The sequence below is a fragment of the Spinacia oleracea genome, chromosome 6 (assembly GCF_020520425.1).
Source record: "Spinacia oleracea cultivar Varoflay chromosome 6, BTI_SOV_V1, whole genome shotgun sequence".
Lineage (NCBI taxonomy): Eukaryota > Viridiplantae > Streptophyta > Magnoliopsida > Caryophyllales > Amaranthaceae > Spinacia > Spinacia oleracea.
The window spans coordinates 117,175,502-117,319,680 of record NC_079492.1 but is presented as its reverse complement, the minus strand read 5'-3'; the positions used below and the strand labels follow the sequence as shown (position 1 = coordinate 117,319,680).

Genomic DNA, 144,179 nt, shown 5'->3' with positions numbered 1-144,179 from the left:
GTTGGTAAGATTTCAAAGGAACTTCATGATGCTATTTTAACAATAAATCGTGTTGTGGGTCTAACTGGCCATGGAAAAAATGTCTGATAATGTGATACAAAATTCAAATCTAGGTAGCTCTAGCATTGTTGGGAAAATCCATGATATTAACACATCAGTAGCCTCTGCTGATGTACCTAAGCCTACTATGAATGTTAATAGGAGATTATAGATGGGTTTGAAATAATTCCTATCTTTGCACACATGTCTAGAGGCTCCCGTATCAATCCACCAAACCTGCACAACATCGATTTCAGAAATCATTGCCACAAAATTCATTTCTATATTTGTAGCATCATGTGCAACAACCATACCTTGGTTCTTGTCAACATTGTTATGTTGACCCTTGCTAGCCTTCTTCTTTTTGAAGGTTGGACAATCCCTCTTTAAGTGAGGACCGTTACATTCCCAACAAGAAACAAATTTTGTCTTTTTATCATTCTTGTTTGCAACATTTTTGTTGTTGGATTTATATGGCCTTTTGTTGAACTTTTTAGTCCCACTAGACTGCCCTTCTTCCACCATATTGATAGAAGAACCAGGAGTAATCTTGTCATTGACATTAGACTCCTTAACACCATCTTGAACCCGGATACCCTCCTCAACAAGAAGATGAGTACCTAATCGTTCCATGGTCATTTCCTCCTTTTTATGTTTCAAGGAGTTCTTTGTATCTTTCCAAGAAGATGGAAATTTATCAATAATAGATGTCACCGCTATGGCCTCATCCATTACCATACCATGCAATCTAATTTGACTCAAAATATGTTGAACTTCATGAAATTGTTCCATAATAGGCCTATCATTAGACATTTTAATATTATTAAAATTGCTAACAAGAAATTTCTTACTTGAAGCATCCACGGCCATATTCCTGATTTTGAAGGAGGTGTTCATCCAGACGATTTTATTGAATGGCTTCACACCGTTGAACGTGTCTTTGATTTCAAGGATATTCCAGATGATCGCAAGGTCAAGATAGTTGCAATCAAGTTCAAGAAGCATGCATCCATTTGGTGGGAGAATCTTAAGAGACAACGAGAACGAGAAGGTCGTAGTAAAATTCGCACATGGGATAAAATGAAGCGTGAACTCAAGCGCAAATTTTTACCAAGTCATTATCGTCAAGATATATTTCTTAAGTTCCATCACCTGGAACAAGGAAGCAAATCTGTGGCAGAGTATATTGCCGAATTTGAAGATTTATCAATGAAGTGTGACAATGCCGAGCAAGCCTTTCAAGCAAGTAAGTAATCCTACTTCGAAGAGATGTTTTAAGTGTCAAGGATTCGGACACATTGCTTCAGAATGTCCGAATTCTAGAATAATCTCTTTTGTCGAAGAAGAATTATTTGAAGACGATCAAGTTGAGGAAAGCCAAGAAGATGAAGCTGATCAAGAGGTCCTACATGCAGACGAAGGTGAATCACTCGTTATTCGACGTATCCTCAACGCAGCTCCTGTTGAAGAAGATGAATGGTTGCGCCACAACATCTTCCACACTCGGTGCACATCTCATGGGAAGATATGCAATGTCATCATCGATAGTGGCAGTTGTGAAAATGTTGTTGCCGCGACAATGGTCGAGAAATTGAAGTTGCCTACAAAGGATCACCCTTATCCTTACAAGCTCACATGGTTGAAGAAGGGGAATGATGTCAAGGTCACTAAACGATGCCTAATTGATTTCTCCATTGGTAAGAAATACCAAGATAAGGTATGGTGTGATGTCATTCCTATGGATGCTTGTCATTTACTTTTGGGTCGTCCATGGCAATATGATCGTCATGCAATTCATGATGGTTTTAAAAACACTTATTCCTTTGAAAAAGATGGTATTAAAACTGTTTTAGCTCCATTTAAAAGGGATATGTTAGCAAAGCCAAGCCAAGAGAAGAGTCTCACCGTGTCTGAATCAATGTTTACTATGGCGTTAGAAGAATCGAGAGTTGCTTGTGTCCTTGTCATGCTAGAAGAGAATAAAGAAGATCAAGGGATTCCTGACGAGATCACGCCTCTACTTCGTGAATTCAGTGACATTGTGCCTGGAGAAATCCCACCTGGTCTACCTCCAATGCGTGACATTCAACATTGTATTGATTTTGTCCCTGGTGCAGTGATTCCAAACAAAGCTGCATATCGAATGAGTCCAAAAGAGCATGAAGAACTTCAGAGACAAGTCACCGAGCTTATGCAGAAAGGTTTGGTTCGTGAAAGTGTGAGTCCTTGCGCAGTTCCAGCACTCCTTGTGCCAAAGAAAGACGGATCATGGCGTATGTGCATCGATAGTCGTGCTGTCAATCGGATCACAATCAAATACAAATTTCCTATTCCTCGCCTTGATGACCTACTAGATCAATTGCATAATGATTTTTTATTTTCCAAAATTGATCTACGAAGTGGGTACCATCAGATTCGAATGCGACCTGAAGATGAGTGGAAGACTGCATTCAAGACCAGAGATGGATTATACGAGTGGATGGTCATGCCATTTGGTCTTTCAAATGCACCGAGCACTTTTATGCGATTGATGAATCAGGTATTCCGCCCTTTCATTGGAAAATTCGTGGTTGTTTATTTTGATGACATCCTTGTGTATAGTCGAAGTTCTGAAGAACACTTGGAGCATTTGCGACAAATTTTTCAAGTTCTTCGTGAACAGAAATTGTATGCCAATCTGAAGAAATGTCACTTCTTGACTGACAAAGTGGTATTTCTTGGGTACGTTGTATCAAGCAATGGGATTGAGATGGATCCCAGCAAAATTGAGGCAATTATTAGCTGGCCAATTCCTCAATCAATACATGATGTTCGCAGTTTTCATGGCCTAGCATCTTTCTATCGCCGCTTCATCAAGAATTTCAGCACTATTGCCGCCCCACTCACTGAAGTATTAAAAAAAGAAAAGTTTGAGTGGACCCGAGCTGCCCAACAAAGCTTTGAAGAACTCAAAGAAATTATCACGAGAGCACCAACTCTAGCCTTGCCAGATTTTGACAAGCTTTTTGAAGTAGATTGTGACGCTTCAGGAGTTGGTATAGGTGCAGTTCTCAGTCAAGAGGGTCGACCAATTGCCTTCTTTAGTGAGAAACTCAATGAATCAAGGCGTAAGTACTCAACGTACGAGAAGGAATTTTATGCAATTGTACGAGCCTTAGATCACTGGAGTCACTATTTGCTAGCTAAGGAATTCGTGCTGTATTCTGATCATGAGTCACTCAAGTATCTTCACAGCCAACAAAAGCTCCAGCGTCGTCATGCAAAATGGAGTGAGTTTTTATCTCTTTTTCACTTTGTCCTTAAGCACAAGTCTGGAACTCAAAATAAAGTTGCTGATGCTTTAAGTAGACGACATGCTTTGCTCTCAACTCTTCAAGTCAAAGTAATTGGTTTTGAAGTTCTCAAGGATTTGTATGAAGATGATGAAGACCTTAATTGGAGAATTCTGGAAGAAATGTGTTGAAGGCCCTCACCGCCAGTTTCATCGTCAAGATGGTTACTTATTCAAGGGAAATCAGTTGTGCATACCAAGGTGTTCCTTGCGTGATATGATACTACACGAGTGTCATGCTGGTGGTCTTGCTGGACATTTTGGTAGAGACAAGACATTGAGCATTATTGCAGAGAATTTCTATTGGCCACACATGGTTAGAGATGTTGATCGATATGTCAAAAGATGTCGAGCATGTCATATTGCAAAAGCTCGTGGTCAAAACACAGGTCTTTACACTCCATTACCTGTTCCTGATGCTCCTTGGGAAGATGTGAGTATGGACTTTGTTGTTGGGTTACCTCATACCCAGCGCAACAAAGATGTCTTAGTCTTTGTTGTTGTTGATCGATTCTCAAAGATGGCACACTTTCTTCCATGCAACAAGACTAATGATGCCACACAAGTTGCTGATCTTTACTTTCGAGAAATTGTGCGCCTGCATGGAATTCCAAAGACAATCACTTCTGATCGAGATGTCAAATTCATGAGTCACTTTTGGCGTACTCTATGGCGCAAATTAGGTACACGGTTGCAATTTAGCTCTGCGGCACATCCTCAAACTGATGGCCAAACCGAAGTTGTCAACAGAACTCTTGGAAACATGTTGAGAAGTCTTGTGGATAAAAACCTTCGCCAATGGGATTTGATGATAACTCAAGCAGAATTTGCCTATAATTGTTCTCCAAGTCAAACTACCGGTGAAAGCCCGTTCAAGATCGTTTATGGTAAAAATCCGACCACACCAGTTGATCTTGCTCCACTACCTTCTCCTAACAACTTCAGTGGTGATGCTGATGAACGAGCTAGAGAAATCAAGAAGCTTCATGAGAAAGTCCGAGCTCAGATCACACGGAAAAATCTGAAGGAAATAATGCCCTTGGTCCAAGTATGCATTCAATGTTAAGTCTAATAAATGCGGTTCAGTATTAATTAACAAGTTAATAATTCAGTGAGATCAAGTGAGCTGAACGCCTAGCTAGAGGCCGCTTCAGTTCAAGTGGAATTAATGATATTAATCCACAGCTTACTCTTGACTGAACCCGTAGGGTCACACAAATAGTACATAAACGGATCAAGTATTTAATGGCATTAGATACTCCATCTATGGATATTCGGAATCGACGGATCTTGGTTTCAGTGGGAGCTGAGATCGTCACAGGCAAGAAATGAATACTCCGGAAACGATGATATTGCCGGAAACGGAAATATGGATCGTATCGGAAATATAAATATTATCCAAGTCGTAGATGTTGCCGGAAACAGAAACATGGTACGTATCGGAAAATATTATCGGAAATGGAAATATTGCCAGAATCGGAAATATTGCCGGAAACGGAAATATTGTCAGAATCGGAAATATTATCGGAATCGGAAAATAATTCCGGAAATGGAAATATTAAATATTTGTTCGAAACGGAAATTTATTCCGGAATCGGAAATATTAAATATTGTTCGTATCGGAAATGAATTCCGGAATCGGGAATTTAATCGGAAGCGTATCGTACGAATTAGCATCGGACGAGGCCCGCTAGACGAAGGCCCAGCACGAAGCCAGGCCGTCGCCCAGCGAGCCAACGCACACCAGCGCACGCCAAGCCTCGATCAGGCCCAGCGCAAGGCCAGGCCCAGCCAAGGCCTTGGGCGCGCGCGCGCGGAGCGCAGCAACGGGCCGAGCGCTGTGCGCCTAGCGTGGGCCGCAAGGCTTGCGCGGGTATACGGTGCTCGTGCATTGCATGTGCGGGAATCCTGAAGCAATCAGAATTCGAAGTGTGATTAAATCCTAAAACTATTAGATAATGATTATTTAATTAGAGTCCTAGTAGGGTTATAATTAAATAAATTAGTATCCTAATAGGATTCCAAAACCCTTTCCATAACTCTATAAATACGTGCCTAGGGTCACATATTTTATAGATTATTCAAGTATTCAAAGTGAGTTTTTGAGAGAAAACTCAGACACATTTCTTACCTAAGAGTGCCGAAAATCTTTAGTACCTTAAGGGCGATTCTAGTTGGTCAATCTTAAGGCGGATCCGGACGTGCTGTGGACTATCTACGGAGGGACGACACTTGGAGTCCTAAAGACTTGTTCTTGTTCGGTTCGGGCGCAGCTAGGGAAGGCACGCAACAAAGAGTATCCATCTAAACTATGCTATATGATTATGTGTAAATAATATGTATTCCTGGCTAAATGGTTTTTCCGCATGATTTATGAATTGTCATATGTATCATAACCTAACAGTGGTATCAAGAGCCCCTTATTATTTTCATAATCTAAATTGCATGAACATGGTTAAATATTACAAATTTGCATGAATTAAAAGGGGTGATTAATTTTCGTAATTGTTAATTAATTGCAAATTGCGTTTATTTAATTATACGTACGCAGTTTTTCGGCAGTTTCTTCGTTACTCATCCAAATCGAGTGATTTTTGTGTCAATTCCGCATGTAAAAGGCATTCTAAAATTTTGACAAAAAATGGTATTTTTCTGCTGAACCCAGAATTCTCAAATTCGAAGCCTAACTATGACTTTTCGAAGGTTTTAGTTTTTCGAATGCAAAATTTCGTAAATTTAAGATGTTAAATTAAATATTTGCGATTCTTGTTGATAAATCTTGAATTTTTGATTGACCTACTGTATATGTTTAACAAGTTTGAATGCCTAGCCTTGTTAATTATACAATCTAATTTGTAATTATGATTAATTTGTTGAAAATTAGAATAATTTAGAATTAATTTGATTTTCATAATTAATTATAATTTAATTAGAAACCTATGATTAAAAACCACCATAAAAATTGTAAATTTATGATAAATTTTAAATTTTTATGACCTAGGCTTGAATCCATGATAATCGGAAATCAATTGAATAATAAATTTTCGATTTTTCGCCCTAAAATTATGAAATTAATATTATTTATTAATTTGTCATTAATTTTAAATATAAATTTTAAATTTTTATGCGATTCGTTCATATAACTTGCACGCACAAAGCAATGGACGCTTCGTGTTACCCTTAAGGGGTGTTGTATAGTGCGGGCATGCGACGACGAGCAAGGGAGCTCGTCGCCCATGCGGCACGAATGCAATGAGCAAGAGCATGGTGCACGAGCACAAGGCAGCAGCCCTGCCTTGTGTCGTGGGCCACGAGCTATGAATGAATGGGCATGGGCGAAGGCAAGGCACGGCAGTCGCTTGTGGGCAGCAAGCGAGCTGAGCCACAACGCGCACTGCCTCGCGCAAGCGCGCGCAGCGAGCGCAAGCTCGCGTGCCACGAGTGCTGCGCCCAGCGAGCGATGGCTCGCGCACAGCGAGCGATGGCTCGCGCACAGCGAGCGCTGGCGAGCGCGCACAGCGAGCGATGGCTCGCGTGCATCGAGCGCTGGAGCGCGCGCAGCGAGCACCACAGCGTGCGATGGCTTGCGATGGAAGATGCAGCAGCTATGCGACGAGCGCATGGGCTGCGCGCACATGGCCAGCGATGGCTGTGTGCGTGTGGCCCATGGGCGTGCGATGCGTAGGGTGTTTGCGTTGCGATTAGATCGTTTTGAATGTTTCATTTGAAATTTTTCAGTTTACGTAATTTTAATTAATTTTTAAAATTAATAATTTAAATTATTTTCTTGGATTTTAATTTTGAATATTGTAATTATAATAAATTTTATTTATTCTAATTATTTTACTAAAATTAAAATCATGAATTAATTTAAATACGACTGAAATTAAATTAAACTTTTTGGATTCAATTATAAATTTATATGAGCTTTAAATTTTAATTAAATTTGTATGTTTCCGGTTAGACTTGAAATACATTTTTATGTTTAAAATTAGTAAAGCATATGAATTTATTGGTTTAAGTGGGAGCCCTTTTAGTCATAAACTCTTGATTAGGTCTACAAATCCTTAAGGTTAAAACAACTTGATTAGAATTAATAAGGACTGAATAATTGGTAGATTATTGGTGCCCTTGATTAATTGCTGCAAATGTTTACGTGATGCATAATGTGTTTTACTAACCAGCTATGTGGGCCATTCATGATAATGAATGGGTGAATGGTATATATTGTATATGTACTGTTTTGCAGGTTATAAGTGACTAGTATGGCCCAAATAGGATAGAAAATATGGTCTGCGTACCATTAATTTGAATGTAATTGGTCTAAAGTACCAAAGCTGTTTTTCAATTCAAATATGGTCTGCGTACCATCAAATAGTTGTAATTAGTTATAGCTTATCCTATTTGAAGAAAATGGTGCCTCCCACGGAGATTTTCAAGACGGACTTTGAAGTCAAAGCTTCAAGATGAAGTCGGGCCATACTAGATCACATTTATCTTGTGCATGCTTTAAGTTATTTATTGCTTTAAATATGTCTTAATTATGCATAAGATTGTGGCTTGATTATGTTGCATGATTAAGGATTTTAGTTCACTTAAAATCTAACCAACATAGTAAGAGCCTTAAGTTCCAAACTTAAAAAAAAATTGAGTTATAAGGTGCCATGCCAAAATATACACTTGCTTGGATATCCTTTACATCAATCTAGTAATAGTTTTCGCTCAGCGAGGTGTTACTTATTGGTCCTAAAGGGGCAAGGTACACAAATAATTGTGAGTACATGTTAGTTTTGGTGAAACTCAACGATATAAGTAAGGAGTCCTTTTATGTCGTGGCAAAATCGATAGGTTTACCTAATAAGTTCTTAGACGTACCTATCAACCAAGAATAGTTTCTAGACTATTAGCAAAAGGTTTTTGCTTACCTAAGATGTTTTAGGATTAAGTCGACAAACTGTGCTTAGTTCTTCAATGATTTTAGGATCTTGGAATCATTTTATTCACACCTGCCGGAACAAATAACTTGAATAAAATGCTTAATAAACATTGAATTATGCATGTATGCTAGAATTTAAGTTTATTAAGAGAAACTGTGAATGGTTATTTATTTGTTTATTCTTTTCAATTGTAGTTTTTAATATGGCAAACAACAATTCATTCAACATTCGATCAATTCTCGAAAAGGAGAAGTTGAACGGGAAAAACTTCCTTGACTGGCAAAGGAACTTGCAAATAGTTCTTATGCAGGAAGAAAATGTAACACCCCGACAATTCTCTCTTTTCTAAAACAACATTTTAATATAAAACGTAGAGAATTATCAAGGCATTATCGCCCGTGTGAAAACGTTACGGCTTATTCAGAATTTTGCAGCGGAAAACATAAAACTAACTTTTAGGTTCATAAATAATCTATTACATATTAGGTCCAAACCAATTAACTGAATTAAGGAAATACGAATAGTACGACAAATTTCAAATCCAAGTTAACAAATTAAATCACTTAATTAAACGAATAGAACTACAAGCTCTCTAATCCCGATCCCAATGATGCATCATCTTCAAACCTGTAGATGGGCAACGCTTATTGATCCTTAGAGACTGCTCACCAAAGATGGGTCATCACAGGATCAATAAGGCATAGCCATGATCAACACACACAAACAAAGCACGTAATCAGCAAAGCTGAGTACTACATACTAAAACAACAACAATCCTAGCATGATACTATCAAACCAACAACCCTAACATGATACTAATAAATATAAGTAAGGACAGACAAAACATAATAAATTGACGATTATACTTGACTAGACTAAGCTAGGCTTAATAACCATAATATTATTTTAGTTGAAATAGACAATGGACCGAGTTGACCATCCAGAAGTCTTCACTAAGGAAGACGAGGTACGGGCGCGACTCCGTAACCTCAGTGACCTGCGATATCGAGGAACGTTTAAATAAAAATAGGACACGGTGATCAATCCGGTCCCAGAAAAGGCCATGGGCTACCACCATGAACCCCAACTCCTGTTTGTCCGTCACTTCAGACGTGCACAGTCTAAAGCTATTGCTATTCAGTTTCACTTTACATGATTTACAAATTGAGATTCCGTTATGACTCAACCATTACATAAGACAGACAATTCACATTTGTTCACAACTGTTTTTATCTTGGAATTAAGTAAGTGATCATAAAAGCATCAATCAAGACTCATTCCAACTTAACCAACCTTTCCTTTAACCATGAGCAACCCTGTATATGGGCATAAAGTTTCAACTTACTAAACAAGGTCCTCCGCCCTTATAAAGTAATGAAAAGATAGAAAGGGAACAACAACCAATTGATCCAACCCAATCATATAGAATAATCTAGTGTTCCCAACCAACATGTTTGTATCAAACATCCATACTAACATGTTACAGTTCTTATAGTGCAAAATAAGTTCAATAAGTTTGTCCAACAGTATTAAACATGCACATTCAATATAACCCAGTTCGTCCATAATATCAACATCACCAAGTTCAACAATAATATCAACATAACCAAGTTCAACAACAAGATTCAACATGGTTTCAACAATTAGCACACATTCCAAGCACACAGGTATGTACGTACCTTGTGTAAACAAACTGCAAGACCACTTTGATAATTCAAAAGTCGCCTACGGAGAATTCTCCACCTAACAACAACCAATATAGACGCATATCAATTCATATTGAATTTTCAGCAACATTAGGGAGCTTCAAACCCTTCCTAAACATAATTAGAACATTTCCCAATATCGAAACTTGAATATTTGATTTCCTAGCATCATATTTATTATGTTAATTATTGATATTCGTTGAAAACTCTTCAAAGCATCATACTTTGAATTTCCAGCAATATAACTACTTTCAAACTACTCCAAAACATAATTAACATGTTTGAAATCATAATAACAATAACTTTAATAATTCCTAAACATCCTACCATGATTTAAATCATTAAAAACCTTAAAATTCATACTTTAAATAATTAAAAACCAATATTTCAATGCATTTATATAATCTGAAATTAATAATTTAATTATGCAAACATATAATTCTTGAAATTCATAATCAAATATAATTTAAATTCAAGAAACATAATTAAATCATTAAAACGTAATTCAATTCATTAATTAGTTTAGGGTTTAAGAATTAACCAAAAAGAGAGACAAAAGGGTTGCTGGCCGGCGGCAGTGGCGGCGGCAGCAGGCGGGTGGTCTACGTCGCGGCGGACAAGCGGTGCGGCGCGACTGGTGGCTGACACCAGTGATGGTGGCGAGGAGAGTGTGCTTGCGTGGAGGAGGAAGGAGGGAGGAGCAGGCTGGGCGGCGGTGCACGAGGAGGCAGCGGCCGTGGCTGGTTGTTGTCCTGGGCGGCAGCTGTGGTGCTGTCGGCGAGGAAGAACTCGCGGTGGTTGCGAGTGGCTGGACGAACGACAATGATTAAGGGGAAGAACCAAAATCGAAACCAAAAGAGAAGGACGAACGAGAAAGGGAAGGGGAAGGAGTTACCGCTGTGATGGTTGCTTATGAGGGCGGTCGCCGGTGGTTGGTGGCGGCGGTCGGTGTTTGACGGCTGGGCAGCAACAAGCAAGGGAGGAGCAACACAGTTACGTGAAGAGGGGTTTTGGGTTTCTTCTTTTTTTTTTTCACGTGAATTGGAAGTAGAGAAGAGAAGGGGGTGTTTTGTTGGGTTTATTGGCTTGGGCTTTGCCCAATTGGGCTAGGAGTAGAATTTAGAATTTAGGATTTGCTTTCTAATTCCAATAGAACGTGATTCCAAAATCCTAATTCGTTTTAACGTAAAAATCAAAAATCAATTTTGATTTCATAAATCATTTAAAATATTCAAAATGTAATAACATAATTATATTTTAATTACATATTCATTTCTAAAATTCGTAAATTACATTTAAATATATTAAATATACGTTAAAATATATAAATAGAATATAATAAAATTACGGGGGATTACAGAAAAGGAGTATGTCCTAGATGAGGCGATGCCCGAAGCTGCAGGCGACGGGGTCACTCAGGCAGCCCTCAATCGTTGGATTGATGCCAACAAGGATGTGAAATATCTAATGCTCGCCACCATGAGTGCGGATCTGCAGAAAACGTTCATCAACTCAGATGCTTTCACAATCATCAGTGAGTTGAAGAACATGTTCCAAGATCTGGCTCGAGTCGAAAGATTCGAGACTCATAGGCAAATTCTTGAGACCAAGCTTAAGAAAGGCGAGCCCGTAAGTCCACATGTTCTCAAAATGATTGGACTCATTGAGAATATGAGTCGGCTGGATCAGCAATTTTCTCAGGAATCGACGTCCATTGAAGCTATCGTCTTGCAGAATCGACGTCGCTTCAAATACCATTAATTCCGTTCAACCTCAACAAAACAAACCACCATATCCTTCACTGTTATCCCTCACAAATCTAGTCCAAAAAATAAATAAATTAAAAACTTACCTCTACCGTCAGCCACCATCATCTCACCTCAAATTACCTCCACCGTAAAGACCAACAAATCTCCGGCGCTTCACCGATCGCCACCATCAACTCAGCTAATAGACAACCAGATTACTTTTGAAGTGAGATTTGCAGCTAGATACTTGAAAGTACTCCAACCCGATTTACTCTGTTTGGTAATACCCCTCTGTTCTCGCCTACTCTTTTGCAGAGTCGTACTTTATTGTGTTTGAGTGTTCCTGTTTTCACGCCATTCTGTACTCCTCTTTGCCAAAAACTTTGATGTAGTTTCATATGCCATCATCCACTTAAAAAAATAAAATAAAAAAATAAAGAGAGAGAAACCTAGGTGGTGTTTAGTTGCTTTTACACGTCATTGTGTATTTGTGTCAAACCACTTGTTAACAACTTAACATATACTCATGTAGTATTAATTTATTATATTCATATAGAAGATGTCTTAGTCTTTTAATCTCTTTGTTTACTTGTTATTCATATTACGTATTTGTTTTATGTAAAAAAAAAAAACAAAAAGGAGGAAAAACCAAAAGAGAGAAAAAAAAGTTTTATTAATTGTCTTTCAAGATGCCACCAAGAACACGTCGTGGAGGTAATCATCAACCACGTCCTGTTTATGATACAATCATAGCTGATATGCAACGAGAAATCCAACGACTCCAACAACGTCTTACACGTTATGAAGCTGTCGCTAGTCCATCCCATCAGTCAGATGACGAACAATCAGACGGTGAAGATGAAGAAGTCAATCCATTTCACCAACCCGATGGTGAATCATCAAGTGGAGAAACATCCAATACCAGGCGAACCCGTCATCCCCAACACCGAGAAAAAGATTTAGGAATAAAAGTTGATATTCCTGATTTTGAAGGAGGTGTTCATCCAGACGATTTTATTGAATGGCTTCACACCGTTGAACGTGTCTTTGATTTCAAGGATATTCCAGATGATCGCAAGGTCAATATAGTTGCAATCAAGTTCAAGAAGCATGCATCCATTTGGTGGGAGAATCTTAAGAGACAACGAGAACGAGAAGGTCGTAGTAAAATTCGCACATGGGATAAAATGAAGCGTGAACTCAAGCGCAAATTTTTACCAAGTCATTATCGTCAAGATATATTTCTTAAGTTTCATCACCTGGAACAAGGAAGCAAATCTGTGGCAGAGTATATTGCCGAATTTGAAGATTTATCAATGAAGTGTGACAATGCCGAGCCTGAAGAGCAGACCATTGCAAGATTCTTGACAGGCATGGACCCGAAGATCTCTAAAGTTGTACAACTCCAGCAATATTGGTCGTTCAACGATGTCACCAAGCTAGCCTTAAAAGTTGAAAGCCAACAAACAAAAGAGAAGACCGGATTCAAAACTGTCACGAAAGAGACACCTTATCGTGGTAACCCTTCAACAAGGTTTCCACCAAGAGCTAACTCCAGCACCACAATGAAAAAGGTCGAGAATCCAGCCGCAACCAGCAAGCCTTTCAAGCAAGTAAGTAATCCTACTTCGAGGAGATGTTTTAAGTGTCAAGGATTCGGACACATTGCTTCAGAATGTCCAAATTCTAGAATAATCTCTTTTGTCGAAGAAGAGTTATTTGAAGACGATCAAGTTGAGGAAAGCCAAGAAGATGAAGCTGATCAAGAGGTCCTACATGCAGACGAAGGTGAATCACTCGTTATTCGACGTATCCTCAACGCAGCTCCTGTTGAAGAAGATGAATGGTTGCGCCACAACATCTTCCACACTCGGTGCACATCTCATGGGAAGATATGCAATGTCATCATCGATAGTGGCAGTTGTGAAAATGTTGTTGCCGCGACAATGGTCGAGAAATTGAAGTTGCCTACAAAGGATCACCCTTATCCTTACAAGCTCACATGGTTGAAGAAGGGGAATGATGTCAAGGTCACTAAACGATGCCTAATTGATTTCTCCATTGGTAAGAAATACCAAGATAAGGTATGGTGTGATGTCATTCCTATGGATGCTTGTCATTTACTTTTGGGTCGTCCATGGCAATATGATCGTCATGCAATTCATGATGGTTTTAAAAACATTTATTCCTTTGAAAAAGATGGTATTAAAATTGTTTTAGCTCCATTTAAAAGGGATATGTTAGCAAAGCCAAGCCAAGAGAAGAGTCTCACCGTGTCTGAATCAATGTTTACTATGGCGTTAGAAGAATCGAGAGTTGCTTGTGTCCTTGTCATGCTAGAAGAGAATAAAGAAGATCAAGGGATTCCTGACGAGATCACGCCTCTACTTCGTGAATTCGGTGACATTGTGCCTGAAGAAATCCCACCTGGTCTACCTCCAATGCGTGACATTCAACATTGTATTGATTTTGTCCCTGGTCCAGTGATTCCAAACAAAGCTGCATATCGAATGACTCCAAAAGAGCATGAAGAACTTCAGAGACAAGTCACCGAGCTTATGCAGAAAGGTTTGGTTCGTGAAAGTGTGAGTCCTTGCGCAGTTCCAGCACTCCTTGTGCCAAAGAAAGACGGATCATGGCGTATGTGCATCGATAGTCGTGCTGTCAATCGGATCACAATCAAATACAGATTTCCTATTCCTCGCCTTGATGACCTACTACATCAATTGCATAATGCTTTTTTATTTTCCAAAATTGATCTACGAAGTGGGTACCATCAGATTCGAATGCGACCTGAAGATGAGTGGAAGACTGCATTCAAGACCAGAGATGGATTATACGAGTGGATGGTCATGCCATTTGGTCTTTCAAATGCACCGAGCACTTTTATGCGATTGATGAATCAGGTATTCCGCCCTTTCATTGGAAAATTCGTGGTTGTTTATTTTGATGACATCCTTGTGTATAGTCGAAGTTCTGAAGAACACTTGGAGCATTTGCGACAAATTTTTCAAGTTCTTCGTGAACAGAAATTGTATGCCAATCTGAAGAAATGTCACTTCTTGACTGACAAAGTGGTATTTCTTGGGTACGTTGTATCAAGCAATGGGATTGAGATGGATCCCAGCAAAATTGAGGCAATTATTAGCTGGCCAATTCCTCAATCAATACATGATGTTCGCAGTTTTCATGGCCTAGCATCTTTCTATCGCCGCTTCATCAAGAATTTTAGCACTATTGCCGCCCCACGCACTGAAGTATTAAAAAAAGAAAAGTTTGAATGGACCCGAGCTGCCCAACAAAGCTTTGAAGAACTCAAAGAAATTATCACGAGAGCACCAACTCTAGCCTTGCCAGATTTTGACAAGCTTTTTGAAGTAGATTGTGACGCTTCAGGAGTTGGTATAGGTGCAGTTCTCAGTCAAGAGGGTCGACCAATTGCCTTCTTTAGTGAGAAACTCAATGAATCAAGGCGTAAGTACTCAACGTACGAGAAGGAATTTTATGCAATTGTACGAGCCTTAGATCACTGGAGTCACTATTTGCTAGCTAAGGAATTCGTGCTGTATTCTGATCATGAGTCACTCAAGTATCTTCACAGCCAACAAAAGCTCCAGCGTCGTCATGCAAAATGGAGTGCGTTTTTATCTCCTTTTCACTTTGTCCTTAAGCACAAGTCTGGAACTCAAAATAAAGTTGCTGATGCTTTAAGTAGACGACATGCTTTGCTCTCAACTCTTCAAGTCAAAGTAATTGGTTTTGAAGTTCTCAAGGATTTGTATGAAGATGATGAAGACCTTGGAGAATTCTGGAAGAAATGTGTTGAAGGCCCTCACCGCCAGTTTCATCGTCAAGATGGTTACTTATTCAAGGGAAATCAGTTGTGCATACCAAGGTGTTCCTTGCGTGATATGATACTACACGAGTGTCATGCTGGTGGTCTTGCTGGACATTTTGGTAGAGACAAGACATTGAGCATTATTGCAGAGAATTTCTATTGGCCACACATGGTTAGAGATGTTGATCGATATGTCAAAAGATGTCGAGCATGTCATATTGCAAAAGCTCGTAGTCAAAACACAGGTCTTTACACTCCATTACCTGTTCCTGATGCTCCTTGGGAAGATGTGAGTATGGACTTTGTTGTTGGGTTACCTCGTACCCAGCGCAACAAAGATTCCATCATGGTTGTTATTGATCGATTCTCAAAGATGGCACACTTTCTTCCATGCAACAAGACTAATGATGCCACACAAGTTGCTGATCTTTACTTTCGAGAAATTGTGCGTCTGCATGGAATTCCAAAGACAATCACTTCTGATCGAGATGTCAAATTCATGAGTCACTTTTGGCGTACTCTATGGCGCAAATTAGGTACACGGTTGCAATTTAGCTCTGCGGCACATCCTCAAACTGATGGCCAAACCGAAGTTGTCAACAGAACTCTTGGAAACATGTTGAGAAGTCTTGTGGATAAAAACCTTCGCCAATGGGATTTGATGATAACTCAAGCAGAATTTGCCTATAATTGTTCTCCAAGTCAAACTACTGGTGAAAGCCCGTTCAAGATCGTTTATGGTAAAAATCCGACCACACCGGTTGATCTTGCTCCACTACCTTCTCCTAACAACTTCAGTGGTGATGCTGATGAACGAGCTAGAGAAATCAAGAAGCTTCATGAGAAAGTCCGAGCTCAGATCACACGGAAAAATCAACGTTACCAAGAGCAAGCGAATAAATTTCGCAAACCGGCCACTTTTAAAGAAGGAGATTTGGTTTGGATTCACTTAAGGAAAGAAAGGTTTCCACGAGGGACACATGGAAAGCTGAAGCCAAGGGCCGATGGACCTTTCAAAGTTCTAGAGAGGATTGGAGAAAATGCATACAAGATTGAGCTTCCAGGGGAATACAATGTTTCCGCTACCTTCAATGTTGCTGATTTGTCCCCATATTATGAGGATGAGGAAGAGCAAAGACTCGAGGTCGAGTCTTCTCTAACAGGGGGAGTTTGACAAAGTCCTACATGAGAACGCCTTATTTGACAAGAAGCACTCTACTGCCACCCCCTATAGCCACCCCCTATAGCCACCCTATGTCTGCAACGGTGGAAAAACTTCATCCTTAGCCCAATAATATTGACTTGTGTTAGATGTTCATTTGAATGCATTAATTATGTAGTTGTAATAGTAACTGAATTAAGGCTATAAATAGCAATGGATGTAATCGGTAGAACACAAGCCTTTGTATGAGAAATATATCAAACAATTTGAGTGTTCTTTAGGTTGAGTATAATCTCCCTTCCCCTTGGTGGTGTTACTATATCCAAGGTTCCCTTCTCTACTACTTCCTAGTGGTGTTTCTGTATCTAGGAATTAGAGAGCTGTATCACCGGAGTAGCCGATCGGCGTGGTGATTAGGCTAATTCTATCCGACCCCTACCCAGTACGGTGTCAAATTGGTACCAGAGCCAAGGTCCCGCTTACCTTTGGGACGCCCTCCATTGAAGCTATCGTCTTGCAGAATCGACGTCGCTTCAAATACCATTAATTCCGTTCAACCTCAACAAAACAAACCACCATATCCTTCACTGTTATCCCTCACAAATCTAGTCCAAAAAATAAATAAATTAAAAACTTACCTCTACCGTCAGCCACCATCATCTCACCTCAAATTACCTCCACCGTAAAGACCAACAAATCTCCGGCGCTTCACCGATCGCCACCATCAACTCAGCTAATAGACAACCAGATTACTTTTGAAGTGAGATTTGCAGCTAGATACTTGAAAGTACTCCAACCCGATTTACTCTGTTTGGTAATACCCCTCTGTTCTCGCCTACTCTTTTGCAGAGTCGTACTTTATTGTGTTTGAGTGTTCCTGTTTTCACGCCATTCTGTACTCCTCTTTGCCAAAAACTTTGATGTAGTTTCATATGCCATTATCCACTTAAAAAAATAAAATAAAAAAATAAAGAGAGAGAAACCTAGGTGGTGTTTAGTTGCTTTTACACGTCATTGTGTATTTGTGTCAAACCACTTGTTAACAACTTAACATATACTCATGTAGTATTAATTTATTATATTCATATAGAAGATGTCTTAGTCTTTTAATCTCTTTGTTTACTTGTTATTCATATTACGTATTTGTTTTATATAAAAAAAAAAAAAAAAGGAGGAAAAACCAAAAGAGAGAAAAAAAAGTTTTATTAATTGTCTTTCAAGATGCCACCAAGAACACGTCGTGGAGGTAATCATCAACCACGTCCTGTTTATGATACAATCATAGCTGATATGCAACGAGAAATCCAACGACTCCAACAACGTCTTACACGTTATGAAGTTGTCGCTAGTCCATCCCATCAGTCAGATGACGAACAATCAGACGGTGAAGATGAAGAAGTCAATCCATTTCACCAATCCGATGGTGAATCATCAAGTGGAGAAACATCCAATACCAGGCGAACCCGTCATCCCCAACACCGAGAAAAAGATTTAGGAATAAAAGTTGATATTCCTGATTTTGAAGGAGGTGTTCATCCAGACGATTTTATTGAATGGCTTCACACCGTTGAACGTGTCTTTGATTTCAAGGATATTCCAGATGATCGCAAGGTCAAGATAGTTGCAATCAAGTTCAAGAAGCATGCATCCATTTGGTGGGAGAATCTTAAGAGACAACGAGAACGAGAAGGTCGTAGTAAAATTCGCACATGGGATAAAATGAAGCGTGAACTCAAGCGCAAATTTTTACCAAGTCATTATCGTCAAGATATATTTCTTAAGTTCCATCACCTGGAACAAGGAAGCAAATCTGTGGCAGAGTATATTGCCGAATTTGAAGATTTATCAATGAAGTGTGACAATGCCGAGCCTGAAGAGCAGACCATTGCAAGATTCTTGACAGGCATGGACCCGAAGATCTCTAAAGTTGTACAACTCCAGCAATATTGGTCGTTCAACGATGTCACCAAGCTAGCCTTAAAAGTTGAAAGCCAACAAACAAAAGAGAAGACCGGATTCAAAACTGTCACGAAAGAGACACCTTATCGTGGTAACCCTTCAACAAGGTTTCCACCAAGAGCTAACTCCAGCACCACAATGAAAAAGGTCGAGAATCCAGCCGCAACCAGCAAGCCTTTCAAGCAAGTAAGTAATCCTACTTCGAGGAGATGTTTTAAGTGTCAAGGATTCAGACACATAGCTTCAGAATGTCCAAATTCTAGAATAATCTCTTTTGTCGAAGAAGAATTATTTGAAGACGATCAAGTTGAGGAAAGCCAAGAAGATGAAGCTGATCAAGAGGTCCTACATGCAGACGAAGGTGAATCACTCGTTATTCGACGTATCCTCAACGCAGCTCCTGTTGAAGAAGATGAATGGTTGCGCCACAACATCTTCCACACTCGGTGCACATCTCATGGGAAGATATGCAATGTCATCATCGATAGTGGCAGTTGTGAAAATGTTGTTGCCGCGACAATGGTCGAGAAATTGAAGTTGCCTACAAAGGATCACCCTTATCCTTACAAGCTCACATGGTTGAAGAAGGGGAATGATGTCAAGGTCACTAAACGATGCCTAATTGATTTCTCCATTGGTAAGAAATACCAAGATAAGGTATGGTGTGATGTCATTCCTATGGATGCTTGTCATTTACTTTTGGGTCGTCCATGGCAATATGATCGTCATGCAATTCATGATGGTTTTAAAAACACTTATTCCTTTGAAAAAGATGGTATTAAAATTGTTTTAGCTCCATTTAAAAGGGATATGTTAGCAAAGCCAAGCCAAGAAAAGAGTCTCACCGTGTCTGAATCAATGTTTACTATGGCGTTAGAAGAATCGAGAGTTGCTTGTGTCCTTGTCATGCTAGAAGAGAATAAAGAAGATCAAGGGATTCCTGACGAGATCACGCCTCTACTTCGTGAATTCGGTGACATTGTGCCTGAAGAAATCCCACCTGGTCTACCTCCAATGCGTGACATTCAACATTGTATTGATTTTGTCCCTGGTGCAGTGATTCCAAACAAAGCTGCATATCGAATGACTCCAAAAGAGCATGAAGAACTTCAGAGACAAGTCACCGAGCTTATGCAGAAAGGTTTGGTTCGTGAAAGTGTGAGTCCTTGCGCAGTTCCAGCACTCCTTGTGCCAAAGAAAGACGGATCATGGCGTATGTGCATCGATAGTCGTGTTGTCAATCGGATCACAATCAAATACAGATTTGCTATTCCTCGCCTTGATGACCTACTACATCAATTGCATAATGCTTTTTTATTTTCCAAAATTGATCTACGAAGTGGGTACCATCAGATTCGAATGCGACCTGAAGATGAGTGGAAGACTGCATTCAAGACCAGAGATGGATTATACGAGTGGATGGTCATGCCATTTGGTCTTTCAAATGCACCGAGCACTTTTATGCGATTGATGAATCAGGTATTCCCCCCTTTCATTGGAAAATTCGTGGTTGTTTATTTTGATGACATCCTTGTGTATAGTCGAAGTTCTGAAGAACACTTGGAGCATTTGTGACAAAATTTTCAAGTTCTTCGTGAACAGAAATTGTATGCCAATCTGAAGAAATGTCACTTCTTGACTGACAAAGTGGTATTTCTTGGGTACGTTGTATCAAGCAATGGGATTGAGATGGATCCCAGCAAAATTGAGGCAATGATTAGCTGGCCAATTCCTCAATCAATACATGATGTTCGCAGTTTTCATGGCCTAGCATCTTTCTATCGCCGCTTCATCAAGAATTTCAGCACTATTGCCGCCCCACTCACTGAAGTATTAAAAAAAGAAAAGTTTGAGTGGACCCGAGCTGCCCAACAAAGCTTTGAAGAACTCAAAGAAATTATCACGAGAGCACCAACTCTAGCCTTGCCAGATTTTGACAAGCTTTTTGAAGTAGATTGTGACGCTTCAGGAGTTGGTATAGGTGCAGTTCTCAGTCAAGAGGGTCGACCAATTGCCTTCTTTAGTGAGAAACTCAATGAATCAAGGCGTAAGTACTCAACGTACGAGAAGGAATTTTATGCAATTGTACGAGCCTTAGATCACTGGAGTCACTATTTGCTAGCTAAGGAATTCGTGCTGTATTCTGATCATGAGTCACTCAAGTATCTTCACAGCCAACAAAAGCTCCAGCGTCGTCATGCAAAATGGAGTGAGTTTTTATCTCCTTTTCACTTTGTCCTTAAGCACAAGTCTGGAACTCAAAATAAAGTTGCTGATGCTTTAAGTAGACGACATGCTTTGCTCTCAACTCTTCAAGTCAAAGTAATTGGTTTTGAAGTTCTCAAGGATTTGTATGAAGATGATGAAGACCTTGGAGAATTCTGGAAGAAATGTGTTGAAGGCCCTCACCGCCAGTTTCATCGTCAAGATGGTTACTTATTCAAGGGAAATCAGTTGTGCATACCAAGGTGTTCCTTGCGTGATATGATACTACACGAGTGTCATGCTGGTGGTCTTGCTGGACATTTTGGTAGAGACAAGACATTGAGCATTATTGCAGAGAATTTCTATTGGCCACACATGGTTAGAGATGTTGATCGATATGTCAAAAGATGTCGAGCATGTCATATTGCAAAAGCTCGTGGTCAAAACACAGGTCTTTACACTCCATTACCTGTTCCTGATGCTCCTTGGGAAGATGTGAGTATGGACTTTGTTGTTGGGTTACCTCATACCCAGCGCAACAAAGATGTCTTAGTCTTTGTTGTTGTTGATCGATTCTCAAAGATGGCACACTTTCTTCCATGCAACAAGACTAATGATGCCACACAAGTTGCTGATCTTTACTTTCGAGAAATTGTGCGTCTGCATGGAATTCCAAAGACAATCACTTCTGATCGAGATGTCAAATTCATGAGTCACTTTTGGCATACTCTATGGCGCAAATTAGGTACACGGTTGCAATTTAGCTCTGCGGCACATCCTCAAACTGATGGCCAAACCGAAGTTGTCAACAGAACTCTTGGAAACATGTTGAGAAGTCTTGTGGATAAAAACCTTCGCCAATGGGATTTGATGATAACTCAAGCAGAATTTGCCTATAATTGTTCTCCAAGTCAAACTACTGGTGAAAGCCCGTTCAAGATCATTTATGGTAAAAATCCGACCACACCGGTTGATCTTGCTCCACTACCTTCTCCTAACAACTTCAGTGGTGATGCTGATGAACGAGCTAGAGAAATCAAGAAGCTTCATGAGAAAGTCCGAGCTCAGATCACACGGAAAAATCAACGTTACCAAGAGCAAGCGAATAAATTTCGCAAACCGGCCACTTTTAAAGAAGGAGATTTGGTTTGGATTCACTTAAGGAAAGAAAGGTTTCCACGAGGGACACATGGAAAGCTGAAGCCAAGGGCCGATGGACCTTTCAAAGTTCTAGAGAGGATTGGAGAAAATGCATACAAGATTGAGCTTCCAGGGGAATACAATGTTTCCGCTACCTTCAATGTTGCTGATTTGTCCCCATATTATGAGGATGAGGAAGAGCAAAGACTCGAGGTCGAGTCTTCTCTAACAGGGGGAGTTTGAGAAAGTCCTACATGAGAACGCCTTATTTGACAAGAAACACTCTACTGCCACCCCCTATAGCCACCCCCTATAGCCACCCTATGTCTGCAACGGTGGAAAAACTTCATCCTTAGCCCAATAATATTGACTTGTGTTAGATGTTCATTTGAATGCATTAATTATGTAGTTGTAATAGTAACTGAATTAAGGCTATAAATAGCCATGGATGTAATCGGTAGAACACAAGCCTTTGTATGAGAAATATATCAAACACTTTGAGTGTTCTTTAGGTTGAGTATAATCTCCCTTCCCCTTGGTGGTGTTACTATATCCAAGGTTCCCTTCTCTACTACTTCCTAGTGGTGTTTCTGTATCTAGGAATTAGAGAGCTGTATCGCCGGAGTAGCCGATCGGCGTGGTGATTAGGCTAATTCTATCCGACCCCTACCCAGTACGGTGTCACTCCTAGTATAATACACACTTCACATTTAACTCATAAACCCATTTACTCTATAAATGTTCCAACAATACCCTGATAACTATCGGTTATGTCGAGCTATAGAAGTGCTAAATTGCCTAATTGAAGCTTCATTATCATCGCGCCGGTGCCTATCGTGAAACCTTATATAGGGGTACGTCAATTAAGCTAATTAAGTAGGGATAGTGAACCTAAAACCTAGATTTGTAAACCATCGTGAAATCGGATGCAATCTATCGGTGAGAAGTGTTTATACTAGCGCGTATAGCAACTTAGTTCGCATTTAAATTTAATTCATGATTGAGCAAGTGAGGACTGTTTAGTGTTTACAATCTGTACCATGTCTGTTGTTGTTTGTTGTTTAGGCTAGTTTTCAGGGGGAACAAGGTGTAAATTTGATACATTCAAAATAAGGTTAGGCTCAAAGCTTTTAGCCTTATAATGACTATAAAATTGTTATAGTCATTGATATTTTTCATAAATTGTACAAATTAATTAAAGTTGATCATGGGTTCTTAAAAACAAACTTATATAATTCGTAAGACCTTCAAAACAAAATCATAAAATTAAACAAAAGAATAACTCTGGACTTTCGATGCTTGTATTATTTTATTGAATCCAAAGTAATTCAAGGTAACATATAAGAACAACAACTTCACCCAATAGAACCCTCATTTGGAGTAAATTTAAACACATATAATCCTTTCGATAAAATCAAATGCATAACAAAACATTAAAACTTAGTCATTTGTTTTCTTCAGTAGCCATATGGAGGAGGACTTGGTGTGTATGCAGGGGATTTGTAGACGGGGGATGGGGAGTAAACTGGGGTTTTGTGAACCGGTGATGGTGTATACACAGGAGACTTGTAAACAGGTGATGGAGTGTATTTTGGTGACTTATAAACGGGCGAAGGGGTGTAGACTGGTGATTTGTAGACGGGGGAAGGAGTGTAAACTGGGGACTTGTAAACGGGAGAAGGAGTGTACACCGGTGATTTGTATACGGGAGATGGAGTGTAAACAGGTGACTTGTACGTGGGGGACTTGTAAACTGGAGAAGGAGTGTACACCGGTGATTTGTATACGGGAGATGGAGTGTAAACAGGTGACTTGTATATCGGGGACTTGTAAACCGGAGAAGGAGTATATATTGGTGATTTATATACGGGAGATGGAGTGTAAACAGGTGACTTGTATACTGGGGACTTGTAAACGGGAGATGGAGTGTATACTGGAGATTTATACACAGGGGAGGGCGTGTATATAGGGGAAGGAGTGTATTTTGGTGATTTGTATACAGGGGATGGAGTGTAAACTGGGGATTTGTAAACGGGCGAAGGAGTGTATACTGGTGATTTATACACAGGGGACGGAGTATAAACGGGTGACTTGTAAACTGGAGAAGGAGTGTAAACTGGTGATTTGTATACAGGGGATGGAGTGTAGACAGGTGACTTATAAACGGGAGAAGGAGTATACACAGGTGACTTGTATACTGGCGAAGGAGTGTATACTGGTGACTTGTAAATGGGAGAAGGAGTGTATATTGGTGATTTGTATACGGGAGACGGAGTATAAACCGGTGACTTATAGACTGGGGATGGAGTGTATGATGGAGACTTGTACACTGGCGATGGTGTGTACACAGGTGATTTGTACACTGGTGATGGGGTGTACGAAGAGTAAGAATCACTAGCCGAAGAAATAGCCACTAAGGCCATGAAAACAAAAGACATGAAAGAAACATAGCTGAGGGCCATTGTGATAGCAGAGATTACTATCACTGAATGAGCTATGAAAATTGATTAAAGAAGGATGAGTTATGAAACTTGTTTGTGGCCGGATGGTCTTTATATAGGGTTTATGAATGATTTAACTAATAATATTAGACCAAAAAAATGTATTAAAAATTAATCCGTTAGGTAAAGCCTTGTCACCACATTCTTGTCTTTAACCGATTAAATTGACTTTTATTCCCTTAATCCTTTTAGTGAATGTGGACGTTTGTATTTTTATTGACTATAAATTGACCTTATTTTATTAATTACAAATTAATTATGTAGTAAATAGTAGCTGGCAAATGCAAATAGGAAGCAGCCTGGTTTCATGAATAAAAATCACTCGTTTGGAATTATTTGAGTTAAAATCATTGAAATAAAACACCGACTGCAATATACATAGTGTTAGGTAGCTTATTAACAATTGGTCAAATTATTATTAATAAATGTAATCCCATTCACCAAAACCAGTTGAAATTATGTGCAAAATGTAATAAGATATTGAAAATTGTTTGATATTTTGAGAATAGATTGAATTGTGTAATATGTCGACTTCCTCGATCAAATTAAACTATCTATTAGAAAATAAGATGATCCGATCCTCAAACAATTGGTCGAGTATTGCATTTCACTTGTACCACATCAATGTAGGAGTAGGTAATATTCATACGGAGTGTATTGGTATATGCGGATATTTCAGTTTGTCCATTGTTTTAAAAAAATCTTATGTATGATGTTAATAAAGGTTTAAGGTCTAAGAACGTTATATTGATCTTCTTGCACGCAATTTAGAAGGTGGACCATGGTGTACAGTGAGCATAGTGCGCCTTAAAAACACTAGTTTATAATCAAAATAACATCAGTTACGTGAAAAGAACATGAATATATTTTTTATTTATATCTTTATTAAATAGTGAAAATAATATATTATTTCTTATAACAAAAAGGTGAATTATCATAGCGCATGTTCTTTTGTTGTAGTGACTAGTGATGTTCTTTTGCTTATGCACAAATGTTCTTTTGGTGCATCATACTCACTGTGCACCGTGGTCCATAGTCCACGGATTACTCCTTGCACTTTTCGTGTGTGCTTTGGTGTGGCCTTGCAAGTGATTACTTAGATTAGTTAGGACTTAGGTCACTAGTACGGAAATAGCCTTTAACGACGCTCTGGAAACCTCTATTACGGCGCTAAAAAGCGTATTGGTACAAGCTATAGCTAGACTAAGTAGGTTTAATCGAGTGAGATGATGTATGGCACATTTCGAAATTAGATTATTGATCGTTAAGTACGTCGTTAATTTGATATAAATATTTATCAATTGTACGCATTACATGATGATATAATATATCTCTAGAACTAGTTTGAGAAATAAATAATTGGAAGAAAAAAAAAGTCAGTAGTGAAATAGCTTGGAATGTTATCTATTAATTGGTTGAATGATCATCAAGAAGATGTTATGTAACGTATGAGTGTATGGCAGGTTAACTTGATATAGAAGGCCGGGCCGGGTTGGGTCTGCTCACCTAAAGTCTTCAACTTTTCATCCCAAGCTTATGTCTTACTACATAGATGTTTTTCGCAGGATTATAAACTCCTTTTTTTTAAGGAAATCCCTACTAGCTGGGATGAGCTTGGCTGGTAAGATTCAACCCAAGACATCTCCCTTGAAAGTCAGAGAGCTAGCTTTCGCCAACTACTCAACCCTCCTACCACGGTGCAAGTATAATTAAGAACTTGGTAGAACTATAGTCTATAGGCCATTTGATTATCATGAATCTTCTTTTAGCATTATTTTCCATATTTTTTTTAGATTACGGAGTACTATCTTTGTTTCAAAATGATATTTATACTTTTCGTTTTAGTATGTTTCTTATGGTCTTTACACTTTGCTTTACTGTATTTTTGAACATGAATATTTATTACGTACCTTAACCTTCTTACCCCACAATATATTTACAAACTAGTCTATGTCCGTATTGTTGCACCGATGCTTATAAGTTAGGTATAAAAAATCTGATATTAATTTTGTGTAATTCAATTTTAATGTGAAAAATATGTAATTTTTCCTTATTCTTTCATGTTGAATATTCTTGATTATTCTTACTTCTAAATAAGTGTCTTAATTGTGCGTGAAGATGTTGCTGATTTGGGTTCCTTTTTTTGCTTTTTTAATCGCATATATAAATTTCCTTAAATAATAGTGCATGCGAGACGAGGATTGAAGTTTTGAAGGTCTCTCATTCACCACCCCTTTACTTTAATAATATAGATTTCCACTCATTTTTTCTTGTTTTATTCTTTTTTTTTCTTACACCACCCACCTTTTTACACATTTCTCTTACTTTATCCATATTTAATTATATTTAACAAACTTCTCCATTTTTTTCTTAATGTTTGTGCAAAATAGTAACACATAAATATTTTTATGAAACGGAGTTAGTATATGTCATTGATAGGTTTATAACTCATTCATTATTATAATCTACCACATGAACATGGTATTAAAGAATACTTGTACTTTTTATGTATATTTAATTAGATAGTTTGGTTAAAGTTCAACATCTCAATAAGTTGCTCCAAATTTCCAGTCACTAAAACTACAAAGCTCATTAATTAAAAAGTATATAGGAAAAAGAATATTAAAATAAAAATTAATTCTTGATGCTCTCGGGAAAATTAGAATTAAAAACAAAATAGAAATAAAAACTAGCCATTCCTCTAAGTGAATATTATGGCTAAGTTTTAATTTGGAACTAAAAGTTGAGAATAACCTTTGATATAGAATCAACGTAACACAAATAAAATTATCGTGGCAATGAAGATGATAGTGCATCAAATCAGGCCTTTATAAACATTATTTGTTTGTAAGATCGAACATAGGGGTGATAGAAGTTGTTACTACTGTTAAATTTCAGATAAATGTGTATTGAAACTGGGCAACCCAATAAAAAGTGGAGTTTATCAATAGCATCGTGGGAGTAACTCAATAAGCTTATAAATTGGTATTTTTCTTCTCTTTCTTTGATGTAGGATAACTTACATGTGATTATCATTGGGTTTTAACAAATACTACGTAGATGGATAAATATATAGTACTGTATACGGAGTATTAGGGATGGGGCAGGGAGTACGTACTACATATCCGTACATGCTAATGATGCACTAATAGATTGTTTTAATAAAGTGGAGAAGGCAGTACGTACCTTTTTTTATAACACATACTTGTTGTATTTTAAATTTAAGTCACATGTAAGGAAGCATCCAAACCAAGTGAGTACATAATGATTGATTGTAAATTAGATGCGTTAGGTAATAAGTATAAACATAGCGATCTTGTATCTTACAAATGCGGAATATTGACTTATTGCCCGATCACCCACCTTGTCGGGCGGCACACCACCACGACTCCACATTAGTATGATACTAGATTAGATCACGTGCAAGCACGAATATTCACAAAAATATATTTTACCATTATTGTTTTGGTTAAATATTTGAGTAATAAAAGAAAAATTCAAAAATAAAGTAGTACGGAGTATAAACGATATAACTTGCATATTTTCAAAAGATTAATAAAGGCATGATATATTTTGTAATATAGTTTTAGAATTTACAAATATTATTTTTTAGAAATAAAATTAATTACAGTTAAAAAATTTATTGAAGATCAAATAAATAAGAAATGATAAATTTTTAGTCAAAATAGTGAATCTTTTCCATAAAAGTTCATTGAAACAAATAAATGAATTAAAAAGAAGTAACTTTTGGCGGGAAAATTTTTCACCAGGAGGTGACACGTGTCACTCCTAGTGTCTTTTTTAGTATAATGTAATAGATTGTCCGTTTTGGGAAGTGCAGCCTGCTATATTGGGTCTTGCTCCTCTCCTTTGGCTCTAATACCAGTTGTTGGGCCCTGATCACCCACCTCGTCAGGCCACACACCACCACGACTCCACATTAGTATGATATTGTCCACTTTGGGAAGTGTAGCCCGCTATATTGGGTCTTGCTCCTATCCTTGGGCTCTAATGCCAGTTTTTGGGCCCCGATCACCCACCTTGTTGGGCCGCACACCACCACGACTCCACATTAGTATGATACTAGTATAGTGCTCATGCGATGCACGGTTTATAATCTTAATATTAATTTTGCTTGAAATCTAAACTATAATTATAGATAATTATCATCATAATAGAGCTTATATATATTCTTCTAATTAAAATTAACGATCGATAGATATGTTATTTCCCCATTCTATATATTAATAAAAAACAATAAAACATACACAAATAAAATTAATTTAATTCTCGTTCATCACTCGTGTCATACATAAAGTTTTGTTCATCCAACATTTACTTTGATGTTCATATCCACCATCAAACTCATTACCCGATCACTAACACATACGGAGTACTCGACCATCTACTTTATTCAGCTAAAGATAACTTCAAGGCGGTGCGAGAGCGGGATGGTCCCCATATTCGTAACCACCTAAAACTTCATCTCCATCCACGCTACACACAATGGGTTTGGTACTCATCCTTATCTAAATCCTTACCTCGCGAGGTGCAAAAAAAGATACATCCTCGCTCCAACACCCACCTCAAACCCACCCCTAAAACCTATGAATTATCATTTTAGAACATATTTTACTTTTATATAGTTTGATATTAATTACACACTTAGCTTATGTAAAAAAAAAATATTAAATACACACACTATTGGCAATGTATGTCATGATTGCAAATTTATGGATATAAATGTCTTTCTGAATATGCATATTTGGATGATCAATAGTAGATGATTAACTTTGATCATAATTCCCCTAAAAAAATATTCCTTTGATCATAATTCGCCGTATACGAACACTACAATAAAAAGCTACTATGTACTTCCTCTATTCTTATTTACGGAGTACATGACAAAATTGGGTTAATGGCACTATTCATGCAAGCTCATTTAACTTTATTTTGTGATTTATACTTAAGAAAAAACATAGTCGTGTAGGGGTTTATTAGACTCGTCTCAATAAATATTTTTTAAATACCAAGTTTTCATAATTTTTTGGAAATTTGGTGAAACACTACCTTTAAGTTTGGTGGTTTTGTGAATTGCTACCTTTTAAAAACGAAATTACATTTTACTACCTTATAAGTTTGGTTTGTTTGACTAACACTACCATTTGCCGTTTTTTGTTAACGTTTTACGTCTTTGGACTCCACTACAACGGTTATTTAATATGGCAAATGCACAAAATGACAAATGAACGGAGATATTTAAAAGAATAGAAGAAATACACGACGGAAAACATTAACGAAAAACGTCAAATGGTAGTGTTAGTCAAACAAACCAAACTTATAAGGTAGTTAAATTAAAAAAAGTTTTTATAAGGTAGCAATTCACAAAACCACCAAACTTAAAGGTAGTGTTTCACAAAATTTCCTAATTTTTTCTTATTCACAATTGAAGATATTAGTGTTTGTAAGCGTGCATTGGCAAACGTGCCTAAATAATTGTATCATTTAAAAAAGAATGGAGGAAATATATATGAAGTAAATGACTAAGACAAACTTCGAATATTGCACTCGTATCATTCAAATTAATTATACTGGAGGCCATTGTTTTATTTTATAAATATATGATAAACGACATTAATAAAAAAAATTATCCGCGCGCCAAAATAAAATTTCTTTGATCGTGACATTCATGATGATATATATACAAACAGAGTATATAAGTTATATAATTTCTAATTTTATGGTTTTAGTAATCAAGTAACATATTAGTATTTTCATCTTTGCCGGATACTTTTTCATATTTATTATATAATAGCGTAGATAATTGAAACATCCATGCAATAATTACTCCGATATGATTACTTGCATAAATATTTCCATAATATTTTTAGCTAAGTCAAAATAATATAATCACATGGATATTTTTTAATCTATACTCCGTAAAACATATAATCATCCTTTTAGGTTTAGGAAAGAATATTTAGCATAATATATGATTCTTTAAGAATGGAATTCTTGGTAGTTTGCAATTTTACCATGCACCTAATATTTTAGGATATTTATTATCAACATAATCTTTATGTTTTATAATGACAATCAATAATATCTTATCTGATTTTTCCTCAATAAGGCAAAATAAATTTAGACTAATTATTAATTTTTTTGAAATTAAAAGAGAGGTCAATCAATGAGTGACATTTAGGGATTGCAACGGGTAAGATCTGGACCGGATCCTCTAGGATCCAGATCCAGATCTGTTTTTTAGGCAAGGATCCAGATCCTACCCGGATCCGATGGGTAATATAATTGAGGATCCAGATCCGGATCTGACGGATCCTACGGATCCGGGTCCAAAACGTATCCTAACTTATTTTGTCATCAACCGACGCTAATTTTCATTTTTTCATCAAACGACCCTAAATCGAGCCGACAACAAGAAAATCGAGCCAACAAACAAGCAAATCGAGCCAACAACAATCAAACCGAACCAACAAACAAGCAAATCGAATCAAACAAACAATCGAGCCAACAACAAGCTAAATAAATCAAAAAAACAAGAAAAAACAAGAAAAATAAATCGAAAAAACAAGTGGCCGGAGAGCAATCTGATTCACGGCTTAGTGGCTAACTGTTATTGTTGCTTGGTGCCGGCAACCGATGGTGTGGACCGTGTGGTTCGTTGCGTCGGCTCGATGGTGAGTGCTAACGTTGCTCGGTGGTGACGCTGGAGGCTGGATGTTGCTCGGCCACTCGGTCTGGTTCGCTGGACTGCTCGGTGGTGAGTAGTGAGTCGTGACGCTTCTCGAGTTCCGACTACGTCACGTGGTTGTTGGATGGGTTCCGACTGCCGAGAGGTGGAGTTCAGATGTTTAGGCTGCCGAGAGGTGGTGCTCCAGGCCTCCAGCTGGGTAAAAAGGGAGAGAGACACGGTTGTGACTTCTGAGGGAAACGAAATGGAGACAGAATGGGCGAACGGCTATGAAGAAAAAAATTAAGATTTTAGGGTTTTCATTTTACCCTTTATTTTTATATTTAAAATTTTTTTTTAAAAAAAAAAACGGGTAAACGGATTCGGATAATGGCTTAGGACCCGATCCAGATCCGTCTTTAAAACCAAGGATCCAGATCCTACCCGGATCTGTCAGGACCAAAAATTGGGGATCCAGATCCGCTGAAAACGGATCTGGATCCACGGATTCGGGTCGGGTCCATTACCCACTGCCATCCCTAATGACATTTGTCATCACCGCATTGATTTCCTCTCTTTTAGTATTATATATATATATATATATATATATATATATATATATATATATATATATATATATATATATATATATATATATATATATATATATATTGTCCACTTTAGACGTAGCCCACACGAATTTGTTTTTAGACTCCTTCCCAAAAGACCTCATAGTAATAGCAGAAAGTGTACACTTATATGCTAGACAATCTTTGCCTCTCTTACGATGTGGGACTTTGGTTGATATCCCAACAAGATGTTTAACTAATCAGTATTACTATAGGGTCATTGCGTGCAAAAGGTCGGCCTTCCCTAATGAGAGATCGATTTTACGTGGTAACTATTGGTTTTGTCGAGTTAGAGCGGTACTGCATTGCCTAATTCACACTTAATATTATCATATATACTTGCCAATGCCTATCGTCCATGGAACATTTATATAGGGGCCAAGCTAAGTAGGTATAGTGATTAGTGAACCTAATTAAGTAGGGTGATGATAAAGGTCACAAGTTGCGACAACATTTAGTTGTCGCGATCTTACGTGTTGGAGTTTAATTGGTACATATATGCGCCACGTAGGCTATGAGTCATCATAATATTTTTACTACCAATGCAATATTTTTACTATGAAAATATGTAAATAAGGTACTCGATATAAATAAGGAAACAAATTAGAATATTAAAATTTTTCTACATTTTTTTGAACATGTATAATAGGATATACAAGTTAAATATTTTAGTTTCCAATTTAAATCATTACACATAAGCATGTCATGTCATCATTGTGACACGGCTTAAAGATCGCATGTTGCGACCTTTATCATTTTCGAATCAAGTAATCATACGTGAAAAGGGTAGGAACCTATCGGTAAGAATTGTTTATGCTAGGTGCGATACCAACCTACTACGTAGTTGGCAATTAAACGTTCAGTGATTCAGACCCTGAGATCCAGTAAGTATATAACGATTGATTTTAAATTAGATGTGTTAGGTATGAACTTAGCGATCTTGTATTTAACAAGTAATTGGATTGACTTTAGGCTTTTATAATGTGAATGTCGACGTTATCCAAAACTAATCTGTATGACTATAGTCATTGACTGCAAAACTAGTAGCTGGCAACTAAGAATCAGCCGCGGTGATGAACTAACGACAGCCGATAGGGGCTAATTAAGCACAATTGCACGTTTAAAAATTTACTCCGTCCCTCTGTCTATGAAAAATAAGATTTCTAATTTATTTTTGAAATAAAAAAAATCGAGTGTCACGTAGATAATTAAGTAGGTGTCACGTAGATATTTTATTTAATTAATTAATTAAAAAAGTCGAGTGCCACATATATAATAATTAGGTGTCACGTAGATATTTTTATTAATTAATTACTAATAATATGTATAACTCCATTCAAAATCAAACAATCTAATAATTAATCTAAATCGAAATTCAATCCAAAATAAAAAGTTATCTAATATAATATAATATATCAGTTGGGATATATATGAGTTTTATTTTAACTTAACAATTTAATAGAATTTGTGCATCACAAGACAAGGTATTTAGCAAAATTGTTACACAATAACTCAAATAAACTTTACTACGGAATAAATAACAAAATTATACATACCAAGAAGTGAGTAGTTTTTTTTTACAAACTGATTCAAGTGTTATAACTGTACACAATCAAATCGATGCATTGGGATCTTATTTATATTCCCAACGGCCCTAACAACGCTATTTTGAAAAAAATGTATCATTATCTTGTTGTCGCCGGCAATACGATATTGTTCCTTATTAGGCTGGACCGAAAAATATCTGATTGCGTAGATTTTCCCTCAATTAATTTTGCACGAAAGTGTTGGGAAAAATTTGATTTAATTGAGGCATGCACATAATCACCCTGCAGTTAAATGATAACATTATAAGTTAATTTAAGAAGTTTATTTTAAAATCATAAAGTAAATATTAGAAGAATCATATACCTCTTCGTCGATGAGGACCCTGTCCAAACTAATTAAACTATTTTGTTTGCGGAAGTTCACCACATCAATCAAGCGTGAAACACAAACTTTTATTTTCCAATCGTTCCTAGTGGAATTTAAATCATGGATCAAAGAAATAGCCATTGATAACCAAAATTAAAAGCCAAATATGTGATTGTGCAAGGGTTATGAATTGAACAATACGATCAATTTATAGGACTTAATCAATTATAAATAATATGATTAGAACTTTCAATATCTATCTTGAAGAGTTATAGTCCATTAGTATTAGTACGTAACTTGGAATAATGATTGGATTAGAATCCTATCTTGAAAAGGTATAGTGCATTAGTAAGTACATTGTGTTGATTAGAACTTTCATGATTTATATATACGTTATCACTTAATTATTATTAATTATTATTATTATTAGTTATCACTTAATTATTATTATTATTTATTATTTTTATTATTTAGTTTAAATAGTAAATTCCATATTCCTTAAGCTACGTGGTCCTCGATCAAATTGGTATTTCAATCTATGTAATCGTATACTTTCTAAACTTTGAATTGTATCTTTACTTTATATTACATATTTAATACTACTACTACTGCACCTATTTGATAACCGTTCGGCTTAAACTTCATCGTGTTTAAGGAATGGTGTTACGGAATAGATTTAGAATACATAGAATTAGAATACAACTATCATTCTAATATGTGTAGCAGCATTATTACGGTAAAGTTAGGAGTTAGTATTTCATCATAACAAAAGTACTACTTCTAAGTTAGAGTTTGGGTTTGAATTAGTTTCGTATACGTATGTATTATAAATACTGATTTTGATCAGTAATAATATTCAGAAATTTGAGCAATATTTGACAAGTGGGCTCCTTATAGAATTACAGCACTGATGAAAAGTAATAACTTGAAATGGGATAACATAATTAATTAAAATATCTATGTGACACATAATATTCACGTAGCACCTAATTAATATTTACATTATACTAAACCCGGTCCATGATATGGACCAGGAATAATATATGGTAGGAGTGTCACGTGCCTTTATTCAAGTATATAATTTAAACCATTAAAAAAAATTCTTCAGTTTTTGTGGTTTCACTTTCTGCAATTTCTCTCTCCTCTCTCAACTGCTCTCTCAACTTCTCTCTCCTCTCTCCTCTCTCAACTTCTCTCTCCTCTCTCCTATGCTCTCTCAACTGCTCTCTTTTCAGTTTCAACAATAATTTTTAGGTTTTGCATCGAAATCAAGTCAACAAATTACTTGAAATTAACTATGTAGTTCGAATTTGTGTTACAATTGTGAAAAAATGGTAATTATCGGTCATAAAAACGACGATGTTGCCTGTGCGACGATACATCCGGCAAATTTGTGTTGTGCCTGCTTTTGGTATGTTTTGGAACTTATTTTATTGTTTATTTGTTGAGTGATTTGAAATGTTTGTTGTTTTGTTGAAATTAGGGTTAGTGTTTCACATAGTTAGTATATAAATGATATAGTTACCTTTAATTGCGAAATAGTGTTTTTAATATTCATTGGAATGTTCGTTGTGTTTATGTTAGTAGTAGTTTTTACAGTAACTATATTTTTTAAAAAGTTACTATAACTTTAAAACAGTAACTATATGTTTAAAATAGTTACTATATTTTTTAGAAAGTTATTATAAGTTTAAAACAGTAACTATGTGTTTAAGATAGTTATTATGTTATTTAAAGTTTATAGTGACTTTTTGATAAATAATAGTTACTACAGTATACAATTACATTATGTACTATGTTATTTAGAGTATGTTTTCGTCCGCTTCTTAATTAGATAGTGAATATATGATTATAATGATTACTATATGTGTACAATAGTTACTATATTATAATAGTCACTATATGTTTTATATAGTTACTATATATTTGAAATAGGCACTATGTTTATTTTTTCATGATTTGTTATCATATGTTTATTTTCTTCAATAGTTACTATATTATTTATATAATTACTAGATGTTTGAAATAGGTATTATGTTTATTTTGTCATGATTTGTTACCATAGGTTTATTTTCTTTAATAGTTATTTATGTTTTATATAGTTACTATATGTTTGAAATAGGTACTATGTTAGTTTATTATGTTATGTGAATGTTTGTTCAGCGCGTCTCCTGTGAGACCAGTCACACCATCAACTTGATGGTGTGACGAGCGCGAAACCAATAGCGTACCTCCTCTAACACTATAAAAAAAAAGTAACAAATTTAAACTATAGAAGTAACATACTTAAACTAAAAAAAGTACCTCCTCTAAAATTATATTATAAAAAAAGTAACATGTCTAAACTATAGAAGTAACATACCTAAACTAAAAATGTACCTCCCCTAAAACTATTCCGTATAAAAAAAAAGTAACATGTCTAAGCTATAGAAGTAACATACTTAAACTAAAAAAGTACCTCATCTAAAATTATAAAAAAAAAAGTAACATGTCTAAACTATAAAAGTAACATACCTAAACTAAAAAAAATACCTCCTCTAATTTTTTTTTTTAAAAAAAAAGTAACATGTCTAAACTATAGAAGTAACATACCTAAACTAAGAAGGTATCTCCCCCGTATAAAAAACATAACATGTATAAACTATAGAAGTAACATACCTAAACTAAAAAAAGTACTTCCTCTAAAATTATATAAAAAAAAAGTAACATGTCTAAACTATAGAAGTAACATACCTAAACTAAGAAGGTATCTCCCCTAAAACTACTCCGTGTAAAAAAAGTAACATGTATAAACTATAGAAGTAACATACCTAAACTAAAAAAAACACATCCTCTAAAATTATAAAAAAAAAGTAACATGCCTAAACTATAGAAGTAACATACCTAAATTCGCAAGTGTGAACTGGTCTCACCATCAGTTGATGGTGAGGACAATCTCATATAAGAATTTGGGATGTTTTTTATGTTATTCTATATTATTAATGATATAGTTACTATATTATGGATTGAATTACTATATTATTATCACACCAACTATGTCTGCAACTCTGTAACTAATCAATAATATTTATAGCTATTATGTCTTGCATTATAGTAACTATATGTTTGGTATAGTTTTTTATGCATATTATAATGTTATTTTTATGTTCTTTGTTGTCCTATATGTTATTAGTAATAAGAGTTACTATGTTATGATCACAATAACTATATGATAATAACAATAACTATATCTGCAACTCTACTCGTATATGACTATCATTAATATTAAGAGATACTATATCATGTATATTAGTAACTATATGTTTTTAATAGTTAGTATGTTATCATTATGTTCTTTTTATGTTCTTTCTTTGTACTCTATGTTATTAGTAATAAAAGTGACTATATTATTATGACAGTAACTATATGACTATAACAATAACTATGTCTGCGATTCTGTGAGTATCTTACCATCGTTAAATCTAAGAGTTACTATTTGATGCATAATAGAAACTATATGTCTTACATAGTTACTATGTTATTTTTTCATATTTACATGTTAAATTATTAACTTAGTTTATATATTATTGATTCAGAAATACAAAGATGATACATCCATAAATGAAGTCGTGCAAAGAATAACTTATGCAAGGAAAACAAAAGTAGGAGAAGAAGAAAATCCTGACACCAATGAAGGGACGTGATGGTGAAAGGAGAGGACGCGAACATGTAAGGACATGACGTGTTGGTGGAAGGAAGGGACGTGGACGTGACGATTAGTATTTTTTAGTTCAATAAACATTCGAGTTTAATGTGGTTTATCTAATAGATGTAAATAATTAGAATGTCGTAGCTAAAAACAACTAACCATGTAGTTAATGTTTTTCTTAATTACTATTCAAGAGTTATAACTACTCTTACTTTTGATATAGTTACTCTTTTTTATTTCAGTGGTTATATGACATATAATAGTAACTATATAATAGAAAAATTTACTCTATTACCTCTTAAGCATCTATATCATATTGTTTATTTTATTTATAATATAGTAATTGTTTACAGTTAAAATTACTTTTCTATATGATATAGTTACTCTTTGAATATAATAGTTATTGTTATTGAAACACTACAAAATGAGGGACTTTTAGAAACAAAGTTTGGCAACGGAATTATGAAATGTTGCTAAATAGCAACATAATTTATTTTTCTAGTTTCCAAGATAAAAAGATGGCAACGAATTTTTTATTTGTTGCTATTGGAAACCATTTGTCTTGATATTTGTTGCTAGATGGCATCATATTTCTTATTTGTTTCTATTTAGCAACCAACTATGGCAACACGTATTTGATTTGCTGCAATTGGAAACAAGTCATTTTCACTATTTGTTCCTAGATGACATCATATATAGTTCTAATTTGTTTCCATTTAGTAACAAGATATGGCAACAAATACTTGATTTGTTTCCAGTAGAAACAAGTCATTTTACTATTTGTTGCTAAACGTAAAATAATTTTTTAAAAAAAAATTAAAATTAAAATAAAATACTTTTAGCAACACACTATGGAAACAATGTTTAATTTGTTGCCATTGAGAATAATTTATCTTGCTATTTTTCACTAACATGACATGGGATTTTTAATTTGTTTCTATTTGAAACAAGTTATGTTAAAATTCATTGCTAAATTATATGGACATTTCCTTTTTAAAAAAATAAAATAAGAAATACGTTTAATTTGTTTTAGAAAAACATCATGGTAAGTGAACTTTGTTTTGTTTCCATTAGAAACAAGTTTGTTTGATTTTTTTTTGTTGCCATAATGACATCAAAATTTATTGGTTTCCAATTCATTGATAAAACAATAAAAGTTTCTCGAACAATTTAAGCAAGTGGCAATGTCAATAAGCAATAGATATATGTACCACCTCCGTTCTATGAAGATATATATTCATTTACTATTTATATGGTCAAAATTTTTCAACTCCGACCATCATAAACCAGAAGTTTATTTAATCAAGTGTTGTTTTGCTAGATTAGTATCAATGTGAAATATCATAATATCATCTTTTACAATTTTATTTAACATATATACTTCCTCCGTTCCGGAAATATCGCACCATTTATTTTTTACACTATTCGCACTACGATTTTGACCATTTTTTGTGATTCGTACGTAAGAAAATTTTAGTCATGTGGGGGTCATGTTAGATTCGTATCGATATATATTTTCTAAATATTAATTTTTTATAATTTTTAATTGCACACGATTTGAGATATTAAGAGTCAAAGTAATGGTTAGAGAAGTAAAAGTCAACAATGGTGCGATATTTCTGGAACAGAAGAAGTATATAAGATTGTAGAAATCAAGGATTAAACATGTACATTGGAGACCTTGTAATATGCGAATGAGAAAATTGAATCTAAGAGTACGTGTAGGAAGTACATGTTACTTACTTCCCCTGTTCTTTTTTACTTGCATCACTTTGGCTTTGGCAATATTCTTATACTTAGTTTGACTTGAATTTTTTCAAATATATAATAATCAATGTCATTATGTAAAATGTTGGATTAGTTACTATACATATTTTCATCATTTTAACTTATTATTATTATTATTACAAACATAAAATTAGAGATATTTAATGGTCAAATGATTCATTACCAAGTGTGCTGGTCCAAGTGATACAAGTAAAAAAAACCAAAGGTAGTAATATAATTATCAACTAGTGTGTGGCCCGAGCGCTGTCCCGATTTCAACTCTCAATAGTTACAATTACAAATTCATTTGAGCTTAATATTAGACCAAGTACTTAATTAATCATTTATGATCGACTTATGTTAGGTCTAGTTAAACTAAGACACATTAAAATCAGGTGAATAATGCACCCTTATTATCTGATATTACTAGCTGGAACTGATCTCAGCTTACTTTTCATGAAAAAGTTAGTTGTTGAAGGGAATTTTACACGAAAAATGCTATACTAGTCATTGAAGTGGGTCCAATAACAATTTTGTTAACTTTGTTGGTAAAAATTGGTAAAATAAAATTTTTATTTTTTAAGGTGGTAAAATAAAAGTTTGAGTGTTTTAAAAATACACAAATTTGATTTTTTTTTTTACAGGTGAAAAAATACAAAAGTCCAAAATTTGTAGAGAATTTTAGTTTTGGCGGAATTCCAAAAAATGAGCGCCTCTCAACTTAATAAATTATTAACACACAAAAAAAAAGGAGAAGAAAAAGCTAGAACCCTAGGTTTTGAAGTCATTGTTCCTCTCTATCAAACACTTCTTGCTCATCTGGTATGAATATCTTCTCCTTCCTCGTTTATTTTTGTTAATCTAGTTTCTAACAATTTTCAAATTTAGATTTCATGGATCGAATTTAATTAGCACGATGAAAATTGAAACTCAATTGATTAAACTTACCTAATTTTTAAATTAAACCCTACAAAAGGAGTTCATTTTTCTCAATTCTAATGATCTAATCCTTTTCATTTTCTCACCTCCGTGGGGTCATACCAGAATTCCGGCTACTCGATCTTGCTTCTGAAGATGTCTAATTGAGTTTTCAGGTTTGTACACTTGTCTTTAATTATTAAAGTTCAGTCACTTATCTTTATTTATTGAAGTTCAATTATTTACAGTCTTTCTCTGCTTTTTTCCAATTGATCTTCTGAATTGAGTGGTTGAATTAGTGTTTCATGGTTGGGTTATATAAGTGATGAAAGTGTGTTAATTGGAAATCTAAAGGTTTGACAAACTTGGGTACGGTTTCTATCATTTCTGGAATAATAAAAGATGAATGCAATTATGTTGATTGATATTTTAGTGTGAATTGTATTGATATTATCAAAGAGTCCTTGTTTTACTTGATTAAACTACGCAAGTTAATCATATACCTCTAGTATTTACTTTAAAATCACCTTGATTCTATTAAATTTTACAATTTATAATTTGAATTAAAATAAAACAAGTAGTATATGCTACCTTAATTCTAGAATTTATATATACCATGTACTTTGTACTACGTGAAGTACTTCATCCTTTATTATCCTATATAGTGGCATAATTCCCTAAACAGACATAGAGTGGCTTAATTAAGAATAAAGTCCATGAAATTTTATAAATCCTGCTTATAGATGAAAAGTAAAGAATAAAAAGTTACTGTGTATGAAGTACTAGGTTTAGGGACGAAGCCAAGACTAAATTCTGTACTGAGAGATTAAAATTTTCTAATCTATATGTTCTTTTTATAGAAACTGTTTAGTGTTTACTGGTTCTAATAATGATGTGGCTGCAAGTGTATGCTTTTGAACCTAAAATTATAAGCCATCTGATTACTTTGGCTACTATACATAATAGAAACATCAGGTATATACCATTTCTGTGTTTGCTCGTCTTCTATTGCTATTCATCTACTACCTCATCTACATTTTATACCTGAATCAATTATATCCATGGTGTGCCATGGTGTGACTGGTTTGTATAATTATTGATCAATTGATTAGTATGTGCATATATTAGAGGTAATTGTTTTAATTTCTCAGTCTCTCTGTCCGGAACCTCACTGGCTAATTTGACGCATTCACTCATCAGTTATTGAGGCATTTGCACCAGAACGTGTGATCTGCGACTTCTGACTCACAACCAGGTATTTCTTACTCGTCGTCTTGATCATTGATGTTGCTTATCGACTTGATACCCTATATGTTCTTCTTAATTTTAGAGCATAATTTTAGAGGAGTGGCTGCAGTATTACCAACCCACTGAACCCTGGTCATGCTAAGTATTACTGTTACATAGAGCAGAATTTAGGACTGACCTGACCTGACCTGTTTTGCCTTCAACTAGAAAAGGGTGAAGAGTGTAGTGTGTAAATTGTAATGTGTTTGTTCATTTTTGTCAATGAATCTCACAGTCGTTTTCATATCAATTGTAATGTATTTTAGATATGCCTTATGTTTTGTTGTTGCTGTTTTCTTGCACTTGCTGCCAAATACACGAGATTGATAAATGGATTAGATTGACGTCATCGTGATAAATTTTGTTCTTAGTGGAATATATGAACTGCAACCAGTGGAGCTTATATTTACTCATAACTTACTCTCTGTATTTTAAAGGAGGACAAGGGAACTTCTGATCTCAAGACCACCAATGCCAGACTCAAGGACACAGTGACACAGGTTGTAAAATTAAAACATATTGTTCAACTGTAATCTTTCTATCCTTGTTGGCTTGTATTTTCCCCTGCTAGTAACCCAGCAAGTGTTTTTATTTCTGACTTAGGTCAAGTCGAAACTTGTGCAACGATATCGTTCTCTTGTGTACCTCTTGGATTGACGCACATTTGTACAAGTAAGATAATCAATTACTCTTGTTCAATGTTTTAAAGCAATTTAGATTATAGTTTAATGGAAAATTTCCTAGAAATTATATCGTGGACTCGTCTTTTAAATTTTTCAGATCTTTCTAGATGCAAATATAAATCTATACATGCACCCTTGCCTTGTCTCCTATAGTTGTTATGTATTTGTCTCTGAAGAATGAAGCCATACCACGTAAATACATAATTTGCTCGCAATTGTTATTTTCAATCGTAGATGGGCACACCAGTTATCAAGTAATATTGTATTGCTATTTTCTTTCATTAATTCTATTTATTTTGAAATGCCAGGCATCTCAAATTCGATCTTGTCGAGGAATCATTGGATACAATTGATAATGCAGCTGTAAAGACAGTGAATGGAACTTCTATTTAAGGAATGTTGCTTGGTCAACACAATCTACATTTTGGTTTCACTTGATTCCCATTGTATATTTTTACATGTCAGTTTTGGGTTTTTTTTTGGAGAAAATATGTTGTAAGTTGGAATTGGAAATTGCCAAGTATATATATTGACATATATGATTTCTATCACATTTTGGGAAACATATATTATTTTCCATAGTATTTTGTAGGTTCTATTGTGGTTTTATGTTGCAATATTAATTTGCAGCTGCATTTCTTTTTCAAAAATAATTCAAATACATTCGCTACGCTTTTTTGTAAAGAAGTGTGGCAATTGATATATTCGTTTGCAGCACTTTTAGGAAAAGATTGTGCTAAATGACTTTTTTGCCCACATTTTTTTGGCGCGGCAAATGACATTTTTCAATTTTCGCCCATGGAATGCAGTAAATGAGCCTATTCGCGGTAAATCCCCTTTAGTCTACTAGTGATTTTTACAACTATAATAAATCATCCGTAGCTAATGTTAGCAACCAAATATAAAATTTGTTGCATCTACTAGAAACTAAAACAAATATCCGTTGCCATTTTCAGAAACCAATCCCGCAAATTTCATTGCCATTGCTAGCAACTAATATTATAAATTTGTTGTTATTTTTAGCAACTAATGTTCATAAGTCGTTGCTATTGTTCGAAACCAAGGTCAACAATTTGTTGCCAGTGTTCGCAACCAATATTTAATACTTCGTTGCTATTTCTAGCAACCGAAGTTAATAATTTGTTGCTATAGTTGGCAACGTATTCACAACACATGGAAACCAATTTGGCAACCATATTTCAAGGATGCAAAATGGCAACAAAATAATTTGAGATTTGGTTGCTAATATCATATGGCAACCAGCGTTTTAGTAACCATTATTTTTCGTTTCCAATCCGTTGCTAACTAGACTTGGAAACGGATTTTATCAAAGTAGCAACAAATTTGAGGTGTTGCTAAAATGACTTAATTTTGTAGTGAAATGGCTATATTATTATTTTTTCCATAGTTACTATTCTGAAGATATAGTTACTTTAGGGAACATATAGTTACTCTTTGGATAAAATAGTTATTCTTATCGAAATGACTATATATTTTTTTTTCGTAGTTACTATTATGCAGATATAGTTACTTTACAGAACATATAGTTTCTAATTTTTTATATTACATTATTTATTTTATAATATATTTCATAGATATTGTTCTACAATTAAAATTACTTTTCTATATGATATAGTTACTCTTTGAATATAATAGTTATTGATTATCGAAATGGCTATATTATTATTTTTTCCATAGTTACTATTCTGAAGATATAGTTACTTTACCGAACATATAGTTACTCTTTGGATAAAATAGTTATTTTTATCAAAATGACTACATTTTCTTTCATAGTTACTAGTATGAAGATATAGTTACTTTACAGAACATATAGTTTCTAATTTTTTATACGAAGTATTATATTATTTATTTTATAATATACTTCATAGTAATTGTTCTACAATTAAAATTACTTTTCTATATGATATAGTAACTCTTTGGAAAGAATAGTTATTCTTAAGATATAGTTACTTTACGGAAAACATAGTTACTCTTTGGATAAAATAGTTATTTTTATCGAAATAACTATATTTTTTCATAGTTACTATTATGAAGATATAGTTACTTTACATAACATATAGTTTCTAAACTTTTATATTATATTATTTATTTTATAATATACTTCGTAGTAATTGTTCTACAATTAAAATTACTTTTCTAAATGATATAGTTATTATTTGGAAAGAATAGTTATTCTTATCGGAATGAATATATTATTATTTTTTCATAGTTAACAACTTACTATTATGAAGATATAGTTACTTTACCGAACATATAGTTACTCTTTGGATAAAATAGTTATTCTTTAAATGTTAGAATTACTCTCCAGATAATAGTTACTTTAGCGAACAAGAATTTATGTATATTTACTCTTTAAATGTTACAATTACCCTCCAGATAATATAATAACTCATTTTAATTATATTACATATGTAAGAATGTGTATGAATGTTATGACTCTTTGAGTAACTATATTACGTATAAGTATAACTATATCAATATAAGAGTTACTATATGATCTATGCAAAAACTATATCACATATATTCATAATTATAAATTTAACGTTGTTGTATGAATATTCCAGTAACTATATTACATATATGTATTACTATATGATCTATGCAGAAACTATATCACATATATTTATAGTTATAAATTTAAAGTTATTGTATAACTATAGAGTAACTATAATAATATTATAATAACTATATCAAAATAAGAGTTACTATATGATATTCGCAGTAACTATATCACATATTTTAGTAATTATAAGGCAAATTTGCCAAAAACAACCTTTTAAAACCTGATTTTTGCGAAAAACAACCTTTTAAAAATATTTTTGCGAAAAAAGACCTTAAAGTAAAATATACTTGCGAAAGACAACCTATTTGGGTTTTCCGACGTTGACCAAAAATTTCCGGACTTGACTTCGCCGATTTTGCTATTCCCAACCTCTTCCAACCCCTTTACCGACAAACCCATCAATGTTGAACCCAAAGATCCCGAAAATTTAAAAGAAGTCTTCCGTAAAATGAGAACTAATGGGTTAACTAGCATTGCAGTCAAGGTGTTCGACGAAATGTCTAAGAATGGTTTAACCCACGAAGCGTTGGAAATGTTCAGGGAGATCAAAGAAACGGGTAAAATGCCCGATGTGGTGGCCCACACTGCTGTTATTGAAGCTTACGCTGGTGCTGGACAATGCAAGGAAGCTCACAATGTGTTTATGAAGATGTTGGCATATGGGGTTCTTCCCGATGCTTACACTTATAGTGTGTTGATCAAGTCGCTTGCTGCAGATGGGATGATTATGGAGGCTAAAGAGTATGTGTTGGAGATGTTGGGGAAGGGAATGAAGTCGAGTTCCGGGACGTGTGTGGCGGTTATCGGGGCATTTGTGAGGGAGGAGAAGGAAGAGGAGGGAAGAGAGTTGTTGAAGGAGATGATCAAACTTTTGGCTGGATTTTTTTGCTGGATTTAGGAGAAAAATGGAAGGAAAGAGGTTGGGAATAGCAAAACCGGCGAAGTCAAGGCCGGAAATTTTTGGTCAACGCCGGAAAACCCAAATAGGTTGTCTTTCGCAAGTTTATTTTACTTTAAGGTCTTTTTTCGCAAAAATATTTTTAAAAGGTTGTTTCTCGCAAAAAAAAACAGGTTTTAAAAGGTTACTTTTGGCAAATTTGTCTAATTATAATATTAAAATCATTTTTTTTTCTTCGTCATTCATTAAGGTTATTTTTTCACTCTTTTTTACATTTTCTTCTTCGTCATTCCAAGTGGACCAAGAGTATTGCTTCGTCATTCATTAAAATTCATTCATTAAAATATTTGGCTAAAGGACGATCGAAATTGTCTTGAATCTTGATCCGTGCATCTGTCGGTCACCTAGCGCTGGGGAGGCATTGATGCCAATGACCTTGGATGTTTATGGAATGGCCGTAACTGTTGCTGATGTTGCAAGATCTGGTCCATTTCCAGTCCCAGCACTTGTTTCAACCTTGCTTATTTACGAGAGAGAAGAGAGAAACTAGAGCTGAAAGAGAAGATGTAGAAGGAGAGAGATTTCGAATTTTAGGGTTTCCTTTGAATTGGGCTGCGTTTTTTTTTGGTATTTGAGGTCACGTGAAATCTTCTGGTCTATCACTGCGTATTTACAAAAATACCCTGGTCCATGCTAATTATAGCGTGGACCGGGTCCATACAAGTGGGATTGCCTAATTAATTATCTACGTGGCATTTGATTTTTTTTTAATTCAAAAATAAATTAGAAATCTTATTTTTCATTGGTCGAAACCAATAGTAATCCTAGGTGGCGCTCTAATATTTCAGCAAATATGCCTCCTTTATATATATATATATATATATATATATATATAAGATTTATTTTTTATTTTAGATTTATTTTTTAATTATTATAAAATCAAACACTATAATAATTAAAAAATAAATCTAGATGGAGTTGATTTATTTTTTAATTATTATAGTGTTTGATTTTAGATGGAGTTGTATATATTAGTAATTAATTAATTAAAATATCTACGTGGCACCTAATTAATTATCTACGTGGCATTCGATTTTTTAATTCAAAATTAAATTAGAAATCTTATTTTTCATTGACCGAAACCATTATTAATCCTACATGGTGCTCTAATAATTCAGCAAATATGTCTCCTTTATATATATATATATATATATATATATATATATATATATATATATATATATATATATATATATATATATATATATATATATATATATATATATATATATATATATATATATATATATATATAAGACTTATAAATAAATTATTATGTATTTTGGGATGTGAAAGTATTTTTTATTGATAGTACAAAGTTATTCAATATCTTTATTCGTTCAAAAGCTCTTGCACGCACAAGGTGTGCAATAAATTATTGTATACCATGATAATTTATCTAGTTTTTTGTAACTTTTAATATGTTTTGATTAACTTTTATATTATATGAAAACAAAGTTGATAGATAAACATTTTAAGTAGTTAAATGATTAATTTTATACATTATTAGTGATTTTAACGAAATAATTTTTCTTAAAATGAAAAAATTTATCACTAAAAAATAGACAATTTTTACCTATATAAAAGTAACTTTTAAACATTTTGAGTAAATTTTTACTTCTGTGTACGATATTTATTGTATACCACTCGTAGATAAGAATTTGTGTTACATGTTTTATTTAAAAGGATGTCTGACTCGATTTAATTTTCCCCCATTATTCCAAAGTAATAAACTCGTACTAGTATAGAACCCGTGCAATTGCACGGTTTTATAAGTTTGTACTAAATAATTTGAATCAGTGCTGTTTTCTGATTCTTTCATTTAAAAAGTTACGGATTGTATGTAATTTACATAAGTTGTCATTTCTTTCTTTTTATTATTTTACCTTAGCACAATCTAGAACCAATATCGATAATTAACATCGTACACAGATAGGTATCCTATTTTGAATCGGTGAGGTCGGGTGTATGATCGAATTCATATAATCGGCTTGTTAGGATCCTACGAATTTGATAAAAAGAATAATTAAAATGCTACTTCTTATCATAAATTATATACTCCGTATTTGTTTCAAGTAAAAAAAAAAAAGATTAACACTTAATTAAATGGCATAAAATGCAAAGTCCAAATTTACCCATACTATCGATTTTATAGCATTTGTTTAACTTGGGTATAGTATACCCATGAGTCCAAGTCTAACAAGGATAATTTTTGTTATTATTAATTTTGTGTGAAAAGGGAGGTAATAAACCCCAAAAGAAAAGGAAAAACTACATTAAGCTAGAAATAAGAACAAAAACAACAAAGTACCAAAACAGAACCAAACAAAAGAAACAAAGCAGAAGCCCAAAACTCCATCACCTAGCTTGCGTTCAAGCCAACCTCTATAGTTAAGCAAGTCAATATTTCATAGCCAGCGTGTCTCCTGTGAGACCAGTTACACCATCAATTTGATGGTGTGACGAGCGCGAAACCAATAGTGTATCTCCCCTAAAACTATAAAAAAAAGTAACAGATCTAAACTATAGAAGTAACATAACTAAACTAAAAAAGTACCTCCTCTAAAATTTATATAAAAATAAAAGTAACATGTCTAAACTATAGAAGTAACATACCTAAACTAAAAATACACCTACCCTAAAACTATTCCGTATAAAAAAAGTAACATGTCTAAACTATAGAAGTAACATACCCAAACTAAAAATACACCTACCCTAAAACTATTCCGTATAAAAAAAAGTAACAAGTCTAAACTATAGAAGTAAGATACCTAAACTAAAAAGGTACCTCATCTAAAATTATATATATAAAAAAAGTAACATGTCTAAACTATAGAAGTAACATACCTAAACTAAAAAAAAATACCTCCTCTAAAATTATTAAAAAAAAAGTAACATGTATAAACTATAGAAGTAACATACCTAAACTAAGAAGGTATCTCCCCTAAAACTTCTCAGTATAAAAAAAGTAACATATATAAACTATAGAAGTAACATACCTAAACTAAAAAAAAATACTTCCTCTAAAATTATAAAAAAAAAGTAACATGTCTAAACTATAGAAGTAACATACCTAAACTAAGAAGGTATCTCCCCTAAAACTACTCCGTATAAAAAAAGTAACATGTATAAACTATAGAAATAACATACCTAAACTAAAAAAAATAACTCCTCTAAAATTATAAAAGTAAAAAATAACATGTCTAAACTATAGAAGTAACATACCTAAATTCGCAAGTGTGAACTGGTCTTACCATCAGTTAATGGTGACAGTCTCATATAAGAATTTGGGTTTCACAACATAACTTATTAAAGATTATTAACAAAATATTCAATACCTTCTCTCAAAATTATTTTCATTAGCATTGTCAATTTCAAGGTAGTCCATCTTAGAAATAATTCCAGTAGAAAGGTAACCAAGCCACAAAATCTAGGAGAGATAAAGCTTCATAGCTCCATCATTTGCCAGTAAAAAGAAATCTTTGTAATTAGCATCAAACACCTTCTATGTCCTCTTCATCTTTAGGATCAGAAGGTGTTTCTCACGAAATTGTTTGATTGGGATGAAATTCATGTAAGATCCAATGTAAGTCTTTACATTCATCATAATAAAGGTTTCCCATTCAAGATTATTTAATTATTAACTTTATATGATCTTCCAATGTAATCTGATCTATTGTTACGATCTACTCCGTATTTTATTAATCTGGACATCTTTTTTGCCAATTAATTCTTCTGAATTTACTCTTTAAGTTTATTCTAATTTGTTCATAATTGTGTCAATATTTTTGTCCGGAGTTGAACCAAGTATTTGCATTTTAAGTTAATTTGACAAATTTAATAATTTGTAACTGAAAATTAAGAAAGTTTATTAATTTTATACAATTTGTTCTTGCATTTGGCTTTGTATCGTAGTTGTTGTTTTGTTGTTTTGCACCAGCCACAAGGTAATGTTCTCGAGTTTTAAAATTAAACAACCATTTTAACACATTTAATACGTGGTAGATTCTTGTAAAATATATTCCTTCGACATTATACGATGTTCAATTTTTTGGCATTTTTTGTCAAATATGTATTTATAAGAAATCATTAGTAATAGTTTTAATGAATCTGCCTGCTCCTGAACTCATGAATTTCAGGTATGTCTTCATTAATGAATATCTTTGTAGCAAAAAGCGAGTTTGACAATGAAACTTCACCTTCAAATAGAAAAAGTCAAGTTAAAGTCGAACAAATTTGATCCTGAAGTGACCTCAAAGAAAAAATATCACAAAAAAGAAAAAAGTGTATTACCCTTAAATTCCTTTATTTTAGCAAACCGGATTATAGCAATGACACGTTCTTTACTTTCATGATTCTTATATTTTGACATTTGCTTAGCAAACTCCCTAAATAATGCGCACTTCAATTTGTTATTGCTATCAATGACAAATAAAAATTTAAACATGTGAACAAAATAGTAATACGAATTTGTAATTAAAAATTGAATTTAAAGTAATCAACATGGAGAAAATATTATACCTTAAATCTCTCATTTCTATTTGTAACTTCCAGTTTGACTTAGCATCCTGCTTTGCTATGTTTTCTTTATCTCCCATTATGATAACCTCACCGATTACATCCGAATTCAAATATATAGTTATTGCAATAACATGTATTTCAAGATGCCCTTAGTGATGCTAATAAAAATAAAAAGAATTTCACACTATATTTCGTACAGGGTCCACAGGCAGAAAATTTCGTAGTGTATTTTAGTTTAAGTATAATTGTAGAGATTTCACACTATATTGCTTAATTCTTTTACTGTCTTCCTTGTAAAAATGTTTACAATCCTCTATTATATAGCATTAATGAATATAAAGTATATAAAATACAATGAACTTGTAAATAATTATTTGCCTCTTTACTCTATAGATTGTTTGATGCCCAAATCAATTTTTATATGGGCAAAGTTTGTGAATCAAGTTATACATATTATTATGTAAATGATTAGAAGTTTAATAATTGCATTGGAATTACATGAATGAGATCTCAAAAGGTGAAAAAAAAAGTTTAGGTCCTGAAAGGTGAAAAAATGAAAATGTTAGTCCTCAAACTTTGGAATTAGTTTAATCTTTTAACCCAAGGACCTAACCTTTTAAAGTACTCTAGTTAAACTTGATCGGAAAAAGGGAATGAGGTCCTAAACGGTGGAAAAAAAAGGTATAGGTCCCAAACGGTAAAAATTCCAAAAGGTTAGACCCCATGTATTAGCTTAACTCCCACTAAGAACATGTCACTCAACTCCTTCTTCAATATCTTCTCAAAAGGTACAATTTGAAACCCATGTTAGGGGAGTTTATCATCATCACTTACTTTGATTGTAGTTTTGTAGAAAAAGTTTATTTTGTAAGTATTGGATGCCGCTATATGTTTAAATTTATTTCCGACTACTCCAAAATTAGCAATCACCCGAGTAGCACCTTCAACTCTTTTTAAAATTTGTCAATGAGTGTGCTCCTAATACTGGCTTGAATCTTCGATCCTTGTAATCAAAATAAATTCATTATAGAAGATAATATACCAATTCAAAAACCAATAATATAAAATTGTTTAAAGGTTTTAATATATGTCTTTTCGTCTACCAAAACGGTTTCAAGGGATCCAGGTTTTTCCGGTTTGTAATAATCTGGTGCCTCCCACATCCTTAATATTCGCACTCCTATTTTCCAATTTTCTTTTCCAGGAGTGACATCATTGAGCATTGTTATTGGAAGAGCCATGAAAAACAGAGAGATATCTTGCAAGTTGCACGTTTGTATATTATATGTTTTGATGCCCAAAATCAATTTTTATATGGGCAAAGTTTGTGAATCAAGTTACAAGAAAATGACCATTTAGCGACGGAAAAATCAGTCGCTAAACATCAAAATTCAGTCGCAAAACGTCTTTAGCGACGGATTTGTGACTGATTTGATCCGTCACTAAAGACCTGGTCGCAAAATTTGAACTGTCTCAATTTTGCGACCGAAAATATTATCAGTCACCATATGGTAACCACTAAATTTGTGTTTATTTGATGACTGATTAGTAATCATCGCTATTTTGTGACCGAATTTTCTAGTTACTATGTAGCGACCGACACTTTATTAGTGCCTAACTTGTGATGGTTATTTCGCGACAATGTAGTGACCGTATTACGCAGTCACAAATTAACGACCACCAATTTCGCGGCAATTTAGTGACCGTATCATGTGGTCACAAATTAACAACCAACGATATCGTGACAATTTAGTAACTGTATCATGTAGTGACAAATTAACAACAGACGTTTAAGCAGTCGCTAAATTGGTACTAATTGGTACTAGATAATTCCGTCGTAGTTTAGTGACTAAGTGATTTTAGTCGCTAAATTGGTACTAAATGTATTAGTTCCTATGTGGCAACTAAAAAAGTCAATTGCAAATTAGCCACTTTCTTAATTTATTGGTGACGAAGAATTTTTAAGATAATGATATTTGCAATATATATTACTCTATATAACCCAATGAGTTATTTTTTGTTGTAAAAAAATCATTGTATTAAACTCAAAGAAAATGCCGTTTGTACAAGCGAAAACAAACAAACACCTAGCGAACAACACTTTGAAAGCCATAAAGGTAATACAACTCTTAGCAAAGTTAACCATAGTCAACTATGGTAAAAAAAAAAAATGCCTGAGCTCAAACAGAACAGATAAGGTCTTCAACTAAGGTCTTTAACTAAGGTCTTCAACTGCTGTGAAAACATATAAAGTCTTCAACAGCTACTATGAATTCCCTACTTCCCTGCAACTTTAGTTTGGCTTACGGTCTCAATGGAGTTGTATCTCGGCTCCTGGCTAACTGAGTAAATTAAAAGCTATTAGCATAGAGCTTCACATTCTCCTTAACAGGGCAGCTATTGTACTTGTGCTTAGATTGAATCAATTCAGGAAAGTAAATTGCCCACTCTTGGATATTGTTTCTTCAGCCACCAGTTGCCTTCTTTTTTCAGCTGCAAAGTGCAAGAGTGGTTTCAGATTTCCTTGATAGAAAGAAATGCGAAAGTAAAAGAGGATCATCCGTATAAAAATATAAAATACATAAATGACCTAGTTATCACTATGTAGTTACTAGAACTATAACAAAAACATGCATCCCACTAAACATAACTTTCAATTCCAGGAACAGCAGATATAAATAGCTTAGCAAGCAGAAAGAAAATACCTATAGCCTATGGCCTATGGCCGATGAAGCAAACAACAGGTCTCGGATCACATTTTTATAAATATGAGTTCCAAGAAATTGAGGGCCTCGATTGCTTCCACCACCACCAGGTCTTAAGCTAATTGCGGGACTGAGATACAGCTCGGAATTCCACATTTAAGTAAATTAAGGGTCCTGATACAGATGATCAGCTACGCCGGGACTGAGATACAGCTCGGAATCCCACATTCCCACTGGGGGCAGCAGTGGGGAACCTTCGACGTATTATTACTGATCTAGAAAAGAGTGAACACACATTAAGAAAATTCAAAAACACCAGAACAACTAATTAGAACCATAAAACTTGAACCTAACTTCCCACCTTACACTAGTAGAAAAAACCCCTGTTGCAACCCCCTTGTTGCAGCGTACATGTATTAATACGCTTCAACAACCAGTCGGTCAACGCGGGTCAAACCATTTAAATGGTTGTTGCAGCGTACAATTTAATTGTTCCCTGCAAAAGTGTTTGTTGCAGCGTACATTTTAAAAGCCCCCTGCAATAGCCCGTTTTATCGCAGCGTACATTTAAAAGCCCCCTGCAATAACCCGGATTAAAAAAAAAAAAAAAAGCTGCAATGTTGGTTGAATACTACGGAGTAATTCAAAACAATTAAGCATCTCAAAATTTCAGCTCTCGCGCTCAACTCCCTTTTTCTTCCCTTAGCTTTCCCTGCGTCGCCCCCTCAAAAAAAAAACCATTCATGCGTCATCAATCGAGCTTCCTCATAGAGTCGTCGTTGGTTCTGGCCTCCTCGCCAGTCGCCGGTGGGTCTCTTTTCTCGCCTCCTCTCCAGGTGCCGTTTTGTTCAATTCGTTTTTTTGAGTTTTGTGCTTCGTTTTAGGTTTTGTTCAATTTGTTTGTTCAATTCGTTTTAGGGTTTGTTCTATTCGTTTGTTCAATTCGTTTTTAGGATTCAATTCGTTTGTTCAATTCGTTTTTAGGGTTTGTTCAATTCGTTTGTTCAATTCGGTTTTAGGGTTTGTTCATAGATAAAGATGGGGTGGTGTTGGAATTAGAAAATGGTGGTGGTGGTGGTGGCGGTCGTGGTGGGGTGGAGCAGGGGAGGTGGGTTGACTGTTTTTAATTGCATTGTACTATTGAAATGTGATTTTTGAAGGGCTACTTTGAGAGAAGTTGTGGTCTTTGAGGAAATCTGTCCTTCATGATTCCTTTTTCTCCTAAAAAAATGTTTTTATGTATGCATCATCAAATGTTTTCATCCAGGTTTGATAATACGTGCATGAATTTCATTGATATTGTCTAAAAATAATCTAGGGAAGATATTAAAGAGCTTCTTCAAACTAAAGTATGTCATCCTATTATGGTGATTTTCTTCTGTCCTTGTTGATTCGGTGTTATTCGTTTGATTTTCTGCTTAATTTTGTGATTTTGAGGTTTAGGTTTTATGTTGTAGATTGTCAAACTTGTGTTATGACTAGGCTTTCATTGATTTTCGATTTTTTCTTTACTATTTTGATTTGCAACTTACGGCTCATGATTCTTCTTTGTTAGTGTTTGTTGAATTTTCTCCTTAATTTTGCAAATTTGTAAGTATTTTAACACATACGTTGAATTAAGCAGATTTTCATAATTGGATAACCTGATAGAGATTGACATAATCAGATTATATAATTGTTGGTGTTCTTTGTTTGGCAATTTGGGTACTGTTTTTAATTTTTTTATACATTTTAGCTATTGCAATGCCAATTTTACTAGGAGTTGACTTCCTTGAATTGGCTGCAATTTGCAATTTGTAGTTGGGTTAAAATGGGCGTTTGTGTAGTTTGGAACTGGTGCTGGGACTTGTCCTTTTTTATGTACAGCACCATATAAGCTATTTCTATCAGTTTTCCGTGCTTCTCTATTTGTTGTCCGGAAATTGCTACTTTGATCTGGGTTAAACTATGTTACTTTGTGAAATGACCATTTGGGTTCAGTAAAAATACGCAAAGACCAATCCGATTGTCAAGTTCAGTCATTGAGGATTGTGTACCATGTACAGTACCAAATTCATCTTTCTATGTTCTGACATTTTTTAAGCATATACACTAAATCGGCCACTTTGTTTATGTGATGCTATTTGTACCATTAAGTTATAATTAATGCATAATGCTTAGTGGGCCATTCACAAATAGGATTTATAGTTGAAAAACTCTCATTAGCCTTAGTCTTCACACTAACTACTTTACTAGGTTATCACTTGAAAGTGTGAACCAATTTACTGTGGTCATTTTTTAATAACAGATAAGTTGACATCCTTTGATCATTGTTTTACATTTGTTCTGTTCAGACTTCAGAGTGTTCCTTAATTATTTTTCTTGAGATAAAAAGTGATTGAGGAGGTTGCTTGAGTTGACCTTGGTCATTTAGACTGTAATTTTGTTTAGAAAATTTCAGGTGAGTGCTGCTTTATTAAGAGTGTAATTTTGTTTAGAAAATTTAGCTAGTGGTCTTTTCTTTCAACTTACTTAGCCGTATTGTTAAGAATTTAGCTTGCATTTATGAGTCAAATGAAGATTTGGAAGCTCATCATTGATTCTGCTTGGTCTTTTTTTGGTATCAATGCTGATTTTGTTTTGCTGGAAACTAATTTCACATTTTTGGGAACTCTACAATTGAAATTGGGAAAAAACTGAACTGAAACTTACAGTGAGATTCAGCAGGCTCTTGAATTGTTTCAGTTTTGAGTTGAAAATGGATCTAACTCAGAGTTCAGCCTCCAAAAGATGATGGCCATATTTGATTCTTCATTCTTGATCTCTTTTTTTCTTTTCTGGTTGAATTCTTGATCTTTTTATTGTACCAGTGTTGTTGATATTGGTGCTTGATATTACTTCGTAGATAGCCTTAGTTATAGGCTTAAGAAATATAAATATGAAGCATTATGTCACGTGTAATTTAGTTGAGAGTCCTAGTGGTGGATATTTTCCAGAGGATATCTCCACAAGAAAAGTTGTTTGTTTGATTCTCTTATTGAGCTTTATTTAGACTTTCTAGCTCGCTTCTTTAATTGTATTTTTCTGATTTAGTGTCTTAGGAGGGTTCACTATCCCTTTTCTGTATTCAGTCTGTGAAAATTTGATTTGGATTTGAACAGATATTTGTCTGTCTAAACCTGGTTCGTTGGCTGATCACTGACCTGCTCCCTGTTCCCAAAATGCAACACTCTGTCTCACTGTTGGTCTGGATGCCTGGTATTGATTTCTTGGCTCCTTTCTTGCCTTGGCCTGCAAGAAAAAACATATTTTTGAGGAAATAGATAAAATACAGATCTAGCTGCTACTCTTGCAATTGACTGAATTTTGTTAGTTTTTGTTTCTTCGTTGATAAATGTGGTTGGTGAATTTAATTTAGTGATGGGTTTTACTTGAAATTGCAAATAAAAATCAAGGTAAAAGTCTTAGGAACTATTGTGTTTATGCAGGTCGTCATAGCAGATGAGTCGCATTATTTGAAGAATGCTCAAGCAAAGAGGACATTTGCCTCTCTTCCGGTTATAGAGGTCCTCTCTATCTCTCTGAGCTGCATCTTTTCTCCCTGGGTGTGTTCTCTTTCTACAGTTTTTGACCTATAAAACTTCTCCGTGCAATTTCAGAAAGCGCAGTATGCAATTGAGATTCGTATTAACATGAATCTGGCGCAAAGCGTATGAAGATAATTGGAGTGATGGGCCTGAAGACTTGACAGGTCATTCTCGGTTTGGAGTCAGCTTGATCACCTCTTGCTGCTTGCAGTATAGTACAACTTTGATTGGTATGCTTTCTACTATAATCGGCTTTAAAGTACGAGTAGACTGCTTTTGAAGTTTGCTAAAGATTAACTGTAGAACTTTGTTATTAAATCATTGTATTGGCTACAAAATCTCCAAAAAGAAATACACTCTGAAGAAGCAGGTTTGTATATCCCATAGCAGTTGAATGTGATTCTATGGAATAAATATAAGAGAACCTGATTAATTGTGAGTGTCTGCCTTGTCATTCTCAGTGTGTTCATTAGAAAAATATTAAGCAACTTTGAGCATTGCATTTCTCCTCCTTTTCACAGATAAAGAAGTTGAAGTGCTCATACGTCTTGTAGTAGGAGAGTTGAGAGATCTCCAGAACTTTGGTTGACTTACTGGTGTTGAGGTATACTCATGGTCTCTTGTTTTTTTTCCTGAAAGCTCTTGTTTTTTTGGTGTCTCTCTTGCTGTAGCTCCTCTGTTGTCGATTCTGCCATGTTTTTCGATTCTTCTATCCTCTTTACTTCTTCTAGCTTAAGTTCTCCAATTTTTCTCTCCACTAGTGCAGGTTTTATGTTGATCTCTCTCTCACTGGCCTTTAATGCTTCTACCCATGCATGAGCTGCTGACACTTTCTTGTCAGCAATCTCTCGAGCTCCGGCCGCACATCCAGTTAAATAATCATACTCCAATTTTGATTTCGCCTTTTCCTCAGATGCCCTGGCAACTTCCAACTTGTCTTTCTCTCTAAGAAGTTTTGAGTTCAGCTTCTTTACAAATTTTCAGTTTCTGCTTCCATTTTCTCAATTTTGCTCCTCTCCTTTGACATGTTACTCAGCTCAATTCTTATTATATCCATACTACCCATAACTTGAAACCCTTATGCTTTGATAGCCTCTAATTCTTTCCTTGCTGCCTCTAAATCTTCCGTGACGGACTGCAAAGCAGAGTTCTTCAAGCTTTCACTTCTATGAAAATTACTGTCCATTTCCTTAATCAAATTCAACTCATTTTGCAATACATCAACCTCTGAATTGGTAAGTTGTAATATATTTTTAAAATTCAAGATATTTCATTTTCTACAACAACTGCACCTCCCTCAACTTCATCATCATCTTCTTCATCATCAATAACCAAACTCTGTCTTCTTGAATTCCCCCAGCTCCTTCCAAACATCACAACATCAGTACCATGCAGCTACAAACAAAATGAATTGGTAACAAAAATTTTATTTCAGGATTAGATGTAGGAAGAGTTGCAGGATTAGGTGGACTAACTACCTGAGGCCTGACCTTAAGCATAAAGATTTTACAGAACAAGAAGAGCATCTCATTATTCAGTACCATGCAGCTATAGGCAGCAGGTGCTTTTTCACATCTTTTCTGTTTCTTTTTTAGCATCCATCAGACAAGAAGCATTCTGTTACTGCTTCTTTTTTAGCTCAAGATGTTTTTGAGAAAGCACATTTGCTGAATAACTTATGGTTAGCCTGTGAGCATTTTAGCTCTTTAGATTGCCATGATTCTCATAAGGTTCCTATCCGTTTGCGCGCTAGCAGATCAAACTACAGTCTTTTCACTTATTTAGTGACCATTTCTTTAATGCTTTAAAATATGTTGGTGCTGTCATTATGAGATGATAATGGCTTTGTAATGATTCTGTATCTAGTATGCATTTCCTGGTTTATCAAACAGGTTTATTTTGCAGATTGGCTGAATTTAAATTTAATTTCCTCATCTTCTTTAGATTGGAGGTCACCATACCCAAGAAGATTTTTCAGTGAGAGGCAAGGAGAACCCAAGGACAAGGTTCAAATTTATACCTGGATGGATGCTACACTTAGAGAGATGACTGATCTCGTATGTTTGCAAACCTGAACTCCGCATTATTATTCATCATTTTTATCTCCTGTCTTCCCTCACTCGTATCCACAGGTTTCATGTGTGTGATATTGGTTGTTATTACCTTCAGGTGAAAGAAGTATCTCCAGCTGCCAGAAGACGAGATGCAAAATTGTCATTTGCAGTTGTATATCCTGATAAAAATGGGCGTATGCAAGTAAAGAAGGTATATTCTAAATACCCTAAGCCAGATCATCATAATAGTCTGTCTTTGCTTCCAGACTTCCCATTTCTCAATTTAGATCAGTCAGCACAAAGTGGGACTGTCGTTATTTTTTTATAATCACAAACAAAGCAGCATGAATCTCAATGCTGACTGTTAGATTCTCATACTCAGCAAAGATCCCCTACCATAAACATATCATTATCACACCAAAAACAAAAAAAAAAAGTTAAATGAGGGAGAAAACAATCAGCACTTACTGTGCATGCTATTCTAGGATAATTTTTTCATTCATTATACCTGAAGATTGAGGTCTTCATACAGAGGTTTCACAACACCAACATTTGCTGGATCTGTTTTCCCGTAGTACCAACATTTGCTAAAATGACATTTTCCTTACTTTTGATTCGTGTTCTAGACTGTTAGGACATTGTCATTAGTTGTTTGAATGTAAAAATGTGACATTTAATTTGCATTTAATCTAATGCTTAATTTTTATTTTTATTTTTGTAAAGGTATATACTCCGAGGAATGCGCCTTATGCTAGTGAGGAAATTGATGTGGTTCGTGAGCAATGGGCTAAGTTTTTTACCAGCAAGTATTTGTTATTGGCATGAGCGCTTGATCGAGTTGGTTTAGATGTTATAGAACAATCTTTTATATTAAAATGTATGCGTTCGTTGAAATTGGAACATACATATATTTAATTGTATGTGGTACGTACACTTTGGTTTTGGGATATATACAAAACTCCAGTTGTTGTTTTTATATTTGTTATACAGGTTGCGTTATTCTATTATTGTTTTGACAGGTTTCTATATTTGGTGCAAGGCACTCTAGGTATCCCTAAACAAAATTAGAATTTTCCCGCCAAAAGTGCTTTGTTGCAGCGTACATATATATTGTACGCTGCAACAAGGGAAAAAAATTTCACAAAATTCCAGACTTGTTGCAGCGTACAAATAAATGTACGCTGCAAAAAGTTGAGTCTTTTGCAGCGAACATATATATGTATATATGTACGCTGCAACAAGTTCAAATTTTTGCCAATTTTTTGGCACTTGTTGCAGCGTACATACATATGTAAGCTGCAAAAAACCACTTTTAGCAGCGAACATTGTACGCTGCAACAAGTTCAGACTTGTTGCAGGCCCCCCAGTCGCAGCATACGATGTACGCTGCAACAGGGGTCTAAAAGCCCGCTGCAATAAGGGTTTTTTCTACTAGTGTTATAGGAAGGGTTGAGAGAAAGGAAACCTCGTGAGTGAAGCTAATTACAGAAATGTAACAATATTAAAGGAAATTCAGAGCTACGACAAGCCACTATAGAGTCTAAACATAATAATTCTGAAAACATCCCCAAGCCACTATAGAGTCTATGCAAACACATTCTACACTCGTTATTTTTTACTTTTCTCCTATAAGCTTTGGCATCTTGCTGCACTTCAAGATCATGAGGAAGGTAACCTCTTACAAGCTTAAGAACCTGCAAAATCTTAGGCCAGAAAAACAACAACGAAGGAATATATCCTCTATATTCTCCATGAGTTTGAATACTCCACTACATCATTTTATCTTTGGTAGAAAAGTTGTGCAAGATAGTCAACGATTTTACAAAAATTCCTTTTGGTCTAGCCAGTTTATTACATAAGATTTTTTGTCTGGAACAAAAGTAACAGGAACATGCAACTTTTGTATAGCTTCTTGATGGAGAACTTGTCGTCCTGAACACAACCTTGGAAAACAAATCAAACCATTTGGTACAGCCATACTGGCATTGTCCAAATGTCATCAAACCTGATATTATAAGAATGACGTCACCCTATCCAAACCTTATCTTGTTTAATTGCCACGGCCTATAGCTGCTTCATTCCAAACAGATAGATCTAACAGATCCCAATCTCCTGGACTTCTTTAGACTCACGAAGACAATGTTGATCCTTAGCCACCAAAGCTCTCTTGGACTGATCAATAGTGACACAAGTCCGACAAAATCTCTGAACTTCTTTTAGCACCTTAGGAGTAGAAAGATCTGGCTCTCATATCTAATGGTAGGCTTACAGTTTATAGAAGCCACATATGTAAATAAAATACTGCTTTTGTCCGTCCAATTCAAGTCCCTTTTATGCTTTAGAGTTTAGAGAACTTCATGAAGCTGAAAATTACCTCCTCACGGAAACAGTATTACCACTACAGAAAATTATCCGATTATTCATAAACAAATAAATTAGTAATCTACTTGAAAATAGTAATCTGCAGTTTTTCACGCATAGTATGAAAATAAAAAATCACGATTCTCACTCATTTCAATCTTGAATCTGGATAGAAAATCAATTCCAAGAGCAGACAGAAAAGGGATCCCCATGTCTAAGACCCTTTTTAGCTTGAAAGAAAACACTAGGGTTTTCATTCACCATTCAAAAGTATTCACCATAAAAATCCACCATTCAAAACACAAAAAGTTCAAAACTTTACCAACAAAAAACACAATAAAACAAAACCAGATCAATAACAATAAACCCAGATCCAAAAAACCAATACTCACTTAACAAAAGTGAAGAAAAAATAAATCACAGATCATAAAAACAGCTAAATCAATTAAAATCAACAGATCTAGACCCAAAAAGTTTACAGACCTTGACCGAGGCGGCGCCATGAGGACGAAGATTGTCAGAGGCAGAAAGCAGCATAAGTCGATGAAGAAGAAGAATCGAATCGGGGTCCGAGAAATCGAGGGCCTCGATTGCTTCCACCACCACCGGGTCTTTAGCTAATTGCGGTCTGGTCAGCCGGCCTAACAACTAGCTACTCGAAACGCTAAACTGGGAGATAAAATTAGGGTTGGAAGAACGTCGAAAAATAAAAATCCGGACCATTATCATAAGATATGAATCACAGTGTTTGCATCCAATAAATTTTATTAAGAAAACCGCACTTCAAATCTGAAAGAGAAAGGGAGAAGTTTCTTCTGGTTATGAAGAGAGAAAACAAAGGAGGAGAGAGAAACCTATGAATGGTTTTGATTTTTGCTGAAACTATTTGGTTACTCAAATTTACTGATTTGGTTATGGCGCTCATGTTTTTGGTGTTTTGGTTGATGGCGCAAAATGAAAATTTCAGTCTCTCTCTAACTCTTTGTTTGGCGCTCACATGAATTTGGTTTTTCCTTTTCTTTTTTCACTGTTTTTGCCCAACTATAACAGATAATATTATTTTAATGCTAATATATTATTTTAATAATTTAATGGTATATCCAGTATAGATTTAGAAAACCTCCCATTTTGGTAAGAATATGTTGGAGTATGCAGTTTTTAAGGGGTTTGATTTGTAAATTTAGTATTTAATTATTTGTTTTTGTTACTTTATACGGAGTACTTTATAGTAATATTTTGTGTTAGCTATAGTCTTGATTTGACTCACAAATTCTACCCGAAAAATAATTTTCTTTTGAAATTTATACTTCCTTCGGGTTTTTTAGGTACTCAATTATTGTAGTCTCATGTTTATATGATCGATAAAAAGAGGTAGTAAAATAATGGACAATAGTGGGTAACGTAAGATATATGATAGAAATGTGTAATTATTATGATAAAAGGGGTAACACGGTGAAATATATATACAGAGTACTAAGAATAGAACAAAGTTTAAGTAGGTAGAACAAAGAAAACAAACCCCTTCTTAAAAGGTGATTAAATAGGAGGTGATATTTATCCTCATTTCTTACTTTAATGAAATAAATTGATCACATGAATCAATTGTCATTTCACTTAAAAAAATAGGATAAACAATAGTATATTAGGTTATTTAGCAAACGATATACTTCCCGCCGTTCATAAATACTCGCAATGTTTGTCACTTTCACGCATGTCAATGCACATTTTAGATCGTCAATGTCTTAAATTTTCTTCAAACAAAAATTATAAAAATTTGATCTTTTGAAAATATGTATTGAGACGAATCTAACCAGATCTCGCATGACTATGTTTCATACAATAGTCAAAGTGGAATATACGAATAGTGTCAAAATATCAAACGTTGCGAATATTTATGAACAGAGGAAGTATTAGTTTAAGATATCTTCCTTAAGTATAAAAAATATTATCTTGGTCTTAGATATTAAACAAAGAGTTTACCAAATGGAGAAATTACTTGTGAATACTTACATATTAAAGAATTTTAAAAGAAATTAACTTATATATTTTGATGGTTTTATATATAAATCAACTTTTTTTACCAAGTAATATTTTCAAATTAATTACACATACTGATTAAATAGTTATGTTCAATAATCATAATCAAACAACTAGTTATACTTTCTAATCAAATAATCTCTACATTCCATAATGTTCCTCACTTTTTTATAATATGTGGTCTCCAATGCACTACTTTGAACATTGATAGTTTTAATTTTACATTAGTAAAAATTATAAAAAAAATATTGAAAATTTAGAAAATTTACATTGAAATAATTCCAATGAGATCCCACAAATTAATTTTCTATTATTTATACTAATAATTAAACATAAAAATTTAATTTGACCATATATGAATTAATAATAATTAAACATGAGAATCATTATATTATGGAATGGAGGTTACATTTTATCAATATATAGTCATGTTTCTTAATGATAATATGATTAGTACGTAGTCTTATGCACAAGCGATCTCATAGGAAAACTACTTTAAAGAATTTAATTAAGGAGTTAAATATGATATATATATAAAAGAGTGAGTATATATAGATGTTTGAAAATTACTCTCTCTGTATTTAATTAAAAGATACAGTTTGACCGACACGTAGTTATAGGTCGGAGAGCGAGTTGAATTTATTAAAATAAGATGAAAGTGATATAGTAGGTACGTGAATTTCTTTTAATTTCTTTCCAACTAGTTTGTGCCCGTGCTATTGCACGGATACCTATAAAAACACCCCTTTACTGGATTCCTGGATCCGTCCCTCTTTTACAACTATTTTTCAATAACATGAATGAATCAAATGAATGGAGAATGAATTATAATCCTCCAAATGAATAACTTAATTGAAAATATTTAAAAAAACATATAGAAACTTATTTGGCCTAATAATACGCAAGTCCACCTGTTGGACCAACCAAACACTCAGGCAAAGGTGTGGTATACCTCTTCTTATCACTGCAATAGGAGTATGTCAGTTGTTGCCTCCTAAACTCCTCATAGTCTCGTAATCCTTCAAGTGTTATTTCACCGCAACCTGATGGAATTTGTATTGGGTCGAATGCACACCCAAGAGTCACAACTCCGGTAAATTCGGCCAGAAACGGATCATATCCGTGGTTGATATTATACCGGCCTCATCGGTAGCCCAATCCGATCCATCCCATATAGTAGCAATCAACGACATGCATGGGCTTAGACGGTTAATCCCCAAACAACAAAATTTCATCTAAAATAAAAAAAAGCAATTCGATTGATAGATAACATATATAGTTCTGAACCTTCTGAAATCAAAACCCTAGAAACTTCATGCAGCTTGCCCCCTCGGGAAATGTCGAATGTGCACTTTTCTTGTGTTGCCGTGAACCATGGTACAAAAGGGCAAATAAAGCTTTTACAAATTGAGGAGAGAGAGAGAGAGAGAAAAAAAAGTGTATCATAAATTTAGGTGGTTTTTGTTTTTACTTAAGTTTTATTTGGGAAATTATTAAATGGGAGTTTGTTTCTTCAATTTTTAAATTTTGTGATGGTTGTTTCGGAGGGATTTATGTACTTTTGGCGGGAGTGTATAGAATTGCTTCATTGGAGATTTGGAGGCCTCACATAAGCCAATGACTTTTTTTTTTATTATTATATAGGATATGTAAGAAAAATTGTAATCATGTGGGTATTGTTTATTTCGTCTCGGCTAGTATTTTAAAAATATCAAAAATGTATATTTTTTCCTAACATGTAATTAGAGATGTTAACGCTACAAAATGTGCATTGGCAAGTGTACGTGTCCAAAGAAATGGAAAACTTTCAGAAACGTAACAAAGGAAGTACAAGATTGCATATATATATATATATAAATATATATATATATATATATATATATATATATATATATATATATATATATATATATATATATATATATATATATATATATTTAACTTGTCGTGTCGTACGTGAATATATAGTTTGGTTAAATTCGTGTTTGTATTGATTTTATACGTACGTACAAGCACACTCATGTCTTATTTCAATCGAAAAATTATAGTCAATATTATCTTCGTAGTGGAATAGGGACAGTAAGTTATCCAGTGTTTAATTAGTGACTGAAATTTAGTTGGTAATAAAATTGCGACTGGAATTTGTGACAGAACATTAACTGTAACTAATAAGTGACAGAAAATTAGCTAGTCCTTATTTTGTGACTAACGCATTGCGACTGAAATCGTGTTTGTCGCTATATGGGGATTGAAATTGTTTTATATCAAAATATTGACTAAAAAGTATTTCTGTAACTATTTAGTGACTGAAATTTGTGACTGAAATTTTGTTGGTAATTAAATAGTGACTAAAATTATTTATGTAAATAATTAGTGACCAACGTATGCTTGGTAGGTAATTTGTTACAGATTGTTGTGACTGAATGATAATCCGAAGCTAAATAGGGACCGAAAATACTTCCGTACCAAAGTGGCGACTGACACTTGACTAGTAGTAATTTAGCAACCGATATTTGTACGGTTACAAAAATCCGTCGCTAAATGGTCATTTTCTTGTAGTGATATTATTATGTAAATGATTAGAAGTTTAATAATTGCATTGGGATTACATGGATGAGGTCTCAAAAGGTGAAAAAAAAGAGTTTAGGTCCTGAAAGGTGAAAAAATGAAAATGTTAGTCCTCAAACTTTGGAATTAGTTTAATCTTTTAACCCAGGGACCGAACCTTTTAAAGTACTCTAGTTAAACTTGATCAGAAAAAGGGAATGAGGTCCTAAACGGTGATAAAAAAGGTATAGGTCCCAAACAGTAAAAATTCCAAAAGGTTAGACCCCATGTATTAGCTTAACTCCCAATAAGAACATGTCACTCAACTCCTTCTTCAATATCCTCTCAAAAGGTACAATTTGAAACCCATGTTAGGGGAGTTTATCATCACCACTTACTTTGATTGTAGTTTTGTAGAAAAAGTTTATTTTGTAAGTATTGGATGCCGCTCTATGTTTAAATTTATTTCCGACTACTCCAAAATTAGCAATCACCCGAGTAGCACCTTCTTTCAACTCTTTTTAAAATTTGTCAATGAGTGTACGTGCTCCTAATACTGGCTTGAATCTTCGATCTTTGTAATCAAAATAAATTCATTATAGAAGATAATATACCAATTCAAAAACCAATAATATAAAATTGTTTAAAGGTTTTAATATGCCTTTTCGTCTACGAAAACGGTTTCAAGGGATTCAGGTTTTTCCGGTTTGTAATAATCCGGTGCCTCCCACATCCTTAATATTCGAACTCCTATTTTCCAATTTTCTTTTCCAGGAGTGACATCAATGAGCATTGTTATTGGAAGAGCCATGAAAAACAGAGAGATATCTTGCAAGTTGCACGTTTGTGTGATATATGTTTTGATGCCCAAAATCAATTTTTATATGGGCAAAGTTTGTGAATCAAGTTATACATATTATTATGTAAATGATTAGAAGTTTAATAATTGCATTGGAATTACATGGATGAGGTCTCAAAAGGTGAAAAATAAAAAGTTTAGGTCCTGAAAGGTGAAAAAATGAAAATGTTAGTCCTCAAACTTTGGAATTAGTTTAATCTTTTAACCCAAGGACCTAACCTTTTAAAGTACTCTAGTTAAACTTGATCGGAAAAAGGGAATGAGGTCCTAAACGGTGAAAAAAAAAGGTATAGGTCCCAAATGGTAAAAATTCCAAAAGGTTAGACCCCATGTATTAGCTTAACTCCCACTAAGAACATGTCACTCAACTCCTTCAATATCCTCTCAAAAGGTACAATTTGAAACCCATGTTAGGGGAGTTTATCATCACCACTTACTTTGATTGTAGTTTTGTAGAAAAAGTTTATTTTGTAAGTATTGGATGCCGCTCTATGTTTAAATTTATTTCCGACTACTCCAAAATTAGCAATCACCCGAGTAGCACCTTCTTTCAACTCTTTTTAAAATTTGTCAATGAGTGTGCTCCTAATACTGGCTTGAATCTTCGATCCTTGTAATCAAAATAAATTCATTATAGAAGATAATATACCAATTCAAAAACCAATAATATAAAATTGTTTAAAGATTTTAATATGCCTTTTCGTCTACCAAAACGGTTTCAAGGGATCCAGGTTTTTCCGGTTTGTAATAATCCGGTGCCTCCCACATCCTTAATATTCGCACTCCTATTTTCCAATTTTCTTTTCCGGGAGTGACATCATTGAGCATTGTTATTGGAAGAGCCATGAAAAACAGAGAGATATCTTGCAAGTTGCACGTTTGTATGATATATGTTTTGTATTGTGTTCCCGTGTTTATATAATATATGGAAGAGAACAGGTAATTTTATCGAGTTGATTTGCATGATATGTACTCTCTTCCGTATAATATTTTTCGTGGTCATAAAACCGTGAGATGCAAATTTTGTTAATTTGTTAAAATATGGTAAATCAAATATTTGATTCCTTCTACTGTAATTTCAAAAAGATTGTTTGAGATCTTGTCTTGATTTAGGATTCCAATGAAGAATAAAATCTTAGTCAACCTTTTCATAATTACTATGATAAATTTGTAAGGTTTGATAAAATAATGGAAAGTAGAACAAAGATTTGCCATAAGTTGCCAAACATTAATATACTATGGAGTAAACGGTATCAAATCTTTTAGATTTGTCAACTTTGAAACCTTATGTAATATTTTAGAAGATAATATACGTGCTAATTAAATTAAGAAGAATCTGGAAATATATCATATAAGTAAACACAACTAATTAAATTAAATCACATTAAAATAAAAAAAATAAAAAAATTGAAAAAAATCGTGAGATTAATCGAGGTAGTGACATGTGGACATAGGAGGAGAGAGGAACTTCTCTTTTAGTATAGGTATAGATAGGTATAGATTGTACATCCTAAAATTCATAGAGGGTGACTAAACCTTGTAAGACGGACTCTTCGATCACTTTACGCATCTTTCTTTCAAATTCCTAGCCCTCCCTTGTGAAGATGCATAAATAGAGGTATGGTATTGGTGGAGAGGCGCATAATTATTAATATATAGATACCTATCTACGCATCTATGCGTGCATACTAGATAAAACGACGTTGTTTCTGGATTAAATACCACCTCCATCATAATATCACCCATAAATTCAGCATATACCCATTTTCTCTCTCCTCTAACCTCTCACCATCTTCTCTCTCATCAACTCCATTTTCTCTCTCCATTTTTTTTACTGATATGGCAAATCACCGGCGGCGCCACCACCACCTCCATCATAATATCACCAGCTACATTGATTTTCTCGGTGGTTTCTCCCAGCAATTACCTCCATCGTCGGCGTTATGTTTCTATGTTTCTTCGTCCTTTCCTTTTTCGCTCCTCATCCTTCTCGCCTCCTTCACCGTGGTCGCACTCGCAGCTAGCTCATCCTCCTCATCTGTAATCTCTCTTTCTCTCTCCTTCTCCGAAACTGCGATTGCAATTTGTTGAGTTTTTGCTAAAATTAATTAGTGGTTTTTGTAATTATTTGTCGGAGTTTGGATCTCTTCCGTTCCGGTTAGAACATTTGTTGCTCTCTCGATCTTTTCAGAGAGCAAGGAACACGAGATTGACGGAGATGAGCTAACGAATATGATTTGATATTGATTTAGGTCAGATGTTCTTGAGCTTATGGAGCTGATTCATCGTCGGCGATTTATAAATCTCATAGATGCGTGAATTACCTCAGGAAGCACAATTTTAGTTTTGTAAAGAAGCCAAAAAAGATGATGCAGAGGATGCAATGATCTAATTTTGTGTTCAGTTGCTTTATGGTTCGTGCTCAAGTACACATGGTACATTTCATCCCTTTGTGTTTTCATTTCCTTTTCATTACTATTGTAATGTGGCTAATAGAAGAAGAAAAAATGTGGATTGTCCTTTTTTATGGTTTGTGCCTGTCAGAAATTGTTGAATGGTAATTGTCATGTACTCTATGAATTTTGATATTAACAAATGTTACAATAACATAATATATCCCGGTTAATGTTCACGAATAAGAACCTTTTTTGTGTGATGTTCAATTTCTCAGAACTTATGTTCAACTTATAAAGAATCATGTTCAAATAAATTCAAATTGTAAAATTAATATATGTTCAATACTTTTGTGTTATGTTCAGTTTCTCAACTCTCGTGTTCAACTTATAAAGAATCACGTTCGACTAAATTCAACTTATAAAAGTCATGTTCACAAATAATAACATTTTTGTGTGATGTTCAGTTTTTCAACTCTCGTGTTCAACTTATAAAGAATCATGTTCAATTTTACGCAAAATATGATACCGAATAGTTGTTCGATCGTCATCGTCGCTGTTTTTTTGCGTAATTCTCTTGCTCCCAATTTTAACCTTTAAAGATTAAATTAAGCTCTTATTTTTATAAATTCTAATTTGATTTTTCGAGGGTAATTTTAGTTAGGTTTGGTCTATTCCTGTTAGTTTCCAGTATCTTTCATCTCCTTGCTTGTGGTGACAATCATATAGATATATTATTGATCTATTGATAGCCTGGGAAATGCACTTAATGAGCGGATAGCTTTCTGTACACTGTCGATTGAATGCTGCTAATCGCTAACTCTTCAAATTAAGATCTTATTTGATTTAAAATTTTCATGTTCAAATTAATATTGTCGATGAAATAAATAATAACACTTTTGAGTGATGTTCAGTTTTTTAACTCTCTTGTTCAACCTATAAAGAATCATGTTCAACTAATAAAACGATATGTTCAATACTTACTAATATATTTTCTATACTGTTGTGTGATGTTCAGTTTCTCAAGTCTCATGTTCAACTTATAAAGAATTAAGTATGAGTTTGTTAGGATTGTTGTTATTGGTGGTTGTACTTGTGGTAATTATTGCTGAATATTAAATATGAGTTTGTTGTGTTCAATTTATAATTTATCATCTTTAACTTATAAAAGATGATGTTCACAAATAATAACACTTTTGTGCGATGTTCAGTTTTTCAACTGTCGTGTTCAATTCATAAAGAATCAGGTTTTATTTACACAAAATCATGTTCAACTAAATTTAACTTATAAAATTAATATATGTTCATATTTTTGTGTGATGTTCAGTTTCTTAAGTCTCATGTTCAACTTATAAAGAATTATGTACAACTAAATTTAACCTATAAAACTAGTATGATATTTTCAAAAGCATTTTTTATGTAGGTGCTCAATATTCTTTAATAATGTTCAGATTTTATAAGCAGATGTTCATTATTCTTTACTAAAAGATCAAAAGTGGCATTGTCTAAAAATTTCCATGTTCAGTTTATAATTCATCATGTTCAACTTATAGAAGATGATAGTTCACAAATAAGAACATTTTTGTGTGATGTTCAGTTTCTCAAGTCTCATGTTCAATTTATAAAGAATCATGTTCAACTAAATTCAACTTATAAAACTATGATATATTCATAAATAAGAAACACTTTTGTGTGATGTTCAGTTTCTCAAGTCTTATATTCACCTTAAACAGAATAATGCTAAACTAAAAACATTATGATTTTCTTGCAGGAAGGTAAATGTTAATAAGAATGCGGCAACGAAAGAAAAAAAATTGATTTAGAAATGGAAGATATGGTATGAAGAGATGTTGTAAGAATTGAAGAAGAATTGAAGGCAGAAGCAACAAGAAAAGAATCTGGAAATAAGGTCGCAGATAGAAAGAGAAAAGAGACCGATGTACATAAAAAGTGAAAGCCGAAAGGAAGGAAGCAGAATTTTTTTTTTTTTTTTTTTTGACAGCAGCTAAAAGAAAACAAACTAAACATCATTAGAAAAAGCAATAAGGGAACGCGCTGCTCCCGTGGCCAGAACATGAGCCGGCTGAATCCTATCCCTATCAACCTTGTTGATGGAGCAGTAATCAGAATCCTGTGCTCGTGCCACAATTTCAGCCAATGTCCATTTGACCTGCATATCAACACACCCACCTCCACGGGGCATGTCCACAAGACAATAAGAATCAGTCAAAATCAAAATATGCTTCATGTCGCAGCGAATCGCCCATCTTAACCCTGCAAGGCATGCCTGAGCTTCAGCCTGAATTGCAGATTCCGCATAACCGAAAGTCGCTCCACCTTGTGGAGAACCTGCACCCGTCCCGAAATTGTCCTTGACCCATGCCAATCCCGATAATTTTGTCGATTTATTCCAAGCTCCGTCCACCAAGAGGGTGGTAATGGTGGGATTCCCCCCGTTGTCCGAAAGGGTCGCCCCGAAGAAGCCGGGAGGAAAAAGATGTTGTTCCGGTGGATGCAAATACCTCAGAGCTCCGGAACTATTACTTGTAGTAATATCATGTTGCTCCAAACCTTTAGTGATTAGAGCCATTACCATTGAAAGATCCACATTCTCATCTCTGAAAACCTTGTTATTCCTAGCCACCCATATGCTCCATAACGTGGTAATGAAGTATATGGTTCTAGTACTCAAGTGACCATCCTGGCATTGAAAAGGCCGGATATAGGAGAGCATCCATTCCACAAAAGGAATGTCACTGCGCAATTCTGAGTGAATCCCTAAGGACCCACTCCTCCAAGTTTGTTTTGCTATTTCGAAAAAGCGAAATAAGTATTGGTAATCCTCATCCTCGTTTAAGCATAAGTCACAAGCAGAAGGGATGTTTAAACCCCTCTGATTAATATTACACTTTGTCGCAAGGCCATTCCTAAGAATTTTCCAAATAAAAAGTTTCCACTTCGGAGCCATACGAAGAGACCATAACAAAGAGAAGGGACTTTCACCGTCGAAACCATTAGAGTGATTCGAATCTTCTCCGAGAATCATCGCATACGCCGTCTTAACCGTAAACTTGCCTCCCTTATGATACTTCCAGTATAGATAATCTTTGGCCTGGTTATACGGCAGCTCCATCCCAACAATTTGTTTAGCGTCGTCGAATTCAAAACACCTGTTGACTTTCCCATGATCCCAGTCTTTCCCCGTCGGCATGATAAAGTGACTCACTCTCCAAGCCCTTGCCTCGCCCATGGTGATAGTAGACTTGAATTCCGGTATTGTCCCATTAACCCAACGGTCCTTGCTAGCCAGGATAGAGTTGCCATCCCCGACTTTCCAATTACAGCCTTTGAGAAGAATATTCCCCGCCCTAGCTAACCCTCTCATCCCCCATGAAAAAGCGCCATTGATGATTCTGGTTGGCTTCCCCGTTAGGAGAGGGGAGGAAAATCTCTTGGTATAGACCCTAGCCAGTAAGGACTGAGGGTTATTGTGAATGCGCCAGACACTTTTCATGAGCAAAGCTTTATTCACCACCCCCATTGACCTAATCCCTAGGCCCCCCATCCCTTTAGGAAGGTGAATTATCGACCGACCGACCCAGTGTATGCCCTTCCTATCTTTGTTATCCCAGAAGAACTGAGCTATCATCGAGTCAATTTTCGAAGAGATTGCCGATGGTAGATGAAAACAACTCATCACATGGGACGCCATAGAAATTAAAACCGAGTTAATAAGAATAACCTTTTGAGTTTGAGACAAGGGAATCGCGTTCCAGTCGTTAATCTTCTTCGATATCTGGTCGATCAAAAACACAAAATTCGAATACTTTGTCCCCTGCAAATCGATTGGAGAGCCAAGATGGTGATCCAGAGTAGTAACCATAGGCATCCTTAATATTGTAACGAACTCCTGCTTCTCTTGCATCGAAGTATTGGAGCTGACCTTGAGATGCGATTTTCCCACATTCAATTGCTGACCTGAGATATGGCAGAACCTAGCAATAACATCCGTTATGTTTTTGCAGCTTATCCTATTGGCGTTGAAAAAGAGCATCGCATCATCAGCGAAAAATAGATGCGATATTTCCGGGCAACCCCGGTTTACCTTGATCCCCTTAAACTACCCTATATCTGACGCCAGCTGCAACATACGAGATAAAATATCCATACAGAACAGAAATAAATATGGAGATAAAGGGTCGCCTTGCCTAATCCCGCATGAAGGCTTAAATTGATCTGTCGTCTGGCCGTTGACCAGGATCTTGTACGAGACAGTAGAAATACACTGGCTAATGAGTTGAACCCAGTGAGAGGGGAACCCATAAGCTCTTAGCGTCCGTAAAAGGAAATCCCAGTGAACCCTATCGTAGGCCTTACTCATGTCAATTTTGAGAACTGCTAGTGGCGTCCCCCTCCTCCTATTATTCACTTTATCCACCAATTCATGACTTAGCAAGATATTGTCTGTCATGTACCTTCCAGTAATAAAGGCATGCTGAGACGGAGAGATAAGATCGTGAAGAGTTGCTTTAACCCGCTTGGCCAAACATTTCGACGCACACTTGTATATCGTATTACAGAGACTTATCGGCCTCAAGTGACCTACCTCCTCTGGAATCTCCCGCTTCGGAATCATAACCACTAGAGAGTGGTTCCATTCTTTTAAAAGGAACCCCGTTTCTAAGAAATTCCTCACCGAAACGCAAACACTTTGACCCACCACCTCCCAATTCTCTTTGAAAAATGCAGCTGAAAACCCGTCCGGGCCCGGTGACTTAGAGTTACCAATAGAGAACATAGCAGCTCTAATTTCATTGTCCAAGAAGGCCCTTCCAAGCATTGCTTTCTTCTCCTCTGATAATTGCGGAAGATCCATCTCCCGAAGCACCAAATCTGTGTTAGTGATGTGTTGTAAGCCCTGTAAGTCTGTGCGAAAGGTATTCTTTAGATTGTGTAGAATAACCTCTTGCACCTGCTGTTGACCATGTCTCCAGTTACCCTCACTATCTTTGATTGTTAAAACCTCATTCTTCTTCTGTCGCTGTTTAACTTTAGAAAAGAGAAGGGGTGTCGGTAAATCCCCTTTAGCAATCCAATTCTCTTTCATGCGTTGCCTCCAGAACGCATTTTTTATCGAGGCTTGCGCAAATGACTCATTAATCCTTGTAACATACCCAGCTCCAAGAATCATATTGTTAACCTTTGAACCCTGAGAAGCTAAAGAATCCGACACCTCGCGCCAATTAATCCCCCAGAATAACTTATTATCTAAGCACCATTTGCAAATTTTAGGACGCAAACTAACCAGCTTTCTAGACATAACAAACATTGGGGACCCTAATTTAGCTACCAACCACTCATCCCTTATCAGCCTACGAACCTCATCGAACTGTAAACACCAGTTCTCTATTTGATAGGGCCTGAAATTACGTCTAGAACAATCTGAATTATCAAAAACAATAGCCGCATGGTCTGAGGCGACGATAGGTTGATTAATAATTCTACTATCCGGAAACCTAATAAACCAAGAATTGGATATATAGCCTCTATCTAAACGTTCGAGGAGTATCCCATTTTCGTCCCTTTTATTAGACCAGGTATACGTCGGACCAGAGAAGGGAACTTCTAAAAATTTTTTGTTAACACGCCAGTCATTGAAATCATCCCAACCCCTTATAATTTGAGACCCACCCAATTTATCAGAGGAATGCTCAACTTGGTTTATATCACCTAAGAGCAAGGAATTAGGATTAGTTCTAGCAAGCATAACCAACTCATCCCAAACTTCTTTCCTATTCTCTACTTTAGGTGCCCCGTAGCAAAATATTAGAGATATATTAGCATCATTATGTTGGTGTACATCACAGAGGATTACATTTTTCGACTTATACATACAATCTACCAAAAGAGAACCCCAACCTAGCACCACTAAGCCCCCACTAGCTCCTACTGAGTCTATCCCACAAAAGAAAGAAGGTTGGGTGCATTTAAACAACTGAACTATCTTATCAACTGAGCACTTAGTCTCTATCAAAAACAAAAACGAAGGGCGATAAACTGAAAGCAACCAAAACACATACGGCAGCTTTGGCGATTCTGGGTTATTGAATCCCCTGCAGTTCCATGAAATGATTTTCATTGGGCCCTAGAGGGCCCATCCCTCGCCTGAACGTTTGCAAACTCACTGGTTGCATTGAACCTAGCATCCATGTCCTTTCCTGGAGCATCATCATCCGAACAACTATCATCTGAGGTGATAGACTTTGGGCGTTTACAATTTCCTGGTATAACGAGTATAAGAGCACGCTTCCCCCCTCTTCCATTAACGCTCCCTGAATCCATAGAGTTCTTCAGCGCTGAGTTGATCTCGTCCCCTGGTTCAACCCCCAAATCCTTTGCCATAGTGATATCAGTAATACACTTCGATCGCAGCTTCCAACCACAGGTCATCTTCACCCACAAATTGTAACCTCCCTTAGCCTCCACATTTTTAAACACAAGCCTGCGTCTTTTCTGCTTCCAATCAGTGTCCTTGAACCTGATACATGGCGTCGAATCTGCTGAAGCTGCACGATCTGAGCCCATCCCTGGCGGCCTTGGTCTCTTGATTTTTTCCCGCGCGAAAGAAGACTCCCCTTCCGAAGAAATCTTCTCGACAAACTCCGATGACGAGTCGAAGATTGATGGGCCTGGTGATCTTTCTCCAGAGAGCATGGAGATGTTGCTCGATGTAGAATCCGGCGAGAAAGAGATTATGAGTGGTGAAGGTGGTGGTATCGTCAACGGGGTCGGAACTCGAGGAACGATCAACCTCCGGTGCAGAACACCCAAAAAACTACCCACCACAGACCCATTATTCTGCTCACCTGTTATCGATGTGGGCCCCATCAGCAACGGTGGTTGTATCGCAATGGTGGTGAAGATCCCCTCATGTAACACCTGTGGACGACCTTCAACCCAGCCTAAAGATCGAGGTAATACCAGACTCTGTTCGTGTTGTGGATGAGATAACGGCACCATAGCCATATTCATGATAGCAGGAGTTTGAGAAACCCTAGGAGGATTAGGGTTAGGGTTAGGGTTTGCTGAAGTTTCCCCTACCTCAAAAACCGATCCCCTCTTTTCTGGGCAGAAGCTTAAACCATGTTGAAGAGTCGAATATGGTGGATCCGGTTCGTCCACACTCATTCTAAAAGTCCCCCCCTCATTCCTGTCGATCACATTCCGGGGAAGATATTGAGCATAGGGGTCACCAATAAGTCCAAGTCTGACCCCTGGTAATAATGTTGCCGTCTCCGGTGGACTGTAAGCCGTTATTGGTTCATCAGAAGGTGAATAAATATCATCAGTATTCATGTTGTTGTTAGTGTTGTGGCTTCCCTCCCCTGTTCCTTCCGACATGTCTTCATTAAAATCAGGTTCCCCCGAAAGAAAGTCCGACGCTGGGTGATATGTATCACTAGAGTTTGAGTCCGTTCCACCATTCTCCTGACCCCCTGTGTCCATGTTCTGGCCATCGTCAGCACCTCCCCCATCAGAACCCCCGTTTTCGTTCCCATCATCATCATCATCTGAATATCCATAGCCACCATGATAATTGTTTTGAGGAATCCCATTATTTGCATTATGGTTATCATCTCCTTGGTCTCCCCCATCGAAGCCATCATTCCAGTGCTGATCCCCCTCATGACCCCAGAAATTCAGTAAGTTCACCCTTGTATTCCTGTAGCAGAAACGATCTGGAAGGCCTTCAATGATGTTGGAGTAATATGGGTAGTTCGAAGGTCCGCGCAGAACCCTTAAGTCACTAGCTTCAAAACGTTCCAGTGAGGTTCCAATTCTCCTACTAGCATCATAATCTGCTAAAGGACAGTTACAGGTATAATGACCCACCCCCCCCACACTTCTTACATAACTTAAAAATCCCTTCATACCTAAAATAGACCCAAACCGCCTCCCCGGGAGCTGTAGGAAGATAGCAACCTGGTATCAAAGGTTGAGATAAATCCAGCAGCACATATGCTCGAACATCTGGTTCTCTGAGTTCCATCCCCTCCCCATCATCAACAACATCTATAAACCCTATATGGCGAAGCGCTTGAATCCCCCATTCCCTGTCCAGGTGACTCAAAGGCAACCCAAAAACTCTGACCCATAGTTTCACCGAATTAAAATTATAGTTATCAAGAACTTGGTCACGATTACCTTTTCGAAAAGTTATAATTCTCCCATCCCTTATTGCAGTATGTTGGATCAGTAAAGCATTAACATCACCAATATCAGAACAAATAAACACAAAGTACGGTCCGATCTTTCTTACCCGAATTGGACCACGCTTGATCCAGCGGTTGTCAACAAGAGATTGGACTATGTCAAGTGGAGGTGGATTCGGTCCGACGAACATTCCGATCACAGTAGCTTCCCAGTTAATCTCCGGTCCCAAACGATACGCTGGTGGAGGGTCAATCAGGACACCCATTCTATAGTTTCTCCACCCTTGCTGTTGTTGTTGATTATTAAATTGCATTGAAAGTGATTGAGTGTACTAGGAAAGACAAAGAGAATTTGAGAATGTTTGTTTGGAATAAAACAGAAAGGAAATAAATGGCCGGTTTTGGACTTAAAAGCTAAGGAATTCCACCCAAAACCAAAGATGATTGGTTGCCTGACTAAGAATCATGCATGATCAACAGGTGTCCACTAAACCGTTCTCCTAATCAATGAGAAATTGACAAGATTTAGAAAAAAATAGATGGACTTCATTGGCTGATAAAATCGGCGCCGAATGTTCTTGTTGATCTCCAATGAACAGTAAGACCTAGACCCACTTTTCGTGGGAAAATACTCTAGATTCCTAGAGAGATTTTATACATGGAATTGAAGGAGGTGGGGAACTCTTGTTTTCTATATTGGGAAGCAGAAAAATTAGAAGCATATAGAAAGAGAAAATTGAAAGTAGAAGTAAATAAATGAAATGTTCATTTTTTAAACATGAATGTTCATTTGTGTGTTTTTTATGTGTGCTTCTTGTATCTTACTCAAATGTTCAAATTTTTTTTAGGAAAACAAGTGTGATAAAAAAAGTTTTTTTAAAAGAAAAATTCAAAATTCAATAAAAAAAAAAAGAGGACACGGGATAATGGACTAAAAAAAGAAAGGAGAAATCACACAAAACTGCTAAAACGAAATATTTGTAGCTCATATGCATGCAGAATTGCATGCATAGGTATGCAGCCAAAAATTTGGGGAGAGGCGCAGGTCCGGCTAAACATCAATACAAGCTGGACATACATGGCCCATGAATATTAAGGAGTTAAAAGTGCCAACGAATGCATTAAAAATAGTTACTGATGCTTGCTATAATGGTTGAGCATTACACTTACAACATAATTTTTTTAATATGAAACGATTATTTATGCACGTTTGCCAATGCACGATTTTAAAAATTAATACTTCCTCCGTCCCGTAAATATCGTACCATTTTTTTTACACTCTTTAAACTACGACTTTGGCCATATTTGGTGATTCATACGTAAGAATAATGTAGTCATGTGAGGTCATGTTAGGTTCGTATCGATATATATTTTCTAAATATTAATTTTTTTTATAATTTTACTTACACATAATTTGAGATATTAAGAGTTAAAGTAATGTGTTAGAGGTGTAAAAGTCAACCATGGTGCGATATTTAGGAACGGAGGAAGTATATGCAATTATAGATAAGAAAAATTATAAAAAGTTGATTTAAAAAAATATATTTATTGAGACGAATCTATAAGATCCCACACGATGTATTTTTTCCCTTAAGTATAAATCACAAAAGAAAATCAAATTGGCTTGTATGATCGAGTAGTGTCGAAAAATCCAATTGTTCCTAGCTTGTAAATAAGACTGATGAAGTATGACACTCGGGATCGAATCTAGATGCATACTTTTTTTTTTCTTTAGTTCCTTGAACTTTAACTTGTTGGGTCCTCGTTTTTAAATTGAGCATAGGGCCTTTAATTTATTATATATGTTAGAGACGATTCTAGAGAAGCGACAATTACTGAGGTGGCCAGTGAAGGGGCTAAGGGGATGTTTGGTTCACACGGGGTAAAGGAATGAAATCAAGAAAGGAAAAGAAAGAGAATGGAAATAAATCCATGCATTTGATTTAAAAAGTTGTTTGGGTTATCATTTGTCAATACTCCTTATTACACATGTTTCCTTCATGTTCCTCCACATGAGAGCCACGACATTCTTCTCTCGCAGCGCCACCGCCATCCCCATCTAGACCCTCGCAGCGCCGCCGTCTTCCCCATCTACACCCTCGCGGCGCCGCCTCCTTCCCCATCTTCACCCTCGTGGCGCCATCTTCCCCTTCTTCAACCTCGCGTCGCCTTCCCTTTCTTCACCCTCGCGCAATTCTTGCTCGGTGAAGAAGACGAACCGCGGCCTTCCCCTTCTTCACCCTCACGCTGTCGCCTTCCCCTTCATTTCTCTCTACTCCTATTATTTTCTCACATTTTCATGGGAAAAATTAACGTTTTAATATTTGGTCTAAGATAACAAGGTAATATTTCATGGTCGATGGGGTATTTTGGACGGTAGGTAGGGTTGTTTTGGTGGACGATTTATGGCGGTTGGTGGTTGGAGTAGAGTTTTAGGTGACGTCTAGTGTGACAGGGGTGGTTGCATGGTGGTGAGGGGTGGTATCAGGTGGGTGCAAGGTGGAGGTAGAAGCGGTGGCGCGGCGAGGGAAAAGGTGGGTGGGGTAAGGTGGAGTGGGTCGACGGTGAAGGTGGTTCAGATGGTGGTGGTGGTGGTGATGCTATAATGTTGGTCAATTGTGGTCAACGATTTTGAGTGGTGTGGGAGGAAAGGGAATCGAAATACCTTGGGGGGTAGGGTTTCAAAGTAGAAGAAAAAAATTAATCAGAAAAACAGGTAAAGGGAATGACAAAAGATGCTTGACAAACAACAACAAAGGGAATCATTTCCCTTTCCCTTTGATAAGACCCCAACTAAACGCCTCCTAAAAGAGACGAGGTTTTCTGAATCTATACTAGGTATACCATTAAAATGGTATACTAAGGGTAAAAAAGTAACTTCAGTCGGTATATTAAGGGCTAAATAGTAAGTTCAAGTAATAAATTGAGTCTGGTCTATGAAAAATAACATTTAACTTTAACTTGTGAGTCCCAAATTATGTTGTTTGGAATCAAATAAAGATGAAACCACGTTACCAAACTATTTTGTTTGGTATCGCATGAGAAAATACCACTACTTTTCTTGTACCAAACTATGTGGTTTGGTACTAAATAAAAATGCAGAATATTAGTATACCATTTCAATGGTATACCCAATAAAGAGACTGATAAACAGAATAGTGAATCATGTCGGAGTTGACATCTATACCCTTGATATTAAGCAAGCATGGACGCCTGCACAACACTACTACGTAGTATATCCTAGGCTCGATCGATCAGTAATTCACTACTCTGGGCTCATTAGAATTCAAAATCCTTCTTTAACTAAAAAAAGCCGAATCATTGTTTATGTTTTGCGTCATTTTCACTTCCCACTATACCCCTCAAATTTTTTGTTTATTACTGAATTTCCATGCTTTATTCATTAACAATTGCTTTTTTTTTCTTTCTCTTTTCATTTTGTAGTATTAGCCATCTGTTTTTTGGTTTGTTTGACACGTGTTCTATGATGAAAAGTATTGGACATTTGTAGACTGTAGACGGCAGACATGTTTCCTACATGGCTACATGTTTATATAACGTATGGTTTTTGTCATGCTAGACCTTAATCCCACATAAGACATTTTTCCTATGTAATTATGGCTGAAATTCATACAGAGAACCACTTTTTTTCTTGGTGTTTTGCTGATAATCAAATAAGTTTCTGAACCATTAAATGATCAGCAATGCTTCATTCTCAACCGAAATCTCCGAGAACAACGGGCTATATTGCGCCACAAGTCCTTACAAGAAAAGGGTATGAATCTATGATGAAAAAGTAGTTATCACATTGGTTGATTCAAATTGATAAAGAAGATGCAACTCAATTAGTTATTTACGTCCCCATGAGATTGTGTCTATTATATTTTTTTTAATTAACGGTTTCAAAACATTCCTATTCCCATTAATTTGCATTTTTTTTGGTCACTTACATTCGTTGATATCATCACTTTTTGAAAATACAAGTATTACATAATACAAGTTTTATGACTATTGATAATTTGCTCTGCTTAATTTCTATGACTTTGAAGAGCACGCACTCTTTATAGAATATTAAAAGCTACGACCTGATCGGAAGTATATTCTATACTTCATCTGCATTGAATACTTTGTGTTAAGTTCTTTAAATTGATTTTAGTTATTTTCTCTGTGTTATTTGTTTGGCGCGTATTTTATTATGGTCTCTTTCTTAAAAATTGTTTCATTTTCTGATGTAGTGTTCCCATCATTTATCATACTTGCATACACTCCTGAAAGTGAAAGTTTAAAAGATAATATATCCCATCTCCTTGTAAAATTTTGGCTCAAGTCTTATCCTATTTTCTCTACAAGGCAAGTTTAAAAAATAATATATCCCATCTCCTTGTAAAATTTTGGCTCAAGTCTTATCCTATTTTCTCTACAAGGCAAACAAATGGAGATGTAGCGAGGAAGTATAGCTTTAACAATGTAGTTCCCTGGTTAATATTTTTATTATCTCTTTGATTGATAATACTACATATTACACTTTAAAAGTAGAAAATAACAAAGATATCGATAGAAGGATTATGCTTCTCTTTGAGTGCAAGATATACACGAACAATGTGAAATTAAGTAACAACAACCTTATAAGATGATGAATTTTCTTTTTAAAATTATTTAAAGTTGTGATTAATTTTACATATGTACGTAACATATAACATTTCATGTAGGACAAGACCATTATGATCTCTCTTGTAGCCGAGAAAACAAAGCAATGGAAAAAATTCAAGAAGATTACTATCACTAGACAGTAGGCACCAACGATTTAGTTTCATAATATGTAAGTACTTAAATGGGTATTTTAATTCAATTTTCATAATATGTAAGTACTTAAATGGGTATTTTAATTCAATTTTTACCCATTTAATTCAATTTTTAAGTTAGAAATGGCGTTGTTAATTTCTTGACAATCTTAATAGCAGTACGTGATATCACATACGAAGTATATTACTATATTATTAACAAACATTAGATCGAAATGTAATTTGCAAAAGACCTGTGCAAGGCACGGACCGTAAACTAGTATTATAATACGTGGAAGAGAGAGCTAATGTGGTCATATGTGGATATGATTACGAAGTGGAAAATTTTGAAATAAGAAAGTAATTATGGATTATTATTTTGAATATTATGGAGTGTAAAGCAATAAAATCGAACAAATTAATGCTAGGGGATCGGATGTATGCAATTATAGTAGTATGCTATTCGTATAAAAATTTAAGTTTGCACTAAATAAAAAAAATGCATGGATAATTAAATAAATTATTCATTCATTTGAATATAAATAAAGAAGTAAAATACAATAACACGTAATAGAACAACAATTCACCCAACCTCATTCTGAGTTACTTAAAATATTGTGCAAACAAAACTAAAACCATTATTTGGCTAAGTATCCTCTTAATACCCATATGAAGGACTTGGAGTATACGCAGGGGCTTTGTAAACTGGGGAAGGAGAGTAAACAGGAGATTTGTAAATCGGTGATGGGGTGTATATAGGAGTCTTATACACTGGAGAAGGGGTGTAAACCGGTGACTTGTAAACAGGAGATGGAGTGTAAACTGGTGACTTGTAGATCGGCGATGGAGTGTAAACAGGTGATTTGTACACTGGTGATGGGGTGGTGTAAACTGGAGACTTGTAAACAGGAGATGGAGTGTAAACTGGCGATTTGTAAACCGGCGATGGAGTGTAAACTGGAGACTTGTACACCGGTGATTGGGTGTAAACTGGAGACTTGTAAACCGGGGATGGGGTATAAACTGGAGACTTGTAAACTGGGGATGGGGTATAAATTGGAGACTTGTAAACCGGAGATGGGGTATAAATTGGAGACTTGTAAACCGGAGATGGAGTGTAAACTGGAGACTTGTACACTGGGGATGGGGTGTAAACTGGAGGCTTATACACTGGGGACGGGGTATAAACAGGGGACTTATACATCGGCTTTGGAGTGTAAATAGGGGATTTGTACACTGGGCTTGGGGTGTAAACTGGAGACTTGTACACCGGAGATGGGGTATAAACAGGGGATGGAGTGTAAACTGGAGACTTGTAAACAGGCGATGGAGTGTAAATCGGTGACTTGTACACAGGTGATGGAGTGTAAACTGGAGACTTATAAATCGGTGATGGGGTGTAAACAGGAGACTTATATACGGGCGATGGAGTGTATACTGGAGACTTGTATACGGGGGATGGAGTGGACACTGGTGACTTGTAAACCGGTGATGGAGTGTAAACTGGTGACTTGTAAACCGGGGATGGGGTATAAATCGGTGACTTGTAAATTGGTGACTTGTACACAGGGGATGGTGTGTAAACTGGTGATTTGTACATAGGGGACGGTGTGTAAACTGGGGATTTGTACACTGGAGATGAGGTGTAAACAGGAGATTTGTAAACTGGGGAAGGAGTGTAAACCGGAGAATAGGTTGGTGTCTTGTATGATGGAGTAGGGTTGTAAGAATAAGAATCACTAGCAGTTGAAATTGTTAGCAAAGCCAAGAGAAGGAAGGACAAGAAAGAAGCATGTTGGAGAGCCATTTTATTGTAAAATTTCTCTCGATGGAAATATGATGAAATGAGTGAGTTGTGGAATATCAAGTTTGCACGAGGGCTTTATATAAGGTCATCCTTAGGTTGAGCAAGTCTTACTATTATTTTTAATTACTTCGTTATTTGATGCCACCTTGCTAATAACAAGTCGAATTGACCTAATCTTTTTATGAATTTGGACATTTTTGTTCGAATATATTTATTAAAATGCAAATAACACTTTCATAATCATTAGTAGCTGGCAAGATGCGTCGATGTTGACGATAAACTACGCCGGCTGAAAATTTATTCGGTAAAAAACTTCAAATAAATTCACCGACGCAAACAAGTTGGAATTAGGATACAAAAAGTAAACTATGTTAGGTAGTTAATTTGTAATTATCAAAATGATGACAATAAAACTTAGACGCTGTCTAGACAATAATTTTTAAACTTGTTTTTAATGGATTTTTTAACACATGGATAATTGGTAGGTAGCTTGTTGTCTGATTTGTGATGCTAAGAAACGTCGACGTGCTCTGATTCTTTGGATTATAAAATGAGATTCAACTCTAAATTGTTGAATTCCTCCTATCTTTTGGATAGTACGTCTTTGATATAGATCATAGATGTAATAATTTAACGCGTGTTTAATAATGAGTGAACTAATTAAGAGAATAGTTATACTGATCCAACTATTTGCAAATGTTACGAAGTAATACTCCCTCCGTCCCTTAACGCAAATTTTTGGCTGTACCCCCATCCAAAACGATGTCGTTTTGTGTTGTTTAAAATGAACATTAATATACTGGTATAAAAATGAACATTTACTATTTCGGAAGAACATTTATTTATTTATTTGGAATGAACATTTACTATTTTGGAAATGAACATTTATTATTTATTTGGAAATAAACAATATAGGCGCTTGTAAAAACATAAAAGACCAATGAAGTGAATAATTTCATTATGAACATTAACCATATATTTATTGTGAACAAACAAATAAACAAAAAAGAACAAATAATTCAACAAAAAAGAACAAACAATATAAAAAAGAACATAAAATTCCAGAAAAAAGAACAAATAATACAACAATTATGAACAATTTTATGATGAATATGTTTTAAAGCCAACATGAAAGAACAAACAATACAACAAGAAAGAACAAACAATAAAGCAGATAATTATCATGAACAAACAAATAAACAAGAAAGAACATAAAATTCCAGAAAAAAGAACAAACAATATAAAAAAGAACATAAAATTCCAGAAAAAAGAACAAACAATACAACAATTATGAACAATTTTATGATGAATTTTAAAGCCAACATGAAAGAACAAACAATACAACAATAAGTTTGATGAATGAATTTAAAAAACAACAAGAAAAAACAAACAGTACAACAAGAAAGAACAAACCATACAAAAAGAAAGAATAAAAGATTAATGAAGAGTTTAATTATGAATATTAACCATATGATTATTATAAACAAACAAATAAATAAGAAAGAACAAACAATATAAAAAATAACATAAAATTCCAGAAGAAAGAACAAAAAAACAACAATTATGAAAATTTGATGATGAATTTAAAAAACAACATGAAAGAACAAACAATACAACAAGAAAGAACAAACAGTACAACAAGAATGAACAAACAGTACAATAAGAATGAACAAACAGTACAATAAAAAAGAACAAACAGTCGACAGGAATGAACAAACAATATGAGCGCGTCATTTTTGGGGGGTACAGCCAGAGCTGGCTGTACCCGGGTACAGCAATTAGCGATTGCGCAAATTTTTGGCTATACCCGGGTACAGCCAAAGCTGGCTGTACCCCCATCCAAAACGATGTCGTTTTGTGTTGTTTAAAATGAACATTAATATACTGGTACAAAAATGAACATTTACTATTTCGAAAATGAACATTTATTTATTTATTTGGAATGAACATTTACTATTTTGGAAATGAACATTTATTTATTTATTTGGAAATAAACTACAAAAATGAGCATTTACTATTTCGGAAATGAACATTTATTTATTTATTTGGAATGAACATTTACTATTTTGGATATGAACATTTATGTATTTATTTGGAAATAAACAATATAGGCGCTTGTAAAAACATAAAAGACCAATGAAGTGAACAATTTCATTATGAACATTAACCATATATTTATTGTGAACAAACAAATAAACAAGAAAGAACAAATAATTCAACAAAAAAGAACAAACAATATAAAAAAGAACATAAAATTCCAGAAAAAAGAACAACCAAAACAACAATTATGAATAATTTTATGATGAATTTTAAAGCCAACATGAAAGAACAAACAATAAAACAAGAAAGAACAAATACTGGTACAAAAATGAACATTTACTATTTCGAAAATGAACGTTTATTTATTTATTTGGAATGAACATTTACTATTTTGGAAATGAACATTTATTTATTTATTTGGAAATACACTACAAAAATGAGCATTTACTATTTCGGAAATGAACATTTACTATTTCGGAAAAGAATATTTATTTATTTATTTGGAATGAACATTTACTATTTTGGAAATGAACATTTATTTATTTATTTAGAAAAAAACAATATAGGCGCTTGTAAAAACATAAAAGACCAATGAAGTGAACAATTTCATTATGAACATTAACCATATATTTATTGTGAACAAACAAATAATTCAACAAAAAAGAACAAACAATATAAAAAAGAACATAAAATTTCAGAAAAAAGAACAAACAATACAACAATTATGAACAATTTTATGATGAATTTTAAAGCCAACATGAAAGAACAAACAATACAACAAGAAAAAACAAACAATAAAGCAAATAATTATTATGAATAAACAAATAAACAAGAAAGAACAAATAATTCAACAAAAAAGAACAAACAATATAAAAAAGAACATAAAATTCCAGAAAAAAGAACAAATAATACAACAATTATGAACAATTTTATGATGAATTTTAAAGCCAACATGAAAGAACAAACAATACAACAAGAAAGAACAAACAATAAAGCAGATAATTATCATGAACAAACAAATAAACAAGAAAGAACATAAAATTCCAGAAAAAAGAACAAACAATATAAAAAAGAACATAAAATTCCAGAAAAAAGAACAAACAATACAACAATTATGAACAATTTTATGATGAATTTTAAAGCCAACATGAAAGAACAAACAATACAACAATAAGTTTGATGAATGAATTTAAAAAACAACAAGAAAAAACAAACAGTACAACAAGAAAGAACAAACCATACAAAAAGAAAGAATAAAAGATTAATGAAGAGTTTAATTATGAATATTAACCATATGATTATTATAAACAAACAAATAAATAAGAAAGAACAAACAATATAAAAAATAACATAAAATTCCAGAAGAAAGAACAAAAAAACAACAATTATGAAAATTTGATGATGAATTTAAAAAACAACATGAAAGAACAAACAATACAACAAGAAAGAACAAACAGTACAACAAGAATGAACAAACAGTACAATAAGAATGAACAAACAGTACAATAAAAAAGAACAAACAGTCGACAGGAATGAACAAACAATATGAGCGCGTCATTTTTGGGGGGTACAGCCAGAGCTGGCTGTACCCGGGTACAGCAATTAGCGATTGCGCAAATTTTTGGCTATACCCGGGTACAGCCAAAGCTGGCTGTACCCCCATCCAAAACGATGTCGTTTTGTGTTGTTTAAAATGAACATTAATATACTGGTACAAAAATGAACATTTACTATTTCGAAAATGAACATTTATTTATTTATTTGGAATGAACATTTACTATTTTGGAAATGAACATTTATTTATTTATTTGGAAATAAACTACAAAAATGAGCATTTACTATTTCGGAAATGAACATTTATTTATTTATTTGGAATGAACATTTACTATTTTGGATATGAACATTTATGTATTTATTTGGAAATAAACAATATAGGCGCTTGTAAAAACATAAAAGACCAATGAAGTGAACAATTTCATTATGAACATTAACCATATATTTATTGTGAACAAACAAATAAACAAGAAAGAACAAATAATTCAACAAAAAAGAACAAACAATATAAAAAAGAACATAAAATTCCAGAAAAAAGAACAACCAAAACAACAATTATGAATAATTTTATGATGAATTTTAAAGCCAACATGAAAGAACAAACAATAAAACAAGAAAGAACAAATACTGGTACAAAAATGAACATTTACTATTTCGAAAATGAACGTTTATTTATTTATTTGGAATGAACATTTACTATTTTGGAAATGAACATTTATTTATTTATTTGGAAATACACTACAAAAATGAGCATTTACTATTTCGGAAATGAACATTTACTATTTCGGAAAAGAATATTTATTTATTTATTTGGAATGAACATTTACTATTTTGGAAATGAACATTTATTTATTTATTTAGAAAAAAACAATATAGGCGCTTGTAAAAACATAAAAGACCAATGAAGTGAACAATTTCATTATGAACATTAACCATATATTTATTGTGAACAAACAAATAATTCAACAAAAAAGAACAAACAATATAAAAAAGAACATAAAATTTCAGAAAAAAGAACAAACAATACAACAATTATGAACAATTTTATGATGAATTTTAAAGCCAACATGAAAGAACAAACAATACAACAAGAAAAAACAAACAATAAAGCAAATAATTATTATGAACAAACAAATAAACAAGAAAGAACAAATAATTCAACAAAAAAGAACAAACAATATAAAAAAGAACATAAAATTCCAGAAAAAAGAACAAATAATACAACAATTATGAACAATTTTATGATGAATTTTAAAGCCAACATGAAAGAACAAACAATACAACAAGAAAGAACAAACAATAAAGCAGATAATTATCATGAACAAACAAATAAACAAGAAAGAACATAAAATTCCAGAAAAAAGAACAAACAATATAAAAAAGAACATAAAATTCCAGAAAAAAGAACAAACAATACAACAATTATGAACAATTTTATGATGAATTTTAAAGCCAACATGAAAGAACAAACAATACAACAATAAGTTTGATGAATGAATTTAAAAAACAACAAGAAAAAACAAACAGTACAACAAGAAAGAACAAACCATACAAAAAGAAAGAATAAAAGATTAATGAAGAGTTTAATTATGAATATTAACCATATGATTATTATAAACAAACAAATAAATAAGAAAGAACAAACAATATAAAAAATAACATAAAATTCCAGAAGAAAGAACAAAAAAACAACAATTATGAAAATTTGATGATGAATTTAAAAAACAACATGAAAGAACAAACAATACAACAAGAAAGAACAAACAGTACAACAAGAATGAACAAACAGTACAATAAGAATGAACAAACAGTACAATAAAAAAGAACAAACAGTCGACAGGAATGAACAAACAATATGAGCGCGTCATTTTTGGGGGGTACAGCCAGAGCTGGCTGTACCCGGGTACAGCAATTAGCGATTGCGCAAATTTTTGGCTATACCCGGGTACAGCCAAAGCTGGCTGTACCCCCATCCAAAACGATGTCGTTTTGTGTTGTTTAAAATGAACATTAATATACTGGTACAAAAATGAACATTTACTATTTCGAAAATGAACATTTATTTATTTATTTGGAATGAACATTTACTATTTTGGAAATGAACATTTATTTATTTATTTGGAAATAAACTACAAAAATGAGCATTTACTATTTCGGAAATGAACATTTATTTATTTATTTGGAATGAACATTTACTATTTTGGATATGAACATTTATGTATTTATTTGGAAATAAACAATATAGGCGCTTGTAAAAACATAAAAGACCAATGAAGTGAACAATTTCATTATGAACATTAACCATATATTTATTGTGAACAAACAAATAAACAAGAAAGAACAAATAATTCAACAAAAAAGAACAAACAATATAAAAAAGAACATAAAATTCCAGAAAAAAGAACAACCAAAACAACAATTATGAATAATTTTATGATGAATTTTAAAGCCAACATGAAAGAACAAACAATAAAACAAGAAAGAACAAATACTGGTACAAAAATGAACATTTACTATTTCGAAAATGAACGTTTATTTATTTATTTGGAATGAACATTTACTATTTTGGAAATGAACATTTATTTATTTATTTGGAAATACACTACAAAAATGAGCATTTACTATTTCGGAAATGAACATTTACTATTTCGGAAAAGAATATTTATTTATTTATTTGGAATGAACATTTACTATTTTGGAAATGAACATTTATTTATTTATTTAGAAATAAACAATATAGGCGCTTGTAAAAACATAAAAGACCAATGAAGTGAACAATTTCATTATGAACATTAACCATATATTTATTGTGAACAAACAAATAATTCAACAAAAAAGAACAAACAATATAAAAAAGAACATAAAATTTCAGAAAAAAGAACAAACAATACAACAATTATGAACAATTTTATGATGAATTTTAAAGCCAACATGAAAGAACAAACAATACAACAAGAAAAAACAAACAATAAAGCAAATAATTATTATGAACAAACAAATAAACAAGAAAGAACAAATAATTCAACAAAAAAGAACAAACAATATAAAAAAGAACATAAAATTCCAGAAAAAAGAACAAACAATACAACAATTATGAACAATTTTATGATGAATTTTAAAGCCAGCATGAAAGAACAAACAATACAACAATAAGTTTGATGAATGAATTTAAAAAACAACAAGAAATAACAAACAGTACAACAAGAAAGAACAAACAATACAAAAAGAAAGAATAAAAGATTAATGAAGAATTTAATTATGAACATTAACCATATGATTATTATAAACAAACAAATAAACAAGAAAGAACAAACAATATAAAAAAGAACATAAAATTCCAGAAGAAATAACAAAAAATACAACAATTATGAAAATTTGATGATAAATTTAAAAAACAACATGAAAGAACAAACAATACAACAAGAAAGAACAATCAGTACAATAAGAATGAACAAATAGTACAATAAAAAAGAACAAACAGTCGACAAGAATGAACAAACAATATGAGCGCGTCGTTTTTGGGGGTATAGCCAGAGCTGGCTGTACCCGGGTACAGCAGTCAGCAATTAGTCCCTTAATACTCGCACCGCTTTTCTTTTCGGGTCGTCCCTTAATACTTGCATCGCTTCTATAAATGAAATTTTTTACCAATATTACATTATTTCTCACACTTACTTACTAACCCAACTACACCCCTACTCCCTACAAAAAATCATTTAAAAATTCACACCCCCACTCACCCCACCCCACCCCTTACACATTTCCCACTAACTATATTAAAAAAAATACCTCACTATCAACTAACACTCATTAAATTAATAAATCAATTCAAATGCCTTAAACTCCGCACCGATCAAACCGGTGCGAGTATTAAGGGACGGAGGGAGTATTATTTATTAAAATAATTCACGTATGGTCAATTGGTTCATATATATGTAGAAACATGCATGTAACCAACATAAGTTGATAGAGTTAATCAGTGGCGGATCTTTGTGATGGCTGGGGTGGGCCTGGTCCCCCCGGCCGAAAAATTTTGTAGTGTATTTTTAGTTACGGCCCTCCTAAAATTTGTGTATAATTGTATAATTGTATAATTATATAGTATAATGCTTAATTTTTCTCTACCGGCCCCCCTCATAAAACCGTTCAAGGTCCGCCACTGGAGTTAATGGGGGGAACTCACCTTGTGATTTGGAGGTCATCGGGTCGATCTCAATCAGATGCGAAATGCTTGATAGTGACTTAAGCGAATATCTATGTAGCTGAACTGGTTAACTTGTGGTAGATATTGATTAAGTAGTGTTGTGGATTATGATACAGAGTGTATACTTGTCTACAACCTAAAATTTCATGAAAAATAATGTTGATTTTCGACAATGAAATGAGAAATGCTTGTCTACAGCTTAGAATTTCGTGAAAAATGCGTATTTCATACTCAATTAACTCGTCACTTAAGTAGTACCCCGTAATTAACATGCTGCAGTATGATAAATTTGTTCTCCATCTGTATTTATTTAAGGGATATACTTGCCTTTTTCGGTCATATTTATTTAAGAGATACACTTGTCATTTTTAGTAGTTTATCAACATCACCATCTAATTAAATAATCTATCTAATATATCTTATGTCCCACCACTCTATTAAACAAATAATTTCATAACTACATCTTACCCCCCACCCCTTAAAATGACATGGTACTCACTTGTTTTACTTATTAAAATATCTACCTAACCCCACTTGTTTTATTACTTTATTTCATTCAATTATTTTTCTTAATATCCGTGTCCGGCCAAATATATCTCTTAACGAAGGGAGTAATTAATTTTCTGAGTAAATAAATCACTATTCTCCGATCTAGTTACTCTAGCCGGGGAGTAGCCATTATTTTGATAGTTTGGGAAGTGGTTGAGGAAATTTTAATCCTAATTAAAGGCTCTTATTTTCACTAGTTTAAAACAAAAAAAAGTCGAGATAAGTTTAGTTAAGTTCATGAAAAAAATGGTTGACCAAGCACATACAATTTATAACTAAAATAAGTTTGAACGAATATATAGTTTCCCTTACATCATATCTCTAATGGTGAGTTACACACGCAACCTTTAGCACTACAAGAATTTGTATCTTTAACGACAACCTAATTACGACGGGTCAAAAATCCCGTCGCAAAAGCCTTTGCGACGGGGCTAACAACCAAACAATGACGGGAATAACCGTCGCAAATGTCTTTTACGACGGGTTTACGACGAATTTACGACGGGATTTCTATTAACGACGGCCCCCTTTTATGACGGGTTCGCGACAGGAAATCCCGTCGTTAATCAACGATTATTGTCCTTTCGCGACGGGATTTCCCGTCGTTAATAGTACAATTTCTTGTAGCGTAGGTCAAAATTTATGGTACATAATATTTGATCTCAACCACTAGACAAGACAAGATTGGTAATGATATTATACAACAAAATAAGCTCAGATCATGTCACTACAAGAATTTGTGTCTTTAATGACAACTTAATTACGACGGGTCAAAAGTACCGTCGCAAACCTTTTGCGACGGGGCTAACAACCAACCAAAGACGGGAACAACCGTCGCAAATGTCTTTTACGACGGGTTAACAACGAAATTTTTCATTAACGACGGCCCCCTTTTATGACGGCTTCGCGACAGAAAATCTCGCATTAATCAACGATTATTGGCCTTTAGCGACGAGATTTCCCGTCGTTAATGGTACAATTTCTTGTAGTGTGTGTATATCGTAAATTTGGTTTATTGTGGTTTAGAAAAAACTAATATATGAGGTTAATTAAACAATTTTTAGATCGTGCTATGCACGGTTATATATTTTAATCAGTAGTAGAAGGGGCGATGAATTAATGACAAATTTATTCTAACTATAAAAAATATCAATTTGTTCTACCGTACATAAAATAGGATGTTATGAATTGGCCAACGTGGCGGGTTGGGAGGGTTGTGGTGGGTTTGATGGGCCGTGGGTCGGGAATAATTGGAACACGACTCACCTTAGTCAAACTAGGGTCGGTCGAGTCGTGGGCTGTGTCTGAAAAAATAGACACAATACATGATGGGTCGTGGGTCAAGGTGGGTTGTGCGGGTCGGGTGGGTCTAGTGGGTTACGATAGTTGTGATTCCGTTGGGTCAGGTGGGTTCATAAGTATGTCCGACCCATGTGACCCACTATGGGCTGTGTCAAGGTGGGTTGAGTCAAACCCGACCCACTAGTCACCTCTAAATGTAAATAACCTCAATGAAGATTATATGGAGAGTCATGGAGTATTTTTAGTTTAAAGAAAAGTTAAATTAGGATTGCAAGGGTAAACTAATTTTAAAAAAGAAAAATTATAGAAAAATCAAAGAGTAGACACATGGAAGCAAAACATTAATTATGTTTTAAAATATAAGTATAGGTTACAGGAGAATTGGAGTTTATCATGATTTTTTTGTCTTTTTTTTACATATAGTAAATCTTACTTTAAGAAACTAAAAGTTCACAAGTACAACATGAAGTGCTTGTAATTAGCACATCTTTAGGAGCCATTTACAATCTCTTTTGTGTACATATTAGCGTAGTTTAGTTACATATAGTTGCATTTAGAGAAAATCTTATTCCTTTGTGTTTCCTTTGCCTATTTTCTTTGGAGAGATTTTTTTCTCCCTAATTTTAGGTCAAGTTAAAGCAACGCATTGGAATAAGGAGTCGCGCTAATTCAGGTGATCGTGTGGGCAGGGTCTGCTTAACAAAGTGTTAAATGCGGCAGACACACGAATACGAGACAGAGAGAAGGTTCGGTCAATACTTAAGCTTAGGGTTTAGGGTTAGGAATGTCTGTTATTTTTCGGAATTTTTTATAGTAAAATAGGACATAATAAGATAAATCTTCGAAATGTGAGTTTTTCGACTAAGATCTGTGCAGCGCTAGAAATTTCCAACGCTTGGATCAGGAGCGCTGTTAATTTCTAGCGCATTACATTCTCAGCGCCTGATTTGTTTTGGTGACAGCTTGAAAGACTTAGATTATTTTTCTAAGTATGAGAATGGACTTCTATTCTCCAATAGGGACTTATGAGCCCCATTCTTGGGCGAACGATGATGCGTCATTCTTGAAAGGCTTGGATTATAAGTATTGGATGAGCTTCTACTCTCCAAAGGGACTAATGAGCCCCATGCTTGGGCGAGCAATGAAGCGCTATGCTTAGATTATTCCGCTAAGTATGAGAATGGGCTTCTATTCTCCAATAAGGGACTAATGAGCCTCATTATTGGGCGAACGATGAAGCGCCATGCTTTGAAAGACTTATATTATTTTTCTAAGTATAAGAATGGGATTCTATTCTCCAATAGTGAGCCTCATGCTTGGACGAACGATGAAGCGCCATGCTTTGAAAGACTTAGATTATTTTGCTAAGTATGAGAATAGGCTGCTGTTCTCCAAAGGGACTAATGAGCCCCATGATTGGGCGAATGATGAGGCACCATTTTTGAAAATGACTTAGATTATTTTGCTAAGTATGGGAATGGGTTGTTGTTCTCCAAAGGGACTAATGAGCCCCCTGCTTGGGCGAACGATGATGCACCATTCTTGAAAATGACTTAGATTATTTTGCTAATTATGGGAATGAGCTGCTGTTCTCCAAAGGCACTAATGAGCCTCATACTTGGGCGAACCATGAGGCACCATTCTTGAAAACGACTTAGATTATTTTGCTAAGTATGGGAATGGGTTGCTGTTCTCCAAAGGGATTGAGGAGCCCCATGCTTGGGCAAACGATGATGCACAATTCTTGAAAATGACTTAGATTATTTTTCTAAGTATGGGAGTGGGTTCATATGCTTGAACTTGGCTTGTCTTTTCCTTTTGATGTATGTTGATCTTGCTTGGCCAATGTTTGGCTTCTACTTTACAACATTCTAAAAAAGACAAAAAATTTGCTAAGTAATTTTAGCCGCCTAGCTCTTTACTATTGCCTTGAAAATTCGTTTACAGTGATGAAATGTTATTTAGCCTATGTCTGGCTTACATGTATCTTGCCCCCACTTTCATCATTGAAAACTATGGTTGCGAGCTATAAAGCTAAGTACTTTTGAGAAAGCGAAAAAATACTTAGGAGATTGAACATAAAACCTTCTAAGGTTGTCGGCGTTCCATGGATGAGGGAGATCCTTGCCTTCAGGATTTTCGAGTCTCTTCCGGCTTAGCTTTCTTGGACAGTGGCTAGGGGGTGCATGTCCATTTCTTGTGGCTGTTGACATAACATCGCCTGCCCACTTGTTGATCCCCGAAGATTTTTCCCACGGTGCCATCTTCAAACTCAAACTGCATGACGAGTTGGTATACAGAAATTGCGACTTTTATTTTTCTTAGTAGAGGCCGACCCATGATGATGTTGTATGGTACGGAGATATCAACGACAAGAAATTTTACTAGCAGTCGCCTTCCTTTGTTCTTGGGACCCAACCTGACGGGTAGCTTGATAGTGCCTTTGGGATGGACGGCTTAACCTCCGAACCCAATGAGTGGCTGGGAGATGGTTTTTAGATCATCTTTGGAATACTTGAGCCCTTCTAGACACTTTAGAGTAATGATGTCGGCGGATGATCCACTATCCACTAACACCCGCCCTACTGTTGAGTTAGCGACTTTCATCTCGATGACCAGGGGATCATCATGGGACTCTTGAATCGGGCGGCAAGTGCTCCCACCAAATGTCATCACCGAGGTTGTTTGAGAAGTCAATGCCACTTCTAGGACTTGATGTTCAAGTGCCCATAAGCTATCCTTTGCCTTGCTCACAGACCCGCCTGGTGTCAAGCCTTCGGTTATCACTCCAATGTAGTCTCCCGTATCATCACTAGGGGACTCCTTTTCTTTGTCTTTTGCTTTTGGGAGAGGATTCTTCCTTAAGTAATCATTCAGCGTTCCCTTGTCGTCCAAGTGATCCAGTGCCCTTTTCTGCTCCCTATAGGTCTTTGTGGTGTACCCGCACTCGTGGTGAAACTCACACCAAAGTGACTTGTCTCGCTTTGCTTCAGGTGTACGGATTCCATGTGGCTTAGGGAGGATTGTAGGGGAATACAGTTAAACATAATAACATGTGCGGAAACAATCCCCAAAGCCAGGAAACATGTATAAAGCACAGATTAAGCAAACTTACATTCGAAGCGTATTTTCCCTAGTAATCTTTCAACGAACACAAACTTAGAACTCCACTTGTCGTTCCTCTACTTGGTTCACCGATACGATCAGATCCGTCTTGATAACCGTAGCTTAGACAATCAATCAAGAGTTTTTTCTTTTGGGAAGAACAGTTTTCTCAGAGAGAGAAAACTAAAGAACGTAATTCTAAATTAGGTTTAGGGTTTTTGGAAACTTTTGTGTTCTGAATTGTGTGGAATAATACAATAGCCCTATTATATTAATGATGTAACCGGCCAAGACTAATAAGCCTTGACCGGCCACACCCAAGCACACGGACACCACAGCCCACCGCCCAGCAACACACAAAGCAGGCCGAAGCCCACAGCGCGCGCGACCGAGCAGCTGGGCCATGGGCCTGCTCTCTCGTCGCTGCTCATTGCTTGCGCTGCTGTTGCGTGCTCCCGCCCACACGCGGGCTGGTTGCTCTCCTTTGCTCGCGAGCTTGCTGGCTCGTTGGGCCTTGCACGCTTGCGTGCTTGGCTCGACGGGCCGGCAACTCCGATGCCTTTCGTATTCGCAATTAATATCTTTCCGATATTATTTATCGTTTCGTATACGACGAATCACCGTCGTACGATACGATTTATTCGTGTCGCCCAGCTTACAAATATTCGCGATACGATATACGATTCCGATGCAAGGTCGTATCGTATAATACTTTTTCCAAAACTAATTCCGATCCCGAAAACCTATTAAATGAATTTCCGATTCATTTAATCCGGTGATCTGTTACGTGCCATTGGTGTGACCTTGTAGGTTCAGTCAAGAGTAAGTTGTGAGCTTAGTATTCATTAGAACTCACTGATCAGAAGCATTGCTCCACCTAGCTGTTCCGATCACTTGATCTCACTGAATTAATTGTTCGCAATTAATCTGAACCTTGGTATTAGACTAAATGCACCTTGGTTGAAGGACATATTTCCTTCAAGGATGTATTTTCCTTTTAGATCAAGGTAAACCTCCCGCCTGTTGCGGTTGTATCTCGGATCTTCCCCATGATCATCAACCATAACTGACTTCTTGAGGGGGGGTTGAACTTGTTTATGGCTGCCTTTTTCTTTCTTCTTTGTGTCAGGTTTTGAGGTTTCCCCCCAGTTGGGCTTCAATTTTTTCTTCTCGCCACGTTCACCACCCCGGACTTGAATGTGTATTTGGGCCTTCTCCATTGCTTCTTCGAGGTTGGACACCCCGGACTTGATCAACTCAAATTTGAAGTCATATGGCTGAACTTGGTTTCGTCCTTGAGATTGTGTATCTTTAGGACTTATTCTTGAATCTCTTGATATAGTTGCAAAGGGTCTTCGTCTCTCCCTGTCTGACCGCCGTTAAGTTGACATTTGTCTTTTGGTGTCTTCGACCTGCAGCGAATTGGTTGATGAACACCTTTTCAAGCTCATTGTAGCTCTTGATACTCCCCTTTGACACATGCTTGTTGAACCAGATAAGGGCAAGACCCTTCAAGGTGGTGGGGAAGTACTTGTACCAAGTAGCTCCACACCCAGTCTGGACGTTCATTTGGGCCACATAGGTAGCCATTTGCTCTTCCGGATCCGTAATTCCATCGAAAGGCTCGATGGTAGGGACCTTCACTTTGTCCCGACGAGAGGTGTTCATTATCTCTTGGGAGAAAGGAGTGAGAGCCTCTTATAATGATGAAGTGTACTTGCGCCTATCATTTCTTGGTGGAGGGGAGCCCCATCTTCCTCTTGGGGAGGTATGTCTAACCTTACTCTCTCGGAGGGGAGAGTATGTTCTCTCACGGCGTGGCGGGCTCCTTGTCGTTCTTGAGGGTGAACGGTACCTTGGGCGATGAAGAGATGAATGAGACCTTGGTTTTTGATCGGGGGGTGAAGCCCTTGTCCGGGGAGAATGACCTCTGATCCGGCTGGAGGGTGAGTGACATCTCCTTATGGGAGAAGGTGAGTGCCTCCTGGGAAATGTCCTGCGGGAGCTGACTTCGATTGGATCGACTTGCCTTGATGGAGTAGGGTGGTCTCGTGCGGAGGCAGTGGTCTTAGCACTAGAGGGGGGTAGACCTCGGGTGATCCTATCATTCCTGATGGCCTCTTTGGCTTGTTCGAGGTGCCTCATGTGCAAGAGGTCTCGAGCATCAAGGTCTCCTATGTGCAACTGTTGCTCTTCAATCACCGAGCGTGCATCTTGGCTGGCCCTTGGTCGGTGAGGGCGAGGTTGTGCCCCACCCCTCTCACCTAGCCTTTCCATCACACTTCGAGGTTGTGCCCTGTGGATGGTGTGGGATGTTGTGCTCACCCGTGAGCTGATAGGGCGGTTTGGCTGTTTCTTCGAAGGTCCCTCTCTCATTCCTTGGAGGTTGCGGATAGCCTTATTGAGTTGAGCAGCCATATGCTCCAGGTCCTTTTTGGTGACCAAGTTCTCAGGGTTACCCTCGACATGGGGATGGTTCTCATGCTCCTGATCACCATCGTGATCATCTCCGTTCCGCGGAGTAGGCATTAACACGTAATTGGGATGAGACTCTGATCGTTGAGAGGAGAAGTGTGGCCTGGTTCGCCAAGTGTACACCATGGCTTGTAGTTGACTTCCCCACCGACGGCGCCAACTGTTTTTGCAAAGAAAATGATAAGTGTGAAAATAAGGGAAGTCTCGTCAACCAGGGTTGTTGTTTTACTCCAATAGGGCTGTCGTTTTTCCTACAAAAAGGCAAACGTAAACTGGCTCGGGGGGTTCCCGAGAAAACCCTCTCCGACGCTCAAGTCAGGTCTTGTTAGAGAGAGAAAGTAGTCAGAGAGTGAGTTTGGGAATAATTTCATACCCGAGTAATGATTAGGTGGGTCATATTTATAGTAATACCGGATGGAATTATTAGTAAATATGAGCAATTTGTAGGGGTATGAAATCATGTGCCTGCTGAAGGCTGAGATATGAGCCCCGAAATTATGGTCTGAGCACATCAGAGGGTTTGTGTTTGAGGGTGTTTGATTAATTTTCCATAGGAGGGGTATTTTGGTAATTTCCTTGAATGTGGGTCCCAACGGGGGGGCCCGAACACCTAGATATTGCGATTTAATTGAAATCGCCAAATTAAGCCCCTTACTCTACCAAATGAATATGAACTTCATCAATTCAATAGAAAATAACCAATTCAATTACCTTTCCAGAGACTAAGAATTCGGCAAAAATAGTACTAGGAATCTGATTATCAAGAGCAATTTTGGTACGAATATCATCAGTGTTTCCTCATCAGCAAGCCGTCGACGAAGCCGTCAAGGAAAACGGCGGAGCTTCGATGTTGACGGCGACAACGCGACTCTTCTCCTTCCTTCGATCCACCGATCTGAACAACAAATCAACCCGATCTTGAAAAATCCAAAAAGAATTGAAGAATAATGGAGGAGAGAGATGGAATATTTACCAAATGAGACAACGATGAGGAGGTGGAGAAAGGCGGTAGCGAGGTACGGACGAAGCCGACAATGTACCAGTTGCGTAGACTGCTGCTCCTCCGTGGCGTCGAAAACAGAACCGACACCTCTGCTTGCCAAACTCGCCGCCTTTAATCCCCGCGGCTCTTGCTTCTTTCACGCTATTCTCCTTCATCTCGCGCTAGTCGTGGGCCACCGCAATATCTTCGATGGAAAGGGAATAAGCTCCGCCGCCGCCTTCGTTATCTCCGTCATTAATTTTGATGAGAGGGTGACGACGTTTAAGGAGAGAGAGACAGAGAGCTTTGGAGGAGAGAGAAAGGAATTAAGGTTTTCAAATGAAAATGGGAAGAAAATGTGTATTTATATTTTCAAAAAAAAAAAAGTTGATGAGTCATGCCACATCAGATTTTACGTGGCATATTGGCTGCCATCAAGGCGGTCTTTTTTGTAAGATCGTCTTATACAAAAGTTTGTACTTATACTTAGTGTGGAAGTTGGAATGCAATCCTTTTTTTTTTGTTAAAATATCTTGGCAGAAGTTATATAAAAAAAAAGATAAATAAGTTATTAGTATTAAATCATCTACCATAAATTGTAGGATTGATTTGTTACTAATACCAAAGAACGTCATGTAGATTAATACCAAAGAACATGTAGAGGGATACCGAAAAACATGTAGAGGAATAACAAAGTGCAGGGGAATACAGTTAAATATATATTAATATGTGCTGAACAATCCGCAAAGCCATGAAGCATGTATAAAATATAGATTATGCAAACTTACATTCGAAGCATGTTTTCCCTAGTTTATCGATTCACGAACACGAACAAAGAACTCTAATTGTCGTTCCTCTACTTGGTTCACCGACACGTTCAGATCCGTCTTGAGATTCGTAGCTCAGACAATGCTCAAGAGTTTTTAGCTTTTTTGGGAAGAACAGTATGAACGGAGGCAAAACTGAAATTACGTAGTTTTAGAATAGTCTAGGGTTGGAAAAACATAAGTGTGTGGTGGTGTGTTATAATCCTAAGGTTATAAACTGACCGGCCAAGGCACAAGGCCTCAACCGGCCACACACACGCACCACAAGCCCACGAGCAGCACGCGGGCATCGAATCCATGGGCCTTGGGCTTCGCTGCTTTGCCTGCTACCTTGCTGCTCTCCGCGCGCGCACACGGCCACGCCTTGCGGGCTGGCTCCTCGCTGCAGGCGAGCTGCTGGCTCGTTGGGCCTTGCACGCGTGCGCGCTTGGCTCGATGGGCCGGCAGCCTCGTCTCGGCTCGTATTCGCGACCAACGCCTTACAGCCTCGTCCGGCCGGATGGATCATAAACACAGTTTCAAGAACACCATTCAAGAAGTAAGTTTTGACATCCATTTTCCATATTTCATAGTCATGAAATGTGGCAATCGCAAGGATTATCCGAATAGACTTAAGCATAGCAACTGGAGAAAAGGTTTCATCGTAGTCAACACCGTGAACTTGCCTGTAACCTTTTTCTACCAATCTAGCCTTGTATATGTATACAATTCCATCTTTGTGTTTCTTCAATTTGAAGACCCATTTGCATCCGTATGTGTAAACCCATCCTGTAAATCTACCAAATCCCAGACTTGATTTTCAGACATGGAGTCTATCTCAGATTTCATGGCCTCTAACCATTTAGTGGAACTTGGGATCGTCATAATTTTCTTGTAGGTCATAGGTTCATCACTATCTAATATGAGAACATCTAAGTGTTCAGTCAAGAGGACGCTTGTCCATATGTCCGGCTGAACCTTAGTTCTATGTGACCTACGAGGGGCAACAACGGGTTGAGGAACTACTCCCACTGGCTCTTCTAAAGGCCTTGGAGGTTCTTCACCTTGAACTTCTTCTAAATAGTTCTTGGTCCGTTGTTCGTCTCGAATCTCTTCGAGGTCTATTATTCTTCCACTTGTCAATTTGGAAATATGATTTCTTTCCAAGAAGAAAGGCACCGTCACGAGCAACGAATACTTTGTTCTCTGACTTGTTGTAGAAGTAATACCCCTTTGTTTCTTTTGGATACCCCACGAAGAAACATTTTTCATATTTTGGTTCGAGCTTGTCCGAAATCAATCGCTTGACATATGCTTCGCAACCCCAAATCTTTAGAAAAGATAACTTTGGAAGTTTCCCAATCCATAATTCGTATGGAGTCTTTTCAACAGATTTTGACGGAGCACGATTCAGTGTGAATACTTTTGTTTGCAACGCATGTCCCCAAAATTGTAAAGGAAGTTCGGCTTGACCCATCATTAACCTGGTCATATCGAGTAAGGTCATGTTTCTCCGTTCCGACACTCCATTCCATTGAGGTGTCCCCGGAGTAGTCAATTCAGAAAGAATACCGCATTCTTTTAGATAATCATCAAACTCGTGGCTAAGATATTCACCTCCTCGGTCTGATCTTAGAGCTTTGATTTTCTTGCCATGTTGATTCTCTACTTCATTTTGAAATTCTTGGAATATCTCAAACGATTCAGACTTGTGTTTCATTAAGTAAATATAGCCATATCTACTGAAATCGTCCGTAAACGTTATGAAATAGCTGAAATCATCTCTAGCTTTCGTACTCATAGGCCCACATACGTCCGTATGTATTAGTCCTAGTAGTTCGATTGCTCTTTCTCCCACCTTTGAGAAAGGTCGCTTTGTCATTTTGCCAAGTAAACAAGATTCACATTGATCAATCTTCTCTAAGTCGAATGATTCTAGAATTCCCTTCCTTTGAAGTCTTTCCATGCGTTTTGTGTTTATATGGCCTAATCCACAATGCCACAGATATATGAGATCGGAATCACCAGTTTTAGCCTTTTTGGTATTTATGTTATAAATGTGTTTGCTCGTATCTAGCACATATAGACCATTTTCTTGTTGTGCTGAACCATAAAACATTCCATTCAAAGAAAAAGAACAACTATTGTCTTTAAATTGAAAACTAAAACCTTTAGAATCGAAACTTGAAACGGAAATAATGTTTCTGGTGATACTAGGAACATAGTAATAGTTTTCTAGTTCCAAAACAAAACCACTAGGCAAAGATATAAAATAAGATCATACGGCTAATGCAGAAATCCGTGCTCCATTTCCCACACGTATATCCATCTCACCTTTATCAAGATTTCTACTTCTCCTTAGTCCATGCGAATTGGAATATAAGTGTGAGCCACAACCAGTACCCAAGAAGTCGAATTTGCAAGATTACAATGTATAACATACATACCTAAAGGAGAAGCGACGTTTCCGTCCTTCTTTTCTTCCTTTCTCTTCAAGCAATCCCTCTTCCTATGCCCCTTATTCTAGTAGTAGAAGCATTCAGAGTCGGTAGGAGAACGAGACACCCTTTTCTGTTTACCAGAACTAGTGCTGTTGGACTTAGGTGTGGGAGCAGCCTTGCCCTTACCCTTCTTGCCTTTTCCCTTGCCTGATTTCTTGAAGCCCATGCCCTTACGCACCATAAGCACGTCATGCTTATTCTCTTGCTTGAGCGTCTTTTCAGCGGTTTTCATCATACCGTGAAGCTCAGTAAGAGTTTTCTCCATAATGTTCATGTTGTAAATCAACTTGAACTGATCATATCCACTATGAAGCGAATAGAGAATGATGTCAATGGCTATTTCATTTGAGACGTCGGAATTTAGAACTCTCATATTCTCAAACATTCCAATCATCTTAAGAACATGCGGGATCACTAGTTCTCCTTTCTTGAGCTTAGTCTCAAGGATCAACCTCTGAGTCTCGAATCTTTCGACTCTGGCCTGATCCTGAAACATGTTCTTCAACTACGAGATAATTTAGTAAGCATCCGAGTTAATGAACGTTTTCTGAAGTTCAGGATTCATGGATGCAAGCATCACACATTTGACATCCCTGTTGGCCTGGATCCAACGGTTAAGGGCATCTTGAGTCACCTTCAGCCATGCGGCCTCTGGTAACTCTTCCTCAAGGACATATTCTTTTTCCTCATGCATTAGAACTATTTGCAAGTTCCTTTGTCGGTCGAGAAAATTGTTGTCGTTCAACTTCTCTTTGTCGAGAATTGAACGTAGGTTGAATGAGTTGTTATTGTTTGCGGTCATTTGATTACTACATTTGAAAATAATTTGGAATAAATAACCATTCATAATCTTTAATAACTTTGAAGTAAATGCGAACATGCAATCATTAAAGCTATTAAACATTTCATTCATGCAAAAGCAAAACATGGTCCAAAATTAAATGAAACGATTCCAAGACCCTAAAAGTCCTAAATCCTTAAGCACCTTTGGCATTTCTTAAGTCTTTTAAGATTCTAGGTAAGCAAAACCTATTGCTAGTAATCTCCAAATTAATCTTGGTTAATAAATTAATACCATAATTTATCCCATTGTCACAACATATGGCATTGTTGTTTGAGTTAAAACCATAATCAATGTGTTCCTTTGGGATACCATACCATCTAAGTCAACTAAAATAGCACCTCGCTTTGGCGGAAACCTACTACGTTAGATCCTTAGATTTTTGTAAGTGCTTGATTTGGAAGGGAAACTTTAAACTCAATATTACTTTGGACCTAGTTGTTTCTATGTTGGTTCGATTATTTAGTGAACTAAATCTAATCGAGCATACAAACAACATTCATGCATAATATACATTCATTCACAATATATATAGTGCATAAATAAACTTGGTGAACTATTATGGCCCAAAACTTTGTCTTGAAGCATCCAATCTTCTTCACCTTGTTAGCTTGGAATCGTCTTGAACTTCATTCAATATGCTAACTTAAAGTCCTAAACTAGAAATACTTGAAATAATGAAATAATGTAACGCCCCGACCTCTAATTCAATTATTAAATCATAATTAGCAGCGGAATTAACCTAATTTGGTCGGGACATTACCTGCCGTAATTCCCTCTTGGAAATTACAAGGCAACATCATACATAAGCCATAAAAACCTCCAATTTAATATGATAATCCTTTACATTCCCAAAATACAAGTACATAAATTACTAAAAGTCTTTAATTAAACTATTAAGACATTAAGCATAAACTAGGTGAATAATATTTAAGTGAAATTCCTCGCCACTACTCGTGTCCAACGTTCCCCGCAGTACCTAAAACGGAAAACAAAACGGTGAGCCGAAGACTCAGTAACGACTATCCTAGCAACGTAAAATTCATTTCAACTCATTTTATTTAATAACACAGGGAGAATAGAATAAGTAAAACAATTAATAAAACATCATACTTAATTCATTCATAAACTTTTAATGAAAACGTCATTCATAAACATTTAATTAACATGCTAGTTGTCGGCAAGTACGAACCGTGAAGGAATTCTCCACTGGGCCTGGGCCCATAAGAGCCTGGCCTCATCATCGCGACATGGGCCTGGGCCCTGAGCCTGGGCTCATAAACCATGGGAGTCTGGGCTCGTAATCCATGGGTGGACAGGTGTCCGTGGTGCATGCATGACCGATAGATAGGAAGATGGTAGTTTATATACCGCCAGACAAACCAGGTCTTTCACTTTCATTTATCATGTTTTATGTAATTTTTACCAAGCCTTGGCTTGTGTTTCAGTTGAAATAACATAACTCTTTTATATCATAAATCATCATTTTGATCCTGGGATCAATAAAAAATATCATTTCTTCCATAGCATTGCATAAGCATCATTTTATGAGAAAACTCAATCAAATCATATTATAAGAAACGATTCAAACAAATCATACTTCATCCCACAATCCAGAAAACACATAAAAACATTCAATTCATAAATTCAATCATAACGTCATAATTTCATAATACATTTTTAAGGGGATTGCGGGTACTAGCAATAGCCGTTACCTCAACCGTCGTTTTACACTTCCCGTTTGATGGATCATTCTTCCTGAGCTCCAAGTCCGATTTCTTTCAGAATATTAAATCATTCAATTAGTTACTTAAAATAATAAATAATCTAAAATCGATATTTTTATAAATAATAAAATATATAAGTAATGAATTTATAAATAACGAATTTTAATAAAAATATAATTTCATAAATTTAACGAAAATATTATTGTTAATCGAAATTTCAAAAATATAATTTTATAACTCATAAATCGCTTTACATGAAATTTACTTAAATTACCTTTTTGTTAACGCAAGCTAGTAACTTAATTTTAGTAAAAACCGAAAATTAAATATATTTTCCTACCTGAAATAATAAATAATTTTATTTGTAATTATTTATATAAATATATATTGAAATACTTTATCAAATTTATTTAGAAGAACATGAAAGGTAAATTCATAAATCTGAAAATAGAAATAGGAAATGAGCTTACCAAAACCCAAATATTAAAATTGGGCCCAACCCTTTTGTTTTGGGTTTGATAAAGCAATAAAACAAGGTCTGGTATTTGGGTTCATGATAGTCGACCAAAAGAGGGAAAGGGGGGTGCGAAGCAGAGCACGAACAGGGGAGGAAAGAGGGGCGGCTGGGCGGCGGCCCTGGTGTCGCGGCAGCGCGAGACCGCGTGGGAGAATGACGGTGATGGTGAAGGTGGTTGGTTCGCGGCGGTGGAACAGCACGGAAGGGGAGAGAGAGGTCGAGCAAAGGAGGGAAATACAGGAAAGTTTGAGGGTGTTCTCCGGTCAGTTATGGGCGGAGGGGAGGACGGAATAGGGGAGGAGAGGAAGGAAGGGTGGGGTGACTCGACGCCGGAGGCGACGGAGCAGCAAGAAAGAGGGTGGTGAGTGGCGCGAAGGTGAGGAGAAACAAGGGAGATTTGCGTGGTGTTTCGCGGTGGTTCTGGGCCGTCGGACAATGCAGGGTGGTTGTAGAGAGGTTAGGTGATGGTGGTATTGGTGGCTGGAGGTGGTGGTGCTGAGTTGGTGGTGGGGGGTGTGGTGTTGCGAGGCGGGGGAAGGGGGAAGGCAGGGGATGTGTGAAAAGGGAAAGCAGAGGAGGGGGAGGCGGTGAGGGGGTGGTGTTCGGTGGTGCTGGGGGAAGACGGTGGTTGGGGTGGTAGTCAGAGGTGGTAGACAGTGGTGGTCGGTGGTTGAGGTGGTGGTCGGACGGTGGATGTTGGCGGTGGTGATTTGCGTCACAGAAGAACAAGAAGAGTGAGATTGGATTTTGTGTTTTGGTTGATTTATTGAAATTGAATTGGAAATTCTGATTTTTGTAAGTAGGTAGAGTGATGAAGAAGGAGAAGTCCTTGGTCTCCAAGGCAAGAATTTGGACTGATTTCAAAGAAAAAGGGGGAATGAAACATACGTGGAGAGTAGGAGGAAGAAGAGAAATGGAATTTTCTCCTCCAAGGGCATTTTTCGTAATTTCAGATGGTTGAACAAAAATTCAGAAATTTTGTTGCTATTTTTGGAAATTAAAAATAGAAATGTTTATCGAAATTAATTCATTATATATATATAGATGAGTAAAAGAAAACAGCTTCCAAATTTATTTATGGCTCTTGAGGAGCCGTATGAGGTGAATATCTCATATACGGTTATATATATATATATATATATATATATATATATATATATATATATATATATATATATATATATATATATAAATTTGGAAGCTGTTTTCTTTCACTCATCTAACTATCTGTTTTAACTTATCAACCGAATTTGTGAATAAAAAAAATATGATGCTATTCAATACATTTTATTTTTATTCTTAAAAACATAAAAATACATAGGTAAAGGTGAAGACCTATGTCTTAACGAACCACACGTAGAGATATGGATAACACACTTAGAGTTAATGGTATTTCATAACTAATTGATTGGGCAGCAGCCCGTAGACCACCTAAAAAGGAATATTTATTATTTGATCCATATCCTGACATAAGAAGTCCAATCGGAGCAATGCTTGAATCAGCGATCCATAAAAAAACACCAATACTGAGATCGGCTAGAACAAGGCGAGACCCAAAAGGAATTATTAAGTAACCTAGTAGAATCGATATGACTGCTATAGAAGGTCCAATACTAAATAAATATGTGTCCCCCCTAGATGGAAGAAGGTTTTCTTTAAAAAGCAGTTTTGTTCCGTCCGCTAAAGCTTGAAGAATCCCCAAAGGACCAGCATATTCAGGTCCAATACGTTGTTGTATACTTGCGGATATTTCTCTTTCTAACCATACAATTACTAGTACACCTATTGTAATTCCCAATACGAGAATCAAAATAGGGAAAAGCATCCATATAGTCTCATAAACCTCTTTTAAGAATTCCAATATGGAAAAAGAATTGATAGCTTGTACTTTTGTTGTTGTTGTATCAATTATCATTTCAACGATCAACTTCTCCCATAATGATATCTATGCTACCTAGTATCGTCATAATATCATCCAATTTCATTTTTTTAACTAACTGAGGAAGAATTTGCAAATTGATAAAATCCGGGGGACGAATTTTCCATCTCCAAGGAAAAACACTCTGATCTCCTATCAAAAATATTCCTAATTCTCCCTTTGGGGCTTCGACTCTTACATAAAGCTCTTGTTTCGACAATTCAAAAGCAGGAGATGGCTTTTTACTAATGAATCGATATTCAAAATCATTCCATTCAGGATATTTTATTCTGTTAAAGCGTCGAATTTCTAAATTCTCATAGGGACCCCCTGGAATTCCTTCTAGAGCTTGTTGTATAATTTTTACAGATTCGGCCATTTCACCGATTCGTATTAAATAACGAGCTAATGAATCTCCTTATTTTTTCCATTGGACTTCCCAATCAAATTCGTCGTAACACTCACAATGATCAACTTTACGCAGGTCCCATTGTATTCCGGAAGCGCGTAGCATTGGGCCTGATAAACCCCAATTTATTGCTTCTTCTCCACCAATAATGCCGACGTTCTCAACTCGTTCTAAAAAAATAGGATTTCGCGTAATAAGTTTTTGGTATTCAGTAAGCCCTATTAAAAAATAATCACAAAAATCTAAACATTTATCTATCCATCCATAAGGAAGATCGGCAGCTACTCCTCCAATACGAAAATAATTATGCATCATTCTCATACCGGTAGCAGCTTCGAATAAATCATATATTAATTCCCTTTCTCTTAAAATATAGAAAAAAGGGGTCTGCGCGCCAATATCGGCCATAAAAGGGCCGAGCCATAATAAATGCGAAGCTATCCGACTTAACTCCAACATAATTACTCTGATATAGCTAGCTCTTTTAGGTACTTGAATATTTCCCAATTGTTCTGGCCCATTTACAGTTATTGCTTCTGTAAACATAGTAGCTAAATAATCCCAACGTGTTACATAAGGCAGATATTGTATAATTGTTCGATTTTCCGCAATTTTTTCCATACCTCTGTGTAAATAACCCACTATCGGTTCACAGTCAATAACATCTTCACCGTCTAAAGTAACGATGAGTCGGAGAACACCGTGCATTGATGGATGGTGAGGGACCATATTGACTATCATGAGATCTTTTCTGGTAGTTGGTACAGCCATAGGTTTTTCCCCGATTCATTCTTTCACAAATTCATTTTTCCATGAATTGCTGAAAACAAAAAGACGTTCATCAAAATTCAAGATCTAATAAATCAAATAATTCAAATAATTCAAAATGACTCTTCAAATTAACGTGTTTTTAGTTCTCAAATGTTCAATTTACTAATTAATTCTTTATAACGTACTCCATTTATCTTTAACAAATAAGCCAGCAGTCGTTGACGTTTTCCCAGAGTTTTTCGTAGACCCCGCTGAGATGAATAGTCTTTTTTGTGCAATTCCAAATGTAAAGTAAGTCTTCTTATCTTATTGGTAAAACAGAATACTTGAAATTCAACAGAACCCTTGTTTTCTTCTTTTTTTTCATCCGAAATTACGGATATGAATGAATTTTTTTTCATAAATTCTTAACCTTCCTTATTTTTTTTACCAAATATAGAATTTTACCGATCAGTAATAATAATGCCAGCTATTTTAATCTGGTATACACAATACCTTATTGATTTATTTTATCAAAGAAACTTTGATTCATTTCGGATATAATAGATACGTTATCGAATTAGTATCATGTATAGGAATTGAATGTATAAGAAGGCGTATGTACATTTATTTATCTACCAAATATATCATCAATTTATTTAAAATTGTGGATACATATGTATTCTTAATATACTAAAACGACTTCCGTTATTAGTATCAAACCAAAAACGGTTCATAAAAGCTAAATCTTCTAATCGATAATTGGGCCAAAGAAAGAATTTTAAATTTCTAAGTGTATTTTTATCTCGATCAAGATCTTTTTTTTCATCAAAAAATTGATTACATATATATATATATATATATATATATATATATATATATATATATATATATATATATATATATATATATATATATATATATATATATATATATATATATATATCTTTAACGAAAAATAAATTTAGTTTCCGAATAAAATAAGAACGTTTAGAAATTATTAAAAATCTGAAAATAATTAAAATTTAAAAAGGTCGTTATACTCGTAAATATGAAATTAAATTATAAACTGAAAAATAAATTGTGTAGCAATATTAAAAAATCAAGCGAAATAAAACTTCGTTAATTAAAATAAAGTTCGAATTTAGGATTTAAAATGATTTTAGCTAAATAAAAATAATTAAGCATAATTAATCGAGTTTTAAAAATTCGGGGTATTACAAATAATTACATCAAAATTTCAATGGTACGCAGACCATATTTAAAACTTTACATTTAAAGATAAAAAGGTTCGCATACCGTATTTAACTATCCTAGATTGGTCATACTAGTCATTTGAGTACCTGCAATACATAAAATATACATTCTATGCATTCATATATTCATATCCTAAAACGAATGGCCCAAATAAATATGCAAGTATTTACATGATTTATTTAAAAATCACGTTCACATAAAACGCGTCCTAAAAGATTAATCAATTCCGAGTTATTAATCCTTAGAATTTATTCTAATCAAAATTTAATTTAATTAAAGTAATAGTGCCCTACGAAAATAATTAAAATAATTATTTCATTTTAATTTCATTAAGCGGCTCCCACTCAAACCAATATTTTATTTCGAATAATATAATTTTAGATATTTAATTAAACTCACGGCACGGCCCAAGTTAAATAAAATAATTAAATAAATATCCACCGTTAGCCATTTTCATGCGAAAAATAAATTTAAAGCCCAAACGAGCAAAATTGCCTATTTTGTGCAACGCGGGCTAGGCTTGCGCCCAGCCCAACATCGCCAAGTGCGTTGTGTTCGTGCGAGGCCACGAGGAGCAAAGCCCCTCCCTCGCAAGTCCCATCGCACAACACCGCAGCCCATAGCTGCTGCTAGCTAGTCGCTGCTCGTAGGCCAAGGCATCAATGATGCCTTGCTTGCTCGTTGCTCGCAAGCCAAGGCATCGACTGCCTTGCTCGCTGCTGTGGTCAGACGGCTGCCTCGCGTTGCTGCGCCAAGCTGCGGGAAGGCAGCGCGCATGTGCTACGCCGAGCCACACGCACCGCACACCCCTTGTTCCGTGCCTTTGGCTCGTGCCATACGAGCCAACTAATTAAAATAAATTAATTTAACGAAACCATATTTGCATGAGTTATTTTTCTGGATATTCACAAAATTAATCGTTTTTATTTTCGAAAAATAACAAAGTGGGTGATTTAATCAATTTTTCAACAATCCAATTTTGCAAAATTTATTAAATCTTGGCTAACAATATTCAAATTTAACGAACGAACAATTTCAACAAAAATTTGAACATTTTTTATAATCTAATCCAAAATTTTAAATCGTTCTAAACATTTAAATTTCAGATTTTTACCAATTTGCTTTAAGTGACGATTAAAATAAACGAATCTAATCAAAATTTTAATCCAATAATTTTTAAAAACTTCCAATTTATATGAAATTATATTCCCTTTCCCAATTAACCAAATTTCCAGATCTAAATTATTTGAAAAATCAATTTGGGATCTAAAAATTACAAATTCAGGGAAAATGCAATCAGGGTTTATACTTAACATTTATGGCCGAAAAATTTACTATAATTTTAAAATATACCCAAGAACAGTGGGGAAAATTTTCAATCAATTCCGAGTAGTTTAGGTCGTGAAATTAATTGAAAGTTTTTCCAAAATTGTTAATTTAATTCGTTAATTAACAAAAACGCCCAAAAACCCAAACTTTGAGGCCTGTTTTTGGGATTCTGTTCGCAAGAGTTGATCTTAGAAAATCGTTTTCAATTAGATTAGGGTCAGAAAAATCGAAATTCCGACACTTTTTGAATTCAGAACATATTATACGATTCATCCAATAATCCAAATATTTCGTAAATTCAATAAAAAATCAGAAAATTTTCGACAGCATACAAAAACATATTAATCATTCTAAAAAGTACTTTAATACATAAGTCTCATGATACCAGTGTAGGGGAATACAGTTAAATACATATTAACATGTGCGGAACAATCCCCAAAGCCATGAAGCATGTATAAAGTACAAATTAAGCAAACTTACATTCGAAGCGTGTTTTCCCTAGTTTATCGATTTACGAACACGAACAAAGAACTCCAATTGTCGTTCCTCTATTTGGTTCACCGACACGTTCAGATCCGTCTTGAGTTTCGTAGCTTAGACAATGCTCAAGAGTTTTTAGCTTTTTTGGGAAGAACAATATGAACGGAGGCAAAACTGAACGTACGTGGTTTTATAATAGTCTAAGGTTGGAAAAACATAAGTGGGTGGTGGTGTCTTATAACCCTAAGGTTATAACATGACCGGCCAAGGCACAAGGCCTCAACCGGCCACACACACGCACCTTAAGCCCACGAGCAACACGCGGGCATCGCAGCCGTGGGCCTTGGGCCTCGCTGCTTTGCATGCTGACTTGCTGCTCTCCGCGCGCGCACACGGCCACGCCTTGTGGGTTGGCTCTTCGTTGGGCCTTGCGCGCATTGGCGCTTGGCTCGATGGGCCGGCAGCCTCGTCTCGGCTCGTATTCGCGACCAACGCCTTACAGCTATTATTTATCTTATCATACTTGACGAATCACCGTCTTACGATACGATTATTCGTTTCGCCTAGCTTACGAATATTCGCGATACGATATACGATACCGATCCAACGTCATATCATATATTTATGTTTTTCCGAACTAATTCCCGAAAAGCTATTAAATGAATTTCCGATTCATTTAATCAGGTGATCTGTTACATGTCATTGGTGTGACCTTATAGGTTCAATCAAGAGTAATCTATGAGCCTAATATAGATTAGAACTCACTGGTCCAAAGCATTGCTCCAGCTAGCTGTTCCGATCACTTGATCTCACTGAATTAATTGTTCGTAATTAATCTGAACCTTAGTATTAGACTAATGCACCTTGGGTGAAGGACACATTTCCTTCACAAAGAACATGTGGAGTAATATTAAAGAACATATAGAGGTATACCAAAGAGGAATATTAATTGTATGATTGATTTTGTGGAGCGCTAAAAGCCGCCCCATATTACTCAAAATCGCCCCACTATTTTCCCTTATTTTCCATTAGTACCCTTACCTAATCTTACTTTCCAATTCTCTCACACCACCCCACCACCTCCGGCCACCATCGCCGGCCACTACCTCCAGCCACCACCATCACGACGCAGGCGACAAAATGGTCGAGTCTTCACAAGAGTTTTTTTTTGTCCGATTTTTGTTAGAAACTTATGCATTTTTAGCTTGTACCATTGTACAAGCTTATGAATTTTAAGCTTGTACCATGGTACAGACTTATGAGTTTTTAGCTTCGACCATGGTATTGACTTATGCAATTTAAGCTTGTACCATGGAAGAAGCTTAAAATTCATAAGCCCATACCATGGAAGGAGCTAAAAATTCATAAGTCTATATATTTTTTTTCGATTACATTAAATCAAATGCAACAACAAATCAAAATCTTAAATAATATAGACTTATGAATATTTAGCTTGTACCATGGTACATGCTTATGAATTTTTAGCTCCTTCCAGGTACAAGATTAAACTGCATAAGTCAATACCATGGTCGAAGCTAAAAACTCATAAGTCTGTACCATGGTACAAGATTAAAATTCATAAGCCTGTACCATGGTACAAGCTAAAAATGCATAAGTTTCTAAAAAAAAGTCCGGACAAAAACAAAAACTCTTGTGAAGACTCGACCATTTTTTCGCCTACGGCGTGATGGTAGTGGCCGGCGATGGTGGCCGGCAGTGGCGGCGGCGGTGGTGGTTAGATTTGAGGCGGGTATATAGGTAGATGTTGAATGGGAGTAAATAAAAAAGGGTATATGGGTAAATGAATGGGGCGGTAAATAGTAAGCCTCTTGATTTTTTACAATACCAAAGAACATGTAGATGAATACCAAAGAAAATGTAGAGGGATACCGAAGAACATTTTTGACGAATAATAAAGAACATGTAGAAGGATATTAAAGAACATAGAGGTATGCCAAAGAACTATGTAGAGAAATATTGATTATCCACTTAGATTTAAGGGAACAATAATCATCCAATTAGATTTGTAAAAATCAATTAGATAATTTTATCTAAGCATCGAATCAACCAAAATATTAAAAAAAAATCCTTCATAGTTTCAAGTTAATTTCATACTGACTAATAACCAACCATAAAAGGAACAATAATTATCCACTTAGATTTCTAAAAATCAATTAGATAATTTTTTTTACTAAGCACCGAATCTGCCAAATATGAAAAAAAAAATCTCTTCCTACTTTCATGGTAATTTGATACTTACAATTAACTGTATTTCCCAACGTACAAGCATCTCTAAATTTTTTTGTTTTTCTTGTTAATTAATTAAAATGTGAATATTGCTTAAAACTACGTCATTTTGAACGGGGTGCACAATGAGCACTGTGCACCCCGTTGTATAATCCAATTTGCGTTCTACATCCCTGCGTCACTCACCTCTTCATAATTAATTACAAGAAACCAAAATCAATTACTTCCTCTATTCATTTTTACTCAAAATGTTTATCACTTTCACGCATGCCAATGCACAACTTTGATTATTAATATCTTTAATTCTATTTAAGCAAAAATTATAAAAAGTTAATATTTCGACAATACACATTAAGACGAATCTAATAAGATCTCACATGACTATGTTTTACCTTACGTAAAAATCACCAACAATGATCAAAGTATAATATGTGAATAGTGTAGAAATCACAAACGTTGCGAGTATTAAAAATCAGAGGAAGTATTATTTTGTGAAGGTAAATCTTGGAAGATTAATTTGGCAAATGTCGGTGGAATTGAGGAGGTTAAGTGTGTTATTTTTGGAGATTATTGGCAAGGAGGCCGCCGAAGAAGGTGAGTTGAGTTCTTCAAGGAGAGGGATTTCGTCGGAGAAGAGGCCACCGGAGGAGTAGGCAATGTCATGGTGAGGTGGGAAATCGACAGCCATGGAGGAAACGGGCAGAAAAATGGGGAAGAGAGAAAAGAAAAAGGATAAAATTAGTTAATTAAGAATTTAGTGGAATAATTGAGATTGCTTAGGTGGATGACGTCATTAAGGGTAGTTGGTATTATGTATTGAAATAGGAGTATTTTTATGTACTATGAAAAGTTGAGGATATTTGATGAATTTCTTTAAAATCCGGGGGCATTTCATGAAAAAACCGTTAATACGAAGTAATCTGAACATTTTATTGAGGAAAACCCATGTCTTGCATGAAATTGTATGGTAAACAAGACTTACGGAGTATTTCATTTAGATTTTCTATATTTATACTTTGTATAAATTTATCTGTCGACTTATTTAAATTTATCAAAACCTATTTTATCTGCAATACGTTAATTTTTTTTTTGTAAAAACCTATCTAGCATTTAGTAACACATTAGACTATACACTAGTTCTATGGGTGAGCATAACTGGGAATCCTGATAAATTTTCAAGACTCGAAACTTGTTGCAACATGTTCCTGAAAATGAAATTCCTAGAACCTGTTGTAACAGGTTCTTGAAAATGAGATCTAACATGTTCTGGTTCAGGGTACCCTGTCATTTTAAAAATTTAAATAATCTAATTTATTGAAAAAAAATCTACTTTATGGTTTGGGCATTGATTGTCTTATAGTTTGAGTTTAAATTGTAATTTTGCATTTATATTTTCCAAAAGTTAGCTTGAATTGTATTATTTTGGGCATATGAATCACTTTTATATGGCTCAGTCTCTTATTTTGGGTAATTCGTATTAGAATCGGTGTGTACAAGGTATCCAACAAGGTACCCATTCCTAAAAATTGAGAATCATAACCTGTTGCAACAGGTTCCCTATTACCCGGAACTGAAACCTGCACAACATGTCTCGCTTCTAGAACCGCATGTTTTGGTTCCAGTTCAAGGTACCATGACTTTTTGCTCACCCATAAAATACCACGACACCCACGACATACCAAGCTGGCTGACTAATGAACATGATAGCGTTTACTCCCTCCGTCCCTTAATACTCGCTCCGGTTTGACCGGTGCGGAGTTTAAGATATTTGAATTGACTTATTTATTTAATGAGTGTTAGTTGATAGTGGGATATTTTTTTAATATAGTTAATGAGAAATGTGTAAGAGGTGGAGAGTGGTGAATGGGGTGTGAATTTATAAATGATTTTTTATAGGGAATAGGGGTGTAGGTGGGGTTAGTAAGTAAGTGTGAGAAATAATATAATATTGGTATAAATTTTCATTTATAGAAGCGGTGCAAGTATTAAGGGACGACCCGAAAAGGAAAGCGGTGCGAGTATTAAGGGACGGAGGGAATAGTAATTAAGCAAGTGTACGACGGTTTGAATACATTTTTAGCCTTTTTTAATTGATGTTTATTCACCTTATTTCACTTTATTTAAGAAAAAATAAGGAGAATCCATGACCCGTAATAATAAGTGCGGATAAATACAGTCATACAGGGTAACACACACTTACAATCTGACGGCTGACCTTGTGGTTTATTCCGCAAAACCCACAGTTACCCCCAGGGTAAGTCCAGTCACTCTACCCTGGGCTTTGATTGGTTTCTCTTATCCTAGTAGGATCCTAGTCATGCCTAGTAAGAATGAAAATTTTTGAAGCCCAATTTGAATTTGAAATTCAAACTTAAATTATTAATCTTTTCCTTTATTTTGTCTGGTTATTGTCGATGAAAACGATGAAAGCTGAATTTTTTTTGGGTCTTTTAATTCAACAGCAAAATTCCTATATTGTAGATCTTGTTGATTTACTAGATTATTGTAGTATATGTATGTCTAATCTATTCGTTCTCGGTGATGTCGAAGTTGAATCCAGTAAATTTTTTTTTTTCGATGTTTCCAAAGCTGGAAGTCGATTTGCTTTGGTTCGATGTTTCCTATGCGATGCTTTGTTAAAGCGATGAGTTTTATATACGTTTAGTATTGTACTCCATTGTTTCTGTTGAGATGAAGATCACAAACGTAGAAGACGATGGATTAAATTTTGATATAGAGAACAAAAAGCTTACAAAAGAAAATGTCAATGTAGAAGACGAAGGGTTTTTTTTAAAAAAAAAATTGGGGGGGAGGGGTAAGTAATTAAGTGTGCGTCAATATTATTCTCTATGCCAAAATCGAACCTCAGACCTCTATGAATGCAATGCTCTATATTCAGTGTGAAACCATTGTGACGTGAGGCCAAAGCCATTGACATTTTGTTGTTAATATTGTTTTTGTACTTTAAGTGTGTTATTGTTTTTTTCGTCCATGGATTAACTTTTTTAATGTGTACATTTCGTGTTTTATTTGCCCACATTTATTGACTATTGCAATTTGTACAGTTCATGTTATATGTAATTTTTTTATAATCACTATTTTATTGTGTACATTGCATGTTATACTGAATTTTATAATACTTTGCCAAAATGAATTATTTTGGGGTAGAGTAAGGTAATATTGCATTTTGAAATGCACGTTATTTTTTTTCCTCAACACCAAGTTTCGAACCCATGACCTCTGGTAACCGATGGGCAATGCTCATGTTGTAACCATTGTGATGTGAGGCCGAAGCCATTGACAATTAATCGTAAAAAATGTATACAAAGTTGTTCTGCCATATTAAATATGGGAATTTAAAATCTGAATATATTTTAATCCCATGAAATATATGATAAGATACTATTGAAAATAAAGAAGTAAGATTCATCTTACTTAGTATGAGTATTAAGCAAAACACAATAATATTATATATTAGGCTTGTAGCCTCAAAAGGTTGGTTCTATCAAATTACAGCACACAACATATTGTTTGTCAATCCTACGAAACTATTATACAAGCTTAAGTTGCTAAATATTTTCCTAAATTAGTTAGTTAGGGAAATTGCGTGTAATATACCAAAAGCGCAAAAACCCGCCATTAAACACATTGGCCTAAGTAGTACCATAAATCCGAAACCTAATACTGACCGAAGCTCGTCAACACCAATCCCAAATGTTCTCCTTCTTCTGTTCCATCATCGAAGACGTTTTTTTCCTCTTCATCGTCTGTTTCCCAATCCTCCTCCAAGAAGGTGCCCCCATGATCACCTTTAATTTTCTTCCCTTTACCACACAATTCTAAAACCATGTTAAGCACACAATATTCTTGAGGGACAACACCTTCCTCGTTAAGAAAAGCATCGTCTAGAGTATACTCATACATCATCCAATTGGTGTTACCTTGCTTGGTGATGTGAAACTTTAACGTTTTAACATACCCTATAATGCGAGATCCAATTTTGACAAACTTGTCTTTTCCGGAGACTTTCCAAAACCCCCCATTGGCAGCTCTCATTGATCTTTGGGCTATCAGGTGGTTAATGTTTGTTGGTGTGATGAAATACCAAATTGCATTACTCTTTTTGAGAGGCGAGAGCAATGGAAGATCACATGGATTGTATCTATACACGCCAAGCTCACTAATGTATTCATCACCATACGATTTACCAACAACCTTTCTCTTGAGGTAATACAATAGTAGTTCCTGATCCGTAGGCCTGAATCTTAAGCCTGGACGCCTAAACAATTTTTTGTTCTACAAGAATTAACAAGAGAACTAGTATTAAGGAAAATGTGCAAAAAAATTAAATCGATTCTTATCGTGTGTATGTGTTGTTTATAGTAAAAAAAAACGTAAATTGTGACCTTACACAATGCACCTTACATAAGGCAGTGTGCTAAGTTGCCAATTAACTGAATGCACGCAACTAGGATTGTCCAATTTAATGTAAAGCTATGTTAATGAAAATTAATTATGTACTGAAATTTGGAACTATAGATCAAATTAGTTTACTTGAAAGATTTATACCATTATGAAAATGATGAACATAAACAATTCTCCAAATCAACCGCTCAATTAGCAAGAACCAGTGGAAATTGGATTTCATCCCAAAAATTAGGGTTATGAAAAAGTACGAAATTGACAATATAATCAAATTAATTGCTTTAATTGGACCCAAACATCGTACTTAAACCCTTTAAAGAACACCAAAGCACACAATTACTTGTCCAAAAAACGAAATTAGTATCTAAATTCCACAAAAACATCACTAATTAGTAGTATAAGATGTAATTCATTATATAAATGACAAAATAATCAGTAATTAACCTTAGTATTTGGAGATCGTGCTCTGTTCAATGGTTGTTCTTGATCGTTCTCCATCTTTCTTTGAATCTATGTTGATGTTGATGGTGTTTTTGGTTGATGTAGCGTGTAAAAGAAGTGTGGAGTGAAGGAAAATGGATGGGATGCTTGGTTGAAGTAATTTTGGTTGGAAAGAGGAAAAGGGGGATTGTCATCATTGCATGCAAACTAGTGTTGCAGACTAGCTTCACACGTAGGGGTAGGCTAGTGTAGAGTGTGTAACATAGTTTCTTATTACTTTTGTGTTGACGATTGGAATTCTACTGAATTAATTTCTGTTTCATTTTTATTATATGTATGTTAAAATTGGCAGTATATATCCTGGTGAGATATCAGTATACATTAATTCTTATTGTATCTGTAAATTAAAATCGTGAAATGGTATTAAACAGCTGTTTTTCAATTTTGCAGATTTACCTTTTTTGAGAATCGTAAAAGGTGGTCTGTCATGATTTGATTGTGTTTACATAATATTTTAATAAAATTTTATTTATGAAAATGTGCCAATTTACCTTACATGAATTTTGTTTGGTTAGACAAATTCTTGTTAAAATGCATTGTTACGTTCATATGTGTTTTGAACTTTCATAAAACACTAGAAAATCTTTTTTTTTAAAAAAAGCGATTACTTGAAATTTATCTCACCATTTCAAAACGGGAAAATAAAATTAGATTACTTGATATTGATCACAATATGGGGACATCGAAAAAACCGAACAACTACTTTAAGTAATCCAATCAACGTCCAACGGAATTAAATTGCCAACATGATAAATGAAAAAATGACTAAACAAAAGGACAACATGATTCCAATCTTGACAAGAAAATTTTCGTTATTTCTTGCTTCAACAATTTGATGCACGATCTCTACTTTCGCTTCTTCTAGGACTACATTCTTCTCTCGTAACCACTTGTTGTCCACCTTTAACTTCTCGTAGTCAATGTTAAGGCGCATATTTTGTTGTTGTAGATCATAAATTTCGGTCTGTAGATTAGCTACGATGTTTCCATTGACCTCATTCTCCCATAAAAAGAAACCGCAATTATCGTCCTGTGTAAGCATTAATTTATTGCGTTATAAAATAAAAAAAAAATCAGTTTTCGAATGACCATAAATATTAAAATCAATCTTGATTATTTAAAAAAACAAAACAAAAGGGGAGGGGGGAGGTGCAAAACCCACGTATGGGGGGGGGGGGGGGGGTTGGGAAATATTTCTTATAGCGTCGTTTACAAGGATCGAACCCCAGACCAAATGAAATTGCAAAGCTCTAATTGACGCAGTAACCATTGTGACAAGAGGCCAAAGCCATTGACCATGTTGCTCAACGTTTCTATATATACACCAATACACTAGATATGTAATGTTGTACAATAGATTTTTTCACTCATACATTAATTTGTACAATTTGTTAAATGAAATTCTTACACCACTGATCTGGAAAAATTAATTCCAATTACATTTCTTTGATTAACATAATATCTAAAACGTAATTTCTTTTTAATATGGGTACGGAAAAATAAAGTACTAGCCCAATTCAATATACACAGAAATTTGTAACATTAGTGCGTGCTGGATTAAGCTTACCTTCCACATCGGGCATGAATAAAACCGTTGGCCTACGTTGTTTGTGTGCTTGAAAATTTGTAGCTTTGCTAAGTAGCCATGGTGGCATAATATTTGTGATGCACTACTGCGGGGGGTACTTCTGATTGAAGAACTCGAGTTAGGGGTTCCCTCCTCAAACACCATAGGTAGTATGAACAGGAGAACTTAATGAACAGAAGAAGGAGGAAGGCAATGAATTAGAAAGAAACTGGAACATAACTGAATTTAATATGACCGTTGTAGGTAAAAAAATTATTCAACCAATACTAGTTTTGCTGTGTTCCATGTTACAATAAATAACACAGTAAACTAAATACAATACAAATATAGGATCATACACACACAAATAAAACTCAATATTACACTTATACAGATACAAAATAAACAATAGATAAACCAAATGAAATAATTGTTCAACTAAAACAAAGTACTCAATATTTTGATTAACTCTCTCCGTACACAAAGTTTTCAACAACCTCGCCAAAACCGTAATCACCGTCCGGTCCTTGGTCAGATTTCAAAACCCTGTTGACGCTCTCTTGGTCCCATACCCGAAGGCGGCAGGCGTCCGGAATTAGGTTGAGATTGACCCTTGAAGATGATAATATGTCGATGTATATGATCTGCAACATAAACGCATGTGTTACGAAACACCAAATGGTTACTCGTCAAGATACATACAACAACAAACTTTGCAAAACTTACGAGAAACAGAAGTGTGCATCCTCCGTAACCCTCTTTTGATGTTTTGGAAGCCAACCTTTTCTTCCCGTACTTCACAAGCCAATCCAAAACGTACTTAGCCCAATTATAATCCGATGCTTTACTCGCGTTGTGTAACACGTATAAATGCAACGGGCTAATCCAACCACACTTCTTGGTTGGGCACAATATTGTACCAAGGGCGTACAGCAAGAAATGTGATTGAAATGACTGTTTATTGTTAGGATCTTCAAGTACTTTTCTGTAAACCTCTGACTCTATTATAGCACCATAAGGTGTATTTCCTTTGTAGATTTGTTTCATTTGTTGTGCTTCGGACTTTGTAGATATTTTTGGGTGTTGTAGATGGCCACCAGATCTTAAGCCTAAAACCCAACCTACTATTACTTCATCTATTTTCAATTTGTAGTTGTCCCTTATCTTGAGTTCTAATTTGTTAGGATTAAACCTGCTATTGATCCAGCACTCGAACTGATTATCAATTTCATTGATTCTCATAAACAGTAGATCCTCCAGCCCCATTTCAGCTACCCATTTTCTATGGGTGTTTGGTAATTTTGCAACGAATGAAGCAAAATGATTAACACCACACCCCATACCAAGCATCTGTGAATTTGTATCAATTTCATACTTAGTTACATGTATTTATTCTTTTTCCCATATAATCACAGTATGAACACAATTAGTCCTCTTCATTTTACCTTCTGCACAAGTCCAATATCTATTTCACGATTCCCATTTGCTGGACTAGCCTTACTATCAACTTTGGATTTAGTAGCCTTAAATTCCTGCGTAAACCAATTATTACAATCTAAATGTTTTGTAAATTAATTAATAACTTTTTACTCTACGTATCTTCTCTAATAATTAAATCAAAAGGGTTTGCTAAAATAAATGTAAGGAATATTTACCTTGGGATTTCTCTTACACGAATGAATATGATGTACCGAGCATTTTTTTTGGTAACCGACTTATCTTCCCCGATTTTATCTTTATGCTGGACAACTACAGTGACGAGATTGTCCTTATTTGTCATCTGTATGAATTTGTTGAAGTCATTTGTTGTTTCAATTGGGAATCCGTCCTCGTCGAATCTTTCATAGTCATCCACAACCCAGATCTTGTAGTCGGAATAACCGAAGGAACTGATAATCAAGTTTAGATAATCATTGTCTAATTTAGATCTTGAAACAACATACACTTGATTGTCTCCATTATCGTAAATTCTTCTTGGATGGTAAATGAATCTTCCGTTGTGCCAAATATTTAGAATAATGAAATCTGTTTCTTTGAATCACTGCATTCAAAACCATAATTAATTTACCCTTCAGATTCATAAATTGTTTAAAAAAAAAATTAAAAGTAGATAGATTGGTCGTTACCTTGAAAGATCTGATGCTGAACTCATGGAAGATATCCGATTTTGGCTTAATTAAAAATTAAGGTATTAGGGTTTTACAAAAATGGTGGCGGATCTGGGTTGTGTGTTCTTGGATAGCATATGTCTGCTATTGACGTTTACAAAGCCAAAACAGTAAAGGTGGATGGGTAACACTTACCACGTTGCACACATTAGGCATACATATAATATTGCTTTCAATTAAAAGACATACAATATGAATTCATGACCAACAAGTTCACACAACGTATGGATTAAATTAACCCTTAGTCAAATAAAAGAAACTTTTTCCATTAAACAAACTACGAGTACAAATAACTAAAGTCCATATTGAGATAATTAATGATTTAAAAATGAAAACTCGTTCTTAATTATCTTCACCAGTCAGATCCACAAAATCAATCTTCTTTTGTTTTCCTTCCCTTAATAAGAATTCATCCTCCGATATTGGTTCTCTTTTTAATAAGCGGTCGTCTGCCTTAGCCACACGAATGATCCTTTGACCGTCCTTGTTGGGTCCAATGTCTTGCCAAGAAATTTTTTCCAACAAGTACGAATCTCTTTCCTTCATAAACACTTCACTTACTTTAGGAGCGTAGTATAGTTCACTAAGCAATTTCGATATTTCAGACGGTCCGATTCGTTTAATGACAACTCGCATGAAATTCCTCCACTCGATCTTGAATCTTTCTTGCTCTAATTCGACTGCCATGTACTTCGACCACCTTCTTGTTGGAGGCACCGCTACAAAATGTTTAGTTGTTGTTAAATAATCATCCTAAAACAATTGTTAATATAAAGCATAGTAAGACATCAATAGACTAAGGAGTATACCTTTTCCATTCACGGATATTGTGTTGTTGCTAGCTTCAGCTGCTGTTCTCTTGCACCTATTAGACCTGGTTGCCATTCCCTTAGCCATGATGAAGTTGTACTTTGTATGTAATTGTGAACCCTCAAGTAAACTGTGTTTGTGAATATGGCATATGCAGATCTAAATCTTCGTCTTTTATATCAATATGGTAACTGGTTAGAGGCCAGTCAATTTGGCGGTAAATTGTGTACTAGTGTTTGGTGTCCTTATTAATTTTAATAGCCCAGTATATGATTTGTTATGCATATTATTTTAATTAATTGTCGCATGTATTCGTTAAACATGTATTATGACTAAGTTTTATGTATGTAATATATTTAACAAATTAATTACGCTTAGTAGATGTTTTCCCGCCATTTAACATCTGCTTCCGTGCGCCAATGGATGGAAAGCAGACAAATTTAATGTGTGGTTGGATATGAGATTATAAAATAATACCCATGCGTTATCCAAAACCCAGCATATATACGTGTTTAATAAATATTGTATGCTAAGGACTATGTTACATTAATAATTTCATTTGTGTGACATAGCCCAAGTACACTAGGTCTAATACATCGATTGGACTATTTACCGAGTCACGTAGGTTATGAGATCCCGGAAATGGATACCGTCCTAAGAACTACGCCTTAAACCCTTTCATGTTCATTTGTGTGACATAGCCCAAGTACACTAGGTCTAATACATCGATTGGACTATTTACCGAGTCACGTAGGTTATGAGATCCCGGAAATGGATGCCGTCCTAAGAACTACGCCTTAAACCCTTTCATGTTCATTTGTGTGACATAGCCCAAGTACACTAGGTCTAATACATCGATTGGACTATTTACTGAGTCACGTAGGTTATGAGATCCTAGAAATGGATGCCGTCCTATGAACTACGCTTTAAACCCTTTCATGTTCATTTGTGTGACATAGCCCAAGTATACTAGGTCTAATACATCGATTGGACTATTTACCGAGTCACGTAGGTTATGAGATCCCGGAAATGGATGTCGTCCTAAGAACTACGCCTTAAACCCTTTCATGTTCATTTGTGTGACATAGCCCAAGTACACTAGGTCTAAGACATCGATTGGACTATTTACCGAGTCACGTAGGTTATGAGATCCCGGAAATGCATGCCGTCCTAAGAACTACGCTTTAAACCCTTTCATGTTCATTTGTGTGACATAGCCCAATTATACTAGGTCTAATACATCGATTGGACTCTTTACCGAGTCACGTAGGTTATGAGATCCCGGAAATGGATGTCGTCCTAAGAACTACGCCTTAAACCCTTTCATGTTCATTTGTGTGACATAGCCCAAGTACACTAGGTCTAATACATAGTTTGGACTATTTACCGAGTCACGTAGGTTATGAGATCCCGGAAATGGATGCCGCCCTAAGAACTACGCCTTAAACCCTTTCATGTTCATTTGTGTGACATAGCCCAAGTACACTAGGTCTAAGACATCGATTGGACTATTTACCGAGTCACGTAGGTTATGAGATCCCGGAAATGGATGCCGTCCTAAGAACTACGCCTTAAACCCTTTCATGTTCATTTGTGTGACATAGCCCAAGTACACTAAGTCTAATACATCGATTCGACTATTTACCGAGTCACGTAGGTTATGAGATCACGGAAATGGATGTCGTCCTAAGAACTACGCCTTAAACCCTTTCATGTTCATTTGTGTGGCATAGGCCAATTATACTAGGTCTAATACATCGATTGGACTATTTACCGAGTCACGTAGATTATGAGATCCCGGAAATGATCGTGGTCTTTAGCATAAATATTGCAAAACGTTAACTTTGTACTTATTCATTTTCCAATTTCATTAAAAACTTTTTAATAAAAAGTAAACTATTAATACAACTTTAAGTTTGTCAAATGTTTCATTAAACACATTTAATACAAACACATACAATTTTGCGTAAGTAAATTGACGGAACTTTCTATGATACGTTAGTAGTGTTTTAATTAAAAATGTTGTGTTGGAAGCTGGAAAAGGGAAAAAGTAGTCTTATAGCTATTGGTTGATTTGGACGGCGTGGGTCCCCTACATTTTTTTGGGGTCAACTTTCCTCATAACCATTTCCTCAACTTTCCTAGTTTCCGGTTGAAAGAGTCATAGATCTCTCCTCCATAACACTAAAATTCATCTTTCATTCACCCACAAAAACGAACCCAGAAATTTATTTCATGCGTTTTTATCAATACTTGTTGACAGATTTTGCGAAAGGCCTCGAATTTCAAGTCCATGTAAGTCCCAGATATTCCATAAATTTTCTTAATTAGTTTGTCCTATTTTTTATGTAATTAAGGTGTTGTTTTAATTTTAATTATTTTTATGTAAATTTTCTTAATTAGTTTGTCCCAGATATTTGTTTATTACTGATCCAACATAGTTAATCTTCGTTCACTATGGTTTAGTTGTGATATAATTCCATAATCCAGAACTGATGTTTACCTCCCTGTTTTTTTTTTTTTTTGAGCAATTTTTTTTAAAAATTAAATCACACAATAACAAATACCGATCATCTGATACAAAATACAGGGACGAAGAGCGGAGTATGGGAGATCCTGCAGAAAATGTATATGAGGATGTTCTAGAAACAGCCAGAAACTATACCGCTGCAGACAATTTAGATGAGACAACAAATAAAGGGGAAAATCCAGGGGACAAGACCATGAAAGGTATGGTGATGCGAGGAAGAACAACAGCGAACAGGTACAATTTTAATAACTAAGAGTTCATTTTTCATTTTGGTTACTATATGTAGTGGTATACACTAGCAAATAAGAACTATTGTAATTATGTTTTAACTTAGGAAACACAACAACCCAATGTAAGTGAAGTTCAAACATTTGCCGCATATTTAGAAGAATTTATTGTTGCAGATGAAATTAGTCAGGTAAAACCGACCGACTTAATGTCATTCCTTTGTTGTGTGATACTAATGTCGGAAATATAATGAAACAATAGTTTGATAATTAACAACAATATTACACCCATATATTTAGGAGAAAATTTGGGAAAGTATCCCAGAATCAGAAGAAGAACATGACACTACCATACCACAAAGAACTACAACCGACATTGAGGATAGTAATGCACGTCCAGTTAAGGGTCCAATTACAAGAAAACGGGGAAGACCACCCCTAACAGAAGCTCAGAGAGAAGCCAGACCGCGGCCTAGTGGAAAGTGGGTTAAAGGTGGTCTTGGAAGACCTCCAAAGGGTAAAGGTGAAAGCACCGCAAGGACTCCAGTAAGTAACTAGGTTACACTTAGTAATGTGCTATTTTCTAAGAAAGTTAGACCACATTGTATAACTTGTACACCTTGTTTTATTTTATTTGATTTGCAGCACACCGCTCTACGATCATACCCCAGTCTTGTGAAGGAATTATGTGACATCATGGGTTCAATTAGGGAAAACTGGGTGAAGTCCGCTGGTTTTGGGTCAATATTGAATTTAAAAATTCAAAAGGTGGATAGGTATTTCTTAACTTGGCTAGAGGGGAGGTGGGATTGGAAGTCAAAAACCTTAAAGATTCAGGACGATTACAACATCACTATAGATGAGGATATGACAATGTGGATAACTGGATTGCCGGCTGGGGAGAATGAATTCAGTAGTCTGCGTGTGGATGATCCAGAGCTTATTAGTTTTGAGGAAGAGTATCAGAAAAAAAAAAAAAAAAAAAAAAAAAAAAAAAAAAAAAAAAGGGGACTGAGTACATTAATGTGTACAACAAAGCTTTGTTAAAAATTGATAATAGGAACATGTTTTTGAGGCATTTCATTCTGCTTTCATTCGGAAGTCTCTTTTGCATGACTAAGTATAACTTTATTAGCCCGAAATTGTTGCATATACTTAAGGAGGAAGCCCTTAATGACCCATATGAATGGAACTGGTGTGGGTTTTTATATGAATGGATAGGAGGTCACGGTAGAGAACGTGGTAAAGCATCAGCATTCATTTTGTTGGTAAGTATTGATTTTACAAAGTTTACAAATCATCAACGTACTACTTTTTATGAAATTCCCTGATTACAGTGAATGTGGTCCTTAATTCTTATGACATAGATTGCATATCTTGACCGACTGAAATATAAAAAAACCGCAAAGGGGTGGAGAACGGATGTGCCGAGGCTTGGTTGTTGGCAGACAAAGGATGTGTACGATTTGATAAATCAAGATTCAGGTCCGGATGGTACCTTTGGTCACGCTGAGGTACGATCCTTAATCTAGAGGCTTGTGAATTATTCATATTAGGTGTAGTACTCATGAACTGGAATTACCTAGGTGGTCCAAGATGTTTTGTATGGAAAACCATGTCCAATTAATGTTCAGACGGAGATACCACCGTGGTTAAAGGACAGATTGGACACGACAGCTGAAAAACCAGACCCACCTCCAAAAGAAGCATTGAAAACAGCCCTACGTCGGAGATTCAAGCAACCAAGTTCAAGCCAGAGAAAGGTATGTGTTTGTTCCTACCAATTCGTATTTTTCTGTCATTGTTTTGTAGCTAAACTTTTTTGGGTTTCTAGTCCGTCCGTTCAAGCAACGAGCCATCAACAATACCGTGTCAAACAAGTCCAAAGGCAACAGAGAAGAACACGAGTCCTGTAGAACATACAGTGCCTCAAGAAAATCCTGTTGTTGAGAACAGAGATGAAAGTAACGACAACGATAGAGAGTCTGTCAATAGCTTGGAAAGAATTGGAAGATACATACCAAAACCCATGGTTGAGCCAACACAACGAAAAATATCTGAGAAGGTTCTTGATCAAAATAAATTTGAGGACCAGGTATTGGTACAAGATCAGAACCACCTTGTAACACGAGGGATGCTCTATCGTTCATTCAAAAAAATAGAGAAGTTGACATGGAGGTTTGTTATCTGATTCAATTATACATTTTCAGTTTAAAGAAATAGATCTTTTTTCAATTGTAGTCGCACTCTAATTTTATTACAATGTGAATCCAGGTTATGTGTGCTTGGTGTTCCTATTTAAATAGCCAGCTTCGTGACATGAAAATCTTCACAACATATGTGATCACACCTAAATATTGGGTAAGCGTACCAAAATTGGACAACTGGCTGCTCTTCACAATGTTCTTTACTAACATAATTTTAATTTTGTTACAGGATGAGATGATCACCATGGGTACTGATGGACCTAATTTCGTTGAAGCACTTACATCAACGGCAGACTACATCAAATCTGACATTGAGAAAGGGTTTGTTATGAAGGAAATTCGTAAGGTAATGTTAATAGTTTCATAATACAGTTATTCCAGTCAATTCACACTAAACTAATGTATACCGAATTCAAAAATACGCAGTTATACGTCACGCTTTATCATAGTGGCCAGTGGTTTGTGATTAGATTTCAACCAGAATTTCCAAACAACTGCCGGAATTCCAAGATAACTCTGTTTGCATATGACCCAAGATCTGAGCCACATACGACAGAGACTTTTACCAAGACATACCTACAACCTTTGGTAGTTTCATACTTCCTACTATGTGGAATTATAAGTATTTTACGGCAGTCCAACGGTGAGTACATTTTTTTTACAGGCTATGGTGTTTAAGAAATTGCAACCAATGATCGGCATTGAACATATTACATGGAATCTTGGCGACGCCTGCGTTGGCATGGTTGATCATCATCCAAAGCAAAAAACCAAAGAGGACGGGGGAATATTGTGTATGGTTTTGTTGTTGTCCTCGGTAGAGGTTGTAACTGCGTGGATGAAGGTACGAGTTAGCATATAATACATTTGATACAGTCTACTCCTACGAATGCCAGATTTTATGACAATTTTCATTACAATTGACAGTGTTATAAGAAGAGCGACAGAGCCACACGGAAGTATATCCTTGGACGTCTTGTATGCAGCGACAATAACACAATCAAGGTCAGGGAGGTCCTTGATTTGCTAGGTCTTCAGAAAATATACAACTAGTTGTGTTATACCACTAGTTCTATGACATCAGATGGATAACACTTGTGTTTCTATATGCATCATTATGTAATATCTAGCAATATATTTTGTATGGGGGGAAAACTTTGGGACAAGAATGTTTATGTAGTATTGAATTATGCTAGTACTTTTATTTATTGATTTAACAAGAATCTTCCGTTTTAGATGATGTTTCAATCAAAGATATATTTTTAATTGGAAACAATAAAGAACAAGGATATACAAAAATTAAATACTTCTTTCAGGTCAATGTTCTAAAAAATAAATACTTTGGCCTCAGATTATATTAGTGATTGATAAAGTTGTTGGTTTTAGTCAACTCTTTTCGTATTCAACTACAAAAAGAAACTTGAATAAAGAAACTCATTTCCATATTAAATCAGTGCAAAATGGACAAAAATGGATATGCAAAAGGACACTGGCCACTAGATGTGTTTCATGTAAAAAACAACAACAATCAATATTTTCCCACAGGAAACAACAATTAAGCACAACAAAAATTCAACACATCTCTGTGTTTTTTTAACTATAAGATACTAAAACAAAATAACCAAAGAATTTCAACATATCAGCAACTACATTGTCAACCGACCTCCGAGTCGTGTACGCCATTCATATGTATCGTAAACGAAAGTCTGAGATATATCTTCAGATAAATTAATTTGAGAACTTTCAGGAATGTCTTCTAACACAGGTCCATGTCCATTGTAGTAAGGATGTACACGTTCACCGTTGACGTTGTTTGCATGTTCTTGCCTAGCCTGGTAGCTAGAATATGCCCATACATGGACCTAATAAGTTCCTACAATGAGCGTAAACCTGATTAAATTATAATCGATATTTTCCCATAATAACCTAATAAAAGACTAAATAACAACATAAAATTACCTCATTGGCTGCAATCTCAGCGTGCGTACATGCTTGTTTCTTCTTAGATTTGTCGTAAATTGAACAAGGTCCTTTCTTTGGCCTACCAACATGCCTCTTATCAACCGGGGTTTTAATAACATCATCTTGAACGGGTTGAACTGTCCTTTTTAGAGCACGCTCAATACACTCTCTTGGCCTTAATCTACGACGACCAAACACATTACGTGCTTCGGGATCCCACCAAATAATAGACGTATCACCTTGGTCACCCGTTTTTCGTATACCCAGCGCATCCTCCATTTTTAGCCTAACTATATCAGTAGCTTCCGTATACAACTTGTATGCAACGTCATTATGCATGGCCAATTCTTTCAAATAATTGTGCCTTAAAGATAGCTCTTTAGCTTTTGCTAGCCGACTTGATTCCTCCGGATCATAGTATGAAACCCTCAAGCTCTCATAAGACCTAACTTGTTTCCTCCATCTATCTAGTATATATATTTCCCCGGTATAAATTGAAAATCCTCCACATCCATGGCTTTGAGTATATGCCTACATAGAATACCACTAAATTCAAACAACTGACATGAACAACTTAGCTCTCCTTTAACCTTATCTACTTTAACGGTGTATCTTTTGAACCGTTTCCTCCAATGAGGGGAGGTCAGTTTCTCGTCAGCTCTATACAACAAAAGTGATCCTATTGCATCAATTTTGGTAACATTTGTGTGGGTTAAACCTTTACGCTCACACACAATATCCCCAAACATCTCGTTGGTGTAAACCTTATGGAAAACGTACTCAGCTAACACATTCTTGTCAACATCAAGTTGAGGAGGCTTATCTATACAATCAAAATTATCCTCCTTTTCTTCCTCTGCCTTTATATTCATACAAAACTCATAGTTTTTAATGAACTGCAGTAATCCACATTCTAGGTCTACATGAGTTTTGAAGTAACGATTCATACCTTCACTTCGCTGTGTAGATGACATTCCGGCCCAAAATATGCCTCTATTGTAGGCTGGTGCCCATTGTTGACGGTTATGGTACGCATCCAGCATCCAGCCCTTACGTTGATTATATGTGTCCATCACAAGACACCAAGCCTCATCAAACTCCACAGGATCGAGCATATCATGAACGACCGTTCTAATAAGTGTATCAATTCTTTTCCATTCAGCAAGTTTGCCAAGGTTCCGAGAGGCATTCTGTAGCATGTGCCACAAACAAAGACGGTGTGGAACACCTGGGAAAACTAGGCTTATTGCCTTACCGATTGCCTTGTCTTGGTCGGTTAAAATTCCCTTCGGAGGCTTTCCCATGCACTTCAACCATTCCTCAAAAACCCAAACAAAAGTTTCAGTATCTTCATGTGATATTAAAGCGGCAGCGAATACAATTGATTTCCCGTGGTGGTTCACGCCAACAAAAGGGGCAAATGGCATACGATACCTGCTTGATTGAAAAATATAATTAACATAACATATAATCATCATGAACTGCACTACCACGTAACCAATTATCTACAACATGATAATAAAAATGAACAAATTCACTTTTTATAATAAAATATAATAAAAATGAACAAATTCACTTTTTATAATAAAATATAATAAAAATGAACAAATTCACTTTTTATAATAAAATATAACATACGTAACCAGTTAGTGATGATCAGCATGCAAATTAAACGAACATGCATAAATATAATAAAATAAAATAAAAGACATACATATATAACCCTAATAAGTAACAACAGCTCAACCTACACAATAACCATTATCAAATCCTAATATATTACAAAAAAATAAGAATAGACCTAAATAACAAAAACATTATGCTGGCGTAATGTATAAAAGTACGAAATACATTTACGTACCTATTGCTAGAGAAGGTGGTGTCGAAACTAATCACATCCCCGAAGTATTTGCAAGTTCCTCTGCTACGCGCGTCGGACTAGAATGCGTTCTTTAAAATACCTTCTTCATCTCCTTGCATAGAACTATAAAAATCGCTATTCAATTCTCGTTGTGATTTGAAATACTTTTCAAGACTGGCAGCATCTCCTTCCTCAAACATTGTTTTACGACGTTCAACAGCTATGACGTTCCTAACATCCCTTTTGTTGAACGTAATATTATCAAAACCACCTTTTTCAATCAGTTGAGTGCCAAAGTTTCTACTAACGCTCACACCCCCCCTTTCATTTATCATTATCCTATCGAAGGTAGCTCCATCAATGCTCCGGTAATTAACCATCAATTGACTACATTCGGGGCTAAGAGGGTGATTATGCACCAAATCACAATTAACTACTATAAACTCTCCATTTTTAAATGAACCATAAACAAACACTTTGCAACCTGTAACATTAGACCCCTCGCTTTTTTTAACACCTCCCTTCTTGCATTTTAATCTTATTCATTGCATCATATGCGCCTTAGCCTCAAGTTCTCCTATACCTTTTTTTACTAACACCCTTATCCTTATACTCTTTCTTTAACTCATCACTACTCACAAACATCTCAAAACCTTCATTGTAGGCATAACGGTGACAAAATTCAATAAATTCAAAACCGGAATCAAAACGCATTCCTGTTTTAGGGGGGGGGGGGTCGACGTAGTAAAATTCACAACAGTACCATCTTCGGCCTCTGGTTCACCATTTAGGTCTATACTAACCATTTCTCTGTAAAATAAATAATTAATTAACATAACTACAAGATTATTTGATATTAATACATATTAAATTAAATCATCGGCCATTTAATTTGTAAAAGACTACTGCAGATATTAATGGGTATTAAACCTACATACACAATAAATAAATTACACTACATACAAAAATTAATAAAATAATTACTTGCTGCACATATTAACAGGCACATTGTTTTCTCCGTCATTCCAAATTAAACGCATTAAACCAGATTTACAAGAAATACAGAAAATCTGATAAACTCTAAATAAACATAATCGAGAATACATTATTTCATAAAGTATAAGAAATAACACAGATAGACATACCAAAGAATCGAATTGAATTGTTCTATTTTAAAGAAAAATATCACAATGATAACTAATAAGGCATTAGAAATCAAATGGAGTTTCAAGAAAATTTACCTATTTCCAGAAAAGTCGAGTTGAATTCTTTTTTTTTTTTAGGAATAGGTTGCAATATTTGGGCGGGATTTTTTTTGGGAGAGAGTTGGGCGGTATTTTGCGCGCTCCTGAGTGCAAGAATGGCGAAAAGACTGAAATTTTTTCCCCCTAAAAACAGAAGTTTCCCCCCTAAACCCTAAAATTTCAAGCTGACATGTCCTTACCTGATTGCAGGGTAAGTCCAGTCAGGTTACCCCTAGGGTAACTGTATCATCTCCCGGTTCAAAACGTCTTGCGCGCACAAGGTGTACAATAAATTTATTGTACACCAAGATAACTTTTACCACTTTTTTCGTAACTTTAACATAGTTTTGATTAACTTTTATATTAGTAAAAAAAAAAGTTGATAGAAATGATTAAATGATTAATTTTATACATTATTAGTGATTTTGAAGAAATAAGTTTTAATAAAATGAAACAATTAATCACTTAAAAATAGATAACTTTTACATATATAAGCTTAACTTTAAGCATTTTGAGTTAACTTTTACTTCGGTGTACAATATTTATTGTACACCCATTGTAAATAAGAATTTGTGCTCCCGGTTTATTCGCATAAAAAAAAAAAACAGTCTGACGACTGACACACCCTTAGCATGAAAAAGTTTGGACTCAAATATAGCGGAATTAAAACAGGGCCGGGCTTTTGCGGCCTTTTTGGCCTTTCGGGTTAGGTCTTAGGATAGGTCCATTTTTATGAAGCGTGGTTTGAAGTGTTCAGTCTCATATTCAGACCCTAGCTACTTCCCTCCGGTACTCTCTCTCTCCTCCTCTCAATAATTTCTGCGTTCACTTGAATCTCTCGAATTTATTTAACCTTAATTCGCCATTTTGTGTGTTAATTGTTGTCAGGTTGCTCCATTAAGCTATAATCATGAGGTATGCTTATCTTCCGCATTTCCGATTTCTGGCGTTTTCGATTTATTTTCTAATGGGTTTTATAACTTGTATTTAGGGTTTTATAACTTGTATTTAGGATTTTTGTATTTAAATGTTGAAATGGTATTGTTAGTTAATTATATCTGAAATTTTTTGAAGGGGTACTGCTTGCTGTATCCGAAAATTGATGTGTGAATCGATCCAAAGTTCTAGGTTTTTGGAAAGTCTTGTTTAATACGTGGAATAATTTGTGAATTTAAAACCCCAAATCTATCTGTTTTTTGCACTGCGATAAACCCTAAACATGTTTTGTGAAGGTACAATGCGATAAATCCTAAACATGAGTATAGTGATAGAATGGGTTGATATTAATGCGTAGCACAAGCAAGTTGAGTATATGTCTATGCTGTTGTCTAAGTTCTATGCCTTACTCATTACCAAGCTTAAAGTTAGATTTTTTTTTTCTTTCTCTTTATAATATCAATTGTTCGAGGAAAATCAGCCACATTTCGGTTTTGTGGTTGTTACTTTTCTATGACGGTTGCCTTCTTTCAATGTAAGCTGTATAGACTATAGATCACAGTAACATGTTTTGAAGTACTTTAAGCTTAATGTATTAGAAGAATTGCAAGTTTTGACAATTGATGCTCATATTCATTGAGGTTTCAAATGGATATCCAATGTGTTCTTTTATTTTGAAATGCTAGTACTGAGATAGAATATAACTTGATTGATTTAAAACACTGTAATCCTCTGTTCTCGCCTGATTCTGGTTGTCACATACCTTTAGTTGTTTGTTAATGTTGTGTGAATGACCGGAATATGTTTTTGTATTGTTGTTGCAGTAAGCTTCAGAGTGAGGCTGTGAGAGAAGCCATCACTGGAATTGCAAGTGATGCCAAAGAGAAGAATCGCAAGTTTACCGAGACAGTTGAGCTCCAGATTGGGCTGAAGAATTATGATCCTCAAAAGGACAAGCGTTTCAGTGGCTCTGTTAAGTTGCCACACATCCCTCGTCCCAAGATGAAGGTTTGCATGCTTGGAGATGCACAGCATGTGGAAGAGGTAACAAGTACTTGGTTGTAGATTTTTTTAGTCATTTGAGCAAAATACATGTTGAGTACAAAACTCTGTGTTATTCTATTGCTTTAGACTTACAACTTATCAGCTAACAGTAAAGCATGTGTCTCTCAAGTCATTCTATTGCTTAGTATCATATGCTTTTGGAATTCTTTCAAGTACTAGTTCTATATTCCTAATGTGCATTTGGTAGCAACGCAATATTGTTTGGGATACCAAAGTCTTTGTGCCTTGTTGTTTTGCACTCTCGTTAGTCCTTACTGATGCAAGGTTGATGTGATGGTAGGCTGAGAGGATAGGATTGCAATGGATGGATGTAGAAGCTTTGAAGAAACTCAACAAGAACAAGAAGTTGGTTAAGAAGCTTGCAAAGAAGTATCACGCTTTCCTTGCATCTGAAGCTGTTATTAAGCAGATTCCCCGTTTGCTCGGTCCTGGTCTTAACAAGGCAGGCAAGTGTGTTTGATTGGTTTTGATTATAAGCATATTACTGCGTTAGTTTAAGGAGTATTGTAACATAGTATATGACCTTATCAAAGCATACATTGAACAAACTTCCAGCTGCACTTACTATTTAGTTAATCAGTATTCCTGTGCTGCGACTATTTTCATTCTTCAGTTATTGCTCATTGATATGTATATTGCTTATTCAGGTAAGTTTCCAACACTTGTCACCCACCAAGAGCCCCTTGAGAACAAAGTTAATGAGATCAAGGCAACCGTGAAGTTTCAGCTTAAGAAAGTTCTGTGCATGGGAGTTGCTGTTGGTAACTTGAGTATGGAAGAGAAGCAGATTTTCCAAAATGTGCAAATGAGTGTTAACTTTCTGGTTTCACTGCTCAAGAAGAACTGGCAAAATGTGAGCGTTTCTTAAATGCTTGTGATATTCATCAAAAACAAATGTTCTATTTCTATACTATCATAGCCATATTGCAGTTCAATTCTGCATCGATCTCCAAGTAACTGACTTTGTTTATGTTTTGGCAGGTTCGGTGCTTATACCTGAAGAGTTCCATGGGAAAGCCATACCGTATCTTCTAAATCAGTCCATATCACCATCTTTTTGGCTGAATTGCATTTAGGAGTTGAAGTTTGTTGGCTACTGTGTACTATTAGTACAATCGTAATTGGTGTGAGCTTTAATATACCAGGGATGATTATCTTGAACGATATGGCTACAAAGTTTCTAGTTAGTTTTATTGTTATCGATGACTTCATTGTCATATACTTGTATGGTATTTTATCCCTATGGGGTAATTTTGAATTTTTGAGAGTGATATCCTTAGAGAAGATTTTTGGCCATTTTGTGAGTAATTTCTGAATGTGATATGCTTGTGGCCCCCAAAGAAATTAGCTCGAGCACTGTAGTGGCTGTTTCATTGAAAGCATCTGGAAACAGTGAATCTATTTTGCTATCAATTCTTAATGAACCTGTAGGAATAGGGTTAGTCTTTAACAGAACATAGCGCTGGTGCCTGCTACTATTTATTTTTCTAGTAATGTTTTGACATTTATATGGTGGTGTGAATTTTTTTTAAGTGTTCCTTCGTGTAAGCAATAGACAATCAAAACATATGTAAACTATCCCCATTGAACATAAGAACTTGTACATTCTTTTAAAAAGCTATAATTTGTTTACATGTATAACATGAGATAGCATGCAGCTCGATGAATAACATCATTTATTTTTGTAAAAATTAAAATACAACACGAGACAAGAAAAAGTTATCAAACCCAATGGCTTGGGATGAAATATTAGTTAATCAGTAAGCAATATACATATCAATGGCTTGGGATGAAATATTAGTTAATCAGTAAAGTGGCGATGGAGTGTATGCGGGAGACTCGTAAGATGGTGGAGTGTAGGTTGGAGTGTATGCGGGAGATTCGTAAGATGGAGTATAGGTTGGAGTGTATGAGGGAGACTCGTAAGACGGTGGAGTGTAAACTGGTGATGGGGTGTATTCGGGAGATTTGTATACGGGTGATGGGGTGTATTCAGGGGATTTGTATACGGGTGATGGGGTGTAAACAGGTGACGGTGGAGTGTATGTTGGGGACTCGTAAACTGGCGATGGTGGAGTATATGTTGGGGGCTCGTAAACTGGCGATGGTGGAGTGTATGTTGGAGACTCGTACACCGGTGGTGATGAGTATTCTGGAGATTCATACACCGGTGTTGGGGTATATACCTTGTATTCAGGAGAATAAGTTGGGTAGTCACGAGCAGATGAAAACGCTACCAAGGTCATGAGCAGGAAAGACATGAGTGAAGCTTTAGTAAGTGCCATTTTATTAGGAGATGAGATGATTTTCACTAAAGCTTTTATTGCTTCAAACTGCTTAATGAAGGATGAGTTATGAAACATATGATTTGCCAAAAGGATTTATATAAGCCATTTCCTTTGATTAATTCCATGATATAATTCACTAAAATAAATAAAGTTGAGTAAGTCTTGCATAATTTTTTTAAATAGTTCCACTTGGTAATCTACCCATGTAAGCACGATTTTTTCAATTCAAAGACATGAATAGTTCTTTAACTTCTGGATGTAAACTTTTACCGATTACATTCAGATTAATCAGATATGCAATAATTTTTGTCAACTGGCGATGGTGGAATGTATGTTGGAGACTTCTACACCGGTGGTGATGAGTATTCTGGAGATTTATACACTTGTGACGGGTATAAGTAGGTACCTTGAATTTTGAACTTCGATCATAGTATACACTTATGAATTTTAAGCTCCTGTCATGGTACGAGGTTAAAATTCGCAAGTCTATATCATGGTCGGAGCTAAAAATTCATAAGTCTAAACCATGATACAAGTTTAAAATTCATAAACATGTACCATGGTAAAAACTAGCTTAAAATACATTACACTGTGAATTTTTACTGTCTGTTTGGTAGTTGACCATAAATGGTGATGGGGTGTATTTACAGTCCGTTCGGTAGTCGACCATAAATGGTGTCTATGGGGATGAATTTGTATGTAAATTTGTAAGGAAAATCAATATCTATTCCCATAGGAATGCTAGTTCACTTAAGATTATCTCTTTTTCTTTATAAATTTCCATTACCATCCATTACCATTTGGAGAGTGGTATTAGGTGGGAATGCAAATTTATGAAGAAAAACACCAAGTTTGAGACAAAGTTTCATTACCATGGACATCATGATGTTAATTTCTTGTCAAATAACACTTGAATTTATTTTCATTCTCATCGTAAGCGCAATAAAAAAAAGAGTGAAATGACCCAATTGCTATACTCAATGTCTTAAAAGAAGTGTTATGACTTGCTGCTGAGGAACGATCATTTGTAGGAAATAACTTCATTAATGAGAGTTAGGATATACTACCTCCGTTTCAAAAAAATCTTTACACTTACTATTTGCACGGAATTCGGTGAAATGTATGACCGTTAATATATCCAATTCTGTAAGGCAACAAATTATAAAAGTTGATACTTATAAAATATATTTTGAGAAAAATCTAACAAGATATTTCATGATAATTTTCAATAGATATAATAGTGAGAATTTATGGTCAAAGTTTTGATTGTTGGACACATTTTTCAAAGCGTAAAGAACTTAAACGAAGGGAGTACTACTATTAGGATGCATACGTTCTTATCCCATGATTGTTACTTGGATCCTGGGATAGTCCCTTTAGTTCACACTCTTAACATTGTCGGGATCTTTCTTCCCTAATGTTCCCAATCAGATTACAATCAAAACAACCATTGTATCCTTGTTAGCTTGCTATTAGAGATGGTCATTGGGCTACCGACTCAATCCACCCTGACACAATCCGTAGTGGGTTAAAGAGGTCAAATTCACTTATAAATACTCATAACACGACCCTCCCAACACGGGTATATCTTTTTATGTGTCTTGGGTTAGTTTTCCTAACACTGCCCATTTCGATCCACCCAACTCGGCACAGCCCACCACGGCACACCCACCCCACCAAACACAACCCACCCAACATATGAACCTGACCTACGAACCTAGCCCATCCGACACACAAACCTAGCTCACCAAACCATGTGACCCAACTGACCTACCATCATAATTTAAACTATTTGATATGTTTAAAATACAAATAAATTTTAATTTTATTTTTAATTGTACATATGATTTAGTAATGTCAATAACATAAATATTAATTAATTTAAGTTCATATGAATTTTGTAATTAAATAATCTTTCCAAACTCACTTGACTCACTTGACCCACATCATCCTCCAAACCTCTATAAACCCACCAAATCTACCAGATCCACCAGAGCAACATCAGGCACAAAACACGTACAAACCCACCAATTTCACTAGACCCACTCGACCTGTACAACACACCACGACCCACTACCCACACAACCCACGACCAATCACGTATTGTGTCAATTTTTTCTAACACAACCCATAATTTGACCCACCCCGACTTTCAGTGTGTCGGTCGTGAGTCAACTATTACCGACCCCCCATGACTCACCAACCCACCTCTTTAGCCATCTCTATTTGCCAATCGCTAACTGCTGTACCCGGGTACAGCCAGCTCTGGCTGTACCCCAAAAACGACACGCTCATATTGTTTGTTCATTCTTGTCGACTGTTTGTTCTTTTTTATTGTACTGTTTGTTCATTCTTATTGTACTGTTTGTTCTTTCTTGTTGTACTGTTTGTTCTTTCATGTTGTTTTTTAAATTCATCATCAAATTTTCATAATTGTTGTATATTTTGTTCTTTCTTCTGGAATTTTATGTTCTTTTTTATATTGTTTGTTCTTTCTTGTTTATTTGTTTGTTTATAATAATCATATGGTTAATGTTCATAATTAAACTCTTCATTAATCTTTTATTCTTTCTTTTTGTATTGTTTGTTCTTTGAATTTTATGTTCTTTTTTATATTGTTTGTTCTTTCTTGTTTATTTGTTTGTTTATAATAATCATATGGTACGTTAATGTTCATAATTAAACTCTTCATTAATCTTTTACTCTTTCTTCTTGTATTGTTTGTTCTTTCTTGTTGTACTGTTTGTTCTTTCTTGTTGTTTTTTAAATTCATTCATCAAACTTATTGTTGTATTTGTTTGTTCTTTTATGTTGGCTTTAAAATTCATCATAAAATTGCTCATAATTGTTGTATTGTTTGTTCTTTTTTCTGGAACTTTATGTTCTTTTTTATATTGTTTGTTCTTTTTTGTTGAATTATTTGTTCTTTCTTGTTTATTTGTTTGTTCACAATAAATATATGGTTAATGTTCATAATGAAATTTTTCACTTCATTGGTCTTTTATGTTTTTACAAGCGCCTATATTGTTTATTTTCAAATAAATAAATAAATGTTCATTTTCAAAATAGTAAATGTTCATTCCAAATAAATAAATAAATGTTCAATTCCGAAATAGTAAATGTTCATTTCCGAAATAGTAAATGTTCATTTTTGTAGTTTATTTCCAAATAAATAAATAAATGTTCATTTTCAAAATAGTAAATGTTCATTCCAAATAAATAAATAAATGTTCAATTCCGAAATAGTAAATGTTCATTTCCGAAATAGTAAATGTTCATTTTTGTAGTTTATTTCCAAATAAATAAATAAATGTTCATTTCCAAAATAGTAAATGTTCATTCCAAATAAATAAATAAATGTTCATTTCCGAAATAGTAAATGTTCATTTTTGTACCAGTATTTTTTCTTTCTTGTTGTATTGTTTGTTCTTTCATGTTGGCTTTAAAATTCATCATAAAATTGTTCATAATTTTAGTATTGGCTGTTCTTTTTTCTGGAATTTTATGTTCTTTTTTATATTGTTTGTTCTTTTTTGTTGAATTATTTGTTCTTTCTTGTTTATTGGTTTGTTCATAATAAATATATGGTTAATGTTCATAATGAAATTGTTCACTTCATTGGTCTTTTATGTTTTTACAAGCGCCTATATTGTTTATTTCCCAATAAATAAATAAATGTTCATTTCCAAAATAGTAAATGTTCATTCCAAATAAATAAATAAATGTTCATTTCCGAAATAGTAAATGTTCATTTTTGTAGTTTACCTCCAAATAAATAAATAAATGTTCATTTCCAAAATAGTAAATGTTCATTCCAAATAAATAAATAAATGTTCATTTTCGAAATATTAAATGTTCATTTTTGTACCAGTATATTAATGTTCATTTTAAACAACACAAAACGACATCGTTTTGGATGGGGGTACAGCCAGCTTTGGCTGTACCCGGATATAGCCAAAAATTTGCGTCTATTTGCAATCCATCCTTGATATTGACTGGCGACTTCGTTCTAAACATTATCCATCGTGGAATCTACCCTTATTTACCTTTTGTCTACTATTTTCCTTTACCTTTTGCCTACTATATATATATATATATATTACATGTATTTCCACTAGATAATAATCCATGTAAGCACGATGTTTTCAATTAAAAGACATGAATAGTTCTTTAAATTGCGATCGTAAACTTTTACAAATTACATTGTGATGGTCAGATATGCAATTTGGTTCCGGTTCATTCGGTTTCTGGTGAAGATAAGTTCAGGTAATTTGGTTTGGATAGTTCGGGTATTGTGAGGGGGTCGAAAAAGCGCGAGACTAATGCGTGACCTTGTCCCTCGTGGGTGTGACGATTCTTTTTATTCAATCAAGTGTAATTGGATTTCCTGTGAGTATACACCCAATTGACTAGTAATATAGGAGTCGCCATTCAGTTTTTAACAACAATGAGAAAAACTGACAAAACCCGGTTATCGTGACATAAAGGGAGTGCAATTATGTTTGACCACGACGGCCATAGGTTCCCTTGTGATCCCTGGTGTGGGGATCTCTCAATATACACCCGCAAGGTAGAGATTGAGGGTTCGGGGGACTGTAACTACCGAGAGGAGTACTTCGCTCGTCGATAATTCCAGAGGCAGGATATCCTTACTAGCTCAGCATAAATAATTGAAGGGACATGCATTAACTATTAAACTAATCTGAGTTGATTTTAGCAATATGCAACATATAACACTAATTCGATCGTGATTATCTGATTTAAGTAGCATTAAGGGACCTAGCATGATAATCCGATTTCCCAAAAATATTATATTTGTTAGGCGTGATAAAACAATCAGATTAGGTTAGTTTAACAGTTCATAAAAAGGGCGAGGAAAGCAGTTAAATCATCGAAAAGGGACACATTACGACGCACCTTTGAGAGGTGCGTCACGGTTCTCAGAAAACTAACCACTTTGACTTTGCTATTTCTCCTTTTTATTTAACGAATCTCAATTATGGGACAGGATACGTTATGTTTGATTTATGGATCGATTGCGACAGAACGCTTGAACAGTTTCGCAGCGAGAGACTTAGGCTAAGGGTTGGAGTCAATACTCTGAATATAATTGTGTGTTGTTGTGTGTCCTTTTCACGTCGGTTTTAGGGGTCTATTTATAGGAATAAGTGGCGTAGAAAGATAGTTTTTCAGGAATTTGAATACGAAACGGATTAGGAAAAGAATCCGTCCCAGGTATTTTCGGCGCCCAGCTCTGGGGGCTGGAATTTTCGGCGCCCAGGACTGGGCGTTGAAAATAGGGTATGGCAGAATTCTTTGGTCAGATTCGGATTCCTGAAATCCGTAGAGTTTGAGATTGATTCGAGTCTTTTAGCGCGTATCAATTTTATGACGGAATGCGTCTGGGCCCGTTACGAACTCTAGGCTCGTTAGGATTTCAATTAATACGTAACTCTTACTTCCGAATCATATTAGGAATAGGATTCTCGCAGTTTTCTATCTCATTTAGGATTTATGTTGGAATGCAACACCTAATTCTGACAGGTTTCTATCTTTTATGATTTGCCACTTTTAGAAGCTACCTTTTACGACAGTTACTATTTTTAGCAGGTTTTCATAAATAGCAGGTTTCGGGTGAAATGAAATGGGGAATCGAGATTCGTTTATTTTATAGGAGATGCGTTGTCAAGTGGAGATTTACGCTTTCATCATCGAACCTTTCCCTTGCGGGAACGGGGACAGAAGTAGGTGTCTACAGTTAGCCCCCACTTTGACTGAGTCTTAGAGTAAGACGATGGTCAAAGTATTAGACGGAGTGCGTCACACAAGCCATGGTGTATGTGACCTGTTTTGCGAGGGTCTCACGAGC

The 144,179-nt window shown here is 35.4% G+C and overlaps 12 protein-coding genes and 2 long non-coding RNA genes across 15 annotated transcripts; 7 read left to right on the top strand and 7 right to left on the bottom strand.

Annotated features, from left to right (window-relative positions):
- Nucleotides 1–23,331: 23,331 nt before the first annotated feature.
- LOC110796064 (repetitive proline-rich cell wall protein 1-like) lies at nt 23,332–24,596 on the bottom strand. The gene has a single exon (XM_022001096.2). It carries the CDS (start codon nt 24,525–24,527, stop codon nt 23,523–23,525), a length of 1,005 nt encoding a protein of 334 aa, XP_021856788.1. The 5' UTR covers nt 24,528–24,596; the 3' UTR covers nt 23,332–23,522.
- A 15,350-nt stretch (nt 24,597–39,946) lies between these two features.
- On the top strand, nt 39,947–42,691 carry LOC110796069 (uncharacterized). Of its 2 annotated transcripts, XR_002535507.2 has the most exons (6): nt 39,947–40,074; nt 40,297–40,346; nt 41,322–41,425; nt 41,895–41,957; nt 42,061–42,129; nt 42,449–42,691. It is a non-coding gene; the product is annotated as an uncharacterized lncRNA (long non-coding RNA). The 2 variants fall into 2 exon arrangements; XR_008923606.1 differs by having other exon boundaries at nt 41,895–42,129.
- A 224-nt stretch (nt 42,692–42,915) lies between these two features.
- On the top strand, nt 42,916–45,622 carry LOC110781009 (pentatricopeptide repeat-containing protein At4g38150-like). Its single transcript, XM_056832677.1, has 2 exons — nt 42,916–42,967; nt 45,021–45,622. Exons 1-2 carry the CDS (start codon nt 42,916–42,918, stop codon nt 45,620–45,622), a joined length of 654 nt encoding a protein of 217 aa, XP_056688655.1.
- Nucleotides 45,623–56,365: 10,743 nt separating this feature from the next.
- Nucleotides 56,366–57,078, top strand: LOC130462805 (uncharacterized). Its single transcript, XR_008923607.1, has 3 exons — nt 56,366–56,453; nt 56,547–56,704; nt 56,996–57,078. It is a non-coding gene; the product is annotated as an uncharacterized lncRNA (long non-coding RNA).
- Nucleotides 57,079–58,419: 1,341 nt separating this feature from the next.
- On the top strand, nt 58,420–59,486 carry LOC130462804 (histone deacetylase complex subunit SAP18-like). Its single transcript, XM_056831725.1, has 3 exons — nt 58,420–58,531; nt 58,644–58,739; nt 59,252–59,486. The coding sequence occupies exons 1-3, from the start codon at nt 58,499–58,501 to the stop codon at nt 59,351–59,353; spliced, it is 231 nt and encodes a 76-aa protein (XP_056687703.1). The 5' UTR covers nt 58,420–58,498; the 3' UTR covers nt 59,354–59,486.
- An 11,259-nt stretch (nt 59,487–70,745) lies between these two features.
- LOC110796057 (uncharacterized) lies at nt 70,746–72,779 on the bottom strand. The gene has a single exon (XM_022001088.1). It carries the CDS (start codon nt 72,777–72,779, stop codon nt 70,746–70,748), a length of 2,034 nt encoding a protein of 677 aa, XP_021856780.1.
- A 9,446-nt stretch (nt 72,780–82,225) lies between these two features.
- LOC110796063 (repetitive proline-rich cell wall protein 1-like) lies at nt 82,226–83,588 on the bottom strand. The gene has a single exon (XM_022001095.2). The coding sequence runs from the start codon at nt 83,524–83,526 to the stop codon at nt 82,378–82,380; it is 1,149 nt and encodes a 382-aa protein (XP_021856787.1). The 5' UTR covers nt 83,527–83,588; the 3' UTR covers nt 82,226–82,377.
- Nucleotides 83,589–95,632: 12,044 nt separating this feature from the next.
- On the bottom strand, nt 95,633–97,500 carry LOC110796058 (uncharacterized). The gene is made up of 2 exons (XM_056832676.1): nt 97,294–97,500; nt 95,633–96,187 (listed from the first exon to the last, which is right to left on the bottom strand). The coding sequence occupies exons 1-2, from the start codon at nt 97,498–97,500 to the stop codon at nt 95,633–95,635; spliced, it is 762 nt and encodes a 253-aa protein (XP_056688654.1).
- Nucleotides 97,501–97,978: 478 nt separating this feature from the next.
- On the bottom strand, nt 97,979–99,913 carry LOC130463524 (uncharacterized). Its single transcript, XM_056832675.1, has 2 exons — nt 99,729–99,913; nt 97,979–98,915 (listed from the first exon to the last, which is right to left on the bottom strand). Exons 1-2 carry the CDS (start codon nt 99,911–99,913, stop codon nt 97,979–97,981), a joined length of 1,122 nt encoding a protein of 373 aa, XP_056688653.1.
- Nucleotides 99,914–107,471: 7,558 nt separating this feature from the next.
- Nucleotides 107,472–109,368, bottom strand: LOC130462802 (NAD(P)H-quinone oxidoreductase subunit 1, chloroplastic-like). The gene is made up of 3 exons (XM_056831723.1): nt 108,949–109,368; nt 108,084–108,126; nt 107,472–108,016 (listed from the first exon to the last, which is right to left on the bottom strand). Exons 1-3 carry the CDS (start codon nt 109,225–109,227, stop codon nt 107,472–107,474), a joined length of 867 nt encoding a protein of 288 aa, XP_056687701.1. The 5' UTR covers nt 109,228–109,368.
- A 14,766-nt stretch (nt 109,369–124,134) lies between these two features.
- On the top strand, nt 124,135–129,300 carry LOC130463523 (uncharacterized). Its single transcript, XM_056832674.1, has 8 exons — nt 124,135–124,184; nt 126,691–126,754; nt 127,908–128,015; nt 128,115–128,261; nt 128,334–128,510; nt 128,582–128,925; nt 129,022–129,108; nt 129,184–129,300. Exons 1-7 carry the CDS (start codon nt 124,135–124,137, stop codon nt 129,047–129,049), a joined length of 918 nt encoding a protein of 305 aa, XP_056688652.1. The 3' UTR covers nt 129,050–129,108; nt 129,184–129,300.
- A 108-nt stretch (nt 129,301–129,408) lies between these two features.
- LOC130462803 (uncharacterized) lies at nt 129,409–130,206 on the top strand. Its single transcript, XM_056831724.1, has 2 exons — nt 129,409–129,798; nt 129,882–130,206. The coding sequence occupies exons 1-2, from the start codon at nt 129,622–129,624 to the stop codon at nt 130,005–130,007; spliced, it is 303 nt and encodes a 100-aa protein (XP_056687702.1). The 5' UTR covers nt 129,409–129,621; the 3' UTR covers nt 130,008–130,206.
- A 4,477-nt stretch (nt 130,207–134,683) lies between these two features.
- LOC110796065 (60S ribosomal protein L10a) lies at nt 134,684–137,318 on the top strand. The gene is made up of 6 exons (XM_022001097.2): nt 134,684–134,810; nt 134,910–134,936; nt 135,782–136,001; nt 136,303–136,468; nt 136,670–136,875; nt 137,004–137,318. The coding sequence occupies exons 2-6, from the start codon at nt 134,932–134,934 to the stop codon at nt 137,055–137,057; spliced, it is 651 nt and encodes a 216-aa protein (XP_021856789.1). The 5' UTR covers nt 134,684–134,810; nt 134,910–134,931; the 3' UTR covers nt 137,058–137,318.
- Nucleotides 137,319–137,576: 258 nt separating this feature from the next.
- On the bottom strand, nt 137,577–138,388 carry LOC110796068 (proline-rich protein 3-like). Its single transcript, XM_022001099.2, has one exon. It carries the CDS (start codon nt 138,383–138,385, stop codon nt 137,828–137,830), a length of 558 nt encoding a protein of 185 aa, XP_021856791.2. The 5' UTR covers nt 138,386–138,388; the 3' UTR covers nt 137,577–137,827.
- Between the last annotated feature and the right edge of the window lie 5,791 nt (nt 138,389–144,179).

Excerpts from the sequence above, each read along its gene's own strand:
- LOC110796063 (XM_022001095.2), bottom strand. The coding sequence starts at position 83,526 with ATGGCTCTCCAACATGCTTCTTTCTTGTCCTTCCTTCTCTTGGCTTTG.
- LOC110796058 (XM_056832676.1), bottom strand. The coding sequence starts at position 97,500 with ATGGAGAAGGCCCAAATACACATTCAAGTCCGGGGTGGTGAACGTGGC. Across the intron at positions 96,188-97,293 it reads ACAACCGCAACAGGCGGGAG|CCACATGGAATCCGTACACC; the intron begins GTTTACCTTGAT and ends ATCCTCCCTAAG.
- LOC130462803 (XM_056831724.1), top strand. The coding sequence starts at position 129,622 with ATGGTGTTTAAGAAATTGCAACCAATGATCGGCATTGAACATATTACA. Across the intron at positions 129,799-129,881 it reads TTGTAACTGCGTGGATGAAG|TGTTATAAGAAGAGCGACAG; the intron begins GTACGAGTTAGC and ends TACAATTGACAG.
- LOC110796064 (XM_022001096.2), bottom strand. The coding sequence starts at position 24,527 with ATGGCCCTCAGCTATGTTTCTTTCATGTCTTTTGTTTTCATGGCCTTA.
- LOC130462804 (XM_056831725.1), top strand. The coding sequence starts at position 58,499 with ATGGATGCTACACTTAGAGAGATGACTGATCTC. Across the intron at positions 58,532-58,643 it reads TTAGAGAGATGACTGATCTC|GTGAAAGAAGTATCTCCAGC; the intron begins GTATGTTTGCAA and ends TATTACCTTCAG. Across the intron at positions 58,740-59,251 it reads GGCGTATGCAAGTAAAGAAG|GTATATACTCCGAGGAATGC; the intron begins GTATATTCTAAA and ends ATTTTTGTAAAG.
- LOC110796057 (XM_022001088.1), bottom strand. The coding sequence starts at position 72,779 with ATGCTCTTTTTCAACGCCAATAGGATAAGCTGCAAAAACATAACGGAT.
- LOC110781009 (XM_056832677.1), top strand. The coding sequence starts at position 42,916 with ATGACATTTTTCAATTTTCGCCCATGGAATGCAGTAAATGAGCCTATT. Across the intron at positions 42,968-45,020 it reads AGTAAATGAGCCTATTCGCG|ACAACCTATTTGGGTTTTCC; the intron begins GTAAATCCCCTT and ends TACTTGCGAAAG.
- LOC130462802 (XM_056831723.1), bottom strand. The coding sequence starts at position 109,227 with ATGGCTGTACCAACTACCAGAAAAGATCTCATGATAGTCAATATGGTC. Across the intron at positions 108,127-108,948 it reads AACAATTGGGAAATATTCAA|TTAGTTAAAAAAATGAAATT; the intron begins GTACCTAAAAGA and ends ATTCTTCCTCAG. Across the intron at positions 108,017-108,083 it reads TGATATTATGACGATACTAG|TACAAGCTATCAATTCTTTT; the intron begins GTAGCATAGATA and ends CAACAACAAAAG.
- LOC130463524 (XM_056832675.1), bottom strand. The coding sequence starts at position 99,913 with ATGAAGGAGAATAGCGTGAAAGAAGCAAGAGCCGCGGGGATTAAAGGC. Across the intron at positions 98,916-99,728 it reads CCTCATCGTTGTCTCATTTG|TTGGCGCCGTCGGTGGGGAA; the intron begins GTAAATATTCCA and ends TTGCAAAAACAG.
- LOC130463523 (XM_056832674.1), top strand. The coding sequence starts at position 124,135 with ATGGCATATGCAGATCTAAATCTTCGTCTTTTATATCAATATGGTAAC. Across the intron at positions 126,755-127,907 it reads GGAAGAACAACAGCGAACAG|GAGGAAGCCCTTAATGACCC; the intron begins GTACAATTTTAA and ends CATATACTTAAG. Across the intron at positions 128,262-128,333 it reads GTACCTTTGGTCACGCTGAG|GTGGTCCAAGATGTTTTGTA; the intron begins GTACGATCCTTA and ends GGAATTACCTAG.
- LOC110796065 (XM_022001097.2), top strand. Across the intron at positions 136,469-136,669 it reads TCCTGGTCTTAACAAGGCAG|GTAAGTTTCCAACACTTGTC; the intron begins GCAAGTGTGTTT and ends TTGCTTATTCAG. Across the intron at positions 136,876-137,003 it reads TCAAGAAGAACTGGCAAAAT|GTTCGGTGCTTATACCTGAA; the intron begins GTGAGCGTTTCT and ends ATGTTTTGGCAG.
- LOC110796068 (XM_022001099.2), bottom strand. The coding sequence starts at position 138,385 with ATGTTTCATAACTCATCCTTCATTAAGCAGTTTGAAGCAATAAAAGCT.